The 139314-nt window shown below is 35.6% G+C and overlaps 17 protein-coding genes across 24 annotated transcripts; 11 read left to right on the plus strand and 6 right to left on the minus strand.

Moving 5' to 3' along the window:
- LOC18591887 (receptor-like protein kinase HAIKU2) lies at nt 256-3968 on the plus strand. The gene is made up of 2 exons (XM_007018302.2): nt 256-3054; nt 3223-3968. Exons 1-2 carry the CDS (start codon nt 495-497, stop codon nt 3624-3626), a joined length of 2964 nt encoding a protein of 987 aa, XP_007018364.2. The 5' UTR covers nt 256-494; the 3' UTR covers nt 3627-3968.
- On the plus strand, nt 9527-13140 carry LOC18591889 (receptor-like protein kinase HSL1). Its single transcript, XM_007018304.2, has 2 exons — nt 9527-12026; nt 12432-13140. The coding sequence occupies exons 1-2, from the start codon at nt 9557-9559 to the stop codon at nt 12824-12826; spliced, it is 2865 nt and encodes a 954-aa protein (XP_007018366.2). The 5' UTR covers nt 9527-9556; the 3' UTR covers nt 12827-13140.
- On the plus strand, nt 23443-25483 carry LOC18591892 (tubulin alpha-4 chain). The gene is made up of 3 exons (XM_007018307.2): nt 23443-23663; nt 23932-24537; nt 24624-25483. The coding sequence occupies exons 1-3, from the start codon at nt 23571-23573 to the stop codon at nt 25278-25280; spliced, it is 1356 nt and encodes a 451-aa protein (XP_007018369.1). The 5' UTR covers nt 23443-23570; the 3' UTR covers nt 25281-25483.
- LOC18591893 (xylulose kinase) lies at nt 25832-31012 on the minus strand. Its single transcript, XM_007018308.2, has 11 exons — nt 30657-31012; nt 29601-30255; nt 29372-29460; nt 28875-28939; nt 28171-28226; nt 27359-27479; nt 27201-27275; nt 27064-27117; nt 26650-26744; nt 26389-26563; nt 25832-26192 (listed from the first exon to the last, which is right to left on the minus strand). Exons 1-11 carry the CDS (start codon nt 30713-30715, stop codon nt 25963-25965), a joined length of 1674 nt encoding a protein of 557 aa, XP_007018370.2. The 5' UTR covers nt 30716-31012; the 3' UTR covers nt 25832-25962.
- Nucleotides 31730-39431, minus strand: LOC18591894 (protein FAM135B). Its single transcript, XM_018126129.1, has 16 exons — nt 39262-39431; nt 38446-38830; nt 38284-38369; nt 37645-37799; nt 37170-37234; nt 36804-36998; nt 36532-36589; nt 35707-35952; nt 35466-35599; nt 34398-34587; nt 34213-34272; nt 33881-34135; nt 33281-33539; nt 32992-33197; nt 32785-32835; nt 31730-32583 (listed from the first exon to the last, which is right to left on the minus strand). Exons 2-16 carry the CDS (start codon nt 38619-38621, stop codon nt 32293-32295), a joined length of 2427 nt encoding a protein of 808 aa, XP_017981618.1. The 5' UTR covers nt 38622-38830; nt 39262-39431; the 3' UTR covers nt 31730-32292.
- LOC18591895 (amino acid permease 6) lies at nt 50450-54318 on the plus strand. The gene is made up of 7 exons (XM_007018313.2): nt 50450-50933; nt 51051-51284; nt 51532-51625; nt 51768-51982; nt 52135-52277; nt 53426-53653; nt 53740-54318. The coding sequence occupies exons 1-7, from the start codon at nt 50822-50824 to the stop codon at nt 54163-54165; spliced, it is 1452 nt and encodes a 483-aa protein (XP_007018375.2). The 5' UTR covers nt 50450-50821; the 3' UTR covers nt 54166-54318.
- Nucleotides 54864-59700, minus strand: LOC18591896 (KH domain-containing protein HEN4). Its single transcript, XM_018126346.1, has 9 exons — nt 59570-59700; nt 58092-58810; nt 57409-57840; nt 57024-57278; nt 56470-56793; nt 56122-56183; nt 55905-56016; nt 55328-55482; nt 54864-55216 (listed from the first exon to the last, which is right to left on the minus strand). The coding sequence occupies exons 2-8, from the start codon at nt 58785-58787 to the stop codon at nt 55339-55341; spliced, it is 2025 nt and encodes a 674-aa protein (XP_017981835.1). The 5' UTR covers nt 58788-58810; nt 59570-59700; the 3' UTR covers nt 54864-55216; nt 55328-55338.
- Nucleotides 64763-69974, plus strand: LOC18591897 (probable inactive poly [ADP-ribose] polymerase SRO3). Of its 4 annotated transcripts, XR_001929112.1 has the most exons (8): nt 64763-65870; nt 66053-66294; nt 66371-66489; nt 66594-66653; nt 67783-67866; nt 67978-68048; nt 69108-69419; nt 69549-69972. XR_001929112.1 is itself a non-coding variant. In XM_018126214.1 (4 exons), exons 1-4 carry the CDS (start codon nt 64885-64887, stop codon nt 66693-66695), a joined length of 1449 nt encoding a protein of 482 aa, XP_017981703.1. In that variant the 5' UTR covers nt 64765-64884; the 3' UTR covers nt 66696-67029. The 4 variants fall into 4 exon arrangements, 1 of the variants encoding a protein (XP_017981703.1); XR_001929111.1 differs by having other exon boundaries at nt 69108-69974; XR_001929110.1 differs by lacking the exons at nt 69108-69419; nt 69549-69972 and having other exon boundaries at nt 67978-68251.
- Nucleotides 73352-78631, plus strand: LOC18591899 (inositol-tetrakisphosphate 1-kinase 3). Of its 3 annotated transcripts, XM_018126067.1 has the most exons (11): nt 73532-73852; nt 74484-74565; nt 74686-74718; nt 74933-75046; nt 76362-76482; nt 76644-76736; nt 77043-77162; nt 77261-77437; nt 77764-77819; nt 77922-78006; nt 78140-78631. In XM_018126067.1, exons 5-11 carry the CDS (start codon nt 76440-76442, stop codon nt 78226-78228), a joined length of 663 nt encoding a protein of 220 aa, XP_017981556.1. In that variant the 5' UTR covers nt 73532-73852; nt 74484-74565; nt 74686-74718; nt 74933-75046; nt 76362-76439; the 3' UTR covers nt 78229-78631. The 3 variants fall into 3 exon arrangements, with proteins under 3 accessions (XP_007018385.2, XP_017981556.1, XP_017981555.1); XM_007018323.2 differs by lacking the exon at nt 74933-75046 and having other exon boundaries at nt 73352-73852; XM_018126066.1 differs by lacking the exon at nt 73532-73852 and having other exon boundaries at nt 74686-74850.
- On the minus strand, nt 79096-79797 carry LOC18591900 (50S ribosomal protein 6, chloroplastic). Its single transcript, XM_007018325.2, has one exon. The coding sequence runs from the start codon at nt 79775-79777 to the stop codon at nt 79337-79339; it is 441 nt and encodes a 146-aa protein (XP_007018387.2). The 5' UTR covers nt 79778-79797; the 3' UTR covers nt 79096-79336.
- On the plus strand, nt 81983-84477 carry LOC18591901. Its single transcript, XM_007018326.2, has 2 exons — nt 81983-83084; nt 83337-84477. The coding sequence occupies exons 1-2, from the start codon at nt 82459-82461 to the stop codon at nt 84049-84051; spliced, it is 1341 nt and encodes a 446-aa protein (XP_007018388.2). The 5' UTR covers nt 81983-82458; the 3' UTR covers nt 84052-84477.
- Nucleotides 87188-91476, plus strand: LOC18591902 (ergosterol biosynthetic protein 28). 2 transcript variants are annotated; one of them, XM_007018327.2, is made up of 4 exons: nt 87188-87546; nt 87896-88194; nt 90356-90562; nt 91136-91476. In XM_007018327.2, the coding sequence occupies exons 2-4, from the start codon at nt 88080-88082 to the stop codon at nt 91201-91203; spliced, it is 390 nt and encodes a 129-aa protein (XP_007018389.1). In that variant the 5' UTR covers nt 87188-87546; nt 87896-88079; the 3' UTR covers nt 91204-91476. The 2 variants fall into 2 exon arrangements, with proteins under 2 accessions (XP_007018389.1, XP_007018390.1); XM_007018328.2 differs by lacking the exon at nt 87188-87546 and having other exon boundaries at nt 87873-88194.
- LOC18591905 (EPIDERMAL PATTERNING FACTOR-like protein 2) lies at nt 97418-99362 on the minus strand. Its single transcript, XM_018125444.1, has 4 exons — nt 98772-99362; nt 98143-98620; nt 98001-98038; nt 97418-97906 (listed from the first exon to the last, which is right to left on the minus strand). The coding sequence occupies exons 2-4, from the start codon at nt 98252-98254 to the stop codon at nt 97649-97651; spliced, it is 408 nt and encodes a 135-aa protein (XP_017980933.1). The 5' UTR covers nt 98255-98620; nt 98772-99362; the 3' UTR covers nt 97418-97648.
- LOC18591906 lies at nt 99823-104182 on the minus strand. The gene is made up of 10 exons (XM_018125412.1): nt 103727-104182; nt 103578-103645; nt 102967-103037; nt 102487-102756; nt 102048-102208; nt 101900-101955; nt 101684-101736; nt 101473-101599; nt 100376-100473; nt 99823-100229 (listed from the first exon to the last, which is right to left on the minus strand). Exons 1-10 carry the CDS (start codon nt 103987-103989, stop codon nt 100158-100160), a joined length of 1239 nt encoding a protein of 412 aa, XP_017980901.1. The 5' UTR covers nt 103990-104182; the 3' UTR covers nt 99823-100157.
- LOC18591907 lies at nt 106378-111027 on the plus strand. The gene is given in 7 exon segments (XM_018125345.1): nt 106378-106871; nt 107349-107701; nt 108268-108445; nt 108628-108746; nt 108748-109144; nt 109747-110348; nt 110350-111027. Coding segments are annotated over 7 exon segments (2295 nt in total). The 5' UTR covers nt 106378-106715; the 3' UTR covers nt 110840-111027.
- Nucleotides 111515-116815, plus strand: LOC18591908 (endo-1,4-beta-xylanase A). Of its 2 annotated transcripts, none has more exons than XM_007018334.2 (8): nt 111515-112039; nt 112175-112231; nt 112733-113100; nt 113204-113363; nt 113518-113870; nt 114026-114203; nt 114398-114934; nt 115489-116815. In XM_007018334.2, exons 1-8 carry the CDS (start codon nt 111983-111985, stop codon nt 116602-116604), a joined length of 2826 nt encoding a protein of 941 aa, XP_007018396.2. In that variant the 5' UTR covers nt 111515-111982; the 3' UTR covers nt 116605-116815. The 2 variants fall into 2 exon arrangements, with proteins under 2 accessions (XP_007018396.2, XP_007018397.2); XM_007018335.2 differs by having other exon boundaries at nt 111960-112078.
- On the plus strand, nt 132307-137993 carry LOC18591910 (homeobox protein knotted-1-like 2). The gene is made up of 5 exons (XM_007018337.2): nt 132307-133267; nt 133374-133496; nt 133660-133795; nt 136907-137160; nt 137288-137993. Exons 1-5 carry the CDS (start codon nt 132875-132877, stop codon nt 137489-137491), a joined length of 1110 nt encoding a protein of 369 aa, XP_007018399.1. The 5' UTR covers nt 132307-132874; the 3' UTR covers nt 137492-137993.

Here is a 139314-nt window from a genome sequence, read left to right on the forward strand (position 1 = left end):
GAACCTGAAACCTTGAATACAAACAAATAAAAGCTGGCTTTGAGGTAGGAAAAAAAAGAACTGGCGGTGCGTCATGTCTCCATGTTTGGATATAAAAAAGAAAGTCTCGACATTCTTACAGCTAACATAAATAAATAAATGATCTGCTCCAAACAAATCAGCGTTTGCGAGTCTTTTTAGAATTTACTACAAAACAATGACCGTTATAACAGAAAACATGAAAAACAAAAGGCCCCCACCCCCAGCCCCCGTAATGACTTCCTCCAATATAATGAGAATTCTCCTTCTAGGTTGCCAGGGATTGCCTTCCTTATTCTTCACAGTGTTTGCATAGTAAGGCAGATCAATGTGAACGCCCCGCCCGCCCGCCACCTTTCTTAAAATGCCACTACCTTGAGTCCACTCTTGTTCTTCTTCTCTTCTCTGTCTCTTGATTAAAAGGGAACCCTTCAAGAAAAGTCATCCCTTTCTTGATCTGTTTTCAAACCTCCGGAATGTCAACCGCCTTTTCTTACCGGCAAATCTTTCTGTCTTTTTGTCTCTTGTTCTGTTTTTGCTTACCCTTTTGTGTGAAATCTGATGAACTCCAAGCATTGCTGAACCTGAAATCTGCTCTTAATAGATCAAGCACCCCCAATGTTCTTGATTCATGGGAGGCTGCCAATCATGTTTGCAGCTTCCATGGGATCACTTGCAACGCAGAGGGGTCGGTTAAGGAAATTGAGCTTTCAAGTCAAAAGCTGACGGGTGTTCTTCCTTTGGATTCGATATGCCAGCTTCCATCCCTGGATAAGCTTTCCTTGGGGCACAATTTATTGTATGGTGCAATCACGAAAGACATGAGTAATTGTGTAAAGCTTCAATATCTGGACCTTGGAAACAATCTTTTTACGGGTTCTTTTCCGGATATATCTGCTCTCAGCGAATTGCAGTACCTTTATTTGAATGGCAGCGGATTTTCTGGTACTTATCCATGGAAATCGCTTGAAAACATGACCAATCTTGTTGTTCTGAGCCTTGGGGACAATCCTTTCGACCGAACTCCGTTTCCTGATGATATTCTGAAGTTGAAGAAGCTAAATTCGCTTTATTTGGCGAATTGCAGCATTGAAGGGACGATTCCACCGGCAATTGGAGATCTTACTGAGCTTAAAGATTTAGAGCTCCAATACAATTATTTATCTGGAGAAATTCCGGTCGAGATTGGAAAGCTTCACAAACTCTGGCAGCTTGAGCTTTATAGCAATGAATTGACAGGAAAACTTCCTGTTGGATTCAGAAATCTGACAAACCTAGAATATATTGATGCCTCTACCAACCATCTTGAAGGAGATATCTCAGAAGTGAGGTATTTGACCAACCTGATAAGTCTGCAACTCTTTGAAAATAATTTTACAGGTGAAGTACCACCGGAGTTGGGTGAATTCAAAAAACTGGTGAATCTGTCTCTCTACACCAACATGTTGACTGGTCCTCTGCCTCAAAAGATAGGTTCTTGGGCTGAATTCGTCTACATCGATGTATCAGAGAATTTCTTGACTGGTCCAATTCCTCCAGACATGTGCAAGAAAGGAACCATGAGAGCAGTTCTTATGCTTCAGAACAATTTCACCGGTGGAATTCCGGCGACTTATGCAAGTTGTACCACTTTAAAGCGGTTTAGAGTCAGTTACAACTCGCTATCAGGCAGAGTCCCGGCTGGCATATGGGGATTACCAAAAGTGGATATAATTGACATTTCTTTCAATCAATTTGAAGGTTCAATTACATCAGATATCAAGAACGCAAAAGCGATAGGAATACTGTCGGCGGAACACAATCTGTTATCAGGTGAGTTGCCAGAAGAGATTTCGGAAGCTACATCTTTGGTCAGAATTGACCTAAATAACAATCAGATTTCAGGGAAACTCCCTCATGGAATTGGGGAACTGAAAAGCTTGAGCAGCCTTAAATTGCAGAACAACAGGTTATCTGGTTCTATACCGGAGTCCTTAGGTTCTTGTGCTTCCATCAGCAACATAAACATGGCTTCTAATTCACTCTCTGGCAAAATTCCATCATCTTTAGGATCTTTGCCGACATTGAACTCAATGAATTTGTCTCGAAATGAACTTTCCGGTAAAATTCCAGAGAGCCTGTCGTCTCTCAAGCTGAACGTTTTTGATCTATCCTATAATCGGTTAACTGGTCCGATACCGGAGTCTCTCTCCATTGAAGCACATCATGGTAGCTTGGCCGGAAACCCTGGCCTTTGCAGTCCAACTATCACCTCTTTCAAGCGATGTCCACCAGATTCTGGCATGTCTAAAGATGTCCGTACGCTTACAGTCTGTTTGGCTCTAGGTGCAACGATCTTGCTTGCTTCGCTTGGATGTTTCTTATATTTAAGGAGGACAGAGAAAGACCACGACCGTTCTTTGAAGGAAGAATCTTGGGATTTTAAGTCTTTCCACGTGTTAACCTTCACCGAAGATGAGATTCTTGATTCCATCAAGCAAGAGAATCTGATCGGAAAAGGAGGGTCTGGGGATGTCTACAAAGTAATGCTTTCTAATGGTGTAGAACTTGCTGTGAAACACATATGGAACACAGATTCTAATGGCCGCAGAAAGAGCCAGAGTACTGCCCCAATCCTCAGCAAACGTGCTGGTAAGGCAAAGGAATTTGACGCGGAGGTGCAGACATTAAGCTCAATAAGGCATGTCAATGTGGTGAAGCTTTACTGCAGCATTACTAGTGAAGACTCAAGCTTGTTGGTGTACGAGTACATGCCCAATGGGAGCTTATGGGATCGGTTGCATACGAGTAGGAAAATGGAGCTTGATTGGGATACTAGGTATGAGATTGCAGTTGGGGCGGCAAAGGGACTAGAGTACCTGCATCATGGATGCGAGAGGCCAGTTATCCACCGGGATGTCAAATCTAGTAACATATTGCTGGATGAGGTTTTGAAGCCTAGAATTGCCGATTTTGGACTTGCTAAGATTGTTCAGGCCAATGGTGGTAAGGACTCCACCCATGTCATTGCAGGCACCCATGGCTACATAGCTCCTGGTAAGTTAACTTCTTACTGTTAATTACTCTTCCAAGTTCCCTTTGGTTTTATCAGAATAATAAGCAAAATTTCTTGGAATCTGTCTTCAACATCCAAATGAAGCATTGATCAGAAGATTGCTTTTAAAGATTCTGCTTTATTAATATAATGTAATGTTAATTCTGCAGAATATGGCTACACCTACAAAGTCAACGAGAAGAGTGATGTGTATAGCTTCGGAGTGGTGTTAATGGAGCTAGTGAGTGGAAAGAGACCAATCGAGCCAGAGTATGGAGATAACAAGGACATAGTGAGTTGGCTGTGCAGCAAACTAAAGAACAAAGAGAGTGTCTTAAGTACAGTGGACCCAAGAATTCCGGATGCCTTGAAAGAAGAAGCTGTAAAGGTGTTGAGAATTGCCATTTTGTGCACGACCGCGTTGCCGGCCCTTAGACCCACCATGAGAAACGTGGTTCAAATGCTGGAAGAGGCTGAACCCTGCAAATTGGTCGGCTTTGTCATTAGTAAAGACGGTGACCACAAGAAACAGGAAGCCATGGTTTATGCTGAGAAGTTCAAGCAACAGCTATAAATCTTGTAACATTGTAGCAGTTTTGTAACATATTAGGCATCAGATCACCTGTGATCAGTTGTAAAGTATTAGCTAGAGCCTTTAGGCTGTATGCTTTGTAATCTGTATAATCTTTGAGTTTAGCGCCAATAATTTTCCATGGTGGAGGCTAATCCCAGGGAAAATTTGTAGTTGCTTACCTCGTTTAGGAATTGAATGTATGAGGCATGAAATGCCATTTCTTAAGCTTAGTCTTTCCCAAAATTAACGAGGGTAATGTGCCAAAAAAATATTCTGTAATGTTGTCAAATCATTGGTCTGAAATCTGAATCACTGCTGGATATCGAAAAGGACCCTTGTTCTGCTCTTTGATCCTTCAGATTTTTGGAGGTAGCCAATATTTTGTTGTATTTCCACAAAGATCAATTTATCCACTCTTTCCTCCTAACTAAGTATGCCATCTAAGCAACACAAATTCATAAGATGTTGCGTCTACTCCAATATCTGAGAAATTTGTTTTAAATTACACAGAAAGCAATATCGTGTAGCTGACCAATCAAGCAATAGCAAAGTTTGATATATCAAAAGGCTCAACTATGCTTGTTTGTTTCTCGCGCCCTCCATCTCTCTCTCTCTCTCAAGTTTAGATTCTGACAAAAAACCAACAAAATTGTGTGTTTAATCAAATAGCAAAAGGAAGAACCAAAATTCAACCTAATTATTATAAATAGAATAGATGCATGTACCTTAAACTTATACGCTCGTTTATCATTTTAATTAACCTTTGAAAAGTTATAAAACGAGATAAAAATATTAGATAACTAGATAAGTATTGTTCAAACTTATACACGTAGGTTGTGTGTATGGTATCAGGTATTGATGGAAAACTCCAAAAGACCAAAACCATCATAAAACCTATAATAATAATATAATTAATTATAACTGATTCTTATTAAAACCAGGATTGATTGGACATCCTACTAAACAACTTTTCATTGCAATCTCCATCAGCTAACACAGAGGTTTCAGCTTTCAACTTTGAAACCCTTCTCTCTTAAGCAATCCGAAAAGGGGAGGAAAAAGTAAAAATAGCTAGGCCCGGATCGGGTTTCGGATAAGTTAAACGGTCAGATTCGAGAGCAAAAGGGGGCCAGAATTTAGCCCATTGAGAGAGGACTATCAATTTTGAGTTGGTGGATCCTGGGCCTATGGATTAGGCCCACAATCAAAGCTAGTAATTGAGTGACTGAAGATGATGCTATCCAAAGAAAACGATTGTGGGCCTAGATGCTAGAAGGCACATAGATTTTGAAGCTGTGCATGGCAAGAAGAAGAAGAAGAAGAAAAAGGAGTAATGTCACATTTGGAATCTATACCATAGAAATGTTTGTAATATTTGTAACAAAACAATGTTTAAAGTGGTATGTGAAGTTTTGTTCTTTTTATTAATATACCCCAATGTCTAACACCAAATCTAGTGACCTGTCAATGGACTAACTCAAAATGCGTCATATGTTGTAAAATAAATGTCACATCAATTTTTAAATTGATAATTAAGATCTATTTATCGTTAATTTTTTTTAAAAAAAAGAAAATAGAAAAAATAGATTTATTTTAGAATTTTTTTTCTTTTTCTTTTTCCTTTCGTGCTCCCTCTCGATCTCCCTTCATGTTAGTCCCAATATGGTCATTACCGATTGGACCTGACCGAACGAGGTTTGGATCCAATGTCAATATGGTCAGAAACGAACTACAGACAAGTCAAAAACAACTTGAAGAATTCGGCTTATTTCAAGCCAATTTTTGCCAGTTTTGAGGTTGGTTTTTCGACCATATCGACGTTGGGTTCGACCAAATGCAGTTGGATAATGGTTAGATCCGGCGTGACATGAGGGATATTGGGAGACAAGAGGAAGGAGAGAAAAGGGAAGAAGGAAAAAAAAATGAATTTAATAAAAAATCATTTTTTTCAAAAAATAAAAATTTTAATTAATAAGAGTAATGCCACATGTTTGCATGTATTATCTATCTTAGTCATTGACTTGGAAACTAAACATAGTATTTATTTGATTACATGTTTTAATTTAAAAAAAAAACACGTCGATAATTTTTTTTAATCGTATTAAATATTAAAACATATTGATAGATGAAATGAAAATTCATATATTACATTGAATATTTTCTCAAGAATGTACTACATTAAACATATTTCAAGCATGATATTATCACAAAACAAAATAAAAGAGTTTTGGATAAAAGAAGTACTAATTGTTCCCGTTTATATCATCTCTTACACAAAAAAAAAAAATGAAGGCAAAGGTTTTTTATTTTTTTTCGGAAGCAGGATATTCTTACTAGTAGTGCTAATTGATCTTATCTTCAATCCCACTAACATGCTACAAACAGCTTAGCAATGCCATAATGCTAAAGATGTTCATCAAGATGTGCTTAATTAGCTTTTGTTGAGATTGTATTATATGCGTCAACTTCTTGATTCTTACATACTTTTGGAAAAAGGAAAACTTCAACACACAATCTCTCTAAAGTTATTCTCTTCTCTTAATTTTTAATCATTCACTCTTGCAAATACACAAGGAAATCAAGCAACTATAGCTAGCTCTCGACAATCCCGTGAAGAAAAAAAATAGTTTTTCTTTTTTTTTTCTTTTTTGAAATACAAGAGTAGGATTGAAAGAAAATTGAAGAACCAAAAAAAAAAAAAACAAGTGATAGTAATGAATATATGCCCTTAAACGAGTTGGAATATGGTTCTGCCTTATGATGTTAAGCTTTGCTTTTTATATAAATTTTGGTGAAGAATCACCCCTTCTTTGGGATAAGGGTACACAAACCCAATATATTATAAAAAGGAAAATAGTACTGGAATGGTTGCAGTGGCCAAACCAATTAATGTTACTGTTTATTAATAAATTATTATTTATTTCCACTAATTTGGTTATGCCTTTTATTATTAGAATTGGTTACAATGATCAATTTTTTTGACTAAAAATATTATCACGCGTTGAAATCTTTTTATATATTATATAATATATGTACGTATGTATGTACATATAAGTAAAAAGGGTTTCAAACACTTATGCAAATTAATAATTACAAAAATGATTATAAATTGACTCGTGGTGCAAAGCAAAACCCTAATTATGCTGTGAAAACCAATGATAATGTCTGAAAATTGAGAAAAGAATTGACCCTCTCCAAAGAATAATCTTATTCTCCTTCTTATGAAAAAGGGAGATCATTATACAAATAGAGCGAGGAATAAGATGAGATATTGTGCTGGGACGCGGCCTGCCGTAGCCTAAATTCATCCTAGCCATGTTTTGGCCCTTAATCACAGACTTGGTTGGTTTAGCATGAACAAAATGCTTGTCCATTTCGGCACAAAAGCAAAAGATTTTTTTAAGCTTTAATTTGCAATCTACCCATTACCATCGTTAGCCCCTCCAATTGTGATGAACGAAAAGAAAAGAAGAGAGAAAAAAGCAGCAGCTTATAAGGAATTGCCATGTCCGAATTGCAGCAAATTCGCAGCTGCCAAATCAACACCAAATACTTTTTGAGGAGTGGGAATCTTTGCTTTGCTCTTCATCATTGAGCACATCTCTAGTCTATCCAACAAAGAGATTCCCAATACCATTCAACGACATCTATGGACTTCATGAAACTCATCCCATTATAGCTTGTTGTCAGCTCCTGGCTCTGAAAATGGAGAAAAAAAAAGAACCCTTCATCAAGAACAAAATTCCTGAAGCTTATCCAAAATCTTTAAGCCCTGTTGAATATTTCCCACTTACATGATTGATAAGCTCGTCAAGCAACCAACTTGAATTCCAAATATTTGCAATCTTTTATCATCCTGTAAGGGGTTGAGTGATCATCAAGGTGACTTTACATCACATACTCGCAAACAACAGAAATTAACCTAATTAAACTATAGATATGCAAGCCAAACCCAAGTTTTTAGTAAGAAAGACTATCATTCATAGATGTTTTATTAGCCATGAGTTTCATTCAAGGAGGGGATATTTCTGTTGTGTCTGTTGAATCAAGCTTTGTTTGGTTATTTGTGAACTAAGGGATGGAAAAAAAAAAGGCAATAAGAAGTTAGGAAAGGACGAAAAGATCTTACATCGTTCTCATACCATTTTCCAGCATTTCCCTTTTCCTTTGAATCCTTCCATTCGCATTTTCATTGAAATGAAAATGCAAATGGAAGCTTACTTAAAATTCTTTGGTATTTTTAACTTAATCCGATCCAGACAAGTTTCAGTATTGGTGGTCCCCTGGGGAAATGCATCCGAAAAATACATTACTGTACCCTTTCTACCCTAATTAACCCAATTAAATATCTCTTAAACAATTATTTTCCAGCTTGGCCCCGCTTGTATAATGCAAATTCCCCAACAAGATTATATAATAGAATATATTATTCCCAACTTGTCCACCTTTATTCCGGAAAAGAATTTTCTAATCCTCTGTGGCCATGTACCCAGGGGAATGAAAATAGAATAAGGAAATAGTAAAACATCAAAAAATTTTGATACGGGTAGTGGAACTGTAAGGATTAAGTCCAAACTTCGATGCCAACATTCTATTGGCTCAACAAGGTCAACCCAGCCATTCATTTGATAACAAATCATTGCTGGTGTGTTTCTTCAATGTACAAATCAGAGGATAATGTGGTTGGTGAAAAATAAGCACTCAACCATGGTGCAGTTGATGGTTGAGTACAATTCAGATTCCAAGTATACTTGCTTGATAGCGTTGTTTCAGAAGAGAATGAGGATGCTTTGGCCAAGTGGTTTCTATGTCAACTTGTGTCATAGTCAGGTCAGAAGCCAAAAAGATAGAGTGTTGAGAAGAAAAAACACTGGCATCATTAATAGTCAAGGATTTGTCTGTGTGACGAATGAGTAACGTCTATCGTCAGAGCTCAGACAATATTTTGTAGCTGAATGCAGTTGACAATCCTTAGGTGAACAAATAACCTTATAGGATAGAGAAAAACCCAGTTTTACAATGAGGTGAGACTGTGAAAAGATTTAACGAATGACCCTTCACAAGTAACTGAGAAAAGTTGAGAAGGAATTACTATACAAGGTTGCGATTGTTCAAGTTTGTTTTTGGCGGTTGATTCTCACTCGTGGGAGCAAATTCCTGTTGTATCATGAGACGAAACTATGACATTAGCTTTATCTTTTGCAAGCAAACAGCTAACAGCATATATAGGAACCCATAAAATGATTCATGTCTAGTATATATATATATATATATATATATATATATATATATTTTAAAGGCAGTGTCTTGCACATTATTGCACTACGTACAGCATTGCGAATCATAGTATCTGTCATGTAATGCCAGAAATGCAATTTGCTTTGATTAGAAAAATACATATCAGAAACATTGTACACATGGTCGTGCTTAAATAAATTAGTATATTGATGTAAGTGGCAATATTGCTAACCTACTTGCAAGCGTGTAGAACTTTGGGCTGTGGCCATCCAAGAGAAAGCAGGACTGATCACATCAAGAGGGCCTGATCGAGAGGGCATGCGGTGGTCAGGATCAGGTGCAGATTATTCTAACATCTAATCTGTAGAAAGTAGTTACAGTGATGTTATTCCTCTACATGAGCTAGTGGGGTATAAACATACAAGTAAAGCCTCTTTATGCAAAAGATATGCACAACACACACCTCTTTCCATCTCTCTCAGTACTACAGCACGAACCTGCTTTCTTTCAACACCTTATTACTGCTGCACCCAATGTTCCCCTCAATCAGCCCGTTTATATACTCTCTTCTCCACCTTCTTCTCTGCAACAACTGCCCTAATTAACTACCACTTCTTTTTCTCTTTTTAACATAAGCTGCCTCTTCCCTCTCTCTCTCTCTCTTTTTCTTGTTCTCTTTCCTTTTCTATGAGATGACACCAAAGGCTATTTTTCTGCTTCTAGTGTTGCTTAGTTTTGTGTTCTATTCTTCTGAAGCTACAAGACATGATCAGTCTCAGTTCTTCACCCTAATGAAAGCCTCTCTATCAGGAAAGGCCTTGTCTGATTGGGATGTGAGTGGAGGGAAAAATTATTGCAATTTCACAGGAGTTAACTGCAACGATCAAGGGTTTGTTGAAACTCTTAACCTCACAGACTGGTCACTCTCTGGCAATTTTCCAGCTGATGTGTGCTCTTATCTGCCAGAGTTGCGTGTTCTTGATATCAGCCGCAACAATCTCCATGGCAACTTTCTTAGCGGTATCGTTAACTGCTCTCTCTTGGAAAAGTTCAATATGAGTTCTCTATTCCTAAGAACAACACTTCCGGATTTCTCGAGAATGGCATCTTTACGTCTACTTGACTTGTCATACAACCTCTTTACTGGTGACTTTCCCATGTCGATAACTAATCTTACCAATCTCGAGGTGCTCTACGTCAATGAAAATGGTGAATTAAACTTATGGCAACTTCCGGAGAACATTTCCAAGCTGACAAAGCTCAAAGTTATGGTTTTCACGACTTGCAGGTTGAATGGTCGGATCCCAGAATCGATCGGGAACATGACATCACTTGTTGATCTTGAATTGAGTGGAAATTTCCTTTCAGGTCATATTCCTAAGGAGCTCGGGTTGCTGAAAAACTTGCAGCAGCTTGAACTATACTACAACCAACACTTATCCGGGACAATACCTGAGGAACTGGGAAATCTGACAGAGCTCATAGACTTGGACATGTCAGTCAATCAATTGAGTGGAAGCATTCCAGTGTCTATATGTCGACTTCCAAAACTTCGAGTCCTGCAGCTTTATAACAACAGTCTTACAGGAGAAATCCCAGGTGTTATTGCAAACTCAACAACCTTGACCATGCTCTCACTCTATGCAAATTTCCTATCGGGACAACTTCCACAAAATCTGGGCCAGTTATCAAGTATGATTGTTCTGGACTTATCAGAGAACAATCTAACAGGTCCATTGCCAACAGAGGTTTGCCGAGGAGGTAAATTACTGTACTTCCTTGTCTTAGATAACAAGTTTTCTGGAAAGTTACCTGATAGTTATGCAAACTGCAACTCTCTTATACGGTTTCGAGTTAGTCATAACTATTTGGAGGGCTCGATACCTGAAGAACTTCTAGGTCTCCCTCATGTTTCAATCATTGACTTGGCTGACAATAATTTTACGGGTCCTTTTCCAAATTCAATTGGAAATGCTAGGAACTTATCCGAACTGTTCATGCAGAACAATAAGGTGTCAGGTGTTCTACCTCCTGCAATCTCTCGAGCTATCAATCTGGTGAAGATTGATCTCAGTAACAATCTCCTGTCTGGTTCAATACCTTCAGAAATTGGCAATCTAAAGAAGCTAAACTTACTGTTGTTGCAAGGCAACAAGTTCAGTTTTTCTATCCCCAGCTCACTTAGTTTGCTAAAATCTCTCAATGTTCTTGATCTTTCCAACAATCTCTTGACCGGGAAAATCCCTCAGAGCCTCAGTAAATTGTTGCCTAACTCCATCAACTTTTCAAACAACAAACTTTCTGGCCCAATTCCTCTCTCATTGATTGAAGGAGGGTTGGTGGAAAGCTTTTCAGGCAACCCAGGTCTTTGTGCTCCAGTCCATGTTAAAAATTTCCCCATATGTTCACACCCTTACAACAAAAAGAAGCTAAATTCCATGTGGGCAATCATTATCTCAGTCATTGTCATCACTATTGGAGCTCTTCTGTTTTTGAAACGTCGTTTTAGCAAAGAAAGAGCTGTAATGGAACATGATGAGACGTTGTCTTCATCATTCTTTTCATATGATGTGAAGAGCTTTCATAGAATATGTTTTGACCAACATGAGATCCGTGAAGCAATGGTAGATAAGAACATTGTGGGCCATGGAGGATCTGGCACAGTGTATAGAATTGAATTGCGAAGTGGAGAGGTTGTTGCAGTGAAGAAGCTGTGGAGTAGAACAGAAAAAGATTCTGCCTCAGAAGATCAGTTGATTTGGGACAAAGGCTTGAAGACTGAGGTTCAGACTCTTGGAAGCATAAGGCACAAAAACATAGTCAAGTTATATTGCTACTTCTCAAACTTGGACTGTAACCTGTTGGTTTATGAGTACATGCCGAATGGAAACCTTTGGGATGCTCTTCACAAAGGGCGGATCCATCTGGATTGGCCAATTCGACATCAAATTGCACTAGGGATTGCACAGGGCTTAGCATACCTTCACCATGATCTGTTGCCACCTATTATTCACAGAGACATCAAGTCAACCAATATCCTACTGGATGTCAATTACCAACCCAAAGTTGCAGATTTTGGAATAGCCAAGGTTTTGCAAGCTAGAGGAGGGAAAGATTCTACCACTACTGTCATAGCGGGCACCTATGGTTACTTGGCCCCTGGTAATATTCTGATTCAACTCTATTTTAATTAAGATGTTTTCCTTTACAATACTAAGAGTTTCTTTATAACTTTATTCTGTTTTGAGTTTGAGTTTACATTTTGATTATGTTATTGCTCTTTGTTGGGACCTATATGCAGTTGTATATCAATATATGACAGTTTTAAGTACGTAGTTTTTCTGTTCTAAATTATCACATTAATTTCCTCAATATAGGGTTGCTTTTAAATATCCTGTAGAGAACTATACTTTAATAGTCATCAAGGATCATAGTAAATAGTCATATCCCTATTATATGTAGAAAACCTGAAACTGTAATCTATCATGTACATCTTGTTAATTCATATAAATCTAGTTTTTGGTTTACTCAAAATATTTAACTAAATTTAATTGATGGCTTTGACAGAATACGCATATTCAAATAAAGCAACAACCAAGTGTGATGTCTACAGTTTTGGAGTGGTGTTGATGGAACTAATAACTGGGAAGAAACCAGTGGAGGCAGATTTTGGAGAGAACAAGAATATTGTATATTGGGTTTCAGGAAGGCTGGATACAAAGGATGGGGTTATGGAGGTCCTGGACAAGCGGCTTTCGGGGTCATTTAAGGATGAGATGATTCAGGTTCTCAGAATTGCCATGCGTTGTACAAGCAGGAATCCAAACCACCGTCCAACCATGAATGAGGTTGTTCAGCTGTTGATTGAGGCAGACCCTTGCAAATTTGATTCTTGCAAGTTGTCAAATAAGACCAAAGAAGCATCAAATGTCACAAAAATAAAGAACCAATCAGAAGTATGATCAGATCAGTGCTATATGATGGAGTTTTAGGTGAAGTAACATAGCATCTATAGAACCGTAGCGTCTTCTAAAATATTGAGAGACCAATCATAAAAGCTCTTTGTTATTTCTTTTTCTTCTTCTCTTTTTTTATTTTTTTAAATTTTGCTGATAAGTGGCTTGTAGATTCTCTCTCTCTTTTTCTTCCTTTTTATTTTGTTTTTAGCTCTTGTAAGGACCTAAGGAATTTAATCACTATAACTGCTTTATGGTAACGCACAGCATCTGTATGAAATCATTGCATAGCTTTTGAAAGCTTTGTTTTCTCCTCTTTATCTTTGTTTTATTTTTTCTTTTCATGAGAGTGATACAGAGAAAAGAACACTTCAAAAAAGGCACCAGGGTGATTTGTAAGAGGCTTCTTTTTGGCACTGAAGTGGGGTTCCTGATTCTAATTATAAAAATGGAGGCATGATTCCCCTGGGCAGGTCCACTCCATTCAAGCTATCCATTGAGAAGATGAATTAGCTTGATTGATTGAGGAGCATCTTTGTCTCTACATGTAACTAAGGGACAGACAAGAAAGCAGAAGCCTTTATATTTTTTTGCTTTTTCCTGTTTCAGGTATTTCTCTTTAATTTCATTTGCTTTGCAAGTTTGCATTATTTGGTTGAAGTACAAGGCATTGAGGATTCAAAGGCTGCAAGCTTGTTTCACCGTAGATAGTGAGCCATGAACATCCCCACTCACAAGTTGATCACCCTTTTTTTTTTATTAAGGGTATTTTGAGGAAGAAACAGCATTCCTCCATTTGCCTATGAAAGTTCATCTAACTATCTTAGCAACAAGTTTTCAGCAGCTAGTCTGCAGCTTTAGACTCAAGTTTCAACTAATATTAATAGATCAATATTCTCTGAGAACAAAACTGAAAATTGATTCTTCCATAGTGTGCATCAATCCATTTGCCCCTAGGAAAATGAGGGTTCTGGGTTTTAGTTGTAAAATCATTTTTTAAAAATTCAGGAATGTTGTGATCGAGACGTATCCTAATTAATAGTAAAATCTCTATGCTCAAAGCAAAGGATCTAACTTCTGGAGTACAAACTACATCCCTCCCCCCCAAAAGATCAACTAAAAAAAAACCATCATGAAAGTCATAGTACACTGCTATAGGAACTAGATCATGTCCTAGACAGACATCATTGAGTTATTTGCATCAATGAATGCAAAAAAGCGTGTGCATATACTTGGCACTTGAGTTTGTGTTGTCTCAACTTTGTGAGTGGTTTGCGGGGTCCCCTAAGAAGAATGAGATTCATGGGGAGGAAAAAAACTATTTTCTTTTGGGCATGGTGGAGAGTCCATATAGAAAAGTGGAAAGCTATGACAATGGAATTGTTCTCAACCAAAAGACAGGGTACCAAAGCAAGCTTGGCCTTTCCAATAGGAAAAAGAAAAGGATAAAAAAGAAACAAAGCTTGGCCATGATATAAGAAGCTGCTTTCCAGGACAGAGATATCTTCCTCAAGTACCATACAGGAAGCAAAAGATAAAACACCAAGCAGACACAAACAGAAACAGTACATATTCATCCAAATCAATGACCACTGAAGTCAAAACTACATCAATTCTTCTGAAAATTACAGTTTCTAGAACAGCTTAATTATGCACACGAAAAAGAGGGGGGGAAAAAAGTACCTAATGATGACTTTTACTGAATCACATAGCAAATAAAGTTATCAACAAGTAGGAGACAAATGCCTGTTTTCACAATGATGGATTGCTGAGTTGAGTAGCCACTCTCTCCCTGAAATGATAGAGTAGAGGTAGTAAATTGGTAAGTGCGGGCTAAACAATTGACAGCAGCAAAAGAAAAATGTAGATGATGATGGGAATGACTGATTGCAACACCAAACAAAAAAAAAGAAAAAGACATTGATTATATATAAAAAACCTGATGTGCTAGTAACTATCTGTTGAAGTGGCTTAACAGGGCTGGCACTTTACAATGGTTGCTGAAAAAAGATGATGGCTGACATAGCCACATGTATTTTGACTCCATTGAAAGAGTAGTAGAGTTCACATTGAAATGGGTTGAGGTTGCTTTCAGCCAATGTCCCCAACAGGTGAAATCAAAATGTATTACATCTGATCCAGGTATTGTACACTTGGCAATTTAGAAAGATTCTGCTCAATGTAACAGGGTCACTACATAGTTTTCGCCCCTATTTGGAAGTGCAATCTTAAACATCCACACGGTAAAAACACATGGATGGTCCAAATTTTCCAGTTTAGCAATCACAAACAGATACTAAACAAGAAAGGAAAATGAACATCAGACCCTGAAAAGAAAACATCCAGTACAACTATTTAGGAAGCTTTTCATGAGGTCTGCTTTGATAGCTTTAAAGGCTTTGATGGGGCTTGGTTAGTCCAACTGAAACACATGTTGGACTTTGTTCTTGGGCTGGAGAAATTAAGGGCATTCTTTTCTTTGGGTCTTTGACACTTTCTGGATTAGGAAAAGGGTTTTAGAGTAACAGATCATGCATTCAATTCCAAAGGTTTGCATAAGAAAAAATGCAAGATAACTATAACACAATCAAGGGTAAAGATCCTGTCTATTATTAAAAAATGTAGTAAAGACATAATTTATGAGTGAAATTTAAGATCATAAATTAAGTAAAAAGATAAATAAAAACAAATTAAAAAGTGGTGTACATAGTATTTTATTTTAAATTTATTTGAATGTACATGTGCCAATTTTTGGATAAAATAAATCCTTTTCTCCTAATCAAATCCAATTTTAACCTACTTTCGGGTTTTTTTTAAAATTTTTTTAGGGTTCTTTTTAACGCATTACTTAACAAGGAAGGTTACAAATTTATGATCAAACCAAGTTTGCAACACTTGAAACTTAAAATATTTTGTTATTTTATTTATTTATTTGGAGGTACGGATACCTAACTTGATTTCATTACATTAATATTGAAGATCTTTGTACATGAATTCCCTTTTCTTTTTATTTTGGAGACTCAAACACATAAAAGGAATAGAGTTGGTCACTTTTAAGTATTTTTTTTTATATACAACCACACTTATTTATAATAAAACACACTTGTTTAAGGTCTCAATTAAGTTGGTAATTATATTATTATTGTGTATTTAAATAGATTGCTCATATCCATGAAGCTCTTTCTCTCTTCAACCTCATCTCCACCCTCCACTGCATCTCTCGTTTTTGTTGGAAAACATAGTCAGAAAACACCTCACCTTTGTTTTTATTCTCTTACCCCTTCACCTGAATCATAAAATTTTTTCTTTTCTCAGACGTACACCTAAAATGGAACAGCAACCACCATTTTTTCAACCTCCTAAAAGCAACCCAAAATGGAAGAGAGACAAGGACATCTGGCTTCCTATACAAAAAAGGGCGCTTTAAAGTTGGATGCAACTATTGAAACCCAAAAACAGAGAAAGCCCGGAATTCCCCACTCCCCCAACATTGTTTCTATTCTAAACTTGTTGTCTTTTTCTTTTAAAGCTTTTGATGAAGTAGAAAAAAAAATGAAGAAAAAAATCAACATTCCTTTCTATGGAAAATAATGGACTGATATAGAAATGAAGTAAATAAGATGCTCCTAATTAATACTACTAGTAGCAAAAATTTGAAGGTGAAAAAGGGTTTGGCATGGTGGCACTTGGCAGGAATTGTTTTGTCGGATTATGCGTCTCCTTTTCTTTTGAAGCCTTACAGACAGAGATGTTATATATATATATATATATATAGAAATAGTGCTGTCTTCTTTTTGGTTGGTTAGGAAATGCCCCCTTCGGATGGGAGAAAAAGAAGGAGAAAGGATAAGGAAGGGGAGAGACGGGGGGTTGTTTTTAATATACCAGAAATCAGTGACGTTTAAGGAACAACAGCTTTTTTCCCTGTTTCCCCTTCTTGGCCTCTCTCTCTCCCCCCTATCTCTGTCAATCAGGGCGGCTACCTCACTAATCACTACACAGTACAGCCTTTTTCACTAACCACTTCAATTAACTCCTCTCATCAACCCCCCCATACCCTTTTCCATCCATCTTTCTTTGAATGTTTGTGTTGCTTTTGTTTGCTTTTTCATGCTCGTAGCAGTCCTAGTCTTGGTGACAGACAGCCTTTTTCATTTTCAAGCTAGCATATATTTGAGACAAACTACAAACAGACCAATCTGCACCTTTGGACAACAACTCTGTAAGGGATCTTTGATGGCCCCCACACGTTTTTCCTGTCTTTTGTCTCTTGCAGAAGATTACCCTGAAGAACCAAAAAAAAAAAAACCATAGGAAAATTGTTTTCTTCGTACTTTTACTACTCAAAACAGTGCATATCCATCTATTCCATGACTTAATATCGGTGTCACTTGCCTTTATAACTAGCATTCCCCCCCTCTTTAGTAAAAACATAAAAAACAAGAGAAAAAAAAATGTAATATATTATCAATTATCTGTGAAATGCAAGGGCACAAAGTTTCATTGCTGCTTTTGTATTTGCAGATGCACTGTAAATGGTGGTCAGAAGATAATAAGTGCATGTTGAACAGACATAATTTGCTGTCACCCTAATAAAAAGAAAAACAGGGTACCTTCTAATCTTTTTTGAAGAGAAAATAAAGTCTGGAAAAAAGGAGAAAGAAAAGAACTTGAACGTTCAAACTCCATGATCAGTTTGGGTTTCGAATGACTTAAACTGTTCAATGCTTACAAAATAAGAAAAACAAAACGAAACATATCATGTCCTAATAATTTGGTGAATCTGTATTAATATCATTATTGGCACATTGGCAACTAAAAACTGAGCCTTCCACCGACAGAGCTCAAAGGCACCCAATGACTGATGAAACGTTTATAGTTCTGAGATATTTGAACCACAAGGGTTTTTAACTCTCTGTTCCCTTGCGTTTGAAGGGTTCAGTCCCTCTTTATTTCTGGTTGCCAGCCCGTGCAGGGGGCTGACTATTAATAGGTCACAGTTGCAGCCAGTGTTTTAAATTCCTACACTTCTTCAAAAATTAATGCCTTTTATTTTGGATTTTTCCTTTGGTCAAGACCACTGGAACAAATCATTATGAATCATCAATTATTTGACATTAATCAACATCTAAGTAGCTTATTCATATCTCCTGGGTTGGGTTGGGGTGTTCCCATTGATACCCATTTCTCTCTTGTTTCTTTAAAGTAATAATGTCGGGAAAATGACTTGACCAATTAAGACTAGTAACATATCATCGACGATAGAGACGAGCCGATCAGTGCTCACCATAAGATAAATCAATCGAACGATCCAAATTAAAAGTTAATTATGAGCTTTTTTAATTGTAACAATTTAAATAGAAGATACTATTTCTCTCTTGTTACTTATAATGGAGCTGCATTCTTTATTTAAAAATGTTGTTACAGAACAAGCATCCAATCAAATTGAAAGTTTATTAGGATTATCCCAATAAAAACTACTAATTTATAAATAAAACTGGAGAAGACCTAGAACCCCGTAATAATACAAAAGAGCACTATACCCTGTCCTGGCCGTCGGATGTAAAACAAAAGGAGCAGTTTTGGTCAAAACAAAAAGCGACAAAGACCTTACGTCACTTTGAAGTGAAAAAACACAGCTGGTGCTGCCTTGCTGTGTGTCCTCTGCCCTGTGCCCCTGCTTGCCTGCGAGGAGCTGTGACTTTTGATTCACTGATGCTTGGCTTCGCTCATGTTTATCGCCATCACACCCCTCACCCGCACCAATCATGTGCTGTAGCATTAGCATTCTTCCCATTTTTCCAATTTTTGTTTCTTTGTTCATGAATTCTATGAAAGGGTTTTTAATCTTTTGTTAAAGAAAAAAAGAAAAAGAGTTAATATTACATAAGAAAGAGAAGAGAGAGGAGCAAAAGAGAAAAGATTGAGAGACAAAACGGTGAGTCTTACCAGAAGAGGAACAAAGATAAAGTTGAAAAAGGCTTTTCACCGGCCTCTTTTTAAACCCCCAACTATGCCTGCCTACAAAAAAATTAAAAAAAAGAAACACACACACTCTGGTACTATTATTTCTTTAAACTCCATTGAAATCCCCATTTTGGACATGAATGAACCCGACTCTCTTTTCCTCCTCCTTCCACGTTTCTCTCTCTGGAAAAAACATAAAACCAGACAAACCTCAAAGAGCTGTTTCTTCTTTTTCATTTTAGGGGCGTGACTTCAAACCCAGCAGCAGAAACCTTAAACCTGTTACTGTAATGGCTGTTGAGAGCTGCAATGACCAAGCTACCCTTGGTCTTCACGAGGTACCCTTACCCTCTCTTCACACCTTTGTGAATCGAAGGTCAGTTTGGTGCATTCACAGATGAGAGAGAGTACAATGTAGCTCTCTTTCTCCCTGTGTAAAATTACTCCCTTCCCTTATTGCGTGCAAAAAGGCAGACAGGATGGAGCCAGGCAAATATAAATATAAATATATATATAATATAAATATTTTTCTATATAGTTTCTTGCTCAAGAAAAAAAAATCTCACACCTTTTTTTTAGTTTCATTTTTTTGGGGTTTTTTTTCTCTTATTTTCTGATGAGATTTTAAAGGTGGAGGAGGAGCATACGGTTCATCATCAATCGTGGGCATTCAATATCATACATTGAAATGCAGAGGAAAGAAGACGGTGGGATTTGAGAAGCATTTTCGTGATATAGTTTTTTTCACATGTTTGTGAAAGGTTGTACTTTGTTTTAATGTATTTATGGCCATGACGGTGATGATGTATGTTTTTCCCAATTTTCCATAGATTGACTTTGCTTCTATAAATATAGAGATAAAGTTGCTCTATTTCTGATTATGCCCACATTTTATTTATTTATCTTTTTGGGTGCTATGTATGCATTTTATAATTTATTTTTGAGTATTTACTTGCTAGATGAAATATGTGGAGAATGTAAGTGATCCTCATAGACCTCTGTGGATATTCAGTGAAAAAAAGGTTAAGCGTCTTTGAAATGCAGAAGCCACCCGAGGATGGAATGATTCCATTTTGCCTTTAATGGCATTTAGAAATTTGTTTGTATCTTTAGTTCCATTGCTGCATTTGACTTGATTCTATCAGTTTTTCATTGGTCCATGGATAAACAATTGCAGAAGAGTTGGAGAGAGGGGGGGGGGGGGGGTGGACTGGAAAAAAGAATGTGGTCCATGTATGTAATAAACCTGGATTTTTTAACCATTTGTTTTAGTCTTTGATATGTATGCTATTTTTATGTCTTCATGTTGGTTTCTATATTAGTGAAAAGGGGAACAATTTAGTATATCAATTGTGAGGTTTAGGGAACCGATGTGATTGACTTTTATGTGATATTTTATACAGATCCATTTTAGGGAATTTGAAATTCGAGTGCCTTGTGGTTTTACTTTGAAACAATGATTTGATAAGTGATAACTATGGCGATGCTGGCTTGCCTGTTCCCCTGCCACATTTTATTTCTTTTGACCTTTCTATACTCCTATATGTATTTATGATTTTGCAAGGTTGTGTTAAGAAAAGATGAAGGGATATGTATGTAAAACTTCCTCTCTAATTAGCATCTTAAGCAAAATGTTGAGATGAGATTTTTCATCGGTTGATTTCTGCAAATGACATGAGTGATCAATACTCTCAAGTTACATATGCTTACAGATTTGCTATCCTTGTTATATTGTTATCAAACATTATTCAGCTCTGTATGCTGTGCTTCGTTGGAGTGAATACTGTCTTTTACTTTCAAACTGCGCAACATATTCTTTTACATGCTTATGGATGTTTTGTTTTTGGATATGAAACCAACTTACATAGGTTTCCTGAAAATCCTGTGAACAAGTCAACTTGTGCAATAACTGTATGCTTTGCTCATTCATAGTTCTATTTTGTTTGAGACATATTTATACTATGGGTTTTAACTCTTTCCAAAAGTCTATGTTAGTGCAACATTGTTTCATTATGCTGGCTCTACATGAAGATTTAAATGACAAAAGGTTTGGAGAACCATGTCTGCTGGTAGAAGACAGTTCTTTAATTAAATCATGGGTCTGGTCATGTTGTATGCTTTTTGTGTCCCCCTCCCTATATGTTAAATCATTGATTAGCAACTGTTACTTATGAATCGAAAGATGAATGTACTTATGCTTCCTGTAACTAATTCAAGTAAAGCTACAGTAATCCCCATGAAATAATTCCCCTTTCCCATATAATTACACACCTTTGCCTTTTCCCTGTCATCATGAATATTTACTATTTGCTCATTACTTGTTAGTTCCTAGGGTTTTGTTGAAATAAGACATACTGGTGAGTGAACCTATTTAATGCATGTACCTTTTGGTATCTCTGTGAGTTAATCTGTCTTCCAAACAAGGTAGCATCCACACTTGTAATTATTCATGTTTAGAAGTAATTTTTGCTCCCTTTTTCCAGTGCTTTAGTTAAATGGCTTGTTAATACCTTGCTCATACAAGTATTTTCTTGGTTTCTCCTATCTTTTCAGATTGCTTGATATAGGTTTTAACTTTGCTGATATTGTTTCTTTTGCAGCTTTCATTGCATGACCTTAAACCTAGGATTCTCATTGTTATGGCACATTAGGCATGTGTGTTTTGATAGGTGGTTAAAAGTTGGAAGTTACGGAGTACTGCTGATTATGTATGTTCACAATTGAATAACACAGCATATTATTCTGATGCAATTAGCAGTGATTACTTCTTCAGTAGAATTAAACCTCACTTAAATGAGCCTAAATGGTTTTTTGGCTGCAAGTATAATTTCCTGTTATCAACTATCAAGTCTAACCAGGTGCACTAATGTGACCCTGTAGTCTGTAGATCTTCCCCCCGGGACTTTGTCAAAACTTCTTTTCCCCCAGTTTTTTTTTTTTATTTATCATTTTTGCCAAGTTTACTTACTGCTATAACATCTAAGGATGCTCAGATTTATCCTTAAAACTTTTCCCTGGGGAAATTTATAATGTTTAAGTTTCTTTCTTATGCGTTGATTCCCAAGTATAAGAATCTTTAACAAGATGGCCTTCTCATTTTGCAGCTTGTCAATGGACTTCATCAAGATCCATGACTCTTGCTATGCACGTTTATACTGACCATCATCATATTAATTCATAATCAGTTCAATCTTGAGATGCTCAGAACCTTTTTAATGCCACGCCAATTGTCTTGAGCCTTAGTGTTGCTGTTTATTGAATGCATGGATTTCTTCCATCAATGAAATCTTCAGAGAATATATTACACATCCATTTAGATGTAACCTGTGCTTGCTGGATTAGACGTTTTGACTTTGGCCGGTCGGATAACATTTCCGTATGTAGGACATGCATGTCCTTTACAGCAGGCGGCAAAAACTTGGAAGAAATGATGTTGTGTGTCGTTTGTTTATGGAGTGACCTCGACCTGCGTTTTGTATAGGGACCAAATAGAAATTGTCGGAAGCTGTTTGTGACATTTATGAGACAGTAAAATTATTCAAGTGGTTGGGGCGCTGCTGCAGCCGCCTCGTAGCTGCCCTTTTCTATCCATTCCCTAGAACCCAAAGAGTGTAATTACTGTAACTGCAAATTGGGGACTTTGTGTTTCGATCTTTGCTTGAACTCTAAAAGTCTCAATAATGGAGTATCAGCCATTCAAGAACCATATTGATTGTTCGCCAGTGTACTGCTAAGCTGAGGCTTTGCAGATCCTATAAGCGGGATTTTCTTCATGGTAACCCAACTGTAATCGGTCCGAAAAAGCCCAAGTCTCAAATCCAGCTCAAAACTCAAACACGAAACATCTTGGCAATTGATTTAAAACCCAAACGGATCCAACCCGAAGGAATTCAGACGCATCCCCTGGTGACACTCAACTCCCCATAGTCCATCCTTCTGGCCCTGTCCAAATCAGCAAAAGAGAAAAAGAAAAATAAGAATTTATATTCGATGGATGCACTGACAGCTATCAAGACATCAAATGATATCACTTTTATTATAAAATGTAAATTTAAAATTTTAAAAAAATTAAAATTAAATGTGATTAAGTTTTTTAAAAAATAAAAACAATTTCTTTTGAATTTTGATAGCCTCGAAAATAAATTCCAATTCATGTTTGTCGAATTTTGAAGTTAAAAAGAAAGATGAGGGCAAGGGGTCAAAGCCATTAGCCTATTCCCATCATTGGGCCCACTGATGGTAACGTAAAAGCCGCTCTCTTTTTGAATTTTGATGGCCTACCTATTCACCACTCACCAGCATTCACATGTTCCCCAGATCTATAATTATAAAGGACTAATTACGACGAGCCAACCACTAAAATGACAAAACCACCCTTCTCCTGCGCACAAAAATAGCGCCTCTCTCGGCAATTTGAACAAATTCGCAGCCCTTTTCCTTATTCCAAATCAAAATCAAAATTAAGCGGGAGAAATTAATAGATGAACCATGATTAATTGGCCGTTAGAGAAAGCCAGGCTGGCTATCATTAACGACACCCGCTCCTCGCTGGCATCATTAACCACGGTTAACTAACGCTGGCTTGTCCAACCACAATTTCTTTTTTTTTTTTTTCTAAAATTTTCCTCTGCCGAATCTCCTATATAAACCCCTCCAAAGAATAGTTCAAATCTCACATTCCCAAAGGCGTCTTGATAAACGCCCATTCCCCTTTTTCAAAGCAAAAATTTGTCTCTCATTTTCTTAGAATTTCCTCTGTATTTCTTTGAATTTCAAAAGAAAAATGAGAGAGTGTATTTCGATTCACATCGGTCAGGCCGGTATTCAGGTCGGCAATGCATGCTGGGAACTTTACTGTCTCGAGCATGGCATTCAGGTAAATTTCATTCCTCTGCTCTTAGATTTCTTTTCCTCATTTCTGTTTAAATCTTTCAATGTTATTTGAATTTGTTGCGTGATTAGGTTTCTCTTGTTGTAATAGAACTTATTAAACCGATAGATCTGGTTCGATTGAAATGTTAGCTGAACGATTTAGTTTATGTTCGATAAGTTAGGCAAGATCTAGGTTTTAGAATGTGAATTATTATGGTACAATTTTTCTAAATGTAGTCCGTTTTTTTCTTTTGTGAAATTTCTTTTTTCAGCCTGATGGCCAAATGCCAAGTGATAAGACTGTTGGTGGAGGAGACGATGCTTTCAACACCTTTTTCAGCGAAACTGGTGCCGGAAAGCATGTCCCTCGTGCCGTATTTGTTGATCTCGAGCCTACTGTCATCGATGAAGTGAGGACTGGAACGTACCGCCAGCTGTTCCACCCTGAGCAACTAATCAGTGGCAAAGAAGATGCTGCCAACAATTTTGCTCGTGGCCATTACACAATTGGAAAAGAGATTGTCGATCTCTGCTTGGATCGTATCCGAAAGCTTGCGGATAACTGTACTGGGCTACAGGGATTCTTGGTCTTTAATGCTGTTGGAGGTGGTACTGGTTCCGGTCTTGGATCCCTTCTCTTGGAGCGTCTCTCTGTTGACTACGGAAAGAAGTCCAAGCTTGGTTTCACTGTCTATCCTTCACCTCAGGTTTCTACATCTGTTGTAGAGCCTTACAACAGTGTGCTGTCCACCCATTCGCTCCTGGAGCACACTGATGTTGCTGTGCTTCTTGATAACGAAGCAATATATGACATCTGCAGGCGATCTCTGGACATTGAACGGCCCACTTACACCAATCTTAACCGCCTTGTCTCTCAGGTATTGATAAGAAATCTTACAAATATTCTGATCTGTCATGTTTAATGAGCATAGTTTATGACTGGCGTTTGGCATGTGTGTTTCAGGTTATCTCATCTCTTACTGCCTCTTTGAGGTTTGATGGGGCCTTGAATGTGGATGTGACTGAGTTCCAGACTAACCTGGTCCCCTACCCCAGGATCCATTTTATGCTTTCCTCATATGCCCCTGTTATTTCTGCTGAGAAGGCTTACCATGAGCAATTATCAGTGGCTGAGATCACCAACAGTGCATTTGAGCCTTCTTCCATGATGGCCAAATGTGACCCACGCCATGGGAAGTACATGGCCTGTTGCCTCATGTACCGAGGTGATGTTGTGCCCAAAGATGTGAATGCTGCTGTGGCCACTATCAAGACCAAGCGAACTATCCAATTTGTCGATTGGTGCCCAACTGGATTTAAGTGTGGTATCAACTACCAGCCACCAACCGTTGTTCCAGGAGGTGACCTTGCCAAGGTGCAGAGGGCTGTCTGCATGATCTCTAACTCAACCAGTGTTGCAGAAGTGTTCTCCCGCATTGACCACAAATTTGATCTCATGTATGCCAAGCGTGCCTTTGTGCACTGGTATGTCGGTGAGGGAATGGAGGAAGGAGAGTTCTCAGAGGCTCGTGAGGATCTTGCTGCACTGGAAAAAGATTATGAGGAAGTTGGTGCTGAGTCTGGTGAAGGAGACGAAGGGGATGAGGGCGAGGAGTACTGAGGGAAGGACTGCCTTGATATATTTGCTACTCAGATGTTCTTTGTGTTGCTTCCAATTTATGTCACAGATTTGGTGGCTGAATCTCGTTTTTTGAATGTTTTTGGTTACTTTGGGTGAAGTATCCAGTTCTTCATATTTTCAATGAATAAGTTTTTGTAAAGACTTTGCCGTATGAGAGGTTTCCAACTTTGTTACAACTTAAACATGCATATAAACCTATGTGTCCAGTAATTTTTTTTTTTAAAAACAGAATGTCTTTTGAAAACTTATAAACTCATTTAAAATTTCAATTAAAACTTAAAAAGTATAATGTTTTATGACAACAGAGCTCTTCATAGTGAATGTTAGACCTTAATAATTTTTTTAATTAATAAAAAATATTTTAATTTTTTCATAATTTTTCTTAAGTGAAATATTTATTTAAAAAATTAATAGACTTGACGTAAAAACCCTTTATTTTCAGTTTACAAACATATATCAATTGACACTATTGATGAACGAAATAAATTGAAAAGAGAATAAGGTTTAAGAAGAGCATAACCATGTTAGACTGATTAAACAATAAGGTGAAAATAACTTTAATTAATCACGAAATAACTTTTATTGTTGTTTGTAGACATTTATCACAAAGTCTCTCTCACTCAGACCCCCCTTCTCACACCTCATTGAACTGATTTTACATCTAGCAACGGCCCAACTTTTTGACAAGGCGGTTCTCAATTTCCGTTCTCTTCTTCATCAGTATGGCATACTTGGAAACCAGATTTTGGTCTCCAGCAGTCATGGAGAGCTTGCAGCTGAGAGATGTCTTGTCCAAGGCCTTGTACATCGACGAGATCGGAACAAAACTGCCTTTCTTGCTGCACAGCCAACCATGAGCGGCCCTCAATGCAGCTCCTAGAGATGCCGAATCTGCCAAAGAAACAAGAATCGGATAATTCAGACTTCACACAATGTGCTATGTACTTCAGACAGGGTTAAGTTCTAAACCTTAATATGACAAACATATATAGATTGAAAATCTGAAATTGGCACAAATCTGGGCTGAGTTCATTGCATTCAATGGTTTGCTGTAAACCAATGCAGAAAACAACATATAGCAACATACCAGGTCTTTGGACTGTATAAACATCACAACCAAAGATGGATGCAATTGAGCTCAGAATGCTTTGATTTGCTGATGCTCCACCAGTAGCAATGATTCGTTTTGGAGGAGAAGGCATTCCAAATCTTTCTGCATGAGCACGCATCGAGAGAAATTGGCCCTCAATCAAGGCTCGAACCTGCAAAAAAATCAATTGCTTTTCAATAAAGAGCCGTAGTAGAAATTCATCAGTTTATAACACAAAACTATTTTATAACTAATTACCTCAGAAGGAGGATCGAATTCTAGCACTTCTTGTTCATTCAAGCCATCCACAGTTTCACCAGTGAAATTTTCAAGAAGGTAATGATGGAATCCAACTGAATGTGCAAAGAACCTCTTAGTTGATTATTCAAGGCTTGGAAAGGTTGTAGATTGCTTAGATATTAAATTATGATGTAAATATGACTTATTCCAAGGTTGCATGTGTATTGAAAGATCACCATATCAAAGTATCCCATCATAAAAATTTTCCTATGCTGTTCATATTTATTCCATCATTCAATTGACTACAGTGCACGCCAATTAATGATCTTCTTGTATTAGTAGCAAAATAATTATGAAACTAAACAATCCAATTAACAGGTAATCTCCTCACTGAAACCTTAGACATGCAAGAAGAAAAAACTTGAAACCTACCAGGCAGAGGAGGAAGGATCTCATGCTCCTTGTAATAGAAACCTATCTTCCCACCTGTTTCAGCAAATTGAATGAGAAATAGAGAACAAATAACTTTCATATTCAGGAGAGGTGAGTAAAAGAACGTATTTACTGACCATTTAGTGGAGGAGTTTGCTCTAGAAATTTGTTGAAAACATCCCAAGATTTCTCCGCATAGCGATTACGAACATCTAAATTAACATGGAGGCCATGTTAGATAATTAGAAATCACAACCAGCTTCATCTCAAACAAAAAAGGAGGAATTTCTGCTACCTTCACGCGTCAGAGACCCATTTTTGTAAACCAACATTACCATGTAGCCTTCTGTGTCAACAGGATTTGGGAAAACATGCCCTTCTAATCTTGGTTGAGGATCCTTAGTGATCCCAAATACCTGCAACAAACATGGGCAGAATCAAGTTAGACTTCACTGTGAGGGCACAGATTAAGAGACTAACATCTAAATCTGTTTGCATAGTAGACTAAACAATAACTTGCAAGCCTGGGAAATGCAACTAGTGAGGAAAGCTAAAAAAATATTACAAAAAGGAAGTTCAATTTCTCAAAGATAGTACCACTACTAAACGTCATTCGATCCATTTGTTTGATGTTTCATAAATATGTTTGTGGTGATCAAAGAAAGAGCTTGCAGTGCATTAAGTTCAATTTGTTCAAGGAAAAACGAAAGTATAGTGCAGAACAATTTGACAATTTCCAATGGAAGAATCTATCTCATGATAACATATAGAAAAGTTTCAGAGATCATGAAAAAAAGAGATGCACATGAAACACAAAGCAAAACAGTATTACCAGTACACATGCAATCAGAACCCTGAAGAGAAACTCTTCCAAAACACTCAGGGTAAGTTGTATTGTCATAGACAAAGCAACCAAAAACTTCAATGGAGTCTAAGAATTGCACCTTTGGAGTAGGACCTACCACTTAAAGTTTCACATAGGAATCTTCGTTGACCAGACATGGGACTTAACACATTTCCTCACTGAGGTTGTATATGAAGTTTCAAAGAATAAGAGAAAGCATGGAGATCGTTATTGATCAAATAAAGAGCATAAACAGTACTTACAGTGTCACTGGTGCCCAAACTGATTGCCAGATCACCAGGAGTGTTTAGGGTTAAACCTGCATGCCCAAAATGTTTTTAATTGATGAAAACTTAAGACAAAGAATTATAACAGTATACAAAATACAGATGCTATCCTTCCAGCTCTACATTGTCAATAGCAGTATGAGATAATTTAATCTATTATGGTTATTTATTTGTTGTTTATTGTTACTTTTCTCCCACCATTACCTTAGTTCTTAATTAATCATATTGTCATGGCCCATCTTACCCCAATGAATCTATTAATGCTTTAAGCTATGTTGTATTGAGTCAGATATGGATGCTGGGTACTGGTGCATACATTTATCTGGCTGTCTACGCCACAAAGAATTTCAAATGCTCTGGGGAGTATGTAAAGTGAAGTAAAAGATCAAGATGGGGCAGATTTTGGTATTTATCTCTTTCTTCCCCTCTTCTGAGTTTTCTAAAGTGAAGGTATTTCAACATACATTTATGCTGTCTTGACCTCTATGTAATAGATTAAAAATTTGAAGGACAGAATAATATTCCTTAAAGTAGAAATGAAGGTCGAATGAATGTTGAAAGGAGACACATGATAACCTATTAGAACATAAGGGATTGACTAGCAAACCAGCATAATTGAGTAGCACCAGAATTAGTCTCAGAAAGAATTCAATTTAAAATAGATCAGGAGAATCATGGACCTGCTAAGCTGTTAGGATTGTCTCCAGACCAATGAACCACCAGGCAATTCTTATTGAATTTAAACCTGAAAAGATATTAATGAGTTTCAAGCTGTCTCTATATGTAGTCAGAGAGATGCAACATAATATACCTATAGAAACACAGGCACCAAAACAAGGGTATTTTGATTAATATCGTAGCATACTAAGGGGAATATATGTAACCATTCATTATCTAGGAGAGTCATAATTTCACAAAATTTGAAGTACACAACCACTACCAAAATCAAATACATAGATGCAAATACTTTACCAGAATGTATAGATAAGCATTAACAAATTTGAAGCCCAAACAAACTATATGCAAAGTAGAGTGTGGTTCGACACCACAAGGAAGCATGTATCATGGACAATGCAAATGGTATGAGTTTTATACCAAATCAAACCCAAAAATAACATTGAAATGTTAGCAACAGATCATCAAGGGTCAAATTCTTAGCAAGTAATATACTACAAACCTATCCACAAAATAGGAAGCTATAGAACCAGCAACAGCATGAGCAGGAGCTAGCTTTCCAAGCTTTTCCTCCAAACCTGGAGCTGTAGCCTGCAACAAATATATCATCATTTCAATAAAAGCCTTAGCATTTAAAAAAACATCAATAACATAAGAAATATCAATCAACAAGAGTTTGGGGATTGATAAAGGAACAAAAAACACAGATTTAGGTAGCATGCCAAACAAACCTCTAAAGCAACTTTAGACCAAGCCCTTTGCTTTATATCCATCAAATTCATCCCTGCACCATCAGTTTCATCAATACAAGCATAAGCCCCTATAAATAGACATGCCATGAAAGAGCTAACAAGAGAGATCCTCTCAGTATTCTTATAAACTTCAGGTTGTGTCTGAAATATCTTCCGAATTTGTGGTCCTGTATATCTCTCATAAGCACGTGAACCTGTAATTCTAGACAACTCCAATGCACCTCCAACAGCTTTCTCTATTTCTCTACACTGAACTGTGGTGCTGCAGTCCATCCATATTGGCGATTCGTTAATAGAAAAGGCATTGCCAAGCTGATCAACTAATGGCTTCTTGGGGTCCAATGATGATAATAATACAGAACTACCATTCTTCCAATAAACACTGCCATGTTGTTGTCCACTACCAGAAATGGCAGCAATTTTCCCAAAATCCAAATTGGATTTAGATAGTTTTTGAAGAATGAGATCCAAAGCCTCCACCCACATTAAGGTGGGTGAAACAATTCTGCCATTATCAGAAGGGTCTCTATAAACCCCATCCTTGGTCTTGTAATGAGGCAAATCAGAGTCAAAGTGAATTAGCTCTGAAGCAACAATCACAAGATTGGAGTCCAAAACAGTTGCCTTCAACGACCTTCATAGAAGGGGAAAAAGGAAAAGATCAAAGGTGCATCTCAAACGGTGAATTCACAGTAGTTAGATTCTAATTTTTAAAATACACAGAATTTTCAATAAACAAACAAACCCAATTGGATAAGCCCTGATCATAACACCATCAAAAATCCAAATTTTTCATAACATAACAAGAACAATACACAATATGGCAACATGGGTTACTTCTAGTTTTGGCTTAATGGCATAGGATTAAAACCCTGATCATAACAGCATCAAATTTTCACTCTTTTAATTTAAAAAAAAAAACATTATTTTAAACATCAGAATAAGAAAAAAACACAATTTGACAAGATGGGAACTTTTTGTTTCTGCTCGATGACATTGGATCATGAAACTAAACGGAGACAAAGACAGACTTACTGAGTAGAGCTGTCAAGACCAAGGAACAGAGCGCCATGAGGAAGAGATAAATCCGCCATCTTGGGAAACAAAAAAGCAACCCAATGCTTTGTGTGGTCAAGTGAAGTGAAGAGGAAGCCGCAATGCAGCTTGAGTCAGGTGTTTCGATTATATAGTGAAGGCAATTAAAGCAATAACTAACATCTAAAAACTCAAGAGGTTCTATAAGATAGGAATAGTGGATATGGATATTGACTCATATGAGAGATTTTTGTTGGATAAAATATTTCAATTGTTTTCCTATTTTGTTAACGTTTATCCAATACGGATTCTTTTGCTGGTAGAATCTTGGTCAACCTTCAACCAAAACAGAATTCTAGTGGACGTGAATTTCGTTTCGGCCGGGGAAGTTTTGTCAGTTCGCAGATCCGGTTATGCCACGTCAGCGTATCAGCATTGGTTCCATTAAAATATATTTACTGTTGTTACCTTTTTGGATTTTGCCAGAGGATTGGGTTGGATTATTTCCATAACTAATTCATTAAGCAATTAAAATGAACCTTAAATCACACTTGAATGTTGACTGTTTAATTTCCATTATAAAACATATTTATTTCAAATTTAAAAAAATCAAGTTTATTTTAATTTTAATTTCATGATAAATGATTGAGTAATTGTTAATAAATAATTCAATATTTAAACTTTCTATTGTATGTGAAATTCAAAATAAAATTCTCATAAGTCCCACACAGTGAATTGTTGAAATACAAAAACCATTAAATATCTACTAATAAATTCACTAATTAGAATTGGAATATATGACACTGATTTTTCTCACCACCCGCAGCACCCTTTTTCCTCAATTTCAGTCTCGTTCGTTCCCTCTCACTACAAAGGGAGAACAAAGGAAAATTTCAGGGCTGAACCTCTTTGAAGTTTGAAACAGAACTGTAAGCCATCAATGGCATGCTCACCCTTTACACCCATGTCTTTTATGAGATTATTTAGGTTTCTCATCATATGGAAATGCCTGTCTTGCAGCTTTTATGCAAGGAAATATTGCTTCGTATTTATTTGTAGAAAAAACCTAAAACAGTACAAATGCGATACCATTAGCAGCTGCAGAGGGGAACAAGTCAGCATAATATTCACATAAGTAGGAAATGTCAACCTAAATTATAGTGCTGCACTCATTGTGTGCAGAATCCACTCCCCTGCTTCGGCTTGTTTACATGCATGATCATTCTCTCTGCTACGAACCCAGTGATCGAGTAAAATCGACAACGTGAATCTAACCTACTGGATTTACATTGCTAGTTTTCTAGACAATATCTACTGTAAAAACCTTGGCCACTCTAACTTGAAATTGTATTCTGAGATATGCTAAGCCAACAACGCTCGTGTAAAGGGGAAAAAAACTCGTCGAGATGAAGATACAACCTTTCGAAAGAAGCATCTTCAACCCAATAATTTACAGCGGCTACCATCTCAATGCATCTATCCACGCGTCCAATGTGCAAGAATGTGGCTACCGTTCACACCCTACACCAAATGCAAGGCCAGTGTTGCTCTGTGATGCTTGAAAACTAGAAACAGAGATCACGGGCTCTGCAATCGGCAACCTATCTAGATACCAGGCTTGGACTCCCACAATAATTTACTTAAATAGATCTGGGAATGACCACATTATGAACCGAGCAAAAATATCCGACTCCAAAAACTCTATATGAGCAGCTCGTCCAATGAATGTGTTTAAGTTCCTGCCATATGAGGATGTGTCAAAGTTGACATCACAACGCATGAACACCCGCTGCTCAGAGGTAGGGGCCCGTATCTGGTCCAAGCAGTCATTCAACATCTCCAAAAATGCTTTTCCCTTTTTGGAGTAGTCCATTGATGCTGCCCGGCATGACTCAATTCTGGCAGAATGATATGGAACATAACCATCCTGAAAGACATGTCCTCTGTCAATAACCTTATGGGTAGAAGGATAACACTGAACATCCAATGAACCTTTAAATTATGCAGTTATTCTATTATCACTAAACAGTTCTAAATTAAACTCTTCAGTTTTCATCAAAACTCACAAACAGCCCAATGATTGAAACAAGTTCAAGAAGACAAATACTCTGCAATAGGCATGGAATACCTGGGGCGAAGAGAGGAGGATTATATGCTTGAAATTTTCCAGTGTTTTTTGCTGCAAGAGGAAAAGAAACCGTTTCAGAACTTCAGCGCTTGAAATAAGGTTTATATTTCTGACATGTCTTAAGCAAAATTTTCAATCAAGACAATAGAGGGTAATAAATAGGAAGAACGGAAAACTTAAACCAGAATGTGACTTTGTTCTTCATACCTTACAAAGTTTGTAGAAGAAAGTGTTACGGATATCTGGATCATCTGTAAAAGTGAGCTGATGAATGCATTGTGTACCCTTGAGCTTCTTCAAAAGCCACAGCCCAGAATTGAATAAAGAATTTGAACTGTATAGATATCCCAAGTGTGGACCAGATAGCGATACATATGTATGGAGGAATCTTAGGTAAGGTTCCATAGCACTCTCTGCAGAAAGAAATGCACATTTCTAACAGACATTTCAAAATAGTAAAAATGGGAAACACAACTTCAAGAACAAGACCATCTACCCGCTAATGCTGTTCTAATTATGATGTTTCCAATAGAGTGCCCAACAAAACTAAGTTTGATATCTCTCAAGCGTCCTGATCTTGAAGCTTTATCCATTTTCTTTTTAACAAAAGAAATCACTTCATGTGCCAGCCTTAGTCCCATTTCTCTGAAGTCTCCAGATGTTTTCTCTTCATTTACCTCTGACATTAGAAACTCTATCTTGGGATCTATCAAAAGCCATTGATTCCGAACAAGCCGCAAATCCAGATGATGCCCCTATTTAGGATTAGACAAATTAACTAATTCACTCACTAATCTGTCTCTAAAATGACAATGCTAAACATAACAAGGGTCATAATCATATAAACATCAAATAAGACTTCCTAACTATCAAAACCATAAAAGAAAGAATAGGCTTTGCACACTAAACTGATTGGCACATACCCATATGTTCAATTTTGGGAAGTTATAGTTTAAGTGTCCTTCAATGTGCATAAAATTACTTCAGGTGTTTATTAAAACATACTCAGAGTCAAATGATTCATTGGGAATAGACAAGATTGAATTAAGGCAACAAAACTACAACCCAAGAAACAAGCGTGGGAGAGCGAACTTGCCTGAAACCCATGGACAAAGACAACAATCTTCAAATCACGCCCGTTTTGTAGGGCACTTGTACTTGATGGCCTTTTCCCAGCTTCAGAACTAAGACCAGTGTGTGAGGTTGCTGAATCCATTATATCCAAATTCCTCAAGTATGATTTATCACTAAAAGTGCGACGAGGTGCATTCATCACACGTTCTATAATTACAATAGGAATTCCTGAAGGATCTCCAAATATTTGCATGTCTTGGATTGATCGATTGTTAATCTGTTTGCGAACAATCCTTGCTGGTAAACTAAGATATTTGGAACCAAGGACAATAAGCACTAAACACAAGAACTTACCCTCATTTGTGCAATACTTCGCCGATGAAGCTCAGCCCGCATAGCTGCTATCTGTGCAGGCTGCAATCCACAAGATCAATTTTCCAAAATTAGAAACTAAGAAGTGAAAACCATTGTTGCTCATTACCGAATACATAAGCCAAGTGCAACATATTTACACAATGAAAACATAAATGTTTATTTACATCATCAGTTAACTTCCACAAGCTTGAACCCCTTTTATGCACAATTTGGTGGGAAGACTCATCAAAACTGCCATTTATATAATGATGAGGCATTTCAACCTTGGAGTATACCATCCATATTGACCATTCAGCTCTTCGATCCTTAGCCCATGCATCACGAAGGAATTCAAATATCTGTGTTTTGTTATCCCTGGAAAGAAATACAATTTCAACACCTTTAAGCACAGATACTAAAGCTATATTAAGAGGCTCAACACATCTTTTCTACTGATAGGTAGTTACTAGTTAGGGATAAAAAGATCAGTAAAGTCCAAATAAGTGGAGGTCCAAGCAAATATTTGGAGCCAAAGTAAATTGAAGGCATTGTTCCATTACATGATCCAGGAAAAGTACTTTGAGTTTAACCACAACTCAATAATTGGCCTCCTTAATTAGCAAGTTGATAATCCCAACAGCATCACAGGGTCACAACAAATGCCCTGACGCTATCCATATTACTTAAGATACGTCAAGGTACAGCATCAAACATACTACAACAGCATAAATTTAACCAATAAATGCAGTCAGTAAACACGTTCAAACTTGCAGTGTGCATGTCAACCAGGGATATCAAATGTCCATAGAAAGAATTAGCTTTAAGATAAATTATGATTCAAATGAAACTCTTTATTCAATAATCCAGAAAATCCTTTCTTTCAATTTGAAGGCTTTTTAAAAGCATCTATCATGGTTGTAACATTTCTTTTTCCAAACAAGAGGGAGTACTACAAATCCAACTTAAGATTCTACCAAAACACCACCCCATCCTTACCACATGAGCTGAACCCAAGTGGCAAAGTTTCAATTGCTACTATTACTGCATATAATTCAAAAATGGTCACTATTTGGCACACATTTGTGTAACAAATTGATTGGTACAAAACATAGGTAGCTGAATGTAATATATTAAGATGATGTAAAAGACTCAGTGTTAATAAATAGGAGACTGAGACTAACAAGCCTGCAATATTTGGGAGAAAATGTCTAATGACAGCAGCAACAACTGGAAGTAAAAATGCATAAGCTAACCTGTGGAAATTCAGAAAAGAGTTCCATAAATATAACATTTGATCACCCGATATATGAAACATTTTAATTATATCTTCCTTGGATAAATTCTGGAGCAATCTATCACTTTGAAATTCTGATCTGCCATTTACTCGCTGTTAAAGAGAGGAAGCTATTATAATTTTAATCTATAAAAACTAAAAAACAATAGAAATGAAAAATAGGAATACGAGTGCAGTGCTAGATAAAATAAAACAAGGACCTCAAGACCATTTTGTGGCTTGCCTTGTCCTGAAACTTCACCATCAGCAGTAACCTCATTTGCTTGAAGGAAGGTATCAAATAACTTTAAATCGTTCATTTTGGATGTAAATTCATTTAAATCAACAGCTTGATTAATAGCATTGCCAAGTTTTTGTAGCTCTCCAAGCAGTGTGTCACGAGCATTTAATAATGCCTTAACAAGCATGACCTGTTTCAGATCAGTAGAAGACCCTTCATCCAGCACCTGGTCAATCACATAATTGAACTATCAATACATAAATTATTGATTATCAAGGACATTATAAGATGAATTTCAACTATTTCCTAAGTAAATCCTCAAGAAGTTCTAATGATTTTTATCCCCCAAAAAAGAATTTTATTAAACCCACAATACTTAGAAATAAAACACTAAAAGGCTATATCTAACATTTTTATTTTAAATACAAGCCTCATGATATTCATAAATTCCAATCACTCCAATACACCCACAATTTCCACCACTCCAATGAATAAAGTAACCCCCAAAATAAGCACTTTATTTCTATGATTATATTAACTTTAACTGTAGGTCCTAAATTTCTCGGTCTCATGTGTACACCCTGTAGGCTAGATTCTGAGTTTATATTGTAGCCACAAAACATTTATATGTGTGATATTCCCCAAGCCACATTCTTTTTTCAGCCAATAGCGTTGGTGTATCACCCAAAAACACAGAACAAAACAAAACATCAACTATTGAATGTTTAGCCACAATTAAGCAGATGCACAAATAGACCAAGCTGTGAACAGGGGCAGGTTATCGTATATGAATATTCAAACAAACCTGAGTTGATCCATCAATACTTTCACCAGCAACATCATCAGTGGCAGTATAAGGAGCGCTGAAAAAATTCAACTGGTCAAGTTACTTCAACACATCAACAGAGCACAATTTACTTAATAATTGAAACCACCCCTCTCCCTTTCTCTCATTTCCACCAAGAACCACCCTAAACCCCAAAACCAGGAAAAAAAAAACAGGTTCAAAAGGGGTAAAGAAAGGAACATGACTAGTGAGAAGGTTAGCCATTGTTGTTTCTAGAATCTGCGACAAACCTGGGTACCTTCGTTGGGGCCTTGCGAGAACCAGCTTTTAGCAGACTGATGTGAACACTTACATCAACAAGAACGGCATGAAATGCATCAAAATAAACAGGGCAATATGAATGCAGTCCTAAAAGAGCTTTAGGAGGGATTCGGAATTCATGGACAGCAGCAGGGCAACCATCAGGAGAAGCCTGAAACTCAAAACTGAATGCAGTGCATTCCAATCAATTTTGGGCATCTTCTTTTAACTCATGCAAAAGAAAATAATGAGAAATAAAACACGCACGCATGCATGCACACCCACACGAACAACGAAAAAAAGTACAACTTTAAATTTTGATCGTGCAGTAATATGAAGACAGGACCTCAACTTACCCATTCTCCAATACATGAGCATACAGAAGCTCAAACTTCAAAATGACAGCTGAAGAGGAAGGACCCTGTCAGATAATGATCATCAGCACCATAATAGGACATAGAAATATGGACCTCTAATGGCTCGACAATAGCCAAACCACCCAAAGTAGAAAAGCTTCTATGCATGCCCTTTCTGAATACCAAAATTAATTGAAGAATAAATACTGATTAACATCATTACTTTCAAGAAAGTCCAATGTCATTTCTATTTCTCATATGGTTGGAGTTGAGATTTTAGCATCTTAATAAGAGTAAAAACTCCAATCTCTCATAGACTAACATTAAGTGACGTATTTACTAATGAGGATTTTAGTCAGTGGTACTGGCGGTTTAGAGCCATGCAAGTTAAGGCAATGTATGGAGTCAGCCCCCCTGCCAAAGGAGTGTATAGTGTGTGGGTGTGGGTGTGTGCAGAGAGAGAGAGACTGCCTACCTCGTTTTCAGTAAGAGGTAGATCAAATGCAACCATGACTGATAAAAGAACATCCTGTCTAGAATATTTGATTCGAAAAGGCTGCGTCGCAAAACTGTTGTCTGTATCATCAATCCGCCATATGCCATATCCATCATCAGAACCAAGATTTGGAGCTGCAACATTTTTCTGATCTTATTAAGAAAAAGCACAGTTTGAAAAGACCATTGCATTACACTTTGAGAGTGTAGTAAATGAAATTTTTAAAAGTAGGTGAAAACAACAAATAGTTTCAAACATATTCACCATTGATCAAGAAGAAAACCAATGGTCGAGTTTTAAAGGAAAATAAATTTGTTTACTTCAATTGCATTATATAGCATATGCTTCTATCAGCCGTGGCACTCCCCAATTTTGTGAACTGCAAGGTTCCTGTTTAAGTCTCTCTAAAGGGACCAGTTTCAATACAAAATGCCAGAATGTAGCTACATTTCAAATGTTTTATAGGTTAATAATATATGCTTGACTAGAATAACAAATAATAAATTTTTTTAAAATTCATTTCAACTTAAGACAATTATCACATTGTTTTAGGAAGGAATGGAGGCAAATGTATAATGAGCATTAGAAGAAAAGGCGACTATAATTTCAACAAATTACCTTCATATTGCACAACTCTCGCAGGCGTCGCTACAGAATCATGCTCATCATCATCCCATCTCATAGTAATCTTAAGTTGATACCATCTAAGCACGCAAAGAAACGTAAGAAGAATGTGATGCACAATTCAAATAAACAAAAAAATACAAAAATACCCCATACCCTTGCTGGAAAAGGTCAAGGTTATGAAACCTATGGATGTAAATTGCAATCTCCTGGACAGTGTCCAACATGACCGCTGGCTGTACTTTAGCCAGGAGTGGCTTTGCATCTGGTAACTTCTTTGCTTGTCCACTTTTATTATTCAAGCCAATTAACCATCCAAGACGTCGTAACATATGTGATCCAGTATCCACAAAACTCGCATCCCTCTTTTATTTTTCACTCTTAAGTAACAATATCCAGCGTCCTGCTCAAAACCGCATTTTCTTGACTCTCATAGAATCATCCAAGAACAAAGCAACCATGCATAAAACCAAGACTCTAAAGAACTCTCTTATACGATCCGCAGTCTTTAATTCCCCTTGTACAGAATAAATGCCAATGGCTGCAGACAAGGAATTATAACAAACAAACTTTAAATAAAAATTATAATAATTCCAAAATCAGTAACCGCATAGTTTTCTCCGAACTTCAAAGTAGAATTAGAATATGATAAATGTTAATGAAGCACTTAATTCTTTGGCATTAAAGGCAGCTATTTTATAACAACATTGCTGTTTAAACCTAGGTAATTAGTTTTTTTATATAAAAGAAAAAAGAAAAAAACATTCTGATATTATTAACAGAATCGAGCTATCTTTCTTCAAAATTAAACTGTGAAGTTAATTTACAACCTCAACAAATACAAAAAAAAAAAAGCAAAAAGGACATGAAATGGATGATTGAATAAAAGTAAATGCAAATAATAAAAAAAGCCAATGATAAGCCAAAAAAAAAAAAAAACAAGTACGAGAAAGAAACAGAAGAAGGTCAAACCTGGGCTCAGATCTGCAAATTTATTTTTTTGTGGGACAAAATCCGGAGCTAGGGTTTGCAGCTTTTTGGTGTTATAGCTACAGGTAAAAAAAAGGGGGAGATTATTAAAGAAATGGAAATGAAATAAAGATCTCGTGGAATACGGTGATCTTGTTTTTGAATTTTTTTTTTTAAAAGGATGTTTTAAATTTCTTTTCTCTATGTTTGGCTAGTCAATTTTACGATGATGTCCTCGTTTAACGTGTTGTTTTGGAGTGCAATTACACGCACGAGGCTGTCTTGCTTTGCGCCAAAATCCGTCCAACTAGACCAGACCGGAACGACCACAATAATAACACCAACAACGGCCCCTTCTCGTCAAACCTCGGTCTTGGTTCGGGTCGCCCCTCCGTCTATTGACCTTCGCAACTTAGGAGTTAAGCCCATTATTAAGATGTTAATTAGTTACTTATTTTAGTTACAATCATGATTAAGATTTATTTTTTCTTCCCACAAAACAATTATTCTTATACTATAATTTCAAAATTTCATTTAAATGATTCAATTTAAATTTATTGTATTCATTATACTATTCAAAATGTAAATTTTTTATTAAATAAATAAAATAATAAAAAATGTCAATGATTAAAATATTTATTATTTTTTAGATATTTTGATCTAAACTGGAATATTTGATTAGGTAGCAGAACCTATACATACTCACTTAAATTTTAAAATTATTATCTGAATTCCTATTCGAAAATTTAAAAAATTACTTATTGAATATACGTATCAATTAAATATTTAATTAAAATAAATTTAAATTTAATTTTTATGTCCATTATTAATAAAAATTAAATTAATAATTTGAAGTTACTTCATAAAAAAATTATGATTTAAATTATATTTATAACCATTAATAAATTTTAATAAATATTGTACTAATTCTAAAAATTTTATAAATAAAAATAAAGTAAAAATTATTATTTATAATTGAATTCAAATTGTATGTATCTTAATATTACTATCCAAATATTATCTAAATTCATTATGAGTAACAATTTTACTATTCCAATTATATTTAAAATTAATTATGAAATATTCTAATTTTTTTTAATCAAGTCATATATTACCAGATATCCTATTATAAGATAGTTATTGACATCTCTACTCATACTTATAACAACCTATTTGTCATAAATTTGTTGTCAAAATAAGTAAATGCAAAGTATTTAAGATCTTATAGTATTTTGATACTGCACAGGCTTGAATTATGAGTCGGCGAGCCAGAATTATTTCCACGTGATAAAAGAGGCTTTTCTAAAGCTGTTTCTAGTCAAAAAGAGGAGGGGGAGGGAACAAGGCTAGTGGTCGTATACGTGCCCCTGGGAGGAAATCAGGGCATTAAATTTGGTCATGATTGAAGGAAAGGCCAAAAAGCCAAAGCCATTCCAAGAAAACAATAATGAGCCAAAACGAAGATAGATGGGACAGTCACGTGCAGCATGTAACAAGGCCAGGGGACATTTCCCAGGTATTTTGTCAAAAAAGTTTTACAGCCCATTTTGGACTCATACTGGCTAGGTGTCTAGGCTGGGCCAAAAGGAAATAATAATAATAACAATAATACAGATGGCAATTATTTTTCTCTGGACGGATCATGGTGGTCCATTATGGGAATTACAATCTGTGGCCTGTGGGGCGAACCGAAGTCTTACAGAAAAAGTGGGAATATACATACAGGCATGACTTCCAAGGATTGAAACCAGGGTTGAGGTTTACTTAGAAATAAGAAAATACAAAGTGGGCTAAAGGCTTTACAGCTATGAGAATGGAGGCCATATTCTTTCTGTCTCCATGGACCCTTTTTGAATATATCATGGGCCAGGTGGGGTGGTTAGTTGGTTTCCATAGTCAACAGAATAACAACTACTAACAAGGTCAAAAATTTCAAAGTTTTATAGATCAATTACTGGTTTAGGTAAGGAGATTATAATATATATATATATATATATATATATATAATGTTGCATGTGCCGATAAGGGAAATTCAAAGGGAATCTTCTCATGTAGAAAAATTTGTCAGGGTCATGTTTAACATGGAATTTCTGTTCTCTTGACTCTTCAAACAAGTTGCTAGCTACCACCTCTTGTTAAGTTATAGCACTAAGATATACCAAGTGTTGAAAGACAAACTTCCCAGACTGGTGTCTAGAATTAGGTCTGGAGTTGATTGGCATCCACTTTCCTGAAGAATAAATGGAGAACAGGAAAGATGCCAAATGAGAGACAGGAGGATCATGTGCCTAGAAGCTGAAGCACCCGAGCTGAGGAGATGTGACAAATCATTTAGGCACAACCGTACTAAATAAGGGAAAACAATAAAGCAAAAAGCATCTGAATAATTGGTTTCATCTTATCCCACACTAATGTATTTTTAGTACTATATCATCTCTAACTAGTCATCAAATTTCAAGTGAATGATTATGAGCAAAAGATTCTTCTTAATTGTTAGTGCTTCAGTCCAACGATCCTGACTGAGAATTTGTTCTTTTTTAGTTAAATTTTGATGTTCTCAAGCAATACAAAAGAATAATAGTCTTTCCGCACCACATTGGCATATTATCTCCCTCCTCATTCACAATCATTCATCTAAAGCCATTTTTTATTAATCACGCAACTAAGAATGCTCCTATACATATCCAAAAAGATAAGTTACAAGTTTTAATCGACAATTTTAAAATCGAATGATAAACTATTCATGCAAGATCGATTTTAAAAACTTGAATCATAAATCATTCATCAAATTATAAAATCGATTTAAATTCATGAATTTTAAATCACTCGTGAGCGGTCGCATTGCTAACTTCTAACATCTAGGGAACGCCCTATTAACTTAGATGTCGTTTGGCACAAATTTTGGCACTATGAAGAGCCTCTCCCACTACACTACACTAGGGTCCAACAACAATCGGGGTAAAAAGACGGTTCCCTCCCACTGCACCAGGATGCCAAGCTGTCTTTAAATGAAAATCAAACGTGGAATAGATTGATAGTTAGAACGACATAAAGCATATTTGAATTAAGACAAAAAATAAAACATGTAGGTCATTCCCCAAACGTGGTCCGTTGCTAATATTATTGATTAAAAAAGGAGCATTTTGAAAATAATCCTTAAAGATAAGATATTTTTAAAAATAGTCATTTTTATAATTTTAACTATTTATAATCAAGTTGGATGAAATTACCCTTAATAAAGTTACACGCTATGATGTTACACGTCATGTATAAAAACCTGTGACAAACCATGGTTAACGTGTTACACGCTATGTACAAAAATATGTGACACGTCATGTACAAAAACCTGTGACAAGCCATGATTAGCGTGTTGCACGTCAAGTATAAAAACATGTGACAAGCCAAGTATAAAAACTTGTGACAAGCTATGGTTAGCTTGTTACACGCCATGTACAAAAATCTGTGACAAGTCATGGTTAGGTTGTTACACATCATGTTGAAAAAAAATACTGTTGTTACACTCCATGTAAAAAAATATGTTACACGCCATGGTTAAAAAATGTTATTACACGCCATGTTGAAAAAAAAATATTATTGTTACACGACATGTTAAAAAAATATTGTTGTTACACGACATATTCAAAAACATTTTGTTACACTTTAATGCCTAAAATGTTGTTGTTACTTACAAACCAAAACTTCAAATCCTTTCAACTTTTTTCTTTTTTTTTATTTTTTTTTTTATAATTTGGCACAGATTAAATTGTTTCTAACATGTTTTCATAAATCAAAATGCAAATTTTTTTTATCTAAAACACCTACTTTGACTAAAAATAAAAAAAAATATTTGAAAACCTAGATTTATAAATTTCAAAATTTTGAGTTTATTAGTATCTAGGTCCCGAATTGATTCAATTAAAAGCTATTTCATACATTTGTGATTATTTCTACTATTTTAGTTTTATCCAAAATATATAAAAATCGAATTTTCCAAACAGCCACCCACCCAAGCACATCAAAATCATTGTTTGGTGTCTTGAAAGCGTAAGAAAGAGAAATCTGAAAACGCAAAAGAGAGAAATCGGAAGTATAGCAAACGCATGCCGAACAGAGAAATCGATAAAATTTGAGAGACTAGGATGGTAAGAGAGAAATCCGAAGCACAAATTGAGAGAAATTGTGATGAATGGTTTAATTTGTTTGAAATAGTTTAAATGGTATTTTTGTCAAGATATGACTAAATATGGCTAAAAATGGTTAAACTTATTTTGATGGTTACTTTTAAAATGTCTTTATCAAGAAAAGTCATTTCTCTCAATTTTCTCATTAAAAGACATACCCAAATAAAAAAAGTTTAGTGTTTTGAGTAACAATACTTGAAAAGTTCATTTTTTTACTTTAAATCTTTAGTTTTATTAATCACTTATTCATGAAGTACGTTATTAGTTAATCTTTGAACCATTTCCCGACATTCAATACACTCCCACAAGAGTTTTTGGATGCATTGGGACATAAAAAAAATTTGGATGTTCAACTAAAATTGGCATAACGGACCATAATCATCTATTACATAATTAAAGGAAGCCTCCTCATTATGCCATGTGTCAACCTAAAGAAAGGTCGCATTTTCAAGCTAAGACTTTTAGATTTTTATTAGAGTTTGCAAAGGAAAAAACCACGGCCCATGAGTGAGTTAAACTAAAATGTCTCTTACCCATGAACGAGTTTATTAAAATTTAAAAAAGAATAATCTACCTTAACACGGTGGGGGCAAATTCTAGTTCATGTAAAGAAAAACTTTGATTAACTGTGCAACTAAAATTATTTCCGTGCATATTTGATAAGGGTGAAGATGGTTTGAATGGATGATTTTGAAATCCATATCAAATATCATCTATCGATCTTCAAAATTTTAGATCATTGATCGATTTATACCTTCATAGCACTACTTTGATATTAAGTATGATTTAGGATCGATTTTGAATTTTGAATTTTGTTTAAAAATAATAATTTAAAGAGAATATTTTTTTATCATAAATGTAAATTACTATCACATCTCAATTTCGGAGACATGACCCAAGCAAGCTTCCAACACATGATTCGCTACAACAATTTATTCAAAACATAAGAGACACATATATAATTAAACTAAATATATATACTTCAAGAGTAATATTCAACATTTCAAAACAATCCACTTTGATTGTACATAACGATCAATATAACTTGTAAATATGAAACTTAAACATGATCTCAAGCCATATATTGGCCAAACATTAAACAATGTATCAAGCATATGAAAAATCGACAACTGATGACTCGATCGACGAAGTAATATAAAAGGGGAAGCCCTAACCAATTGAGAGCACCAACGATCACCTACCAAAAAGTGACTCTCCACAAATGCCAATTAACGATCTATTGACCTGAAACAAAAATATAATTTATGTGTGATGAGATATAAAATCTCAATGAGCAAAAAAAGGAAGGGAGAACAAACTAGAAAGAGGAGTATTTGCAAACTTAATTTATATCAAATATGCACATTTCCTCAAATCATTGCTCAATCATCCACACAATTCTTATAACTTAGGACACATCATAGTCATACAAACCTCTCGGGTGTTAAGAGAGATAAACTAATCATGAACGAACTCAAAACATGTTGGTGTATTTTCAAAATAAATACTTGTGTCGTCAAATGAAAAGCAATCTTAACTCAAGGTTATGTCGCATAGTATGACATAGTATGAGTATTGAATTATAGGTGATTTTTCATGTAAATAGTTATGTCTCTTGATAAAGTGATATGTTGGAAAACACCTCTAAATTCAAAGGTTATGAGACAAAATTATCTTTTCATATTATAACTCAAAGATTATGTCTTATGATATCAATGATTATCCTTTTATAAAGTGATTATTGAAACAATACTTTCATCTAAGGATTGTGTTTTGCAAAGTGCAGACATGTCTTTAAGACAAAGAAATGCCTTGATGAAAGGGTTATGTCCTTGAAAAGAGGTACTTGCAAGTCTATATAAAGGACTTGTTGCCAACCATTTTGACACACTAAAAACAAATAAAACAAAAGTAGAAAAATCAAAAGCAATAAAAGCGTTATGTTCTAAAAAGAAACATAAACACTTTGAGTTCTCATCATCTACCAAGAAAGTCCAAATTTCTTCTAATCTACTAACTGTAAAAAGTATCTAAAGCCAAATAACTTTACAAACCCTCATATGTGTCTAGCAGTTTACTCTCATCAAGTGCAAGATGAAGTTAGATGTTGGCTTTATTGTATCCCTCAAGCTATTAGCATAATTCCTCTTTACATACTAAGTGGTGGGGGCGAAATAAATCTTAAAAATAACATTTATTGAAATGTTCACCTTGAAGTCAATTTTGTTAGTTTTTTGAATTCCATCTAAACCTTATATACATTAACAAAACCCTTTAAATTTGGATAAAAACATCACAGATGCAGTCAAGGTATCGATTGTTTTGCCAAAGGTATCAATACTTCCTGAACAGAATGTTTTCTACCTTCAAGGTATTGATAACTTGGGTAAATGTATTGATACTTTTAGTCCATAATGCTTTTCTCAGGCATTTTGTAGAACAAGTATCGATACTTTCTTACAATGATGGATATTTTTTCCCTTGTATCCAATTTTTCCACTTTTCTCAAGTCAAAACCAAAAAGGGAATTCAACGTTTGGCTCACCAATCCATTTCCGAGCATCATTCAACCAAAACACATGCTTAAACTTTAGGTCCTTAAACCATTTACACCACGCACGTATCATTAACGTAACATCCCATGTAAAGCAAAAAAATTGAACCAATGACAATTCCTGCTTTATGGTTTATGCATCATCTGTCGTGCTTATTTAATGATGCTATCGAAACATGTTGCAACACGTGATCCAAACATGCAACGGCATGTACAAAAAGTGGCAAGGCTCGTAACAAAACATGTTAGGAACATGTAACCAATAATAATATTCAAAACACATTAAAGGCATGTGACCTATTCAAACATGTTTGGCACATGTAACTCATGATTATTCTAATATTCAAAACATGTTATGAAAATGTAAGTCATAATGATGACGCATTCATGATATGCTAAAGCATATAAGTCACAAGATAACGATTCTAAACATATTAAGAGTATGTGATTCCAATTACAATTCAAATTCTAACTCACAAGCCAAATAATCAAAAGTTCAAAGCATGCTATAAGCATGTCATTTCAATTATGAAGTTTTCAAAATATGTTAAGGCATGTAACTCACGCATCAGTCTCAATTTCAAACTCAATTCACATTTTGAAAGTAAAAGTATTGAAAGGTTTGTTTCTCACAAAATCGGTTTTATACATATATAGGTATACTTATATTTCATATACACTTCCAAAACCATATTCAAAACACGGTAGCAATATCATTCATTCCACAATCTCATGTTTTCATCACAAGCATTCCCAATGCTATTCCAAACATGCTTTTATATTTATATGTCAAAATACTTTCAAAATGCCATAACCACTTACCTGTTGAAGCGTGCGTTATACTCTAGCACCTTTCGACGAAGACTCAACCTCTCCAAAATATCAACTTTTTCAACAGCACCTATCTATGATTAATCTATTGTTAATACCTTATTCTTTAGACATAACCTTCACCAATAACCATTAATACTTTCACTAACTTTATTACTTAGCCTCAAATTTGAAAATCAGTAGCTAAAATTTCTAACCCAACTATGAATGATATTACAACTAGTTGTTGACTTGAGCAACTTTATCTTGGAGAGCTCAAGAGTATCAAAGTCCCTCCAAAAACCTAAGTTTAGAGAGTGAAACGAATTTCTTATAACCCATAAGTTTTGAACATTAAAGCCACTATTTAGATGTTTCGAATGAAGAAACCTTACTTCTAGAAGTTTTTAGAATCAAAATCGGAATTTGGATATGATTTTCTTTTAACTTTTTAAGATTTAAAATCTTACGATATGAAATTATTTAATTTATTTTGTACAAAATAATCATTAATTTAAAATTAATCCAAAACTCGATCCAAGAGAGAACATTAATAAATGTCTAAAATCATTAATCATCCTAAAAATATGATTCTAAAAAAAACTTGAATCATAAATCACTGGTCGAGACCAAAGTGATCTTAAAATCAATCCCAATCTATGGACCCAAGACAGTCCTTCCTTGAACCATTGCTCACCTCTGATGTCCTAAAAACACTTTGTTGACGTAGACCTGAGTGGATTAGATTGTTACTTAGAATGACATAAAGCAGATGTGAACTAAGGGGAAAAAAAAAGGAAAAATTGATAACAGAATCGAGACAGGTCACTACCCGAACGTGGTCCCTTGCTAATATTATTGACTTAAAAGAAAAACAAATGTTATGAATAGAAATTCATGGAAAATTAATTCATTTTTACGTTAAATCTTTAGCTTTATAATTAATCACTTGTTCATGAAAATGTTATTGGGTTAATCTTTAAACCATATATATCTCTTGGCATTCAATATATGCCCACAAGCTTTTTTTTTCTTCATGGTTAATTAGGACAAAAAACCAAATTTGCTTGGCAGCAGCTATGGTGGTCGAGTGGGGGTAACCACTGGGTTAGAAATGGTTAGAGTGCAGGCTCGTGACCACAACAAAGTTGCAGTCAAAATCCAAGAATGGCACGTCTCAGTTAAGGGGACCCATCTCTCTTTTCTTTTTTTTTTTTTGGTTGCCATTCTCTATTCAGGAAAGCCATGAGCTGCTGGAGATAAGATACACTCAAACATGACTCGTGGGCTGCTCCAGACGAAGTCATACACACATGGCGTCCTTTTAAGCTCATATATTGTTCTTTGTCCCCTAATCTTTTACACCCTCCACCCCCCCCCACCCCCCCACCATCTATCTCTTCATTCATTATTCAGGACTCGCTTATTTTTCTTTTTATGAGGTTTACTTTCCATTCATTTCTTGTCCAATTCTTTGCAATTGGAGAGCTGTCAATGTTGAAATTTTGGAGAATATCGTTGTATTCAGGTGTCTGTCTATAATTGTTCCATTGAACTATAATGATACTTTGCCTGCGCGTAAAAAGTCTCCCATTTATGCGTGGAAAGTACAGGTTAATTAGATGAATGAATGTGACATGAAACAATGCCAATTATTAAACTCTTAAGTGCTGAAAGGCGGCAAGCAACAAGCCGAGAAGGGATCAGTGTACAAAGCAAACTTCTGCTTCTTGGTTTTCAGAATCTTCAGCAATGCAGCGTTTACTTTTTCCAGGATTTACCTCCTATTTCGTACATGAACCTAGCAGGTTTAGTTCAAGTCCAACTTCCCATGACCGTGATCAAGTACCAAAAAACTTCACGTTTCTATTCTAGCAGTCAATGCCAGATGAAAGAAATGACTCAAAGCCAGTCAACCCCATCTCAGCCTCGTGAATCCAAATTCCATTTCATTCAACAGACTGCTCAATAATTGAACTTCCAAATCCCATGCTTACGTATGCAACACCATATAAAGGAGTCGTTCCTCACATGTGAACACGAGAAACAAATCAGAAAGGGCGGAAAAAGAAAACAAAAGAAAAGACCTCCGCTCCAGATCTTGTCCAAGGCCAAGGCCAAATCTGAACAAAAATGGTTAGCAGCAAGACGCGGCTACCAGTGACACGTAATATACTCCAGCCAATAGTACAAAATTTTCCACAACATTTTCTTCTGTTATCTTGTCAACTTGGAGAGAAAGCGAGTAAAAGATTGAGTCAATAATAACATGCTGTCATTATCTGATTAATTTCGCATCATTTATTTAATATCTGGTTTCGAAAGCATTGTTGTCCCTTTGCAGAATATTTGCTATATTTCGACACGTTAATTAAATCTCTCGCGTATGGTATTTAATGTCTTTTTTCTGTCCATTGTTCTTCGACGTGGATGTCTGTACTCTTCCATCCTTTCGTTTAGTCCTTGAGCTTTGATTATATAGAACAACCATACGCCAAGTAATTAAAGCAAAGTACCGATCAAGTCCTCAGATAATGAATGTTTATTGACCCTTTTTGGCCATAGTACAAGGTTGAATTCCCATTCAGTCATCAAACCTGTCATTTGGATTTGCATGTTGTCCCAAATTAACCAAGTTTTCAAACCCAAACCAGAGCCAATGTTTTCATAGTCAAAAACTATCCGGGGTAAGGGAGTAGGGCAATTAACCAGTTAGGACTGCTGTACTGTACAATATATCAGAACAAAGGATCATGATTGTAAACCTGCCGATGCATAAGAAAGTCAGATTATCACTGTAGGGGATGTAAGAGGAGGCCAAAGTGTTCAAAGTGTTGTCACCTATGAAATTTAAAAGCCCCTCCATTATCTAAACAACAAAAGTCATGGAACTTATAATTATCAAAGCACGGTTCGCGGTTGAGCTATAAGGTTGCCAAATTCCATGGCTAATGTGAATAAAGACTTGGTGTATACTTAATTATGGTAGCATATTTGGAAAAGAGACTAACATAGAATAAAGCCAAAAAATGTTCTATTGGATCCGAGATATATGAAAAGATAACATCGTTTACTCCCTCCAACATTGGGGCCGACTCTCTTGTACAATAATTAAGAGTGATAATCGATGCACTAGCTAGGAATCACTAGTTCAACTCAATTAAGTTTAACTTTATTATTATTTTGTTCTTGCAATCTTCATGAACCATTGATTCAATTCTTAAACTTTGTAGTCGTGGAATGTTTAGAATTTATTAAAACAAGTCGGTTCGTAAAGCGAATTGTGAAACCTACTGCAATTATCATTATTAGATCACTTGGAAGTCAAGGTGTAGCGTGATTCACCAAAAACCTCATCAAAGCATCCATTACCGTAACTTTTGAGCACTTAACGCATCAAAATGATCTTCGCCTGCATCTGATACCCGCCAACAACGCATCTGGAGGGGTCAATCAAATTTCTAATTACGTGTGTTCCTCAGTGTCTTGGGGAAAAGTTGATAGCACTCTAAACCCAAAATTAGCAGGGAACCGACTAAGCAAAGGAAAGTGCAAGGAGGGGGAAGGAAGTGGCATAGTCAAATCACAATGGATGGTTACCATGTAAAACATATTCCCCAAAACCAAAGTGTGGGGACCGGCCCTTATGAGAAGACCCCGAAAGCACGAACGACGACCATCGATTGTGCCCAAAAACCTTTTAATTTCCACTCCCACGCTCCAACCAAGCCCTATATATGCTCGCTTCTCTGTAAACTCTGTATCATTTCCTTATAGGCTAAAGCCAGTTTTATTTTCCTTTCCTCTCCTGTCCTATATATCATCCCATAGCGCTTCAGTCATAATTTCTAGCCTACCCTGTTTCGACATTTGCCACAAACCAACGCTGCCGTTTGACCTTTGCCTTCAACATTCTACTTTCTTTATTACTGCCCCACTTTTTCCAAAAATATAGTCTTCTCTTCAATAACTATTTTAGCTTGAACAGTTCAGAGAGTTTTAGAAAAGAGAGACAGGGATGGCCAGAGAGATGCAAAAGACCAGCATGTTCATTGAGCAAAACCCTGGAGATTATGAGAATGGAGATATCCAGAAGAACTTGGATGATGATGGTCGAGTCAAGAGAACCGGTAGTTATTCCCCCCGCAATGCTTATTATCCTTCTTTGCATGTTTTTTTTTTTCTGTGTCAATGTTTTATGGGGGTTATAAATTTTTCTTAGATGTGGCTTTGGTTTTGATTTGAAGGGACTTGGCTTACTGCAAGTGCTCATATTATTACTGCTGTGATTGGTTCTGGAGTGCTGTCTCTTGCATGGGCCATCGCCCAGTTGGGATGGGTGGCTGGACCAGCTGTTCTCATGGCTTTCTCCTTCATCACCTACTTCACCTCCACCCTTCTTGTTGATTGCTATAGGGCTCCTGACCCTGTCCATGGAAAGAGAAACTACACCTACATGGATGTTGTTAGAGCTTACTTAGGTACTAATATCAGCAGTCAATCTTCACATTAATTAATACTATAAGTGATTGTTTACCTTGTTTGATTTATGCTCCTACCTCTTTAACTTGTTTAAAGTTCCATGAAAATATATTTTATAGAGAAATTGCTTCCTTCCCCATGTAGATATTTCTTTTCAATATCCAAAATTCAACTGTGTTTGTCAGGATGATTAATGAAACAGCAAATTAATGCTTCTGTTTTTTCTTTTTCTTTTTCTTTTTCCAGGAGGAAGAAAAGTCCAGCTATGTGGATTGGCTCAGTATGGAAATCTTATTGGCGTAACCATTGGTTACACTATCACAGCATCAATTAGCATGGTGTAAGTATAGTCAACAGAACTGACTTTGAAAATTTGAAATTCTCTTTCTTATAAACTACTCTTTTTGACTAATGCATTGAAATTTATAGTGACGATGATTTTGTAATTGTTCTTTTGTTGTCTGCCGTTCCATTGTTATCAGGGCCGTCAAAAGGTCAAATTGCTTCCACAAGCACGGCCATCATGTGAAGTGCCAAACCTCAAACTACCCTTTCATGGTCATCTTCGCTTGCATCCAGATCGTTCTCAGCCAAATCCCAAACTTCCACAAGCTTTCATGGCTCTCTATTCTCGCGGCCATCATGTCTTTTGCTTATTCTTCCATTGGCCTTGGACTCTCCATAGCCACAGTTGCAGGTAACAGGGAGAAAGATAGAAAAAGCTCGCATATCCACATAAACAAACAAACAAACAAAATCATTAATTAATTTCGTTTCTGTTTATTCAGTTCGATTGAGTGGCTTGAATTTCATCTAAACCTAATTTGTTTCCCTGAAATCAACATCAAGGTGGGGGACATGTAAGGACAAGCTTAACTGGAGTGACAGTAGGTGTGGACGTGTCAGGATCTGAAAAGGTTTGGAGGACATTCCAAGCTATCGGGGACATTGCCTTTGCCTATGCCTACTCCACCGTCCTCATTGAGATTCAGGCAAGTATACTTCCAGCCTCACACATTAATTAATTTATTTAACTTCAAACACACACACACACACACAACATTCTATTTATATATATATATTATATATATATATATATATATTATATTATATTTACCAGTATCTAAATATANTATATATATATATTTACACACATATATATATAGTATGCAAGTAGGTATATGTATTAATAGTGCTGGTATGTAGGTCGCATGGTAGGTATATGTATAACATTAGTACAGTATATACTTTAAGAAAAAATGGTAATGAACAAGATCATGTGATGAATGCATGGAGGTTGAAATGTGTGCCTGATTAAATGTCGGCATGAAATGGTGGTTGTTTACCCTATTTTTTTTCCCCAGATTCCTGCACATAAAGAACAAGTACAACCCTTCAAAAATGAAAGGATTGTTGTTAGGTATTTTGATTAGTTTATGGGGTGTACCCAAGAACCCAGCATGTGAAATTATACGTGTAAGAATCTTTAAAAGGTGTATAGTAGCAAAAAACAAAGGGAGGCTTGGAATGTTTAGTAAAAAAGGACACCTAAAACATGAAAACTGCCTTTCTTTCGGTGGCGGTCCTGAGATGTGGGGGCCAGTGGTAGTAGGAATTAGGAAGAGGCAAGTTACGTTTTCAGCTTGAATTTTTCAGCTCTTGGGATGAATGTTCAGAGATGGGGGGCTGTGGGGGGAAATATTATATAATAATAAATCAAAGAAGTTTGTCGAACGAAACAGGAAGAGTTACTGTAGGATGACGAGTTACGAAGATTCCTATGGACCATATCTGGTGGACCATACTGTTTTCAGAACTTGGGCCACTGCTTCTGTTGGCTTTTTTTCAAAAAGGACGAAGTGACAGCCCCATTTGTGCTCTTTCCAATTCGATCTTTCCTTGTCCACCATCCTTTTAAAAGTGTGCTATGAATTATCATGAACACTATTACAGCCGATTGTGACGTCCAATCTAGTTGAGTCTCAATTTTCCGGTCTCATCTTAAAAACGAATGACCTTTTTCTGAAGTGCAGCCTCTCGATTCGTCGCAATAGATAGGAACTAGTACTTCCATTGGGAAAACAATTTCTTTTTTTTTTTTGCTGGTATAGCTGAGAAATATGGAACTTTATGATTGCAGGACACGATCAAATCGAGCCCACCAGAGAACAAATCCATGAAGAGAGCAACTAGCATTGGTGTATCAACAACTACTTTATTCTATGTCCTTTGCGGCCTTGTTGGTTATGCAGCATTCGGAAACGATGCACCAGGAAATTTCCTGACCGGGTTCGGTTTCTATGAACCCTTTTGGATGATTGACTTTGCTAACGTCTGCATCGCCGTCCATCTTATTGGTGCATACCAGGTAATACCTACAATCCGTGGAACATGTTCCTGTGAAACAATATCACTACTATTCACCTTTGCTTAACTTGATTGACATGCATCCAGGTTTTCTGCCAACCATTATTCGGGTTCGTCGAGGGGTGGTGCGCCGGACACTGGCCCGACAACAAGTTCATTACAAGTGAACATGCTGTTGATGTTCCGTTGTACGGTATTTACTATATCAACTTCTTCAGGTTGGTGTGGAGGACAGCATACGTTATTGTGACTGCCGTGGCAGCCATGATATTCCCCTTCTTCAACGACTTCTTGGGTCTTATCGGAGCAGCCTCGTTTTGGCCACTGACTGTCTACTTCCCCATCGAGATGCACATTGCACAGACGAAAATGCCCAAGTACTCGTTCAGGTGGATGTGGCTGAAGATACTGAGCTGGGCCTGCTTGATAGTATCACTCATTGCTGCAGCTGGATCTATTCAAGGACTGGCGCAAAGCCTCAAGGCATACAGGCCCTTTCAGACTCAGGAATGATATTCCTTACCCACAGCCTTATTCTCTCAAATATGTAAAATTTTTCAATAAGAAAGAATTTGTGCAAATTGTATTTTGTTCTGTGTTGCAAATGCAAATCTGCTTGTAATGTGTTCCCTACTGAAAAAGAATGCTAAGACAAAATTTCTGCTATGGTGCTACCATAATCTTGATAGCAAAAGCACTTTTAAAGCACCACCCAAATGGGTGAGTGATCTAGCAAAGTCAACGATGCACGAAATTTCTCTCATTAACCAATAAGTTTTATATCAAGTTAATTCAACATCATATTAAACATAGTATTTTAATTGTTGCACAAATCATTGCCATGTCATCGACACATGAACTCTTTCACTGGTTCATGTCGACAGTGTCAGAGTTAGTCCTTATTTGAACTGAAATCGCGAATACAAGATCAAAATGTGTAAAATTTTGATACAGGAAAAATGCAATTTCTGTTGAAGTATATGAACAGGATAAGTAATTCTATCATTACAGGACAAAACGGTTATCTCCGACAAAGAATTCAGTCAACAAAAACACTCAGCACATGATCATGGGAAAGCTGATTGTACCACGTCAACGTGGAATCAACCCCTTATAGATACGAATGCATTGACCATGTGTTTGTTACACAGCACTATCATTGGCAAACAGCAGCATCTAAAATTAGTATAATTATATTTATCAAGACAATCAAAAAGTCAGATGTTCTCTACTGTATATATAGCTAACAATTACCTCAGTTATTTGACATCAAAAGCAACAAAACAAGCGACCATGTTTGATGATGTGCCTAAAAAGTATTTACATATCACAGTCTATTGAAGCCTCATCCAATCCAAATGTTTATGTAAGTCAAAATAGTTTCCTTCTCAACTTTTAAAACCCGAAGTACAAATCGATCACTAGTGTAATTCCTCATGTGAGATTAAAGAGGAATGCTTTACAGAAGGAACTAATTAATCTACAAAGTATGATATCAATCCCTAGCTAGTTTAAAAAAGTACCGGCATACTCACAAAACTGTGAAATCAGAATCCCTGGCAGTCTGCAATCAGTAATAAAACACCTTGTAATAAACATATCAAGTAGAAACGTACAAAGCATCACATATATCCAGTTTCAATAACCAAATAAAAGAAGTTACATAGATTATTACCTTAATTTAGTTCACGAAGATTCTGTCTCACTCATTACAAAAGCCTGAATTAGAGACTGGGCTGCATGGGTTTGTTCCGGTGTTCCAGATATTATAATCACTGTTTCTGTTGCCGCGGGCTTGGGGTCAGTAATTGTAATTTTTGCATCAGAAATCTGCAACAGTGATATTGTTATTGAAAATTTATAAAGCTATTGTTTGAATGTAGTTATCATTTGGAGTAATGCATAAAAAATTATTATTTTTAGGGAGTTATCCTGTAAATATAAGTGAAAAATGCAGCTGAGGACTGTAGGTACTTATTGCCATACTCTTAAATGACAACAAGATCAATGGCCTTAAAAGGTGAAAAAAATCAAGTATAACAAAGAAAAAAAAGCCCATGCCCTAATTTCTCTCTACTGACGAGTATAGAAGTGTAAAAAAGCACAATTATGGATCTCTGCATGCCCCTACTGTTATTAACTGAATTTCTATTCTTTTAATTTAAGGTAGTGAGTCTAAATTAGCTTCCTTTTCCGTATCAGGGAAGGAAAGCATGATAAGAAAAGATGAAGTACCAGATTCATTAACATACCTGACGTATCTGTTTCAAACATGCACCATCTTCTCCATATATTGTAGGAACAAGAGAACGAGGAACAACAACTTCAATGGTGGTGCTTGTAATAATAGCTGGTTGGCTTCCTCTACATATCCAGAGATTAAGGGAAACAACAAAACAATTGAGACATTGCCATAAGAAAACTTGTAAACTAATACAACTACTAACAGCTAAATTTTGATTGATTTACCCTCCAAAACCAGAAATTCTTCGGTGGGGAGGTCCAGCAAAATCTGGCATGCCTATAAATCCCTACAAATAAACACAGGAACACAAAATAAATTCACATCTTAAATAAGATTGTCACAAAATCTATTTAGTCTATCAACCTACTGCTTTACAATTTGTTTCTCCCATTTCAAATTTTAGAGCCGTCACCAACATTTTGTCATATAATTCCAATAACCAGATGCAAAGAAGTAAACCACTACTATTAAATCTCATGGCAACCGAAAATACTCGAGAAAGGCTCATGTTGCTTAGCTATATGTGTAAAGAAAAACTTTGCCTTGCAAGGCACGCAATATCACCCCAATACCTGAGGGGCCCATGCTTTTCTTTCAGATATATGGGGAGGCATGCCTGGTCGATGAATATTGCGCATGAAAGGAGGATCATCATGGGGATGAAAACCACCATGTGGAGGTGGGCCACCAAAAGCATCAAAATGGTGAAATGGACCTAATCCTGGAGGTGAAAATTCCCTCCTTCCCATAAATGAAGGGAATGGGGGTCCTTGATCCAGGAAGGCAGGATTCGAAGGATGGTTAATAGACGGGAATGCATCACGAAAGAAATGATGCCGCAGCCTAGTTGTTATTTGCAAAAGAGCCTCACAAACAGTGTCATGTTCTCCATTAATCTGCCATAACAAAATAAAGAATCAAAATGAGCAAGCCCAACCTGAATCTGAAACTAAACTATGCTGGATCAAAATGCAAGCAAAGATATGTTTCACCATAAGTAGATAACATACACAAATACTTCATTACAGTCAACAACAAGATATTGTTACCATCTTTGTAAAAAACCAACGATAATAACACCAAAATTTCCAAAGTTATACATCTTAAGAAAAACACATAAGCACACCTGAACAACTTCTTCACCTTCTGAAGCACACTTTGGAACCTGATCCTTTCCCAATATACGAATATGAGCCCCAGACGACTTCCTCATTTCAGCTATGATGGCACCACCCTTGCCAAGGAGACAACCAATTTGATTTGATGATACAAGAAGCCTGGCCATCAAAGACTTGTCTTTGCTATCAGGTATAGCCCTATTTATCCTGGTATGCACACGGAATACTGCATCTTGTGCTGCTGATATCCTATCATCTGGGTGCTGAAATAATTATTTAACATCAGTAAATCAAAAACCACTGTAATACTAACAACTTAGATAATCAAGAAATAGAAGATTAAATTTTCAAAATCTTGTCATATTTAAACATATCCAGAGAGCAAAATCATACCGCTGGACCAGATATGACAATTATGCGGTCCTCCGAATCAGAAATACCTTCCACAACTTTGATCTCGCAGCCTGTCTCTTGCTGAAGAGTCTTAATTATTGCTCCTCCCTTTCCGATAACACCACCTACTCTTTCATGATGACACAATAACCGGAATGTTAGCATTTCCATAGAAGGCATCATTCTGCCAGGGATAAGAGGCGGAACAGCTGAATGAATATCAACGTCCCGTGGCCCTGCAGCAAAAGGTGGTCCTTGAGAACTAAAAGAATGGTTTGGTGGTGGGTGAACTTCAGGCCTAGGACCAAATGAATGGGATGACTGCCCTGTTGGGTTGAGAGGGGAAGAGTCATGATCCCGAGGTGGATTTTCTATAAGCTGTTGAGAAATGGATTGAAGAGCTTTCCTAACTGCAGCAACCTCCCCCGTGATCTACAGCACAACCACAGAAGATAATGTCAAAAGTCCATAACAAATTATAAATGATACCTAATTCACATGTGGAATCATATGATAAAAAGTTTAAAGCTAGCAACAGCACTATAATCAAGGTTCAAGTCTCAAATAATTGTCACAAAACAAAAACAGGACTATGAAACCTAGCATCACTTCAATTTACATTCACCAAACTATATGGCACATTTGTAATAATAAGAGTAATATGGGAATTGAACATAAGGTACCTGAACTAGTTCATCAGAAGCTGTAGCACATGGAGGAAGTTTGTCTCTAGGAAGAATTCGAATCTGTGCCCCACTTTCGGCAGACATTTGCTTAATTACACTGCCACCTTTGCCAAAAAGGCAGCCAACTTGACTAGAAAGAACAAGTAACCTTAAAACCATCGTGAAAGACTTAACAGTTTCCTCATCAACTCCACCTAAATCTGGCTCTGCTTCAATTATTCTTTCAAAAACAAGTAACAAGGCCTTCTGCACATATGAAGTTTCCTTTACAGATTTCAAATCTTTCACAGGATCAGAAATCTTATCATCATTGTTTTCACCATTTTCCTTTTCTTCATCACTCTGATTGGCTGCATTAGCCTCTTCACCACCATCCTCCTTCCCCTGCTCGATACTAACTCCAGCCTCTTTATCAGAAGATTCAGAACCCATGATGACAACTACTCTCTCATCACAACCAGGGATGACTTCCTCAACTTTGACCTTTGCACCAGTTTCTTGACGAATTTGTGATATGATGGTGCCACCTTTGCCAATGACACTACCAGTTTTAGATGCAGGACATAGTACACGAAAAACAATACCACCAGGCAAAATTTTTGATTGCCCTGACTTTTGCAACTTTCTTTTCCCATTTGTCTCTGAAGGGTTCCTATCATGTGGTCTCTTAGAAGGCGTCAAAGGGGTAGACATGGTTGAGAAGTATGTGAAAATACCTGTTTTACATACATTCAAATGCAAATAAGAATTCCATAAAACAAAATTGGAACCTACAAAGAAAACATGACCAAAGTTCTTATCAGGATTATTCAGAAAATAATAAAAAAAAAATCCATATCTTGCACATTAGGCTGCCCTTGAACGCTTAGAATATCAAAATGTGAAAAAACAAACATGTCAACTTATGTTCACCAGGCAATCTCCAATCTTTTCCAGATAACCAAACGCAATCAAACATTGCTGCCCAACTTTAAGGTAAAAACAAAGAATTAAAACTTCTGAATTAGTTAGTCCGTAATGTCGCTCAAGTTTGGTAGAAGGGTAAAAGTTTTAGACAGACGAGCATGAGCTTGAAGATTCAAGCCTAAAGAACTAGGATTACTTTCATTCCATCACTCCCAATAACACATTTTCTTGAAACTTATATTACATACATTTGTATTAATCTCAAACACACTACACCACTGGTAAAGAAAAAGTCATAGCTTCCTAATCCACGGATTACTCCTATTCTCACAATTACTATGAGTTCTACAGTCTGGGGCTAACTAATGAACTCCGGATAAAGTCGAAGCTTTAAAATAATAGGGAATTCAAACTTTTAGGATCCTTTAACACTGAATTCGAGACTTAAAATTTATGGTAGAACAAACGAACAAACGAACAAACTCTAACCATAATTCATTAAAATAATAAACATTAACCAAAAAAAAAAAACGAGAATATTAAGTAGGTGAAGAACGAAATAAACTCACCGTTTATTCGACCATCCAAAGAAGCAAAACCCAAAAGGAAAATTAATTTACTGATAGCTTCGGGAGCAATGAAGATTGAGAATGGACGAGATTCAAACTAGAGATCCTTAGATTCTTGGACTAGGTTTCTGTAGTACTACTTTTCATTTTTGCCTGTTTTTGTGACTTGATGGGCCGGGTACAGATGGATTTTCCTGTTCGGATTATGGGCCTTTTGTTTTACAGGATACACGGGCTCACTCAATCAGCCCATGTCAATGAGTTGTTACTTGGTTAAATAATAATGTGTCCATCGTCTACGTCATAAAAGCTACCAATTAATACTTTAAAAAGTTACTAATTTAAAAAAAGTTTAAACAAGTTTTTTTTAATAATTCAAACGAAAAACTTCATTAATCATCAGAAACATTGATACAATAAGACATACTCTTACTAGACATAAACAGCTTAACTCTAGCTTTTGTCAACTCTAACATCTTGCAGAAAGAACCTTATTGAAATCTCTTTTCATAATAAAATCCAATGAGATAAAATTCATGAAAAAAAATATATCTTTTTGTACATGTCTATTACATTAATCAAGAGATCTTGTATCCCTTCCATCACAACCAAGCTATTAGCTACAGCTCACGTATATCTTGCAACACAATTTTTGCTATGTTGTTTGGCATATCTGCTACATTTGTCCAAAAGACTTCACCACCCATCAGTGTCTTTGCACGTTGAGCCAAGGAATGCGCTGCTTTGTTGGCCCCTCTGACACAAATAACTAATTACTTGACAAGAAATCCTTTCTAACAGCAACAAGCAATCTTCCGCGATGTGGCCCAGCTGACCTGTACTTCCACGGCTTTTCACCCAATGATTCACCTCTTTGTAATCAATCTCTGCTTCACTCATATAGATTCCTTGTTGATAACAGATCAATAGAGCCCAGGCTAAAGCCTTTAGCTCGGCTTCCACTACAGTTGTGACATGAGGTGTGGGCTTCGAACCTGCTAAAATCACATCCCCGTTCTGTTTTTACACGTTGAATCCAACCCTTAATTTACAGTCTCCATGTGAATGAAACAAAGCCGCATCAGCATTTAACTCAACAGTAGTCGGCCCGCACCATACCTCACATGTAATCTCATCTCATGTCCAACATCCCGTGAATTTCCATGCGTGCAAGAAGCCTTGCGAAACTGATGAAGTATGTCCAAACCAATCTCCACCACTGCCATTGGACTAGATGCAAATTATAAGCTAAAGTAGATACTTGGGTTTGTAGCCTTCAACCTTGTTTAGCTAGCATAGTTAAATTAAATTTCTTTGTATTTCTAAAACCCATGCCCCTATAATGTTTTGATTTGCACATAAATTTCCAACTCTTCCAATAAATTTTATAATCCTTAACATTACCTCTTCATAATATGAGTCAATTTCAGCATAAAAAGTGTCTGGTAATTTAAAACAACTCATGACATAAATTGGGATCGCTTGGGTCATGGCTTGTATTCTTTTATTATATTTAATCAAATTTTTATATTTTTATTTTAAATCAAATAAATTTTTATAATTAATAGTTCATTAAATGTTGTCAGTTAAAATACTATTTATCATTCTATGAAACGCGATGCTAACACAGTATATTAACATGTCATAATAGACAATGATGTGATATGATAATATAATTACATGATATTTTTAACTTTTCACATTAGCATCACATTTGCATTTTTATTAATAACAATTAATCAACTATTAATCATAAAAATTTAGTTAAATGAAATTAAAATACAAAAATTTATTAATTTTTTAAAAATAATATAAGATTTTTTTCAAACATTATATCAAAAGTTATTTATAACAAGTTATAATGAATTTTGAATGATAACTCATTGCCCATCACTTGAAAAGTGATGAATGTGGAAAGTTTTCAATCTCTCAAATCTGAAGCATTGTGATTGTTGGAGAAATCAATTTCAATAAACAAATAAATAGTTTGGGAAAAAGAAAGATTATTAAGAGAGGGAAGAGAAAATGGTGCAAGAAGATGAAACGATACCACGTTTAACAAAAAAAACGTAATACATTGATATAACATAATTATATAGTTACGTGATATTGCAATGAATATTGATTACCCATAAGTAAAAAAGTGATGAATGTGGAAAGTGTTAATCCTCAAATTTGAATCATTGTATTTGTTAGAGAAATCAATTTTAAGAAACAAATAAATACTTTGGGAAAACTATAGATTATTAAGAGAGGGAAGAGAAATGGATGCAAAAAGACGAAATGGTGCAACTTTAACAAAAAAAATATAATATGCTGATATGACGTGATCATATAATTATATAATATTTTTAAATTTTTATGCTATTTTCATGTAACTATAAATATTAATTACATTTTTATCAATTATAATTAATCAACTATTAGTTATACAAATTTAAATAAATTTAATTAAAAATAAAAATTTATTTGAAAATTTTTAAATAATTTAAAAAAAATTTCAAATATTATACCAAAATTTATTTATAACAAGCTAAAATAAATATTGAACTAAAACTCATTACCAATCACTAGAAAAGTAATGATTGTGGACAATCATAAAATTTGAAATATTGTGATTGTTGGAGAAAACAAATAAATACCTTTGGGAAAAAAGAAAGATTACTAAGAAGGGGCATTTTTAAAAACAAAAATGTTTTTAAAAATAGCATTTTTATAATTTTAACTATTTTTAATCAAATTAGACAAAATTACTTTTAATGAAATTACACGTTTTGACGTTACACGCCATATACAAAAATATGTTACACGCCATGATTAGGTTATTACACGTCATGTACAAAAACATGTGACACGTCATGATTAGGTTGTTACACACCATGTACAGAAACATGTGACACTCCATGGTTAAGTTGTTACACGTCATGTTGAAATAATATTGTCGTTACACGTCATATACAAAAACATATTACACGCTATGGTTAAAAAATGTTGTTACACACCATGTTAAAAAAATATTATTGTTACACGTCATATTCAAAAACATTTATTACACTTTAATGTATAAAATGTTATTATTACTTACGAACCAAAATTTCAAATCCTCTCAACTCTCTTCATTTCTTTTTTTTTTTTTTACAATTTGACAACGATTAAAGTGTTTCTAATATATTTTCATAAATCAAAATATAAATTTTCTTATCTAAAACATCTATTTCAACTAAAAATAAAAAAAATTATTTTGAAAACTTAGGTTTATAAATTTCCATTTTTTGAGTTTATTGGTGTCTAGGTCCTGAATTGATTCAATTAAAAGCTATATCAAACATCTGTGATTATTTTTACCGTTTTACTTTTACTCAAAATACTTAAAAATCAAAATTTTCAAATACCCACCCACTCAAGCATATCAAAACCATTGTTTGGTGTATTGAAAGCGCAAGAAAGAGAAATCTGAAAATGCGGGAGAGAAAAATTGGAAGTATAGCAATCGAATGTCAAACAGAGAAATTGATAAATTTTGAGAGACTGAGATGGTGAGAGAAAAATCAGAAACACAAATAGAGAGAAATTGTGATGAATGGTTTAATTTATTTGAAATAGTTTTAAGGATATTTTTGTCAAGTCATGGCTAAATATGACTAAAAACAATTAAACTTATTTTGATAGTTATTTTTAAAATGTCTTTATCAATAAAGACTATTCCTCGTAATTTTCTCTACTAAAAAAGTGAAGAGAAAATGATGCAAAAAGATGAAACGGTGCAATTATTGAATAAAAAGAGTAGTATTTTGATACAGTTATTTGATATTTTTCACCTTTCACTTTAATGTCACATTACATAGTTATAAATATTATTTATATTTTTATTAATAACAGTTAATCAATTATTAATTAGTTAAACATAATTAATAAAAAAAATAATTTTTTTCAAACATTAAATGTTGAATGATAACTGATTACATATAACTAGAATAAAAATATTAGATAATAACTCATTACTTATCACTAGAAAAGTAATAAACGTGAAAAGTAATCAATATTCGAAATCGAAACGTTATGATTTTTGAAAAAATAAATTTAAAAAAACAAATAAATACCTTATAAAAAGAAAAATTATTAAGACAAGAGAAAGAAAGAAATGAAAAAGACATTTAACCATGGTAACATCCAAATAATGGAGACTTTTTTTCTCAATTTTTGTGGGATTTCTTAAGTAGTTGCTCGTGGTTGACCACACTTTTTTCTCTTCTATCTAGTCGTATCAATGACTTCTCGTATAATTCATGACTCACCAACAAGTCATTTGAGATTGATATGAACTAAAACAAAGGATGGGAGAAGTGAGGAGAATGAAACAAAGACAAGACTACACCATTGACTTTAATTGAGCTTTGTATTTTTCCAAATTCAAAACGGTTGTAACCTGCTTGTTGGTTCATACTTTGTATTTTCTTTTTAATTCTTTGATTGGATTGAAAATTCTTTCTTGTTTTAGAAAAAAAAAAACTCATGATAAAGACCTCATGACTTGCACGAAAAGTAAATAAAAGAAAAAATAGAGTGCATAAATTGATTTAAATTAATTTAATGATAAGGATAGAAATTTGATAAATTACTTAACAAAAACAAAAGATGAGCATTTTAAGGTGAAAAAGAAATAGATAAATAAGAAAAAATAAAATATTAATATATGAAATTCCTGAATTCTAACCATTTTTTTTTCTAAAGTTGAAAACGCGCTATTTTTTAATGCAAGTTTAATTGTCAACTCGATTAATTAAGAATTAAGGAGAAGAAGAAAGAAAGTCAAAAGTTAGGAATTTTTTTTGGTCATCCAAAAATTTCCAAGTCGCGAAAGAGCTTCTCTGTCTTTTTTTTTTAATTATTTTTTAATTTTCAAATTTCTTTGGGCCAAAGAAAGAAACAAATCGGCAGACAAGCCCAATTGACGTGGCACAATAAAGTACGAGGAGCTGAAAAAGCAACTTAGCCAGCAAGTTTGTTCTGAACAACTCTTCGTTCTCGAAACGTTCATCGCGGGTCCCAAGAAATCTGTAACCGCCTCAATTTAATAGACGTATGAAATATCAGAAATACCCTCGTTCATTTTTGATTACCAACGTTAACGGTCCTAAAACAGAGACCTAGTTTTGTAATTTAATATGAACCCTATTCCGAGTTCTACCCGGATTCCGTCCCGACGCGTTTATATAGCGCGGGTTCCAGTTACACATATTTCCGATTCCATCAGTTCTCGCGTGTATTGTTTGAGAATCTTGAGGAATCTTTGTGTTATAGTTTGAGAAAATTCAATGTCTCAACCAGCAGCAACGACGAAGAATCGGGTGGAATCAGTTGGGGATATGGTTGCTCCTCCTCCACCGCCACCATCGTCGTCATCGAAAAGTTCAAGAAAATGCGCCCGCTGTCGAAGCTCGAAACGAATTGCTTCACAGAACAAAGCGAATTTCGAAAAAAGCGCTGCTCCTTTCCTGTTCATGTACTATCGCAATAGTTCTTGGCTAAATTTCTCGGAGGATGTTGTGAAAAAGCTGCGAGCCGGTTTCTTGGAACGGAGACCGATTATCGAAGCGTCTATCGACGGTGCGAAGTATTTTTTTGATTTGAAGAGGATGGTGCAGATCGATTACGTGACAGGAAATCAACGATCGATTTCTTGGATCGATGAAAACCACAAGTGTTTTTTCCCTAATGTTTTTTACAGCGAAGAAGAAATTACGGAATCTGAAAATGAAAGTGTAAGCGGTGATAATATTGGCTGCAATTTCAAAGATAATAGTAACAATTGTAATGCTAAGATTGAGATTGAGGTTAAGATTGATGGAGCTTCATCGAAGAGAAAACGAGACGAGCCTGAAGTGAGTTCTGCTAACAAAGCCGTAGATGTGATTAAACGTCAGCGTTTGGAGGATGGGGGAGCTGCTAGGTGGCCTGACTCGTTGCTGTTGAGAGAAACAGAAAAAGCTTATGTGGTTGTTAAGGGTCATTTCTTGAATGGAATGAAGAAAGCTGATGATGGGGTTACGGTTACTTCAATTCATCAGTGTAAGCATCAAGGGCATATGAATAAGGCTCGTCGTAAGGCTTTTGAGAAGCAGGTGGGGATCACTAAGTCCGCGAGAGGTACTTCAAATATAGTTTATGCCTGGTATGGGGCTGCCGCCAACGTTGTGGAGAGTGTTCTGGCTCATGGCTTTGGGATGCCCAGCATTGTTCCCGCGGCTGACGTTTGCGGGGTTGGCATTTATTTGTCGTCTTTTCAGTTGCCACAATTGAGGTAGTTGATTATGTCTCTTGTTTATTGTTCAGTAACGTACTTAGCTTTTCCTGGGTGGCCGCGGCTGTTTTGGCTCATCTCTATAGGTTTAATTACTCCCTAATATGTTTTTTTATCTCTTTTGTTAATTTTTAATTTTTATTCTGTTATTTGGCTCTGCTAAATTGTATTAATTCTTCCAGTGCAAAGCTGGCTGATGCTGACGATAATGGTGTAAAACATCTTATTCTGTGCCGGCTTATATTGGGAAATGTCGAGAAATTGGAAGCAGGATCTAAACAGTATCACCCATCTAGTGTGGATTTTGACACCGGTTCTGATGATCCTGAGAATCCGAAGTGGTATGTGGTATGGTCAGCTAAAGCGAATATGCATATTATGCCCGAGTGTGTTGTGAGTTTCAGAGCTTCTGGTAACATTCATGGTAAACTTTTCTAGTCCCCTTGTATCTTTTTTTTATTCTTCATATATAAGTTAATATTTTGGGCATTTCCTTGTAGGTCAACCGAGGCCTGCTGCTGGTGTTGTGTATTCCCTTGCGAGCTTGTTTTCAAAGATTAAGAGCTGTCTTCCTCCTGCCAAAGTGCGGGAAATATGGATTTCATACAGCACATTCAAGGTAAGAGGCTGCATGTCTATTAGATGAAGATGTTTCTTGTTGCTTATAATGGATGTTGGGTTTAAACTATGAACACATTTTTATTTTTTCAATTGTTAAAACAGGCTGGAAAGTTGGCCAGGGATGCTTTTCTAAGGCACCTACGACTGGTTGCTGGAGATGAGGTTCTAAAATCTGCTATTCTGGAAATTAGTGCTTCTGGATGATCTGGAAGTTTGGAATTGTTTTAGTTACTGATTTCATTTGCCTATCCTGTTGGAAAAAAAAAATGTAATTGTTACCTCACAACTAGGATAGGAAAGGAGACGCTTAGACCACAGAAACAACATAAATTGTTCTTACTTTTTTTTTCTTCATTTTTTCCTCTTTCTTTAACCCACAGTACATTGTAGTAATTTGATTAAAGACGTTAAGAAGTTTACAATTTCAGCTAGTGAGTTTTTCCTTTTCTCTTTTTACTATAGATTTTATTTTGTGGACTCTACACCTTCTAAAGATTGCAGTGTGGAGAAGAAATGAGCAGTGAAGTTTTTGATAGTTTTATTCAGTCTGCATCCTCATTACATGTGCAGATGGTACACTCTGGACACATTCATACTATTGACAAGCTTATAATCTGAGATGAACTACTTTGTGATCTAAAGCTGTAAAATCACAGCATCTTTCTCTTTACTTTTCAACATTATTATTTTACCTTAGGCTGTTTCAGATATGTCTGGGTTTCTTTTTTTTTTTTTTTTTTTTTTGTTGCACTTGAGGCTTTATCTAAAGCACAATTCTTAAGTACTTAACAATTCATTGGTTTTTGAGTATTGAAACTTATGGTTTCCATGGTATCTTTGTTTCTGTTCTGAAAAGCATATGATGTTTTTCTATCAAGTAGTATTTTCAGCTTTTGGTATAACAGTTTAAAAGGGATTTATTTGGACCTGCATTGTGATCTACAGTTTATCTAAAGCTTTTTAATGAGTAATGGCCTTTGATTATACTAAAGTTGATTGTTTCCATTTTGTCTTTAGCTTCAGTTCAAAGAAGCAGATGATTATAGGTGTCAAACAACTATAATTTATGAAATTGTACTTTTGGCTTTTGCTACAGATTATTGTAGGCATCAATATGAGATAAACATGTCACCTTGGTTATATTTTTGCATGGCTCATAGTTGTTTTTTTGTCCATTTGGTTTTATCTAAAGTATATTGTTGTATCTTTGCTGCAGTTTGAAGCAGCAGATGAGGTGATGTTAAACTGGGTTTTGTTGGCTTTTTCTTACATATTTACCCTTGTGTAACAGATTCAGACCTTTTGAATGATGAAAGGAAGCCTACTTGAATAAGAATCTAAGCATGAGTGCTGAGCTTCCTTTCTAGTTAAGAAGGTTATACCTGTGTTCAGTTGTTGATTTGATGTCATTTATCTTTATTTATTTATTTTTTGTGATGCTTATCCATCTTTAATAAGGAGCTCATTGGGGAGAGTTTTTTTGTAGCCATCATGAGATTGTGGAAGCTGCCCAACGCATGCAAGATGTCAGGGGGTTTTGGCCAAAAGCTTAACAAGGTTTGCATAATTGAATAAGCCAGTTCAGCATAATATGTATAAATGTTGGTCGACAATTGTAGGCTTTACTCTTGATTTTTTTTTTTATTTTACTTGAGTATTGATGTGGTTTATGTTTGGTGTACTATTCACTCTACTTAGTTCTTGATTTGTCAAGATTTTATACAAGTACTTACTAAGTCTCATTAATCCAAAACACTTAACATATCTGGTGCAAACGGTAATATCTGCCTTGAGGAACTAGAGATACTGCAAGTAGTTTCTTTCTTTTTTGGTGTTTTTGGCCCCCACTTGTGGAGCATGCTTATACGAAGGATTGTTATTAAACCCAGAGGTTTAATAATATTCACCTATGCTATATTTTAAGTTGCCTCATATTTATGAATAGGAAAACTTTGGTTGATGTCATGTATCGTGGTATGTTATAGGGTCAGAAGGTGGTCAAAAATGTTTGCTTAAAGCATTTTGCATCAACAGCAGGGGTGTCATCAGTTATTATTGATCTCTATTTTAAAGAATATATGTCCCCTGCGCCCTCTCTTTTTCTTTTTGTGTTCATGTTATTGTGGCATTTGGGGAAGGTTGTTTTCCATTTGAGTTTTTCTGAAATGAAATCAATATGGATAGGCTGTTTTCATGGTGTTTCGTATGCTTTATTTGTTCTTAAAATTTTTTAATTTGTTTATTTCTTTTGTCAATAGTTGGAGAGTTTTGCACTTCCATTTTATCTGTGAGATCAATTAATTCATTCAAGCAAGCAGTCGTTGGATAATTGATAGGGTTAAAGGATTATCACACACTAATTGAAGTATATTTAAAAAAATTAATAAATTAATATGATAAATGAAAAAACATGTTGTAATATTCTAACTTTGTTTATGAACGGAAGAATGAATAATAATGATAGGTTTCAGTACTTACAGGTTAATAATGTTGCTTGGATAGCCCATAGCCCCTTGCATTTTAATTCTCCATTTATTTATGGTATAGTGTTCTTTACTCGTCTTTGGAAAGCATCATGCGCAATTTACCTTTATTATTTTCTTTTAATATGGAAAGGGAGAGGTGAACTTCCAAAGTGAAACTAGCCAATGCTTTTACACCAGAAGCCTGATGAAGGTATGTGAGAGCAAAATATCCTGTTAAAGCACATGGTAGGACTTGAAAAGAGGAAACTATCACACTGAGTTTGCAACAAAGACAGATTTTCTCCTGTGTATCAGAAAGGACCGTTCATAATATTTGAAAATAGAGCGATACCTCTCCTCCCTATTTGCCTCAGCAGCTCTTGATACAACTAAATGAACAGAATTAAAACTGGCTGCCTTTCCGAGCAAGGGTATCAGGACATCGATTCACCTCCTGAAAAAGGTATGCTTTACTGGCTCCGGTACCGTTCATTGGAGAGAGACCTGCATTTTTAGAATTTGAGATAAAAGACTGATAACTGCATGTTGCATCCAGCTCAAATTTCTGAATTCCTGTGATTAACTTATTTAGATAAAAGCTAAATTATCCCTGGAGGCCTATAACTCAGCTTCAAGCCTTCAACACTAACAAACGTCAACCATGACAAGAATCTGAGCAACTAAGAAGTGTACTAAATTTTGCAACTGTATGGGCAATTTCCTCACTGTGACTGGACTTTATTTTTCCGAGAAGAGAAATGAAGTGGAATACCAGCTATGCAGTCCACTAACTTAAAAAAGACCCCATACCTAGATTGCTTGGAAAAAGCATATAAAAACAAAATACTACATACATTTGCAATCAATTGTTCGTCCTTCAGTTGACTTTCTGGGCTGTAACCATTTGTTTGTTTCTTTTTTGTTTTATCTTCTTTTGTCCGACCCATTTAACTCATTCCTGTCAACTCTAGAGTCTCGATGAAACATTAGAAGACGGATTTCTTCCATCTCATAAACTAAAAGGAAATTACTTGAAATCTGTTCACTTTTACATTTTAGTGTTGGTTAAGTAGTTACATTCAATTTTTAATTCAGAAAATGACAAATATGTTGAATTTATGCTTGGAAAGATTAAGCTAAGGACCCCAAAAGCAGTGAAGTGCACTAATGGCGATGATGGCCAGGCCTGCTTTGCATTATGATTTGCACCCCTCGAAAGTTGGAGACGTGTCCTTGCTTGTTGCACAACTGTATCCAACTATAGGGGTTGAGAATTACTGGCAAAGCAAAATTTCACATCACTAAAATCACCCGAACCAAACTTGCCTCCCCAATTTCAGCTCTTTCGAAACAGTCGATGTCTTGCTGACAATGGGTCTTTGAGCAATGGCATTGGCAAGTACTGACAGCCAGGTATGAGGTTCCTTCTATTTTCTCAATTCTTAGGTGCTTTAAACCTCTTAAAATTTGCAAGAAAAAATTGTCGGAAAAGTCAAGTTTGCTAACGGAAGCAATGTTATGGTGGGAAATGATGATGGTTGATAAGCAGCTTTGCTACACCACACCTTTTCTCCCGTATCTTCCATTCATATCCGACAAAAGAAATTGGAAGGAAATTAATATCAATATCAATGTCAAGGTCTTGAGTACCCAACTCTTTAAGTCATGTACAAAATACAAAGAGTTGTTGTGTAAAAAATGCTCAACTTGATTTGTTCATCCATCCATATTGAATTCCCAACCTAATCCACTTGATTATAGTATATCCATTTTTTGGGGGGGAGACATTACCTAACTAAGGAATCCCATGTTTGTTTCAATAAAAATGTGGTCAAAGGAATTGGAAAACAAGAAGAAAGACACCAGAGGGAATGACCTAATTAGTGCAATATGGATATCATTTTAAGCTACATCATAAAGATGAATCTTTCTCATTCTGTTAATCTTAACTTTTAGTTTCAGGATTCGAATCCGAGTTTCAGGTTTTTAACTCTTGGAATGTGATGAACCCAAGCTGCCAACCATGGAGAAAATACTTCCAAATGATTTTCAGCATCAACATGTTGGCAATTGGCACCATTAGAACTCGTGGCTGCCCAGCCATGCATACAGTCTCATTCTTCAGTGATCCATCCTAAGATCATAGGCAGAGGAAAGGTCTGAAAGAAATCAACAAACAAAGAACCAAAACATCAAAGTCCCTACCAATCGGTGGCAGCTTTGCTAATGCGAATTTTTTTAAAAGTTATCTCAAATTCCCGAGAGGTCAAACAAACATAGTCCATGGATAAGACTGCTTGGCTTAGGGTAAGAGATTAGCAAAGGCTAAACTAAATAAGAAAATGGTCTCATATTTTCCACAATGGCGGAAAACGACGTGAAGTGGTCCTGGGTGTGTTTTTATGATGATAGCTTTTAGTAAAAGAGACATTATATAATGGCAGTCATGTTCAGCTACGGGAAGCATCCATCATTTTCAGAAGGTATTGCCTGACTTTCCATTAAAGTGAATTGAATCAACGAATCAGTACTTGCTCCTTTTTTGTGCAAAAGGCATGGTGTTATGTGCCCGTGGTTGTGGCTGATGGTATTCAAGTGCGCAAAGTCTTCTCTCCATGTATCATGACAAATCAACTTTTCCCATTTCATTACTTCTTGTTTTTTATTTTAAATGGTAAATTAGAATTTTCATCTATTTAAGTGAAATTTATAAAATTATTCGACAGAATGGTAGTGTATTAAGACAGCATAAAAGCGACATAAAAATTCACTTACTTACTTAACCTGTTTAATAAAAACAAAAATAAAGTAATTCGATTGTAATAAGATCACACAATCCACACAATCAAACTTAACAACCCAAACACAAAAACTAACCGAGAACATTAACTACTCATCCCACCACAACAAAGAGTGCATCCTTTCTATATACTTGTTAAAAAATATAAAATATTGGGTTTTTTCCTCTTTCTCCTGAAAGTGATTTAGAAACGTGTCATCTCTTAGTATGTTATTAGAATTAGCAATAATTAAAGAGACAAAATTTATTAAATTTGTGAAGAACTACTCTGAATTTCATTCAATTGTGTGTTTTATATATATATAAATAGAAGATAGATTTGTAGGGCAAGTTCACAACAAAAATACAAAGATAAATCTTTGAAAATTTTTTCTAAGTGGAGGAGCTATCTGGCCAAGATAAGATCTGCCCACCCGGTCCAAGTGGACCCAACAGGTTAAAGATGGCAAAATAAAAATATATTACATCCACGTCCTACCCTATGAACCAAACCATAACTAACTCCACCTTTGTTAATAATAATAAGTATATAAAATATAACATATTGACACTCGTTTATAAAGGGTTCAATATCCAACGCTTATCCAATTGCAATTGGTGTATACTACATTTTTGTAGGATATATTTTTATTTCAACAAGTATTTACCTTCTTCCAAACTTTAAAAAAAATTCGAGTCTAATTTTTTGATAAAAATAAACTAAATATTCGGGTGTTTGAAATTTGAGTTATATTATATAATTAGTGATTTTAATGTGTTATCAATGCTTGGAAAGATGGCATTGATTCCATTTCATGGTCAACTGGTGAATTTGGTTTGAAATTTGGTGGCTTCTATAGAGGGCAACAAGAAAACAAAATAAAAAAAGAAAAAAAAAGATTGATCAACTTGTTGAAATCATGGGGTTTTGCATTTTTCAACTTGTTCAATAAGTGCTTACGTTTCAATGTCCAATCCCAAGTATTCCCTAACTTTTTGTACAAGTTATTCCTAACACTTTTTTCTTCAAAATTGTAAATCATTGAAATGAAATCAAAATTAATGTTCCACTTCCACTCAATCATAGACCCACATTTAACTTTAATCTAATTGCTACTGTACAATCGGGTTCTCTTGTATTTAGTTGCTTACTTCTTTTTTAACATATTGACTAAACCATTGGAATATGAAATATTATAATCCAAGTCACCTCTAACAGAGTTTTTTTTTAAAAAATCAACTAATTTCTAAGAATTTAAGAAAAAAATTTTGTACACATATATTTATGTCATACATCTTATCTCAAACAGAACAAAAAAGAAAATATCTTAAAAATTTTCGTATTTATTCTTGAGGTTGATTAATGATTATGAGACAAAGCTTATCCATGAATTTGTAACTCATTAATATTTGTGAATTTATCATTTTATCTTATTTATTATAGAACAAAATTGATGATGAAAAGCCGGTCCAAAAATTTTGCATTATCTAGAAAAGAGCTGGAAATAGTAAATTGAATTATCCCCAAAACAAATCCCAGGTGTCACCACTAATCTGCCACGTCATAAGCCACCTTTTCCGTGATATATCTGGCACATGTGGAAACGCATCGTCATTGCATCACGCTTGACGATTTGATTATCAAGTTCAAATCAAATTGAACGCGTCCAGAAACTAAGCCAAAAAGCAAGCGAAACATCTAATCCAAACTCCTCCTTCCCGAAAATATGTCCACAATCAATACGCCTATTTATACACGCGTTTTCCTTCACCAAACCCCAAACTCACCCATAATACTATTTCCCGTTCTCTTCATCTTCTTCCTTGTTCGTCGTTTTTTTGTTTAACAGACTCTCTGAAATCTCGGGGATCTTGGTTTTCCTCGCATTCCTCTTTATTTACCTAATTTTTTACTCCCATATGAGGCTCAAGGAAGAATATTCTCATAACGTCGATGACTACGACGACGAGGATTCTGAAACGATGTCGCAGATTTCTGTCGGAGCTTTACAACAACAACAACAACAACAACTGAAAAACGTTGTTGTTGTCGGTTACGCGCTTACTTCTAAGAAGATTAAGAGCTTTTTACAACCAAAGCTTGAAGGTTTAGCCAGGTGAATCTCGCGGTTTTTTTTTAAAGGTGTAGCCGGAGATTTTTTGTATACGTTTATTTTTTCTGGTTGATCGTTTTGGAATCTAATGTGTGGATTCTAAGGTGTGAGAATATGCTGCCAATTTGTGTCGTTGTCGTTTTGGTTGTCAGGAAAATGAAGTAATTTATGTGAATATTACATCAAACTCTTTTACTCTTACTAAGTCAAAGAGTTTTTATTTTATACTAAATATGTTTATTATGTTGATAATAATATGTCATTTTCAGTATTTACTTGGAATCAATTCATGAAGATATTTAATATTTATAGTATTTTTTGTAGCAAAGATTTTGACTTTGGTCGTGTATGATGTACATATTGAATTTGCTGCTATTACTTAGTCTTTGCTGTTATTGTTACTAGTATTGGATTTAGTCTACATTTTTTGCTGCAATATGACCTTCTGCTAAAATTAAAATATGGGTCCTAAGTTCTTGTGTTTTCAAAAGAAGGGATGCGGTTGTTTTGTACCTTGATAGCAGAAAAAGCTTGGATTTTGCGGTTACTATTAACCCTTTGTTGCTGTTCATGTGTTGGGGTTTTTTTTTTTTTTCCTGGTGAGTAACCGTGTAAAATGTTGGAAATGGAGCAGGAATAAGGGTATATTGTTTGTTGCAATTGATCAAAACAGACCTCTTTCGGATCAAGGTCCTTTTGATATTGTACTGCACAAGGTTGGTAGATACTATTTCTTATATTTCGTGATGACATGAAAAAAATAAAAAGAATGGTGCAAACAAGTACTTGCGCTTGCGTGTCTGACTTAAAATGGCCTGTTTTTGTTTCTGGTGCAGTTGACCGGAAAAGAGTGGCGCCAAATTCTTGAGGTTGGTCCAAATCCTAGATGCTACAGTATAAATTTTGTTTTCTTTTGAGAATGATGGATGTCTTGGAAATGATCGAGTATGAAGCCACTGGTCTTTGATATATTACGTTGCCATGTTGATGTGTTTTTACATGTGAGGAACCAAATAACCCAGTGACTGGTGACAGACAATTGCTTTGTGTTTAAATCTCATGAGTGGCTGACATAATTTGCAGACTGCTTGCTCTTTCCTTCCTCATGAAACCTGACTTGATAATTGAGGTCGAGGCCTTAAGCTTCCAGCAAGTGAGGATGTTTCTACTTCCATGGCCATCTAGCTGATTTTTCAGGTTTTCCTTAGCATTACCTGCAAAAAAACTTTTTCATTGTTTTGAATGGCTTCATTTGTCCTGGGTGTTACCCTTTTTATCCTGACTCAATCCTAATAAGGGTAGGATCTGGTGTACCTCTAGTATTTGCTATATCATGCTTGAGGACTAAATTTTGCAAGTGCCTCCCTCATCACTCCATTTTTGGCTGCTTGATGAAGTGTCTAGTAAAAGGATTCACTTCTCTTATTTGCAAATATCCAGCATTGGTTCTAGGATTACAGTGTCAAACCTTCTGACCTCAGCTGGGTTCAAGTTCTTATGTTCAAATTTATATCAGTTATGCTTTGGAAGTTGGGTATGCTGTTTTTGTCGTATTTTTTATGCTGAAACATTAATGTTTTAGGGAAAGTTATCTTTGAAACTTCTGTAGTTTATCTCAGTTTATAATTTTCAGTTTTTGAAGTTATCAGCTGCTGCACCTGATATCCTTGGAAACTAATGCTAGAAAATGAGTTCAATTCATAACCAAAATGGCCCACGTTTTCTTTTCTAATTCTGTTTTGAGTCAATTCTTTCAGATAAAAGTGTAGATACTTTTTCATAATTCTAGCGCTGGACTAACCCATTCTTCTTAAATAAGTATCCTTTTTTTTATGCATTATTTTTGAACTGTCAGCTTTTACTTTGTATTGTGAGCCTGTATTGTTGTGCATTTTCAGATGGTTCCTTGAGTTTTATGTCACTTAATCTTAATAATTTCTCAATTTTTGTGTTGCTGTGTTTGTCTAGTTATTTAATGTGCTTTTCATGTGAGATTTAATTTTTCCTCTTTTTTTTTGGGTGGGGGGTTGGAATGGGGTCCACATCACCTGTTGCTTTGCTTTCTTAAGTATCTTCTAGCATGCGTGGGCTGTTTTCAACTTTCAATAGTTCAGTGTCGGCATAAGTTTAGGTGGATAGGATTCATATGTTACAACCAGAGGATGATTTCTTAACCACAGTTGCCTAATGAAAAAAACAATTTAGTGAGCTGCCTTGTGAATTTGCATCAATGCATGACTAGATAATGCATGTGAACCAGGAATTATGAAGTATGTTAGGTGTCTCTTTTATAAGCTCTTCTTCTGGAAAGAATTGATTATAAGCAAAAGTGAAAAGCAAGGAAACTTTTTCTTTTTCTTTTTCACCAAAGGATTATAAAGCGTTTGGTTCTGGACAGTAATATATCAACAATTACTTGTAGAAAAATTGCTGTCTCAAGGGTAATTTGTTTGCTAATTACACATTTGTCTTCAGACCTATCCATCTTACAATTTCTAACCTATAATTGCAGGAATATAGACGAACACATCCAGAAGTCACAGTTCTTGATCCTCCTGATGCTATACAACATTTACACAATCGCCAATCAATGCTACAATGTGTTGCAGATATGAATTTATCTGATTCTTATGGTAATTTATGCCATGTTTTTTATGGTTGACATTGGAATTTAGAATCCAATGGGAGTAGGGTTTTTCTTCCTCTCTCACTGGCAACTTTCCAGTTTTTGATGAAAGATTTACAGATGAACTCCGAAGCTGATCAAAATGAATGTTGATGTTTTACCATGCAGGAAAAGTTGGTGTTCCCAGGCAATTGGTCATTAAAAGAGATGCATCATCCATTCCTGATGCTGTAGCCAAAGCTGGGTTGACACTGCCCCTTGGTATGCAGATTTTTTCATGCGGTGTTCTAATATGTTGTACCATTCTATAGTCTCCATTTAAGTTATACATAGTCATTGGTATGCTGTGCATTCGACTTAATGATCTGTTTCATGTGGTGTATATGTTACCTGTGAGGTGCTTGGGACTGTGGCTGGACTTGAATCATAAGAAGCATAGAGATGCTTTTGCTAGATCATGCTCCCAAGTCGTGTGATTTACTTTAGGATATCAATTTTTTCCTTCGTCTGATCTAATTTTTATGTCACTTTTTTCTAAGCAAACTTGCTTATTTCTGTCTGTTTCAGTTGCAAAACCATTGGTTGCTGATGGAAGTGCAAAGTCACATGAACTATCACTTGCTTATGATCAATACTCCCTTCAGAAACTTGAACCTCCACTTGTTCTGCAGGAGTTTGTTAACCATGGTATGCAACTGCAGATTCTGTAGAGACTAATAACCATAGGCCAAAATTCTATGATCCATCATTAATTGCTGTACTGTTTTATATCATAATGGCTGTAGGAGGTGTTCTCTTCAAGGTTTATATCGTTGGAGAAGCTATTAAAGTGGTCAGGCGTTTCTCTTTACCTGATGTAACTAAACGAGAGCTCTCTAAAAATGCGGGTGTTTTTCGGTTTCCACGGGTTTCCTGTGCTGCAGCTTCTGCAGATGATGCAGATTTGGACCCTAGTGTGGCTGGTGAGTTGTCCTGTCTAAGAATAGCTTTTCTTCGTTGCTACTCTCCCAATTCTGCTTGTCGGCATTTGTCAACGTGAATGTTTGATCATCTGATTGGACTTGAAACGTGTATGAAGAAATTTTCATGGTTGAGTAAAAAAAAGTTATAAAGGCTGAATGAGCCCTCAGTTGATTGCAGCTTTTCAGTTAATTTCATTCAACACCATGTGATGTGTCTCAAGTAAAAAAGGAGATGCTGCTTTGAACTGTGCTGAAGTGTGATGTCTTAAGTCATGCTTTTAGCATCTTTGTGGGCCGTCTTACATATGTTTTTCCTTCTGTTGCAGAGCTTCCTCCTCGCCCTTTACTTGAAAGACTAGCCAAAGAACTTCGACGTGGACTGGTAGGTTTTTCAATTTTGACTATTAGTTTCCTGGTCTCTACATACTAATGTGTAAATCATGCTTATAATATATATTTCTATGCAATTTTTTTGTTACTATAGGGTCTTCGGCTATTTAACCTAGACATTATCCGGGAGCATGGGACCAGAGATCATTTTTATGTCATAGACATCAACTACTTTCCTGGCAAGTTAAACTTCTACCGTATAAGCATCATGGGGGCAGTTTTGGACTTGGTTTAAAGCCCCCTTTTAATTCTTTGTTCGAAACACCTCAGACATGCTGATTTGCTCTGCAATTGTTTGTGAAATTATTGCAGGCTATGGGAAAATGCCAGGATATGAACATATATTTACGGACTTCCTCTTGAGCCTTGTGCAGAGTGGATACAAGAAAAGATCATGCTAGTGACTGTCCGAAACCCTTCAGGAATCGAGATGTTGAAAAACTCCGAAGCATCAGATGCTCTCAATAATCATATGCAAGATGAGGTCTTGTACTTGTTACGGTACCCTTTGTATAGCATCATGTAATTCCTGCTAGCGGCTCAAGGAGGGTGTATTTCAAAGTGCAAAAAGATTTCAACCTCCAAATTCTGTAATTACATCTTGCTGGTAGGATTGTTCCCTACTAAGAAGTTTACAATTTAAACAGCTCTTTAGAAATCAACTTAAACTCATTCTTGCTCGATTCTTTTGTTCTACCTTGTAATTACCCTTATGCTGTTACATGTATCATGGTGATAGGAGAGCACTTTGGGGCAATCAACAACATTTCTCGTTCTTAATACACATTATTTTGTTCCTTGCAATATCCAATGTCTTGTTTTCAGTATGAGTCTCGATTAGAAGAAGGATCCTTGTCCTCTGAACTTAACCCTAAGTGCTGAAATAAAAGGAATTGATTGTCTCAACTCTCAAAACATTCTCTCCTTTTTCTCTATTAATTTCTCCTGCATCATGGTTACCCATCTCGTTATTGGTGGCATAACTGGTCTAAGGATGATTCTATACCTTAATTCTTGCTCTTTTAATTTGCAATAATGTAAACTCAAAATTCAAAAAGTTTTAGTACCTGAACTGAACTCTTCTGATTTCTGAAGCAGAACTTCAGAGTAGCAATGGACTGTGGGTACTGTGACTATGTGTGACATGTTTCCATTTTCTTAGTAAGTGAAACAAAAGTAACCTATCTAATGTAAATTTTAACCGATTGCCCAAATTCAAATGAAATAAGATTCACAACTAGTTATTAAGTGAAACGACAAGGCTTGACTGTTATCAAGAAAAAGCTATCCGTTCCTTTTGGCAAAGTCTGTTGGCATAGAAATAGAATTCCATGTCCCTGCTCGAGAAAAACTTAAACATAGGCAATTCATGGGAGTATATTACAATACCAGAATCAATTTCATTTTATCATTCAAACATGAAGCCTATAACTAAGCACGAAAACCCAGACAACCAAACAAAAACCTTCAAACAAACACGACACGACCGACATAATGATAAAACGGAAGCTACCCACTGGAAAGAGGTGCCTGTAGAGCAGAGCCAGCGAGACCAACCTCAGCAACAGCACCAACATCGCCACCACCATCATTGTCACCAGCGCTTGAAACCAGGGTCCAGTCAGGAGGGAGTGGAGGCAAAGGAGCGTAAACGGTGGGCTTCCTCCTTATGTCCCATGCCTGCGTCTTGCGCGGCCTTGTCTTCATGTGATGCTTCGTTGCCTTCTTCTGCGGTCGCGATGAACATTCTATCACCAACCCGCCATTGGCAATTGTCCAAGATGGGAGACTAGGTGTCCTAAATGAAGGTGTGGAAGAGATGGAGTTGGGGATAAAGGTGACTTTGGGAGCTGAAGTTACGGAAATTATAGGCATGGTTTTTTCTTTCTGTTTCGGCTTGGATTTGCTCCCTCTGTCCTGCCTTTGTTTTGGGTTTACATAAAAGGACATGGAAGAGTGGGAGAGTTAAAAGCGTAACAAAGGAGAGTGAAAGGGGTGTCTCCACACCTTTCCTTTTGGATTACATGCGTATCCTTTTCTTCAGTTGGGCCTCAAAGTTTTCTTATGGATCATACCCATTCGTTATTTCTTTTGGGCATTCGGCCTTTGGGTCAACTATCTGCCTCCTCTTCTTTCTTCATTGAAAGAAAGGATTCATAACTCTTACCTAAATATTGATTGAAAAGTTTTATTTTCACCTCCTTCCCATTAAAACCAGTCTAAGTACTCATTACGTTTGAGAAAAACTAAAGCTAGATGCCCTAATCTTGAAGCAAAAAATTCTTAATGTCAGCCAACGTATATAGCTATATGCTAGTTTGAGTTTCAATGGTGAATAGAGGGATCCACTCTCTTGAATGAATGAGATTATTGCTTGATTAAATCACCATTATGGATTCTCAACCATATTGGTGCTTTGGCATACCCTTTAATTAATTACTTCATATTGTTTTTATCTTCATTTACATTCTCGCCGAGTTTATCACTTCATTTTGCATCATTGAGGGGAAAATTTTATAAAAATAACAAAGCATAATGTTTAAATTTTTTTTTGGAATTATTTGAAAAAATTAAATATATATATATATTTTTATTAAATTCAATCAAATCTTTGTACTTTTATGTTAAGTTTTAATAAGTATTTGCAACTAACATTTAACTAATTATCATTTTGATGCTGCATGTTACTAATATGAACCTAACGTATCTAATAAAAATGCCACATGATCATATTATTATATCCACACTTAACATGTTATGTCATAATTCAAAACGAAATATTAGCTTGTCACATTAACATCACATAATATAAAAATGACAAAACAACGTTTTGATTAATAACTATTAATCAATCATTACTCAAAATGACTTATTTGATCGAAATTAAAAATATAAAAATTTATTTGATTTTCTCATAAATAGTTAAAAACATTTTTAGATATTATATCCAAATAATAATAATAATAATTAAGGAAAATAATTGTCATTAGAAGAGCTTCAACTATGCATCGAAAACAAGTGTATGCATGTGTTTTTTTAGAGTCTTTGTTAGATGGTAAATTACAATATGGAAATCCAAACCAGTGCAAGCATTTAATCATCAATAGCACAAAAGTGTGGTGAAAAAAACGTTGTCTATGCTATTACATTTTAGGTCCACATTTTATGATTAAGGAAACATGCATGGTTAGGAGACAAGACTTTAGTTTCGGTTGGAGTTTATCCCAAGCTACAGCTACGTTTTGTGTTTATATTTTTTTTTGTTTTAATTTTTTCAATATAACGTTCATTCAAAACCATTTAAAAATGGGGAGGAGGGGGGGGGTTCCTTTTTTTTTTTTTTCCCGAAATTATTATGGATAAATACGGAAATGAAATTAAATATTACCAATATATATTTTTTTGGTTTTTATTAGAATGCGTCATTGTTATGGATAAAAATAACAGCTAATTATCTATTTTCATCAGAAACCATCATCCATCTAACGTTTGGCTACCGTCCGTACCGCAGCCTGCCTCTAATTCATTCATGTATCAACAAGCAAGTAGCAGACTTCAAAATTAATACCACAAACTCCATTTTTTTTTTTGTAAACAATATTATTAATTTTCCAACAATATGACATCAGCATGACATGGGCGAGGTCAAAGTCTTTCTCCCCCTCTTTCAAAAATGAAAATTGAAATCCATTCCCAATGACCCACGTGTCTAACACCATGCGATCCTCTCTGAAAACTCAGCAGTCAGATTCTGATCCTAACCACCGGATAACCAAATTCCAGATCAGACGAACATAAGTCACTAGAAAAAAAAAAAAAACGGCGGACCCACCAAAATAAAATTAGAATAAAGAAAATAAAAAGAAAGAGGGAAAAGGAAAACCCTCAATGGCACAACCCACGTGTGGTACCAAAGATTCACTGTATAAACACAAACAAAAATACAATCCTAATTTAATTAAATTAATTATCAATTTTAACACACCGGATCTTTTTTTTTAATGTATTTCCATTTCTTTTTTGTGTGCATAGAAGAAGCGAGATTCCGTATAGGTGGCCAGACTTGCAAATCGCCAAATTGAACAGACAAGGGTGTTTTCGTCATATAACAAATTTCAAAAAAAAAATAGGAGTCTACAATAGAGTTGGTCAGGTGAGAGGAGAGAGAGGGAAGGGAGAGGGGCCTCACTCAGATACCGTCAGCTTCGTTCCCGTCTGGCAATCAACGCCAGGCTGTACCCAGCTGTCTTCCACCCCTACCCTATCCCCCTCTTCCCCGTCTACCCCTGGTTTTTTGGCAACTAATCCCAAAAGCCTTTCCCATTAATCCCCTCCCTATCTAAACTCTCTTACTATAGAAATAGAGAGAAATTGTCTCAAATAAAGGAAAAAGAAAATTCAGAGACTGGAAGGGCTCACAGCAAACTCAGGAGAGAAAGAAAAAGAAGATGATGAATAGAGTGTTTGGCGTACCACCATTTCCAGTTTTCCGAAACGCATCCCTTACACGTTTTCCCATGTGACCTCCGTTCACATCTCACATTTTTTTAGCTTAAACCCTTCACTTTCTTCATTGCTATAAACAAGAGTGTAGGTTTTTCTCGAAAAGGAAGGGGCAAGTGAAACTGAAAATGGACCCTTGCCCTTTCGTACGAATTACCGTAGGTAATCTAGCGCTGAAAATTCCGGTTGCGTCCAAACCGGCGCGGTCCGTTGTTCACCCTTCTTCGTCGCCGTGTTTTTGTAAGATTAAGCTCAAGAACTTCCCTTTGCAAACCGCCGTCGTTCCCTACATTCCGCCGGAGAATCAGTTCCCAGACAACCAGCTCCAAACCCTAGCCGCCACTTTCCACCTCAGCAAAGCTGATATCGACAAACTCGCCGCGAAATCGATCTTTTCCGCCAAGCTTTGCCTCAAGATTGCTATCTACACTGGCAGGAGGGGCACCACTTGCGGGGTTAACTCGGGGCGTCTGTTAGGGAAAGTGTCTGTACCGTTGGATCTGGCGGGAACTGAATCTAGGGCTTGCGTTTTCCACAGTGGCTGGATTTCGATTGGGAAAGAAGCTAATAAAGGTTCCTCTGCTCAGTTTCACTTGAATGTTAAAGCGGAACCTGACCCGAGATTCGTTTTCCAGTTCGACGGCGAACCCGAATGTAGTCCTCAAGTGTTTCAGATCAGAGGAAATATCAGGCAACCCGTTTTCACTTGCAAGTTCAGCTTTAGAAGTACCGGTGACCGGAATCAAAGATCCAGGTTGGTTTTACTATTTTTAGTTAGTTATTTTTTAGGCTTTTTGTAAAGTTTTTGTTACTAAATTTGAATGCTAAATAGTACGGTAAAGAAATTGCAAAGTTAAAGTTTGCCAGATTATGTTCTTAATTGAAAACTATAAAAAATTTTGATTTCATGAAAAAGTTTTTCCTTTCTTTTACTTTTTACTGTTCAGTTAGTTCCAAGTGTTTGTTCTTTGCTTGTTGAGTAATTTTTTAAGTTATAATCGGACAGGTCGTTACAGTCAGAGCCAAGTAGCTCTCGGGGTTGGTTAAGCTCGTTCGGAAGCGAAAGGGAAAGGCCAGGAAAAGAGCGGAAAGGATGGTCAATAACGGTCCACGACTTATCCGGCTCACCTGTAGCCGCCGCTTCAATGGTTACTCCTTTCGTGGCCTCACCAGGTTCGGACCGAGTGAGCCGCTCTAATCCCGGCTCATGGCTGATTCTCCGTCCGGGGGATGGCACCTGGAAACCCTGGGCCCGTCTCGAGGCTTGGCGCGAACGTGGCTCTTCTGATGGACTTGGTTACCGTTTTGAACTCATTCCTGATATGAGCGCCGCGGCTATTGTTTTAGCCGAGTCGACTTTGAGTTCAGGTAAGGGAGGGAAGTTTGTAATTGATCTAGGCGGCGGCGGCGGCACGAACGGGCGTGCGACGCCGGGGAGTGCGACGTCGCCGGCATGTAGTCCGAGAAGTAGCGGGGATTTTGGGTACGGATTATGGCCGTTTTGCGTGTATAGGGGGTTTGTAATGTCGGCTCGCGTGGAAGGTGAAGGCAAGTGTAGCAAGCCTTGCGTGGAGGTGAGTGTACAGCACGTGAACTGTACGGAGGATGCAGCTGCTTTCGTGGCTTTAGCCGCTGCCGTTGACCTGAGTATGGATGCTTGCAGGCTTTTCTCTCAGCGGTTAAGAAAAGAGCTTTGCAATCACCAGGATTTACTTGGGTGATTCGGATTATCCCCCTCCTCGTTTTTTTGTCGTTTTTCGTGGATTTTCTTTTTCATTTTTTTCCTGAGTGGATGGGTTTTAGGTTCCATCGTGGAAAGCGAGAGGTTTTCATTTTACCGCTACGTATTTTACCACTAACAAACAAATCTTTAAATCTCTGTACAGTGATGAGAAGGGGAGATCATCAGATTAGACAGGCACGCTTCGTTTCACCGTGTGGCTTGTGTTAAATTCTTTTTTTCTTCTGTTATGAGCAAAAAAAAAAAAAAAGAAAGGGTTGTTTTTTTTATGAGATATTGTAGTCAAGCTGACTTCGTCATAGTCTTTTTAATAGTACCATTACTATTTCCTATTTGAATTAGATTGTACGGATTGATGAGCTGTAATGTTATGGTTTGTCAATTTTAAGTTGGCAATTTCTGATTATCTCTACTCTTTTAAGTACTATTACTCTTGATTTAGTTAAACAAGTGAGGTTAGGGCATTAATGATTGATTATTTGGCTTTGAAAATAAACCGAAGGATCAGCAAGTGAAGTGGAGGGTTGTTGGGGAAATGAGCAAGGGATGTGCGTACACGTTACTACTGCTTGTTGGTTATTTATTAGAGCTTTTTGGCATTATTTCAAAAATTGTTTTATGGATGATAGCTGTAATCCGCTTTCATTATGTAGGCAGAAAAGAATAGAGAACAGTGGCCTGTTTTAAGCGTGCAAATGGAGAGGAATTAAACTATTTTAGAGCAGACTTTGCATACAATCATGGTTTGTAATGACTTAATGCTCATAGTGCAATTAATAATGAGGTGAAGAGTTGCTGACTTTCACATTCAAAACAGTTTTGGCTAACATAAATTCTATGTAGCAAAGGGTTCGTAGTTGTTACACAAGGCGTATATTATTATTTTGAACGGAAGTGCTGTAAAAGGAAAGTTGTAGGACCTGGATTTGGTGGCGCGTGCCTATACGTAAGGGTCCATTTGAATTTTTGTTGGTGCCAAAATGGTTTTTGAAGGAAGGGGGACCATGAGTCCATAACCTTCCCTTCAACTTCTAACTTCAAAAGGGGGAGAGGGAAAGAATGGAAGGGAAACGTAAAAAGGAGACAGAGATGCATGTGAGTGCTTTGCTGGTGGCACTCTGCAGGCAGGGGCCTCTCTCTGCACACAGAATGGCTAAATTTTGAACAGTTGAAGATAAAAAACAAAAGAAAAGAAAAGGAACAAAGGCTTAAAAAATGTGGACATTGGCAGAGAGGCCAGATAGGCTTACGTTGGATTGGCAGTATTTGTAGGCGACTAAAACCGAAGTTGCTTCGTCGGGACGGACTCGAGACTCGAGAATCAGGAGTCAGGTTCACGTCTTTGCTTGGGTGTGTGGGCAAGGGGGGGGGGGGGGTTTCAGGTTTTTCTCCCTCTTTTCACATAAAATACTGTCACAGCTTTTATTGGAAAGTGAAGGATGCTTAACTATGGTGTGGGGATTTGGGGAAAGAAAAACGTTGGTGGGGTTTAGCATTAGACTGCATCACTATCACATGAGGTGCGTAGCAATTACCATAGGTGTGGTACGATCGGGGGTTGGGACCAGAGCGCCCACAGTCCCAGACCCTTCGTTTTGTTGGCCTATGGAACTCGGGCCTCGTGCCAACTGGGTCCTGACTCCTCGCCCACAAACGCTTTACGTGTCAAATTTTAACATTTACCCACGATGATGAAAATCATCAAAAAGTACTGATTCACGAGAGTTTTATTTTGCATGAATTTCACTTGGCCATGTCTTTTGGACTTGGTAGGGAATCTAAATCCATGCTCCCTTTCGGAGTGTTTTAAGGTTTTAACTCCGCTAGTGGGAAACAAGAGAGGATTTGGATTCGGTTTGCTGTTGGAACTGTGGCTTTGATTTACATTCACTAACGATATTGTCAATTATTTTCAAGCAAGAATCATCACTAGACCAATTAATGAAATGCAACATGCACCCATCATTGGCTAATTCATCTAATGCAACAATTTCTCGTTTTTAACCCATGTAAAAAGGTCGCATTAAAAATTACTATGGTTAAAACTACAAACGTGAAACGCTTTCCCAGAGAGTTTATACAGTTAATTTACCAATGAAAGCGAAATCCAATCAAACATGCTTAATGTAACATCAATGTATCCATCAAACTAAATCACCGCATACTTGAGCATCGACTCGGTATTCAACAAAATGCTTTTATTACTTTAAAGAAAATATTTCCTGATGCGCCCACCACGGAGCGGTACGACCTTGATCAAGAACCTTCCAGATAAGTTGAGATCAATAAGAACATAAGGAAAAGAGTTTCTTTTTACATGTCTCATTCGGTGCGGTGAAAAATCTTAATCATAATCTTCTGTTGGGTCATGGTATCCTCGTATTTCACTTTCTCCCAAAGTTTGAAAAACGTTTGGCACAAACTATTTGCCCGTACCACTCTTAAAAAGAAGCCAAAAAATGGACAAATCAAGGATGACGTTGGGAATGACGTCTAGTGACCAAGTGACCAAATTGTCCAACTGAAATACATTATTGTTTATGGAAATTTCACTAGTTTTAATTTACTAGTTAATTTTTTTAATGGAATTTATACTTAATTTTTTAAAATTATAAATATTTTTTATTATTTTATTATATTTAAATATTTTTTATTTTTAATTAAATAATTTTTTTATAAATTAATATAAAATTAATTATTAATTAATTAAAAATATTATTTTTTATATTATATTATATTATATTACATAATATGATGATATATCATAATAAATTATAATAATGTAATAAGATATTTTTATCTTCCATGTCAATACATAACAACGTTATGTGATATAAAAATAACAAGTAATATTTTAATTAATAGTATTTAATTAATAGTTGATCATTAAAATTTATTTGATTTGATTTAAAAATATATAAATTTAATTAAATTAATAAAATCATAATTTTTATTTATTTTTTAAAATAATTTAAAAACCTTAATACACATGTTCAACACAGATGATTTCCCTTTTTTTATTTTAAGCATTATTTGTCTAAAAGATTCAATGGTGGTGGCTTTGTTTTAAGTTAGATGCATGAAATGTTGGAAAAAGGTTGCCAAACAACATGACCACGATGATGTGAAGTAGAGAAAAAACCTTTTTGATGTTGATGAGCAGATGCAAATTTTACCACAGGAAGTTGAAAGGAATAGAAGAGAAAATATCTACAATACCTGGAAACCATAAAAGGAAAACGCAAGTTGGGGAGGAAGGAAACCATCAATTTAATAATAGTGATTTAGAGCTGGAACTGAATATGATGCCAGAAGGAATGCAACCACTCCCGGACTAGGCACCATTCAGACCGAAACAAAAACAATGGGTAAAGCCTGGAAATCTTGTGGCTTGTCTCTTGTTGACAAATAGAAAACAGCTTCATTAAAAGTTGCTGTCTTTGACGTATTCTGGAAGTATGGGATGACAAGAAAGGTGAGTTAGATTTACCTAATTTTTTTCGTAAATGGAGTTAAAGGAGCATTTTTGCTAGCAGTTTCTTGGGTTTGCTCGTCTTAACAATATTGGGTTTTTTTTTTTTTGGGGTGATATTCAAGTCTAAAGGAAGGATAACGAATTAGACTTTGGTCTTTTGAATACTTAATCCACTGTTTTAGAGAGGGGAATTAAGCCACCAGTGGATGGTTTGAATTGAAGCAATGTTAATTTCAACTAGAAGTGGTAATATGTTGTCAATTAAACACCATTTTGAAAGCTTAAAGTCTCCATGTTACAGTGATTAAGTATGATGAACACGAATTTGACATTCACGACCATGTTCCAGGAGAGCAGGAGGGTAAAAATGGCAATACGAAGTCAAATCGAAGCAGTAAAAAACAGTTAACAAGTCAAAAGTCAAAACTGTGACTGACTGACTATCCATCCAAAGGCAAAGGTTGCAACTTTAAGTCTTTAACTGGATCTGGTCAGCGAGGCGGATAGGAGGGAAAACCAAAACGCAAGAAAAGATGAAGGCTTTGGGATGGTGGTTAATGCTGGTGGGTTCACTTCGATTGGTTTCCGTTTGGTTCGGCTTTTTTGATATTTGGGCTCTTCGTCTCGCTGTTTTCTCCAACACCATCAGTAATCTTCTCTCTCTCTGAACCTTGTTTTTTGGTTGCTTAATTTCTTTGCATTTTTTTAATTGTTTCTGATGATTTGTTTACTGTGAATTAGAATATACAAATTTCGGAAAGATCGCAAGAACAAATCTTTAATTTTTAACAAAGAAAGTAAGCTAGTTTTTTTCTGGGTCATGGAGACAAGGTGCTGTTTTTGTGTGCGTGCCGAGTGTTCGGTCATGTCTCTTTAAATTAGAGATCGAATCTTCAATACCCAGATTAAAAAATAGGGAAAAAGTTAAGTTAGGATCCCAAAGTCAAGGGATTTTGAAGATTCTTATAGGAAAAATGTTAACTTTGCTGCTTTGGGAGCTATGCTTTTGGAAAGCTTGTAGCGATGACCTAATTTGTTTTTCTAAAAGCAAACAAGAACTTTCAATTGGGTTAAGGAATGTTGCATTGACTGACAGAGTATTTCTTCATATGGAGTGATGTATGGAGATTATTTTTGTTTTAACGTTACTACTAATCAGCAACCTCTGTAGCTTAAATTAATGGAATCTTTTGCTTCTATTTTTGCTTTTCTGAATCCAATAATGAAGATCTGCTAGTCTGCATTTGAAATGCTTCAACAAACTGATCTGTAATAAACGCATAAGGATAGATGGTGTATCAGACTTGTTGGGTTAGGTCCAATTTCCTATTTGTTTTTTGCTCTGAATTTTAGATTCTTGCTTAATAGGCCAATGCTGATGATTCTTCTTACTTGAAGTTAGATTTTGATCCAAGGACTTTTTGATTGCGTCTTGGTTGATGAAAAGGAATGAGGGTTGTGTAGAGAGCAAGTCACATATCTCTATGTAAACGAAGCTAGCAGAACCAAGAAAGATACATATTGGTAGATTTTAAGTTGTAATAGGTCAGTCAATGGTAGACAAACCTAGAACTACCATGTAATGGTGGGTACCATGAAAAATAACAAGGTGGATGAGTTTGGTAAGCAAACAGTTGATTTTAGGTCCATTATCCAAGAAAGATATGGGATGTCAGTTTTGGAGTAAACAAACACAAAACAGATTTGATGCATCTGAAATTTTAGATGTATTCGTTGCAGCTTCAAATGTAGTTCTTTAGGTGCATGTTTTAGGCGCATGTATAAGCCATTGCCTATTTGAAGTGAAAGATTATGTTGGCAGCAAAGGGGACATTGGTGGTTTCCAGCATGAAAAATAATGAGGACATGTGGATTTTGATTTAAGTTGAAACACCTGGAAGAAACTATTCAATGATGGATACTATGAAGGGAATGGGTTTGCTTAGAAGGCGATAGGATTTGAGTCCAGAAGCCAAGAAAGATATAGAAATTTGGATTTTGATTATGATATCAGAAAAATTAGTACTCTTAGTAGAATGTGAAAATGTCCCTGTTCCTTTCATGGTCTTTTGGGTGCATGCATATACAGTTCTGTCTTTGAACTGTATGAGTATGCCATAGGGAAAGGGAAAAGAGGAAGTGTTACTGAAAATTTAAGTTATTACAATGCTCTCATTCCTCATCCAATGCATATATGTTAGATACGGCTTGAACATGATATTTTGTGCATGTAAAGGGAGATACTGTATTTGAGCATAGCATGCCTTACTTTTTTTGGAGAATTTTGAAGGTGTTTCATGACAACTTTAAACTATGTTTTCTATATCCTTGATGATGTGTTTTGCCTTATCCAAGTTAATTCATTTTGATGATTTCAAGTATCTGTTTTGAACAAAGCAAAGGATATTGGAATTGAATCCCTCTAAATGTAGTTGCTTTTTGGCTATTAAGAAGCTCTAAATTCTTTTGAACTACTTCAACATCAGATCGGGGAATGGAGAAAGTAAAACATATGCTAATCTGACCTTGGGATACCTATATTTTTCAGATTTACATTTTTTAAGAGTTAACGAAATAGTTAATACCCCATTTTATTTCTATGTTAAATGGCACCTTTGTTACCCTTGCAGTTGAGTTTTCGCTGCACTTTCTGAGATAGATATTAGAAAAAGGGAAGAAGATTCTGATATCAGTGTATTGTGAAAACGTCTCCACCTCAGAATTGCGTTTTGTTTTCTGGTGAGGAATAATTTGTCATTCCAGATCTTGATAATTGGTCATCTCCTATTTGTTTTTAACTGATATGCAGTGACTGAAGTTCACGGGAGGACATTCGGAGTTTGGACACTTTTGACTTGCACTCTCTGCTTTCTTTGTGCATTTAACTTGGAAAATAAGCCACTATACTTGGTGACATTTTTGTCATTCATCTATGCCTTTGGTCACTTTTTGACTGAATACCTCTTCTATCACACAATGGCCCTTTCAAATCTGACAACTGTAGGCATCTTTGCAGGTATGTTTTTCATGAGGAAACATGGCATCATTTTGAGTTTGTTTTACATGTCACTGCTTTTGCATGAAGTTTTTGACTGAAGTTGCCTGATAGCTTTTCCTTGACTTGTTACTGTTTACATCAAACTTGTAGATTGTATAACTGACCTTGAAATATAATCAATTTAATATTTAATGAATGGTGATTATATTCTCTTCAATAGCCTGGTTTGTAGCTTTTATGTTGCAATTGCAACCGGCATAGAACTACATTGAACCAAGCCAGTCCTAAGCTTTTACAACAGCAAAAACCAAGTTTCTCCTTGATAAAGCCTGAGCTCTCTTATGCATCTTTGTTGGACCTTCTTTAGTATGTCTTGATCCGTAACAAATAATGGCATCCACATTTTAGGCTGAAACCATGATGTGTTCTAAGATTGTTATTTTTCATTGGAAAGTCATTGGTTCATCATGATCTGGTTAAAGTGTTATGGCTTATCATTTTCCATGAGACTTTGATTACCATACGACTATATGAAAATTGTCATTTTGGCCTAGAATTAATCATGTTTTTTTTTCTTCTCAAAATCATCAGGGACATCAATTATATGGATGCTGCTACAGTGGAATGCACATCAACAAAGACATGTCAAGCATTCCTGAAAATGGACTCATTTACTTTCAGTTGCTTTACTCTTAGTGCTGACACAGTGATTTCTCAGCATTAATTTTATTTTTCAACCAGCTAACGGCTGTTTACAAATAGATTGTGGAGGTCTGTCCCTGGCAGAATTCAAAGCATTCTGATGTGCAATTCTGTTTGAGTACTTTGATTATAGTTTAAATTGTAAGAAAAGAGACATGGCTCTAAACTTCTATACCATACTTAATTGGTGGTATTTGGAATCTATGGTTTTCTTGGAACCATTGCATGAACCTCATGAGGACCCCAAGGCCCAAAAACGATGAGTGTGACTTTTCTTCTCAGCAGACTCTCCTAAGGCCCAAACAGGAGGGAACATGGAAAAAGAATTCTCAAAAGGTAGCAAATGGCATCCACCCCATCCCTGGAAATTCTTCTCACTCTGTATCATGTCATTTGGATTGGGGCTACCTTTGGCATAATTTATGGCGATTAAAACTAGAATGGAGATTTCTCTATTCAATCGGACGAATCATTGGGATAAATTTGTTGTGTATTATCCAAAAGAATAGTAGAAGTTCTGCTGGATGACAAAGATGAGGAAGCTTGTGCATTTAAATATAATAGAATAGTTAAAACTCATTTAATCTCAAGGAAGCATACAGTTAACTGATACCTCTACAAGTTACACGTTTAGTTTTACGATACAACACCAAGGCAGTTCTACTTCTTCCTAATTATTGGCAATCTTGAAAAATTTCTTCTATAGCATGGGGCAAATGCTAAAACTTTTGTACAGTTCAGCTACAGGCCTGTATTCTGAAGACAGGAAAAAGCAACTATCTCCTAAGGCATAACAAATAAACCCAACAACATGTTGATCAGGAACTACTGTCAACTTATTCTGCTGCAACTTTGCTGGAATTTCCTTCTCTTGCAAAATGTGCAAAAGAGGTTGATGAATCGTATCAGATTTTATTGTTGAAATGAAGAATCCCAAAGACCTGAAAGACTCAATTCTGAGCAACACCTGCTTTCTCACTTGTTGTTGATGATGCTAAGGTTTCCATTGTGTTCTCTGGTCTGTGCTATACTAAAACTTGATACTTCCTCACCTCTTTGTTCATCATGTACCTCCACACTTCTCAAACGTCGAATTTGAGCAGCAGTTCCTGTATCAAGGTTGTTTTGCACAATGGAACTTGATGCATCATCACTCTTGTACATTTCCTCTCTTGGATCCTGTAAATTTTCTTCACCTTCATTTATTGCTTGATCTTCTAATGAACTTAAATCCTCAATTTGGTTTTCCTTCTCTCTATCCTCTTCGTCAATGAGATCCTCAACTTCCTCAGTCTCTTCCTCGTCCCCTTTCTCTTGATCACGCCCATCAATCTCATCATCTCCACCCCCTCTTCCATCATCACTCTCTTCCACCTCTTCTTCTGCTTCAACTTCTCCACTTCCGCTATTCTGATCAGTGGATGACCCTTGTACTTGAGGATCAAGATCCTTCCTCCCAAGGTTTATGGCTCCATGCTCACTCGTTACCTTTCGGAAAATTCCAGGGCCCTTCTTATCGTAAGTGTCCCTAACTTGGTTCAGCAACCAGATGCAAAAGGCAAGCAAGGCACATATCTGAAGAACATGCTTTACCTTGAAGCCTTTATACCTCTGGTTTCTATTAGCTGATTGCTTTAGCATGGTGAACCCTTGTATATATGTTTCCTTCCGAAGCAAGAGCCAAATTTAATCTGTTCAAGTAGGGAATGAAATTACTTATATATAGAATGCGTCCGAAAATCTAATGCTGAATTTCTCTCATCGTCGTTGTTCATTAAAAAAGTGGTATCCACGAAACTAAATTTTGAGCCATTAATTTATTTTGATAGATAACATGTGGGTTCTTTTTCCATAGGGTTTCACAAAGATGACAGGATAACAAAGTTCACAGGGGAAGCATGATAGGGGGATGAACTAAGTTTTGACAAAAGATCAGTCTCAAACTATAGATTGTTGCCTCACTCTAAGAAAAGGGTCTCCTTCCATTAATGAGACATTGAGCACCCAACTAATTCTCCACCACATGAATTGTAGCTGACTTGGCATTTGCGAACAACTACGCTAATGTGAACCAAACACGTTTTTCTGGAGGAAATTAATGTTAAAGGTAAGTTTCCATGCCCTACATTTAATGAATTTGTTCGCTTGTTTCCCAACTTGCAGAAACCAGCGACCAAGCAGGGCACATTAACAGGGTAGGTACCGTTTGCAGAACCAAATAGTCTGAATTCTGTGATAAGCTAAGGCTAGGTTCTAATTACCATTGGTAAATTCATAGCATGGGTTCGAAATTCGAACCCCATTCTTTGAAAGTGTCAAATTCTCAATTCAATTGTGACAAAGTCGAATAGATATATAGCTTTCACAAAAGACAGAAGCCAGTTCATTAATGGACTAGCTTGAGGTGCAGCTAGGATAAACGACATGGGGAAGAGGCACAAAATCTTTGAACTAAGAACCAGCTTTGGAAGAGTAAAATTTTCTTTTTAAAAGTAGCATTTAAGTTGCAATATGTGTCTGCTCCTGTTTCATTTTGTTTTCTCCATTAGACCACGGTGAAAAACAAGAAGAAAAAACCATAGTTAACCCTTTTATCTCTGACAAGTCCTCTGTAGATATTGAACTTTGCAAAAACACAACAGACACCAAACATTTATCTCTTTTAACTTAAAAACCACACAAAGCTGTTCGAATTTGAAAATTTTCTCAAGAAATTAACAAAGAACAAAACACATTGATACATAAGCCAGCTAATACTGCAAAAATTAAAGAAAAAAGAGAACTCCTGACAGAAACTCATAAAAGTAATGCAGGTCAGAGAAAAAGGTTGAAAGAAAAGATACCCTCTTAAAAAGGCAGATCCGTAAAAAAAAAAAGGTGAAATTGACAAAGAAAACAGTACCCTTTTCGTAACCCGGAATCTTGGACACACGTATATCCAAGGGAGTGTACTTTCAGCAGCAACAGTAATATCTCGGACGGAAATCTTTCTCCAAGGAAGTGGTAGGAGAAGGGTGATGATAGAATAACCACAAAAAGGAGAAGAGAGGTACTTGAAGGATTATTATGGAATGAAAATGGAACAAAACCAACGTGAGGGGTATATCTTTTGAAGAAAGGGATAGCGAGAGGGCTAGAGAAGTGAATGTGAGAAAACACACTAATACAGAAAATGTCAGCGTATACTACCACACTTGGCAACGAATTGATGGCAATTGTTTCATTCGTTGGTTTCACGTGTGGGGTTCATGACAAGTATATCATGTCCTAAACGACTTCGTTTGAAACTCTCTGCCATGAATGCTCCAAACTGTGGATGTTGTTTTCTTGGTGTCACATTCCAAATTCCTATCCAGGCATGTTCTCCACAGGAAACGTCACTATACATATATAGCATTCTTCAAGAATACAATATTCCCAGTTATTTATTATCTGCTAGTTGCCTTTTGTTCTCTCCCGGGACATATCCTCTCCGCAGCACCCATTTTTTACTACTGGGTCAAAAGATTACTCCACCCATCTGACAGGAAAGAAAAGAGTCAAGCCTTCAATCCTATGAACAGGTAAATGAAAAACACGAAGAAAGTGATCTTAAATCTTTAAAAGCAAACACAGGAAAAAGGAGACCAATGCACTCAAACATTAGCTCTTCTTCAAGATCCATTTTTCCATTTTTGCAGCTTTTCTTAAAGGGCTGAGACATAGATTTCCTGCTTTCATTTCAGTACATATGAGAAAACTCAAGTGGAAAAGAAAGATTCCATGAATTTTTAATCTTTCAAATTGCTTTTTTTCCATTTACTTGGATGAAAAGAAAGAGTGAAACATGACATGACTCAATGAATAAACCGGCAAGTGTGATTGAGGCTTTTGTTTTTGTGTTTTACCTTTTTATCTTTATGGCTTTACTTTTGCATTTCCTTAGCTTGAAACTGTTGGTGTTGGATTTTAGCACCCTTTACACATCAATTCACAATACACACGCGTGTGCATAGTAAATTTCACAATTGAGTTCATTTATTTACCTTAAAATGATTATTACTCTTTCAATAAAAAAGTAAAAAGCATGAATTGTGTTTAATTATTTTTCATTTCCGGACCCTAACAAAATGTATAAAGATGTCGATGCTTTTCTGTAATCAATTATTTTATATTATTCAATTCGATTAAGTAAAAATAGATTATCCTATAATCGGGTTTGAGTAGTATTAGGATACTTAATGCTTGAATTCAATTATAAATAATAATTTTAATATTTTTATATTATTTTTTATTTATAAATTTTTTATATTTAATATAATATTTATTAAAATTTATTAATGATTCTAAATATAATTTTTTGTTAATAAATCAACTCTAAATATTTAATAATTAAATATATTTAACGGGTAATGTTTAAGATATTCAGTTATGAAATCAGATTATATTTCAAAAATTTAATTGAGTATTTATAAAATTAAGATTCTCTATCAAATAATATGGTGATTAAAATACTTAAAAAATAACAAACAACTTTTACTTTATCCATTGATATATATAAAAAGAAAAAGCAGAGATTTCACTCTGTCACAGTAAAAATTTTCTTTGCATGGCTCCCTCTGTGATATGGCCGTTGAAGATAGTATTTGATCTCACGCTACCCAGGAAAAGGACATGCAGAACAGAGTGGTGCCCTTTTCAACTGAAACCCTGAAATCTCCTTTGCTGATCACTGGTGGTTACTGCCAAGCACCACACCCACCAGAATCAGAAAAGTAGAAACAGAAGAACTTTCGAACAATATTGACCTCTGCCTCTCAAGGTTTTACTGATCAAAACATTAATTAAATCATTGTCATTAGTACAAATTCTATCCACCTGTTAAATTCCTTCTCTTATTAGCAACAATCTGTTTCCTTGTTTTTTTAAACGAGGTGGAAAACAATCCTTATGAGTGAAGCACAGCAATTTAAGCTGTTCACATTTTGTTTGAAGATATATAGGATATTTGATGGGACAATTTTTATATTAAATATCTGGGTTATTTTGTTTTATTTTTTTTTTCATTTTTCATGACCAAATTTTCTAATCATGACATCAAGTTGCAGCTTATGTATTGTCACCAGTAACATCTAATAAGCAGTAAAGCAGAGAGAGAGAGATAGAGAGCAAAGAGTGAAAAGAAAAAAGAGTTACCCTACAAACCAACTAAAATGATCCCATCCATCCATATAATTTTGATTTGCAGAAGAAAGGGGGGATGCAGTGAGGCAGATTAGCAGCTCTGCAAGACCTAATGAATGACGACGATGAGTCCTTCACTTCCTTCGGTAGTCTTTCTGCAATCTTTTTCAGGCCCATATTCAATGCTGCATTTAATGTTTTCTAACCTCTGTGACATGAAAAGGAAACAGAACCAAATCCACCAGCCCTTGCCACTTTTTTATGCACTTAAAAAATTGTATTTCTACAATAAGATACAGCAGCGACAGTTCAATTATTTAAGTGAGATCAGCTTCAGAAAGAAGCATGGACCATGTCATGGAATGGAACTCTTTTCGTATTTCATTTGCAGGTTTTTTTTTTCATCAGCTAGTAATAGCCTCATGGGGTTACAAGAAAGGTTTAAGGAGAGTGAACCCTGCCATTTACTGCTTACCAGCATATATTTTTTATTGTTCAAATATCTGACAATACCCTTTATCATCACTAACTTTAACTGCACGTGAAGATTATTTTCATCCATCTTGTAGCTTCAATTTCACCGCTAACCCTTTCTTTTAACCTTGATCTAATCAGAAGCATTGTTAATCTTGATTTTGATGGATATAAACAATAGGTTAAGGGACAATAGAAGGGAAATAATGAGATGATGAGGTACGCTAGGCATTTTTCTCTTCGAGGTGGGCTGTCTAACATGCACGGGGTATCAGCTTTCTCTCTGGAGTGTGGTGCACAAATCTTGTAAGATACGAAAGCAGAACTGTCTGACAGACTTGATACGCACCCATCTTTAGCTCTTTTAACTTACCCATGTCGTCACTTGCCATCAAAATTAACAAATCTCACCCCAAATTTTAATGACAATGAAGATTTATACAGGTTGGAGTTAAGGCATCTTAGCTATTGCTGATGCTGTTTAACTGTAACTAAAGTCTGAAGAAAACAAATAGTGGACAAAGGCATTGCGAGTTAGGAGAAGGGTATAACCTTGGCAGGAAAAAGCGAATACATTTTATATGGCAGAAAGGGAAAAAAAATGTTACAGAAAGTAAGAAAGAAAGAAACGCTTTACATTGCGCAACCCATATTTCCACCATGCAAGAGGAAAGTGAAGGAGACAAAGGTATACAATTGAAAGTCAATTTATCCACAGTTGAAAGGAGGTGCTTTTACACTGAACAGTGTTTATTTTTACTGAAATCAGGGATTGAAAATCATGTTCCCACACTTGCACTTCCAACTCATGGGCTTGTAGTTGGAGATGTCATCGCCTCTGGAGTATGCAATTGAGAATATTGCAGCTGAGAATTGGCGGGTTCTGCGGTTTTCGGATTGTGTCGTAACAGGAACTTGGATTGCCTCACAGTGCGGGCAGGAACTGCACCTTCTCTCACACCTTGGTGGCCTTGACCCTATTAGACTTCTCATCACCAATGCCTTCTCCTCTTCAATCCCTTTCTGTGCATACAACATTATTGAATTCTGTCACTTCTGATTGGATTGATAAGAAAGAAGCAAGAGTATACATGAAATGGAAGTATGATCCTGATACCTGGGCAACCTCAAGTAGTAGCCTGGAAAGAGGCCTTCCTGGAATACATGAAAGTGAGAGGAGTTTTGAGTCAATGAGTGGATTTTCTAGTTTAAATTTGGAGAATTATTTTCCTTTTTGGAATTTAGACAAGGAAACTTACCTTCAGCCATGAATCTAACTTGGGTCAAGCTTGAAACCAAGAGCAACAGCAGGGAAATTATTAGGTGTCTATTTCTGTGGCAACAAACATAATTTGGAGAGCTGCTCATCATTTTTCTCAAAGAGAGGAGGGTGAGAGTTCAAAGCCTTAAAAGAGGAGAGATACGGGGATGGGGTGTAGAGCAGTAAAATTAATAGGACCAACGCAGGGAAATTAAATAGTTGGCAGTGTAGACGGTAACTGAATCTGAACTTCTGAAAAGTGTCCCCAAGGAGAGCTTTCAGTACTTGAATGCCACCTCCACAATGCAAAAAAGAAGAGTCCGTTTTTACCTTGTAATATAGTATCTCTGAATCAAGGATGGAACGTGGAAGGCAAAAAGAGCACTGCAATGAGGCTAAAAGCAAATGGGGAGGACCTCAACCGAAAAGGGAAGGACCTCAGCCTCGTTTCATGAGCCACCAAAAAACCAAGGTACCTTACGATATGAAAAAAAGAGAAACAAAAATGAAAATAAACTGTAGCAGCCCAGAGCAGTTTGCAAAAGCAAAGGATGGACAGCACAGCCAAGAAGAGAGTGAAACCGTGAATGAAAACAAAAACAGAAACAAAAGAGATCACACAAATACCAAATGATGAAGAGTTTTCTGCAAAGGGCTTTATGTAATGTCACAGGTGGGATGAGTTTATTGGGATTTCCTTTTCCTTTTCCTTCTCCATTTCTCCTTTCAATTTGTCCCCCACCCGGTTTACGTTCCTTTCGATGGGAGACTTGGTTTTGGGTTTTGGCTCGTGGCTCGTGCGTCTAGAACAGTTCCACTCCAACACGCCAAATCCCTCCTCTCTCTCTCTCTCTCTGTTACTTGGGAATAGTATTTTTATTTCTATTTCCCAAGGAGGATACTATTCGCGGGTTGGTATGTAATAGAACAGGCCATGGAGTTTGCTTGATAATATGCTCTTTTATGGGAACAGCAAATTTCTGGGTTGGTGAAGAGTTAAATTTTTTACCTGCAGGCTCACGCACGCTCTTGGGAATGAGAGTCGTGTGTTCTTAACAGAGAGCACTGTATATACTCTGCTACCCTAACTGCTTATGTAGCCAATTATAGCAGAGTTTCTCCGGTGGTGCTCCCACAAGTTTTAAGATACCAGCTCATCCCAAAAAAAAAAAAGATTACATTTTACGTAAGATTTCAATGCTGTCAAAACGAGAAGCAGCTCCGTATCCAGAAATCATAGGCTTTTGTCCAGAATTCCACGTTTAGGAGATTTAAGAACATCTTATAATACTCTGTAAGTCATCACAACGCACCAAACCCCGTAAGAATATTACTCCAAAAACTTAAAATTTTGTGGACTGCACGGGGACCCATAACATTTCTAGTTGCGTCCATCACTTATTTTACTTGTGATACCTTCTTCTATTATTGATTGTACACCATTACGGCAGCACTAGAATGCCAGGAGATTGGGCCAAACTCCAGCTGCAACGTAAAAGCCAACACAAAGAACAGGGGTACTGAGCTGGGCTGGGACCGACAGGAGGCCACAGATTTTCTAAATTCTACTAAATCTTGATTACTAACACTCCAACGCCCACATACGTGGAGTTGCTTTCAAGCTGTTAGCTGCTACAATCTTTGGAAGATACCGTCATCTTGTTTTTGACAGAAAATAAAGCAGGTTAAACCGCTGAACTAAGAAATGTTTTTTCCAGCGTCGGGCGCACATTAATAGCAAGTAACCCATCTCCACATCACACGAAGGAGACCTACGATTATTATATATTTTGAACGTTTATACTTGTAATACATAAATTTACATTGAGATGCTATACTACTTTCCTTTACAGAGGGACTAATCTCTCTCTCTCTATATGCTTTTTGATAAACGACATATGGTATTTCACCTCCTTCTTCTCTTAGTTGACGTCCCTCTTTTTGAATGCCATTGGACCAAAAAATAAAGCCATTGGCAATTATATATAGTAATAAACAACAAACTGGCACCTCTTATAACAGAAAATTGTCAATCATGTGTTCGACTACATCAGCTCCATCAGAATTAACCCAGTAGTTTTTCACCTGTACAGAATAAGGTGATAAAATAGCGTCACTTACGGCAGCATCTATCAGAATATTTGCATGGTACAAGGAAAGAGAGTGAAAAGGGCTGGAAGGATTAAGCTCATCTACATCCAAAACAATGAATTTTTGAAGAATAAACTTGCCTGAATGGTGCTGTGTGCAAGAAGTCTTTGTCGACTTCCTTTGAAGTAAACATCAACCCGCTCCCAGCTCACTTTTGTTAAGCCCCTGATCATTTCCTCTACAATAGCGATAAAAATGAGTGAAAACTGTGAGTCAACTGGGCAATAACTAGTTATTTAACCATTATCCTCTACTCGTAGCTTTAAATATGTAATGGATGAAATGAGTGATTTTGCATCTTCAAACAACAAAAGTGCCAAGTTGAGAAAAATTAAAAGTAATCAGATGTTTAGAAATGAACTTAAATATGTACTTTAAATGTAAAAGGTAAATCAGAAATGGTGTGAAATTTCATCCCCTCTTTCATTTAGAAATGTTTCTTTGCCAACAAACAACCAAATCAAGGAAAAAGAAAGTCTTTTTCTCCTTCCATCTTGCCTTTTCAATTAGCTTAAAAGTAATCACAGAGTCATATGTTTGACAATTTAGCAATTATAGGTGATCCATTGAAGAGAAGGAGAGTAAATAGTAATCACAGTCAATGACCCTTGAAAGAATCACTTTCACCATTTAAACATCTTCAACTCCTCTCCACAACTCATGGATTATACATTTTGTAGAACTTCCTCAAACATTGGGCCGTAACCAAGATAGACCTATCATGCCTTCAGCCTGCTTTTAACTATAGATCATAAAGTATTGAAAATTGTGTGATTATATCATGATTAAATTTTCTAATCCGAATTCAAAAACAATAAACAGCCCGACAGATTGAAGGAAAACATTTTTCCACAACAAGATAAAAGTTAGTTGAATCCAATTGTTTATTGACTTAGAAGTTATTGCCATCCTACCTCAGTACTTTTCTATTCTATATACATTGCTGAGTGAAATTGTAAATAGGAGTGCTGTTCCTTATGCTATTTTTTAAATCTCTTTACATCGACTAGAGCTCTCCATAATCATTAAGAAAATGTTACAAACCAATTCCCTTGAAGTAAGATGATGCCAACAACCCAAAGTAACAAATAAAATGACGTTTAGGAAGATCTCCAAAAGATTATGATAGAAGGCGATTTCATTACTAGTTTTACAAGAAAAAAATTAGGAAGCAAACCTTCCATGTTTATCTTCTCTTGTCCATTGACTTTGGCCTCTGAAGGGACTTCATCAAGAGTGGCAGTTTTTGCTGTCTCCACATTTACGATATGCGGGTATTTGTCACCTCTTGGAAGATGTTTAATCTGATAGGGGCAGAAATTCACATTGACATTAGCTTCATAGCTTGGTGATACAATTAAAAGACCCCAAAAATGCTTAATGGTTACCTTTGGAAGCTCATTTCGACGCCGTAAGGAAGAGGTACTCCACCCAACAATATCTAAGAAAGGCGTTAAGTTCTTGAACAGTCAGAACAGTTGGAATCTGGAATAAGTCTTATCCTAGTGCCTAAAACAGTTAGATCCACTACTAAATCTTCCTTGACTAGTAATGTTCAACGAGAAAGTATAGCTATGAAATCAACTGATATAGTAAAAGGATACGGTCGAAACTTGCATTTGCATACGCAACACGACGCCTGAAGGACTGCAGAGCAGACCTGCAGTTTGAAGAAGTACAACTATAAGTCTGTAATTCACCATCTGCTCTAACATGCTTTAAACAAAATCTAGGAAGCTCATGAAAACTCACATAAATTTAAGATCTTCACAATCGCTAACCATCTGGAGAAGAAGAGGAGGTTTTCCCTCCTTTCCATCAGTCAAAAACAAATGTTTCCCAGTTCTACCAAGTAACCAAGATGTGCGAGCAGCAACTTTTTCCAGTGCATGGGAGCCACATAACAATGGAATCTGAATAATGCAAAGCCACCAAAGGAAAATATTACCAACCTCTGATGAAAATATTAAAAATATATGTATTCTTCTACGTTTTATTACTCAGTTTTCACTTTCATGTATACTTGCATAAAGATGAATTAGTCGTCTCTTACATCAGAACATATTTGAAGACTTCATTAACTTTAAAAAATTATGCAATTCACTTCATCAAATGGCATGCAAAAGCAAATTATCTAACGACTTTCAAAGCAACTCCTGATCACATATAAAGAAGCTGGTGAATGGAATACCTGTTTATGCCACCGAGAACCAAGGTGCGGACTTGCAAATGTTATGAAATTAATGGGCTCTAGTCCAGCAATTTTGCCTTTGAATTTGTTTTCAGGGCATGAATCTCCCAAATGATCAGTTCCACAATCTCCATTTGTTTGAGAAAGTTCTCGAGTGAGATCTTGTGCATAAAGCCGCGCAATGGCATACCTTGCTACAAGGCCACCTAATGAATGACCGACAAAAGATATCTTCTGAACACTTGGGTGACGGCTTATGACATATTTAACCTGAAAGATAAACAGCATTCTCCTATTGGCATGGCAACCTCAAGTCTGAACTAATAAAAAAAACAAGAAAGAAGTACAGACAATATCGACCTACAGAACAATACCTAACTCTCAACTGTAAGCAGGAGGTTTGTAAATTGGGAAAATGATGTAAGTTGCATTCATAAATAAAGGAAAGATAGTTTTGAATATAAAAAACTCATAGCATACCTCCTCTGCTAATCTGTCGCCCATTACATTGACGCCATCGAATGTCAACATTGAAGAATTGCGTTCACTGCCTGCATTGCACATTAAGCATACAGTAATCATTTCATTATGAAAGCCATCTACAATATCAATTATCACAAGTATTATTTTTTTGGAAAATACCATAGTATTATTATGGCACAAGATATAAATCTTCTGAAATCAACAAAGCAGACAATAAGCTGTAAACAGGGGATGCAACTAAATCATTCCTAAGGGGACTTCTATGGTTCTTAGGAAGGTTATCATCCAGCAAAACTGAATATGAAAATAACAATTTGCAAAATTTTGATCTTCTGGATTAGTGAGTCATATCTCCTTATAAAATTTCTACTAGGTCTAAGGTCTAAACCAAAGGTTAAATCAATTCAAATTTGCCTCAGAGTTGCTAGTTAATCTAAATTACTTTGCAGTATAAAGAAATATTGAAGAAGAATTATGTAACAGAGCAGCAATTTTTTTTTTTAAGAAAAAGTACAACAATCACAAAATTAAGTTGACATTAATCGCTAATTAGCGTAATTATAAATTAAAACAAAGAAATAAAAAACGCAGAGAATCATAGAACTCACAGTGAACAATAACATCTTCCGGATACTTCTTCAAAAACTGCTTTGCTGCGTATGTCCAATTCTGAGCACTGTATAAATATCAATCCAAAAATCAGTCAACTGGTGCCAAATAAATAAAAAAATAATCAAAAAGATTAACCGAGATCAACCTGCCAATGATGCCATTAACCATGATAACTAGATGAGTAGGATCATTACGCTCTCCCGGAAACTCGACTTCCATGTCAACACCTCCGTTCTCATCAGATTCCATTCTCAAGCATCCAAATCTCACCAAACTCGACGATCTTCTCTTCTTCTTCTTCTTCTTCTGCTTCCGCTTCTTCTTGTTATTGTTGTTCTCGTTTCCATCCTTGATCCCTTCTGCGTCATCAACTTCCTTCTCTCGTACCCTGCTAGAGTCTCCCTCCATTGAAGCTAAAAGTACAAAAAAAAAAAAGCAGAGCTAAAGAGAAAAAACAAAGTTCTCTCAAGTCTTTTTTTAAGCGAGATTGTAGGCGAGAGTCAGAGCGCGTTAGATTTTGTTGGTGAGGGAGGAGGGAGGGAGTCGAGGCACTCTGCCATGGTTTAAGTAGCGAAGGGGGACGATGAGGAGCCGGGGGCGGTTTTTGTAGTTACGGGTTTGTTAGCTAAATGGGGGCCGCGGGTCCCCACTCTTGTTTTTGAAGTTAATTGCCCTTGATTTTTCCCGGTTTAATCACGGGGTGGTTCGATCGGTTTAGGTGCTTGATCCAGGGTATAACTGGTATTTAAAGGAGGGTTTTGTTCTTTTATTTTAAGTACAAGTAGTAAATCTTTTATTCCTTAATGATTCTAGAAAGAGACAGAAATTAACACGTTAATTCCTTAGATTTGTCTTCAATTTTTTAAGTCGTTTCGCCTTAGGCGGCTTTTTTTTTTAAAGTTAAAAATAGGTGGCAAAAAGACTGTTCCCCAATTTGGCAATATAATATATTTATAGGACTACGAAACTTAAAATTAGTTTGTAGGTAAGATTTTGGTGGGGTACGGCCCTAAGGCTGGCCAAATGTTTAACACCGCTGATCCAAGGTCCGCGTACGAGTACCAAAAGCATGACGGTGCCAAATCTTACTGTTTGCGTTAGTCAGAGTAATCAAGGTGGGGTGTTTCATGTTGTTTCAGATGCCGTCTTAAGACACTTTTCGTAGCACAACGTACAAAACATTCGGACTCGTGCAACATGTGCCTAAAGTGCTAATTGTCATGTTCTTCCATGTATTAAATTCTTAGATTTGGCACTCTAGGATCTAGCAGGGTAACGCCCATTGATGGAAAAAATAACTTTTGTAGCCATTGTCAACCATATGAAGTTTAATTAAACATTGATTAAAAAAAGAAATAAAAACCCATACTTATAACATTAAATGTAGAATCAATGGGCCTTTTTCCAATCACATTCTATGCTGTCTAAGGTCTTATGCTATTGCAAAATCGTTAATTAGGTCGGGGTGCACAGGTTTGGTAATAGTTAAAGCAAGCAAATTGTTATGTTTGTTATTTGTCTGTGTCTTCTTTTTTTTTTTTTTTTCCAAAGAAGAAAAAGAAAGCAAAGCATAAGCAACTTATCCCTTGAGAGCGTGGGCAACAAGGCAAAAGGTCGAGTTAGATGACTTTGGATTTGGTAGGTGGGTGTTGGGTGGTTTGAGTGGTTCTTTGTTTATAAGACTTTGCCTTACTTTTTTTAAAAACCATATAAAAAAATTAAGTTGTGCTAATTAAATATATAAGGTTAAGTAATACTAATGTTAAGAAAAATACACGGATTAATGTTCTGCATAATATATGATGCTTCAATGGTCAAACTCTTTACTTTCCAAGTCTATGCCTTACAATTTCAAAATATCTAGAAGTCCTCCAGCCTTTTTTTTTGGGGTCAATGGCAGTAGCATGACTCTTCAAAGTTTTACCAAAGTAGACGAACATCTTTCTCTCAAGTCTTTTTCTCTCCCATAACTTTATTATATTCTATTCTTTCTAGTTGTCTATATAATTGAAATGAGTAATGTTATTTTATTCAATATTTGAACCGTCACTGCATACATATAACAGAAAAAAAATTATATCAATTTAAATATTTTTTAAGTAATTAAATGGTCAATTTACGACATTTAGGCATTTCTCAAGTCAAAAATTCTAATCCCCTTTCTTTGATTTTTCTCTTCAAAGATCACACTCATCACAAAAAGTATAAATGCAATAACACAATATTTTAAAATAAATTACTGAAAATTTTATAAAAATTTAAATAATTTTTATATTTTTACTAAGTTCAAATGTATGGCTAATGATTAACTAACTGCTATTAATTAAATTTAATTATTAATTTATATCACGTGACATGCTAAATGATGGTATAATATAATAACACGGTTATGTGAAATTTTTTACTTTCAACGTTAACTTCATATTGATATAAAAAAATAAGTGATATTTTGATTAATGATAATTAATTAATTATTAATTATAAAATTTATTTAAATTAAAATAAAAATTTAATCAAATATAATAAAAAAAGTAAAATTTTATTTAAATTTTATTAAATAATTGAAAAAAATTTTTGAAAGTATTGTCATACAACAATTACCGGAAAAATAGTAACAAAAAATTAAATTTTCCCAGCCTAAGATGAGAAGCCGGGAAAGCCCACCAAGTGCTAGGAAGTACAAAGTAATGATAATTGCAAAGTGTTTGGGCTCTTCAATTGATTGATAGGCCTTATTCTTTTTTTTTTTCATATTTCTAGAAGCGTTGGAGAACTACAAGTCGTCACTTGCCGGTCTCTAAGAGCTGCGCTCTAACAATGGAAACAGAGGAGGCGTAAAGCTAGGGCAAACGGCAAGCAGACTCTAGGGGTAGAAACAAACATTAACACCAAAAATGCAAATGCTTCCCACTCAACTCCTTATTGAATTATTTGATTAATACTCCACCAACGTTTTTAAACCCATCTTCCATTATTCTTTGCTCTGCTCCTGACTCAGCTTTAACATTATTTAATGACGATCTCTAGATGTTTTTCTCCTCCCGCCCATCTTCCTACTTCTGCACCTGAAGGATAAAATAGCATAATTTTTTTAATTTTTGTAAAACGTTTTCCCCCTTTTTCTTACATGCCAAATGGAGCCTTTCCAAACCCAGCACCATTTCACATTCTGTCATGGAGTTCTCCTTTTCTCTCTTCCTTTTCTGCATTGGGTTCTCTCTGTAGATACTGTTTTTCTGCCAAATATACCGGCATTGGACTCAGACCCTTCCTTGCCCCTCACCAATCAGGTATTACCCCACATTTCTCTTATGTTGATGTTTTAGCTCTTTGATTATTCTTATTATTATTAGTTTTTTATGTGAGGAAAAAGCCCGGGCAAAATTATGGAATAAGTGATACCTGCATTACCAGAATAGGAAGTTAAACTAAAGGTTTCCGTCCTATAATTGCTTGCTTATTATTTGACTGTTTAATGTAGAAATCAGCTAGCAAGTAATACTGACAAATGGTTAAGAAAACCATAAAGTATGTATAGAGCAATGCCAATTAACAACAAATCACAAAGGCCTTAATCATTTCCATCTTTAAGCTATAAAATCATGTCGATTACTCCATACTCACAGGAGAATCTTCAGATAATGCATCCTTCTCTATATGTACTGCTTAAGCTGAAGAAGTGAGAGAGTGAGAAATTTATGGCTGCTCCTTGCATATGTTTGTGGATATTGATTTCTGATACACGTATTTCTCTGTATGCACCTAAGAGTACAAGAACAGGCCATCTCATCAATGGAAATAATAACATCATACTAAACCCTACATTTGAGGATGGCCTTAGTAATTGGTCTGGCAAGGGCTGCAAGATTCTTTTGCATGAGTCAATGGGAGACGGAAAAGTCCTTCCACTATATGGAAAGTTCTTTGCTTCTGCAACAAATCGTACAGAGAGTTGGAATGGGATTGAGCAGGAGATCACAGGAAGAGTGCAACCAAAGCTTGCTTATGAGGTTACTGCTGTTGTTCGGATATATGGTGGGAATGTCACCAATGCTGGAATACAGGCCACATTATGGGTCCAAAGCCCAGATATTCATGATCAGTACATTAGAATTGCAATGTAAGACCCTTTCACCCTTTTGTGATGCAGGATTAGCTTATGGTTTCTCATGCATGCTCTGTAAACAAACTGTAAGCATTATCTAGTTAGCGATTATAACTATATATGACCTTTATATATCAACTATGTTCAAAATTTTGACCATTGATTGATTCTGGAGAGAATCTTGTAGATTTTGTCACCTTTCACCTATCTCCATTGGAAAATAAAATGAGCCTATATTGTAGAAACTGGGTTATGGAAAGTTAATGAGCTCAACAAGTCTGGGTAATATGCTTTCAAAAAGAGACTTTTCAATGGTGTAAGTTCATTCAAATTTTTTTTTTGCTTGTCCTTGAGTAATGTGTGTAATTCGCTCTTCACATCCCTCTGATATAACTAGTTTAGGAAACGTTAGGCATGTAATATCATGTGTCTATACGTCTCTATGTTTACTCTTTGGCATTTTGTTTGATATACATGAAATTTTATTATATCATATTACAAGTTTTACTTTATGGTTTCTGATATTAAGAATTTTCTTTACTGTTGCTCAAATTTCTAAATGAAATTAGTTTGTTCTGAAGTTTACAGGCAACAGACAAAGATTGGGTGCAGTTGCAGGGGAAATTCCTCCTTAATGGTTCCCCTTTAAGAGCAATTATATTTCTAGAAGGTCCTCCTCCTGGCACTGATATTCTTATTAATAGTTTGGTTGTCAAGCATGCTGAGAAGGTTCCCCCTTCACTTCGACCAATCATGAAGGTTGGTGAACAAGTGACTGGAACTTCTAAAATCTTTTGATTAAGACTTACATGTATAAATTAGTGAGATACACAGACACACATGAGAATATGTTTACACTTGAAATTCAATGTACACTGTTTCTGTAAGCTTGAAATCTGGGTTTTAATTATGGCAAGTTTTTGTTCCCTGGGCTTTTGTAGGGTGAAGCTTTTGGAGTGAATATAATTGAGAACAGCAATGTCGATGATGGGATTAATGGATGGATTCCTCTAGGTGATTGCACTTTAAGCATAGGGATTGGTTCACCAATTGAACTCCCTTGGACTTAATGAGTGTCTAAGTGGACGCTACATACTTGTAACAAACCGGACAGAAACTTGGATGGGTCCTGCACAGATGATCAGTGGCAAACTGAAACTCTACTTGACATATCAAGTATCTGCTTGAGTTAGAATTGGTCCTGGATCTACTAGTCCTCAGATAGTCAATGTTGCACTTGGTGTTGATGGGAATTGGGTCAATGGAGGCCAGGTTGAGTTTAATGATGAAAGGTGGCATGAAGTTGGTGGGTCCTTTAGAATCGAGAAGCAACCATCTAATATTATGGTTTATGTACAAGATCCTGCTGCTGGTGTTGACTTAATGGTTGCTGGACTTTGTATTTTCCCTGTTGACAGAAGGGGAAGGTTGAAATTTTTGAAAAAGCAAACTGATAAGGTAATTGCAAGCTGAACTTCATAGTCATTAATCAAAAGGGTAAAAAATGAAAAGCTAAATTCAATATGCTGGCTTGGAGTTTTAGAATATACCATAAGTTTCTTTTGATTGCCTTCTGCTTAAGCTGAAGTAATTTGATTGTCTTTTGTTGAGGCAACAAAATTTTGGAGCATCGTTGACAATTTACAATATTTAGTACAGTCAGACATGCATGCTCCGGTTGTGGCATGTCAAGAAAAAAAAAATTGTGTGGTGCCATCATCCTTTATGAATCTGACCAGTATTAGGAATGATAAGTAAAAATAGTTTTTTGACACTGACGCTGTAGTTCTTTAGGCTGCCAGGGGACTTACTATTTTCTCTTCATCTTTTGTTTCCAAAATTGATAGTATGATAAATGATGTGAAATTGTGCTTTATTTTCAGGTTGATTACATGCCAGTGCTACATTAGTTCATTTGTTACTTGTTTTGCATGCACATCTAACAGCAAACTGCATGAAAAAGGTATCTTAGTGTTTGCAGTTGTAAATGTTCTGTTTCATTTTTCTTTGCAAACGATTCAACCTTCTAATTTTGGAAAATTTGTTTTTATTCATTGCAGATACGTAAACGTGATGTCATTGTAAAGTTCGCAAAATCAGAAGTAATCAATGTCAGTGGTGGCTTTGTGAAAGTGAAACAAACACGAAACAGTTTTCCTTTTGGCTCATGCATGACAAGAAGAAGCATAGACAATGAAGACTTGGTTCGTTTCTTGGTAAAAAATTTTAACTGGGTTGTGTTTGGAAATGAATTAAAGTGGTCCTGGACAGAACCACAACAAGGTAACCTTAACTATAAGGATGCTGATGAGCTCTTGGAATTTTGTAAGAACAACAACTTGGAAATTCGAGGCCACTGCATCTTCTGGGAGGTGGAATATGCAATACAACCATGGGTCCAGTCACTTAACAAGCGTGGTTTGATTACAGCCATTGAAAACCGTCTAACCGACCTTCTCACACGTTACTAGGGAAAATTTAGGCACTATGATGTAGATAATGAGATGCTGCGTGGATCTTTCTATAAAGATAGACTGGGTGAAGATATCCAAGCGAACATGTTCAAAACATCCCATCAACTGGACCCATCCGCCATCCTTTTTGTTAATGATTATCACATTGAGGATGGATCTGATGTTAGATCATCACCAGAGGAATACATAGGAACTTGATCTGCAACAGCAAGGTGCTCCTGTGGGACACATTGACAGTCCGGTGGGGCCAGTTGTTAGTTCTGCCCTGGATAAGTTAGGTACGCTTGGTTTTCCAATCTGGTTTACAGAGCTTGATGTGTCTTCCACCAATGAGTTTGTTAGAGCAGATGACTTGGAAGTAATGCTGCGTGAAGCATTTCCCCATCCTGCAGTGGAAGGCATAATTCTATATGGATTTTGGGAGTTGTACATGTCCAGAGAAAATGCACATTTAGTGAATGCAGAAGATAAGATCAATGCTGCTGGTAAGAGGTATCTTGCTCTTAAGAAAGAGTGGTTGACTCATGCTCCTGGTCATATCGATGCGCAAGGTGAATTTAGATTTCGAGGCTTTTATGGAACATACAAGATAGAAATCAGTTCCCCTACCAAGAAAATCAACAGGACCTTTGTTGTTGACAAGGGAGAATCGCCTTTGGCGATTAACATTGACCTATAGTTTCTTGAACTTGTCTGTGCCCCACATTCATTTGGAATCAGTAGCCAGTTTCTGATTATTGAATAAAGATACAATAATCAATGTGACCTTGCAGTAAACAAATAGAAGATTCTTTAGAAAATTTGTGGTCTTGGGTTAAATTTTTCTTCACATTGACATCTTGACGTAGGAATATGGACTCCATAATATCTTCTGTGTCTTAGAAATTGTTTAGAAATTTTAAACAGCTAATCGTCTCTGGTTTGAAACCTCAAAGTTGTTCAAAGGAGGCTACCGTCATTTAGTAAGGCAGATACGTTTCAAGTGATTATCCTAACATGGTTAAAAAGGCATTAAAGGTCAAACAGGCCATCATAGGATGATTCTTTGTTCCTAGGAACACGCAATCCCAAAGTTCATTCAATGATCTGATAATTCCTGAAATCCTAAGACGACACTTCGAACTGGGAACTCTTGGAAGATACATAAACAACAAATACTGCCAATGACTACCGAATGGTTCTTTCTTTTGCTAACATTGTTTTCCGGCTTGTAAAGCATATTTAATACTAATTCATGTTCCATAGTATTTTTTTTTTAATTCAGAATCGAAAAGTCAATGGTTTGATCTCAAATTATTGGATTTAAAACTAAAGCTATGAAAGTTAGTGAAAGCCCATCCCACCTAATTCTGCAAGCATCTAAAAACATTTGCCTTGTAATCAAAGACTCATGATATCCAGCTCTGAAGATGAACATTAAAATCAATGAACAGAACAGAGCATTCCCCACCCTTTGAACCTTCTATTCCAATTCAAGCATAAAACTGCAAATTGGGAGGTTACCCCAGTCTGCAAGACAAAGCAAGGACTAATAAAATCCCCTATAGTGAACCATTTCTTCTAAAAAACAATTGAAAAGTAGAAGAAATCAGGAACAACAACAAAAAATAAAAGGTTTTATTGGGATTAGAAGGTAAGAGATCTGTCCTGTCTGGATTAAACCCCGACAAAACCGAAGTGGGTCAGACTGTTAACGGCTTTTTTATTAGCCTGAAGAGTGAAGAGGTTTGATTGGTTGGTTGAGTTAGTTAGGTCCCGCGCTTTTCTTAGACTCCACTTTCAAAGCTCTCTCCCAAACAAAGGGTGCGCCTGCGATTTATAAATGAGGCGGCTTTCCATTTGCTGCTTCACAACTCGAAAGCACAAGCATTCTCCTCAGGTTTTCTAGTTATCTTCCCGCTTTATTTCTTTACAAAACGTGAGAACTTTTCAATGTCTTATTTGATTGCCGTTTCGTTTTCTTTTTGTTCTCTGTTGTGTTGATGGGTTTTTCGTTTTTGGTGTTTGTTGTTAGAGATTCGGAGAAACAATGGAGAACCCACAGATGAAGTCTGACAACGCCAACGCTGAGGTTTGAGCTTTTCACATTTTGGAATGTTTAATTACATTTTCCCACCTAATTGGGAGACCTTCGTTCTTTTGGTTTTGGTTTAATGGGTATCTACTTTTGTGTCATTCCCCTTAATTTTTGGTTTGAGCTTTAGTTCTTTTTACTTGTTTCATGGTATTATATCAGAAAATTTGATTTTTGTATTGCTGATAGAAGATAGGCTATGTTTTGGGATGTACATTTGATCTGTTTAATTTTGGAGTTGGAGGTCATTTTGGGTTCTGAACTGTTTAAGATAAAAAAATATGTGGTTATAAATAGGGATGAACAATTAATTATTAAGTGATGAAATAGACAATGAGAGTAGTTGGGTGGTCGAATTGTGCTGGAGGTATTTTCATCTTCTAAGCTGAGCTTATGTTATATTCTTTTATTGAATAACTTTTTCCATTTCCCTTTCTTCATAATTGCTGTTTTAAGCTTACTCAATATAACTTTTATAGCTGCTTCTTTTCCTGGCAGAACTTGAACCAAAACATGATCAGTCCAATTGGTAATCCTGCTGCTAATATCGTAGTAAATCATGACTTCTCCAATGGGCTACACTCTTGGCATCCCAATTGCTGCAATGGCTTTGTAGTATCTGCTGAGTCTGGCAACCCAGGTGGATTGTCAGCAAAGTCAGGTGGTAATTATGCAGTTGTTACAAATCGCACGGAATGCTGGCAGGGCCTGGAGCAAGATATCACGGGTAGAATTTCACCAGGTTCCACATACTCAGTTTCTGCTTGTGTTGGAGTGTCAGGGCCTCTTTCAGGGTCTACTGATGTCTTGGCAACTTTGAAGCTGGAAAACCAGGGCTCAGCAACTAGCTATCTCTTCATTGGAAAGTAATGGTCTTTTTATTATTATTATTATTATTGCATTACATTTCATTGAAAATAAGACTTGACTTAAAAAGGATATTTTTGTTAATGACATTTGTTACTGCAGAACCTCTGTGTCAAAGGAGAGGTGGGGAATGGTGGAAGGTACATTCTCATTATCAACCATGCCTGAACGGCTTGTATTTTATTTGGAAGGGCCTCCTTCTGGTGTTGAGCTGCTTATAGATTCAGTGGTCATCACCTGCTCCAGTTCAAGCAAGTCTGAGGTAGCACTGCCTTTACAGCACTTTATCCATTTCTTAACTGAATATTATATTATGTGCATTTTCATTGTGTCAAAGTGGTCTAAAAGAAAGAAAGAATCCACTTAGTCTTACACTGGTTATTTTGGCATTTTTGCCATCCTTTTTATTTTGAAAGAGTTCAAGCATAAGGTGGGACATTGCTGGAGATGAGAATGTTGTCATAAACCCTCAATTCGAAGATGGCCTCAACAACTGGTCTGGAAGAGGCTGCAAGGTTGTTTTACATGATTCTATGGCAGATGGGAAGATAGTCCCGCAATTGGGAAAAGTTTTTGCATCTGCGACAGAGCGCACACAGAGTTGGAATGGGATCCAGCAAGAGATTACCAGAAGAGTGCAGCGAAAGCTTGCTTATAATGTAGCAGCTGTGGTACGGATATTTGGTAACAATGTGATGACTGCTACTGTACAGGCCACATTATGGGTCCAAACACCAGATCGCCGAGAACAGTACATTGTAATTGCCAAGTAAGTTCCTTTATTTGTTTCACTGTCTTAGAACTAGTGTTTTTTCCTGTGGAATATCTGACCTTTTACATGCTCGTTTTCCCTGGATTTATTTGGCTTTATGAATATGTACCTGTGGTGTTGGGGATTTGATCTTCTTTTTTTCCATTCAAAAGTGTGCAGGCAACCGACAAGGATTGGGTGCAATTGCAGGGAAAGTTCCTTCTAAATGGTTCCCCATCAAGAGTAGTCATCTATTTAGAAGGTCCACCACCAGGTACCGACATCCTTGTCAATGCCTTAGCTGTAAAGCATGCTGAGAAAGTCCCTCCTTCATCTCCTCCAGTTATTGAGGTCAGTTGAATAATTTCAATCTTGGTATTTTTCTTCATTTGCTTTGGAGAAGATATTGGATATTTGGATCTGCTGCATGCTTTCGTACACCCTAATTGATAACAGCATGCACATTTTCAGTGTAGAATCCACATTTTGGAGTCAATATAGTTACAGGAGGGATGGTTTCCTCATGTGTTTCTACTTTTTTGTAGGATCCTAATTTTGGAGTTAATATAATTACAAACAGCCAACTAAATGACGGCACCAATGGATGGTTTCCTCTTGGTAACTGCAATTTGAGTGTTGGAACAGGCTCACCACATATACTCCCTCCAATGGCAAGAGCTTCCCTTGGTGCCCATGAACCTTTAAGTGGCCTGTATATCCTTGTGAAAAATCGCACACAGACTTGGATGGGCCCAGCTCAGATGATAACTGATAAGCTGAAACTTTTCTTGACATATCAAGTATCTGCTTGGGTTCGAATTGGTTCTGGAGCAAGTGGTCCTCAAAATGTGAATGTTGCACTTGGCGTGGACAGCCAGTGGGTAAATGGTGGACAAGTTGAGATTAATGATGATAGATGGCATGAAATTGGTGGTTCCTTTAGGATTGAGAAGCAACCATCCAAGGTTATGGTTTATATCCAGGGTCCAGCTGCAGGTGTTGATTTAATGGTAGCTGGACTTCAGATTTTCCCTGTTGATCGGGCGGCCAGGTTAAAATATTTGAGGAGACAAACTGATAAGGTATGGCTAGTTGTGATTTCTGTAGGATTTGCTTTATCAAAACCATGCAGACATTATAACTTCAAATAGAAAATTGAAATTTTTGTTACCCTATATAAGTCAGGAATTTGTTGCCTTTGATCATGAAAAGGTCAGAAAAGTGCAGATAGATGCTGCAAATCTTTTCCCTCCAACGGCATATGCTGCATTTGGCCCTAGAATAGAATGTCTCATTAGAAATTTTCAGTTACAAATTCTCTATTTCAGAGATTTCTCTGGAATTTTGATTTACTGAAATTTTCTTTTTTATTTTTTGTTCTTTTCAATAGTTCGTTTCATAACATTATCATAAGCATCATCAAACTTGTCTTGCTGTATACAATTAAGACAAGATGGCCCTTATTAGTATATGCATTTAAAATTATTTACTCCTGATAAAAGGGAGCAAAATGATTTGGTTGGTTTCTCTCTTCATGAGATGTTTCCTTTCAAACATTGGGGTCCATTAAGTCTTCAGTATTCCTAGTCCTAGCTCATTTCTCATTGTAATGATTTTTTTTTTTGCTCAAATACAGATCCGAAAGCGTGATGTCATCCTCAAATTCTCAGGAGCAGGTTCAAGCAGTTTGTTGGGCACCTTTGTGAAAGTCATACAGGCACAAAATAGTTTTCCCATAGGGTCTTGCATTAACAGAACAAATATAGACAATGAAGATTTTGTTGATTTCTTCGTGAAAAATTTTAACTGGGCAGTGTTTGGAAATGAATTGAAGTGGTATTGGACAGAACCACAGCAAGGAAATTTCAACTACAAAGATGCTGATGATATGTTGGCTTTGTGTCAAAACCATAAAATAGAAACCCGAGGTCATTGTATTTTCTGGGAAGTACAGGCCACTGTCCAGCAATGGATTCAAGCACTGAACAAAAACGACTTGATGACAGCTGTTCAAAATCGTCTAACAGGCCTTCTCACCCGTTACAAGGGAAAGTTCAGGCACTATGATGTGAACAATGAGATGATGCATGGGTCATTTTATCAAGATCGATTGGGCAAAGATATCCGAGCAAACATGTTTAAGAATGCAAATCAGCTAGATCCATCTGCGACTTTATTTGTGAATGATTATCATGTTGAAGATGGATGTGACACCAGATCATCTCCCGAAAATTATATTGAACACATTCTTGATTTGCAGGAGCAAGGTGCACCTGTGGGAGGAATTGGAATTCAAGGACATATCGATAGTCCTGTGGGACCAGTTGTGTGTTCTGCTCTAGATAAATTAGGTATCCTTGGCCTTCCTATCTGGTTTACTGAGCTTGATGTGTCTTCTGTCAATGAATACATTAGAGGGGAGGATTTGGAAGTCATGCTTAGGGAAGCTTTTGCCCATCCTGCTGTGGAGGGTGTAATGCTGTGGGGATTCTGGGAATTGTTCATGAGCCGGAACGATGCACATTTGGTCAATGCAGAAGGTGAAATCAATGAAACTGGTAAACGATTTCTTGCTCTTAAACATGAGTGGTTGTCTCATGCTCATGGACATATAGATGAACAAGGACAGTTTGAATTCAGAGGCTTCCATGGGACATACGTTGTGGAAGTCGTGACTGCCTCCAAGAAGAGTTCAAAAACTTTTGTTGTTGACAAGGGTGACTCCCCACTGATCGTGTCCATAGCTTTGTGAATTCTCCGTGGCTGCTTTGAACCTAATAAAAGGAGGTAATATGAATGTCTCTCTCCATGCATCATCAATTATTTCTGTAAAACGAAAGAATATACATCATACAGAGCTTGTGATTGTGATTATCAATTATATGGTTTGTTTGCAGAAGAAAATTTGAGTTGTTATCCATTGTAAAATACAATTAAAGAAATAAAAGTATGATCTTTTTCTTTTCAGTTATTTAACTAACTAAACTGGTTTGTACTTTACATGTGAAAACCAGACAGTATCTACATTCGAGCAGTGTAATCTGCACTTGAAATAGTTTATGCTCAGTGCTGACATTTAAAAGAAGTATATAACCATAAGGAATAGAAGAATGGTGAGTTATAGAAACTCCAATGCTACCTTCGGCTACTATTAACCCAAACATGGTCCAACCTACTAGTCAATTCAAGCTTCAATAGTTTGGGCTGAATCACGAAAGTTCCACCAAAAGCTTGATTATGTAATAGGTCCTTCTTGCTAAAGAATCACCCTTGATGATTATCTTCCATGTCCAGTCTGCTGATTGTGTGTGTATCCAAACTTTATAACCTCAAGAAAGTTTCACTGTCCTTCTATGAAATAAAATGTATAATTTGGTTACCTTGTGTCTCCCAAGTCAGCAGCAAGTCCGGCGGCTTTACTGCTGAAGAATAAAGAATGTATCTAGGTGGAGAAAGGCTGAGTCAGCCCAAACCTGTCACTGTAAAAAGTCGGGCCCAGGAAGAATTTGAGGCTTGCAAACTGCATAGTTTAGAAGGCCCAAAGGTTCAGACAAAAACAAAATACTTGATTTTAGTGACTAAAAAGGAGGAGAAAATGACTGAATGTAGCATTGGAGTCAAGGGAGGTAAAATATTCTATGCTATAATTTAACGAAAGAGGAAAAGGGAGAATTCTTGTGAAGCTGGCCAGCAGCCGAGAAGTAAAGTGCAAAGGAACAAAGAATGGATTAGACAACTTCTCCAATTAGGTTGAAAATGAGAGAAAAAAGTTAGGTGGGAGATATGGAAGTTCTTGGCCTAAATGGGGACCATTCTTGATTTTGTATTGGATTCTACCATCATTTCAGTTAAATCCATTGGTCGTCTCCTTCAGTCTGATGTGAGAAACAAAAACCTATCTTCCCCCTCGCATCAAACACAGTCTTACAAAAAAGAAAAATAACGCCAGCTTCTGTGCACTTAGCAATATATATCCTCTTCCAGAATATGTAACATCAGTTTTCATAGGCAATTACCATATATAAAGATTGAAGTTTTGGCCATAGGAAGCATGTTACTATCTCCATCAAACAAATGAAATGTAACCTCCAGCTGCAATTTTACCATCCAATTAATGCCCCCACATTATTTCACATCAATTTGATAGACTCTCACCATCTACTACTACTCCTACTAGACTACCACTAACTGGTGTTATCGTACAACAGGACTTCGGTTTCGTTTTTTTTCCCCTCAACAAGTGATTCATGATTTTGGTATGTGTATAAATCTTTAGTGTGTATATACTTATCATAATTGTTCTGACCTTGCATGATTGGACACCATTGATTCACATGAACAGTCTCTTCTATACGGCTGGCTTGCTATGACGTCTAAGGGATTCCTTGATTTTAGTCTCATCCTTCTGTAAGTAGTACATGTATATATATCTCTCATGCAACCAATAAGTTCAAATGCACAAGTAAGAATGGAAGATTGCCAGTATAGGATGACAGAATGAGAACAATTGCCAAGTTCAAATGCATAAGTAGGTTAAAAGATGTCAAAATGGGATGAAAGAATGAGGGCCATTGCAATTTGCATTATACATCGATGTATAGGAACCCTATGCACTAATGAAAAAGAGTTAGTTAGAGAGAAAGTCTAAATCCAAAACACATAGACATACTTAAGATACTCCATATAAAGATTGGAAGAAGAAGTTTTCTGAAATCCAAACACAATGAGACGAAAGAATATATAGAGGAGTTCGGTGACTGACTGCAAGTAGTAGCATTGTTGTTGGCCTCTGAGAGAGGTTCATGATAGGTTTGGTGTGTGTTTGATTGGACCCAAAAACAGTCTCATCCGTGTCTCAAATCCTTGGTTCTCATGGACCCCATTTCCCACATGGGTGAATAGTGTAGGTTGCCGGCTCCATACCCCCGCGCACGTTAGCCTCAGCCCCTCGCTTCCCCTAGCTCTCTCTTAAAAACCATTCCTTTACTTGAAGCAACAGAGAGATGGGTGTCAAGATCAAATGAGTTAACCTTTGATGTGATTGGCAGCAGACCCCACAAAGTGTATGTATATATATATATATATATATATATATATAATAAAAAAAAAANACGACCCGACCAACTAAGTATAGTATATATATATATATATATATATATATATATAAATAAAAAAAAGGTAAAAAAATATACTAAATATTGTTGCAATGGAGAGAGAGAGTGGGGACTGGCAGGGAGTTATGATGTCTAGTGCATCGGGAAACAGCTCCCGCGCTGTTTTCGCGCGCCTTTCACTGAAACGACACCCCGAAATGGGACCCAAGAAACAGGAACTAACCAAAGAAAAGTGGGAGTGTTTTTTCTTTTGTTGTTTTTGTTGGGGGAGTGATGAGACTGAGAGAGATCCACCCATATGGTTAGCAGTGGCAGCAGCAGCTGCAGCTGCAGATCAGTTGGCAGCTGGGCACTGGGAGTTATCTTCTAGTCTTCTCTAATAAACAACTGGTAGCGTGGCTTAAGAGTGTCACATTCAAAGGGAGAGAGAGTAACTGAGTCAGCCAGTCTCAGGCAATAGAGTAGACTAAGACTGACTACTGTTGTTTTCGTATGGTAACTTTCAGTTGTTTTTTCTTTCTTTCTTACAGGTGTCATAGTATTTCTGTCTTGCCTCTATGTCTAGTCTCTGTTATGCGGACCTTATTTCGGGTCCCAGCCCTTTTTGTGTTTTGTAATCTAATTGCCTAACTTTGAACATGAATTTCCTTTTTCTTTCCAAACAAGAAACATGTGCTTCCTACTTCCCAGTTTCTACTTCGATTAAACAAAATTAATTAACGTCTAATGGTTTCATTAAAGTAAGTTAATAAATACAGTGTTGAGTCAGAACTGATAACAGTAAGCATTCATTATAGATACAGTGTAAGGATGTAAGGTACCTTTATTCTATAATTTAATTATAAACTTGTGCAGATAATCATTTCATAGAAAAGATTAAGAACAATAATCTGTTATTAATTTTCCCCTACACCTTTTACACTATGATTTGTGACCACACACTGTCCCTTGCATTGAGAATGCATGCTTAATTTCTTAGCATCTTTCAAAGAAACAAAAGTAAGAGCAAAAACAAGATCTTTATGTAGATCTTAGGAATTGAAAATCCCACTTGAACCTGAGGATTTTATCTTGTTTCCCCGATTGGGGTTTTAATGATTTAAACCCCACATGGGACAAAATTAGTTAAATGGCCAAATCAGGAAAAGCTCCAAGCTAGCTAGTCACACACAGTATAATAACACCAGCAAAAGGTTTTCAACATGAAACAGTGACATACACCTGCATTCAAAAGGACTTAACAGGTTTCTTTTCATGCAGAAACTTTCTATTTGGGAATAGTTGACAGATTGATCAAGAAGAAAACCTCTGTTCGGGCATAGTCTTTTTAAGGCGGCAGCCTAGGTGAAAAAGATGTCAAATTATACGTAGATACTGCAATGACGCAAAGGATGCCATGTCCTAATTTAAAAATCTTTCTTGGTTTCGATATGATTATATACATTATAATGGTTTAAGGTACAAGTGCGTTATTCTCTTGAACTCTTCATCCTTTGTACATTGATGAATTGAAGAATTAGTCAAATCATCAAAACGAATACTTATCCCCCCCACCATTAGCAATATTGCCGTTTGCCACCAAGGCAAGGGTAAGCTAAGCAAAAGGGATTAGAGAAAAAATGAAGATTGAGTGGGCCACCATATATATATATAAATAGAATAGGAATATTATTATTGTATAGAGAAGGTATATGTATGCATATGTGTAACTTTGCTGTGACTAATGGCAATTGACATCACGAATCAATTAGCTGCCTACATTATGATGACGACGGGCATTCAAAAAATTTTCAAAGTGCAAAAAGATTAAAAAATAAAAAAATAAAAAGAAAGAGCAAGAAGATTCCCCCATCCCCCGTATTCTTTCCATTAACCTTTTCTTAAATTGGACATTGTTAAATCTATTTATAATCTATCATGTTTTATGCATGGGATATAGCTTAGAAAAATATTTTTTAAGCCCCATGCAAATTTAATACTTAAAGAGACCAAACGTACATTAAGCTTTTTGACTATGAGATTTCCTTGGATTGCATGTAAAGATGAAATGAAAACCAAAAAGAAAAAAGGAATGTGCGTGGCAAATGCTATGGAAAGATAATATTTCATTTTATTTTGGAATGACATCTCTCTATTCAGATTGGGAATGAAACTAGCTAGGCAAATGCTATGCTTTAAATCCAAATAGGTTACTTTTTATGGTTAATATGCAAAGCTTTTTTTTAAATATATATATATAACTATTATTTATATTTTAAACTATTTTATTCTCTAATTTGGAATTTGTTGAAAACTTGGGTGGATGAAGGCCACTTAGACATGTCGGCGAATGTGAAAATTAATGAGGGAAAGGATTAGAATAATTACTATTGACGAGCCTCCCTAATCTTCCCTTGAGTCAATGCTAAATTAGTGATTATAGCAAGTGTTTAATTTCCTTAATTTAGGTGATTAGACACAAACCATCCATCTTTCCCTTTACTTGAAAAGGACCTTTAATTAGCAAAAGCTGTTTACAACCCTCATCTAAATCCTCTTTCCTTGGGAAGGAATACTTAGTTTCAATAATAGACATAAAGGGGGAATATTTACCTAATAAAGCAAAATGACAGTTGTGTTAACTTAGCTTTGTTGCATACATTAAATTAGATGCTAAGCAGCTGGAAGGAGGGTATCATAGACAAAAACAATGATCCCATTTGCTCTCTACCAGAATCTAAGTATATGTGTTCCAAATGATTCCACGTAACAAATTAAACTTGTTGATTGGGAATCAGAAATCAAAAGAAAAACCCAAATGGCAAATTGTATCACCTTGGATTCTTGTCATTAGGTTTTGATTGGTTGATTAATTAGGAAGTGTTTAGAAAGATAATGCTTCGGATAATTATGTGCTAATTGTATTTCAGTCAATTCACTATCGATTTCAAGATTACTATAACCACTTCATTTATCTTACATTTAATGATTTTGTATATGATTTGATATGCAACTTTTAAAAAAATTATAAAGAGAAAATGTTGTTAAGAATAGAAACATAGAAAATTAATGGTATCAAAATATAAAAGGTAAAGTACTGTTATTTGATAAATATTCATTGAAAATTTTTTAATTGTTATTATATTGCTCTATTGAAAAATTTTTCTCATTAGTATTTGATATGCAACAAAGTTTGCATCAATAGAAAGGTTTATGATTGTAGTAGTACTATATATTTGCACAAAAATGAGTGCTTAAAGGCCAGTCAAAAGTTTGATTAAAATAATATAAGAAGTTAAGGCGAAGAGGACTTTCCTTATAGGATTTGGTGGTATATTAAATTGTAAGGTAAAATATTTTTACCATTTTAACTTTTAGTAATAATTTCACATAAGTTTATTAATTTTTTAAATAAATAATTTATCTTAAAAATGTAAACATCGTTAATAGAAATATAAAAAAAATTAAAATGTTTTTTCTTTCTTATCAATTTAAAAATTTATTAGTATATATATTTAAAAAAAAATTAGAGCACATCGATCAATGTTACTGTTTTTTTTTTAAATTAACAAAAATTCTAAAAAGTAATTTTTAAAATTAATAAAAGATAAATTTGTTCTTTCAATATTACCACATTATCAAATTAACGGAAACGCTAATGGTTGGCTAATGATAGAACCTATGTGCTCAGCGGAAGTTTTTTTTTAGAACGGAATGTCTATTTCAAAAATTAATGGACCCGTTTGGAATTTCGATTAAAATTTAGGGTGATTGAGGTATATTACCTTAAATTGTAAGCATATTTTCCAATCCATCAATAGATTATGACTTCATTTTTCTTGATTTCTCTAGTATTTTGTAAAGAAACAAGGTGAGTGTTCGGTTTATTCGATTTTAAAATTTAAAAAAATGAATTAATTAAATTTTTAAAAAAATTAAAATTAATTGAATTATAATAAAATATAAAAATAAATGAATCAATTTGATTCGGTTGGTTTTAACAGTTATATTTATATGAAATATAAAATATTGTTATTTATAATATATTTATCATATTTATAATATATTTAAATGATATATTGTTAATGATTGATTTTTCAATCAATTTGGTTATAAATTTTGATCATCGATATAATCGAATAAAGTATCTATTCTAAGGAATTAATATCAAAACTAAAAAAATCAAATTTTTTTATTTAAATCAAAATATTCTCACCCCATAAAGAAATATGTTTATGTTCTTCAATATAATTAATTAAGAACATAATGCCTTATAAAGTCTCTGAATTATTCTGAAAATTTTAAATATATCTTTATTATTTTATTAAGTAAAATAGGTTTTTTATAAATAATTATTATTAGTAAATATGTCATTTATCATTTGATGTAATATAGTGTTAATGTGACAAGTTAATATGTCATAATCGATAATGATATAGCATAATAATATAATTATATGATATTTTTACTATTCAAGTTAACGACATGTTAGCACTGCATGATATAAAAATAATAAATAATTTTTAATAAATATTAATTTATCAACTATTAATTATAAAAGTTTATTTAAAATAAAATAAAAGTAAAAAATTTTGATTGAACATAATAAAAAATAAAAAATTATTAAAATTATAAAAAATAATTCAAAAACCTTTTTTTTTTTTTTTACTTGAGCCCATCTATTTGCCTCTTCATGGCCTACATCTTTTTTTGAAAAGAAAAAGCGATGACATATAATAATATTATGCAGTTGACATATGTTCATCTTTATTAATTACTCCCATGAAAATGAATTTAGAACTGAATTTAATTACGTCATGAATGATACTACTTGTAAAGTTAGTAAAGTAGTAACCCCCACTTAAGCAAAACAATCATAACACCGATTGAGGTGGAATACCAGAAATTAATGTGAGTAAGCATATAAAGAATTAACCTATGGTCATCTTCGCTTATTTTTGCTATGTAATTAAGGAAATAAATGAATGGCATTAACTTTTGGTGACAAATTCTGTTCCTCAATCAACCCAAAAAAGTGCTTTTTATCAGGGCACAGTGGGGGAAAAGCCAAGCTGTTGCAGGCTAGCAGCTGCCTTTTGTAGTTTTGGCCAATCAACCAACCTTTAATTATCAAAACTCAATGGGACATGCACTTGTTTTATCAACGAGGGAAAGCTCTCTCTTTCAAGATTGCTACGCCAACAAAGGTTGTCAATAAACATTTGCCTTTTTTGCTTGATTTCCGGGGGCAAACAAAGGAATGTTAGTACATTAATTTAATTCAAAGCTCTCTCTCTCTCTCTCTCTCTGTGGAGCGCCCAAAACTAATTTTTTTGCAATGATAAATATGGAGGTTGATGGGTCACTTCACTTGTTCAATCTAATTATAAATGAACAAAATCTTTTTGACTATTGATCAAGTATTTTTTAGTTTTCTCCCTTAACAATATTGTTATGTAAACATCAAACGATTTTTCTTAAATGTTTTATTACCACAATCCTTTTTTAAGTTTTTAACTAGGATTTGTATCTTTTCATTTTTTCCTTACACTAAGTTGCTTCTGGGTGACATGACAGGAACAGCTCACTCAAATGATGATTGAAGCTGATGATTTGACTGGCAAAAGGCAAGCACCAATAATGGACAAGTGAACTGTAGGTGATGAACTCAAAAGCCTCCAGCCTGTGTTTGTAGTTGTAGTAGTAATAGTAGTAGTATATCAAAATGATGATGACTCAAAAGTCTTCGGCCCATAGCTATCAAAACGAAATAACCTTGCAATTTGCCATGAAAACTGATTAGACAAAGTAATCCATGGTCACAAATCCCCTCCTAATTATTTCAACTTCATATCTTCTCTGAGTACTGTTCAGTATTACTTCCTAATAGAGAAAAATGTAGTCAAGTTTCATGGTTAACTCACATTGATCATTGAAAAGAATCTTAATTTTGCTGGTAGTAACATTTTTTGCTGGGCATGCAGCCAAGCCAAGTGAGTGCAGATACTATTGAGAACAGTGCATAGGGAAGAGGCAAGGGACTGCACTGTGACTGAATTCAGTGAATGACAAATGAATATGGGGTACCTGACTACTTCACTAGTACCCCTTTCCCTGCAAGGTTTCTGTTCGAATTTAGACATGTCCAATCCCCTTCAGAACCAAGTTTTTTTAAAAATAAAAGGTTCAAAAAAGGAAAAGCCCCAAAAGAAAGGGCAAGCAAAGCGACCAGAACCAAGTTGACAGCTCTCTTCATTTTTGGCCCCCACCCGTTTTATAGCGCGCGACTCTCGGGGGTGGGAGGGCTAAGGGGCTGTGCTATGGCCTGTGGGTCTCTCTTTGTCTCTCCAAGTCTTTTTATATGTAATATATATATATATATGTATATGTAGAAAACTATATAGATATTTGCATAACTTTTAATTAAAATTTGCAGTGTAAACGAGTATAATATATAAGTAGTAGATATGATTTCTGGTGGGGGCATTGGCGGTCGTCGCCGCCAGCTATTACCTCGTTGCAGAGAGCCAAAGGGAGGGCAGGCCACTTAAACTAACAACGCTCTTTTTTTCAGGGGGCCTTTTCATTTTGGCTCTCTGGGTTTATGTTACATACCTCACACGTGCTTTGCTGCCAAATGCTCATAAAAAACAGTACAATCTTGGTCAGACTGAAAGCCAGGTGAAGCCAGGGGACCCTTTTCACTGTTTACCGTTGAAAAATAATTTTTCGTACCATTAACAAATATACGGATCTTCTTCTTCTTCTTCCTTCCTTCCTCCTCCTGCGTCCCTTCGCACAACCCAAAAAATAAAAAAAAATCAAGTTCTTATATTCTCAATAAATACTTTGTTGGTGGTTGGAAAGTTTTGGAGGTGGATGCATAATGCAATTGCTATCATGAAAGGGTTCTTTGCGCAAATTAATATACTTTTTTTTTTTTTTACTTTTTGTAAGTTTTGTTTGTTAGTTATAAAAGAATATTAAATTTGATGAATTATGGTAGCAGTAAATGTAAATACATAGTGCTTTTCAGTGATTGAGCGGTTGATAATTATTTGAATGCAAATTGTTCTAATGGCTAACCCACTTAGGGAAATACAAAAGGGGTAACCAAAAACAAAATGACATATTCCATTGTTCCACATTTAGTAGACAAAAAGCATGATAGATTTGCTAGCATATGAATATTAAATTAATATTAGGAAATTAAAGAATATCTTCTCCATAATATATTTTGGTAGTTGCTTTCCCCTTTTGATCTAAATAAAACTCTCCAAATGGGGAAAACGAGTGAAGCATCAAGTGCCCTACATAAATCAAACTTAAATGATTTTGTTCTTAATAATGCTTTTGCTACTCTCTAAAAGACAATATTTTAAAGAATAAAAAAAAAAAAGGGTCGAGAATATATAACAGTATGATCTTGACCTTTTTTCTTCTTCTTCTTTTGTAGATGTAATCATAGAAAAAGAGAAATCCCATTGAAAGTAAGGCTTCGATGGTTAGAATGATCTTGACCCATTGATTCATCAATTATCAATTCGAAGACAAATTAAAAAAAAAATCACCTTAATCATATTTTTTCTGTATACCTTAATTAATGGCATTACGAGGAGTGATCAATAACAAATTTATAGAAGAAATCAGTTGATTTTTATTATTAAAAGGAAGTGAATTGAATTTATTAAGAACCTCATAGTGACGCCAGTGGATATGGTATTGAAAAAAAAAAACAAGAAAAGAAAAAGGTAAAGGACAAGAATCTCAAGTTGATGGTAGAAGATTCGAACAGTTTATGATATAACTCGCTTCCAATTTCTACATTGGAACCCTTTGAAAATATCAGGGTTTGTGATAGATAAGTTTGGAAAAATAATCTCATTGACTTTAAATGTAGCAAGGGCTTCTCTAGAAAAAATAGTGATTAAGATGAATTTCATTGTCATGAGGTCGTGTTCAACTCCACTCCTAACAAAACATGGAAAAGCAAACGATGAAAAAACAATGATTTGTATTGTGAATTTTCTTCTTTGATTATAATTGAATTTTCCCCATTTTGATTGTCACCTTTTGCTAAAACTTTACAAGATAATCTAAATGATTAAACAATTTTTTTGGGGGTATATGCTGCAAAAAACAATATTTTATCAACAAAGAAATTTGGTTGTAAATTAGTAATTAAAAGTATTTAGTAGCACTTAGTTTCTTACAATTGAAAATGGGTTCACTTGTTCTTCCTTGCTAGCATAGCAGTTTAATTTAGGGTAAATTTCACGTAAATATTTTGTGATATGATATTTTTTCACATAATTTTTTTCTCAAATAAAACTCTATGCTTTAGTATTATTCCCAAGTAACAATGTTAAATTTTTAATTAACTTTTTATTAAAAAGATAATAAGACCCTTATATTTAAAAGAATTTTTTATTGCATTTGAATCTTGAATTTCCAAATTTTTCTTCAAAGAGATAAAAAGAGGATTGAACCTACTTAATTTAAAATTTTGACATTTGTATTATAATTAAATTAATGATTTTACAAACATATTAGTCATCACACCAGTTTTTATAACATAACAAAAGGATGATAAAATATATCTAGTTACCAATTTTGCTAATAAGTCTTGTTTTTATTATTTGTTTCTAGCTATTAACTTAATTTTTTTAATTTTCTCATACTTTTGTTGTAAAAAAAGTATATAATTAATTATATTTTGCTAAAAAAAATGAGATAAGCCGTTAAAAAGTCTATCAATTATATTGACATACATTAAGGTTGCTTTTGAAAAGAAAAACTATTTTTTTTTTGAAAAGGCTTTTTTCCATTAGAGCCCCATATTTAGCATGCTATTACTGTTGGTATATGCCTTTAAGCAAATTGAATTGATCAAAGAATATATATTATTATTTAATACATATTTAATCGCATAAATATATGGGATTGAGATTTTTTTTTCTGTTAGTGTAATAATAAGGAGTTATTAAGTACTAATTGGATTAAGCTCATAGAACATAAAAGCCTTGTAAGAGAATTATAAAGTTTTTGCAATTATGAGATCACCATGCATCAAAGTCATATTCCTAAAATTATTCCTGATCATTGTATTGTCAAGACAAGACATTGACAATACTTAAATACTAGTGCATGTTAAGCCCTCTTACTTGAGAAATAAGTAATCGATCTTATAGATTGAAGTATATGGGATGCTTGAGGACAACATGTGGGTGTTTGTTAAAATTTAAAATTTTGACATTTGTATTATAATTAAATTAATGATTTTACAAACATATTAGTCATCACACCAATTTTTATAACATAACAAAAGGATGATAAAATATATCTAGTTACCAATTTTGCTAATAAGTCTTGTTTTTATTATTTGTTTCTTGCTATTAACTTAATTTTTTTAATTTTCTCATACTTTTGTTGTAAAGAAGTATATAATTAATTATATTTTGCTAAAAAAAATGAGATAAGTTGTTAAAAAGTTTATCAATTATATTGACATACATTAAGGTTGCTTTTGAAAAGAAAAACTATTATTTTTTTTGGAAAAGGCTTTTTTCTATTAGAGCCCCATATTTAGCTTGCTGTTACTGTTGGTATATGCCTTTAAGCAAATTAAATTGATCAAAGAATATATATTATTATTTAATACATATTTAATCGCATAAATATATGCGATAGAGATTTTCTTTCCTGTTAATGCAATAATAAGGAGTTATTAAATACTAATTGAATTAAGCTCATGGAACATAAAGGCTTTGTAAGAGAATTGTAAAGTTTTTACGATTATGAGATCACCATGCATCAAAGTCATATTCCTAAAATTGTTCCTGATCATTGCATTGTCAGGACAAGACATTGACAATGTTTAAATACTAGTGCATGTTAAGCCCCCTTACTTGAGAAATAAGTAATCGATCTTATAGATTAAAGTATATGGGATACTTGAGGACAACGTGTGGGTATTTGTTAAATAATAAGTTCACTAAACATTACCTGTTATGAGAACTCAATTTGGTATTTCACTTAAATGTCTAGGAAATATGTTCTCATACGATAGTCGTGCAACTAGTCCTTAGACTTGAGACACCGGGTCATCTTATATGAGGAATGACATACTTTGATGTCACCTCTGCGGATCTAGAGGCTACGAAATGCCTAAACGTGGTGTTTTTAGGTATGCCGTGTAGCATACGAAGGTGAATGAGTGGTCAAGAGAGGATTCATCATCCCAAGTGATATAAGGGAATGTATATTTCTTATTCTTAATTCTTGATTAACTTGTGTAAAGTATTTGGAGAAAGTACGATGAATTTGAGTAAAGTTAGTGTCCTAAATTCATAAGGTTAGTCATGAATTATGATAACTAATATGAAATTTATAAGTAGACACTAAGCCATGCTTTATGACATATTCGAGATATTTGATGAAATGATTGTATTGCACAAAGAGGCTTATCACTGAAAGGTTTTATCAAATTTTTTAATTGACTCTTTAACATTTTTGTGGTTATGATGTATTGTTAGATGTTGTTTATGATCTATAAATATAAATTAATTATCAAATCGATATTTGATTATAATTTATATTTATTACCAATATATTAGAAGCCTAATAGATTACACTCATCAAGTGACATGATTGAAATTAAATAAGGATAATCAATTAAGTTTGACTTAATTGGAATAGAGTAAAATAAAGTTAAAAATTAATTAAGTTTATAAGGACTTAATTTAATTAAAATACAACTGTTATATTTAGGGTTACAACTTAATTTGGCTATATAAATATGTTATATTTGCAAATTATAACTCTAAGTCTTTAGCCACTCCTTAACTGTTTTATAAAAATAAGAAAAGAAAAATAGTTTTCTTTACATGATAGAAATAAGATTTGGGAATAATTTTTTATCTTTTTGTTTTAGAAATAAAACTTGCTAATACAAGTAAAATTTTACTTTTGATAAAGTCTTATTCTGTCATTATGTGGATTACTGTTAGAGACCAAACACTTGAGTGGCTGAAGATTTGACAAATCTTAAAAGTGAAGAAATAAGATTTCAACTGGAGGATTTTAAATTGTCTTATTCTCTTTTATGGTTACTTGCTTCATTACAAGCAATTTGAGATTTAATTGATTATTGATTATGATATTTAGAACAAAGTATGTAACTCTTAAACTTATGAATATTTATAATTAATTTAAAAATTACATAAAAACATAAATATTAATCTTATAAGATTCTGTTATTTCTCTAATTAAATATTAATTTATTTTTTCTTTTAGTTATACTTTTATTTTTTTGATTATTTATATATTTTAATATGAGGTTACGAATCCTCAGCCTGGGTAATTGAAGACTCTGGCGACATACCGAATACTAACTTCGGGTAATCGAAACCTGTACAATTGCAAATTACATTTTAACCATTCAAAAGCTATTGACGGTCTATAACAATGATTCCTAAAGAGCTCTACCTATGCTAAAACACAACCCAGCAGATACAGAAACAAAAACGTCCTAACAAAATCCAAAATCCTATCAGCACCACTTGTAATACAATAATTCTGCCCTCTAGACAAAAACATAGGCAATTGTTTCTCCTACCCATCTATTACTACCAACATCAGCTTTAATTATTAATCTTATTCCATGCATTAAATTTAAATTTCTTGGTTTCATGTTGGGTTTTTGTTGGCTGGAGCACATTATGCCTTTTGCTATGTGTTTAGGTTGTCTTAATATAAGTTTATAGTTTCTTTTCAAAATAAATAGTCAATTTCCTTAATTTTGAATGTTCTTTTTATTTATAGTTGAATTGTTTTGATATAGGCATGAATTAAAGTTTATCTAAGTTATTGTTGAAGTTATCTTGAGCAAAGTGAATCCCATTTTCATGGATGTTGCCAAATACCCAATTGATGAAACTATTACAATACAAAAGTTTTTAAATTAACTGTTTAAAATATACATTCTTCAAAGAGAGATAGATACTGATTTTAATGATTGAATGGTATATTTTCTAATCTCAAGTGTGTGAACAAGATTTTAGATTAAATAAAAAACTTTTAAATATAAGGGTGTTATTATTTTTTTAATGAAAATTTAATACTGTTAACTCTTAGGTAACATACGGTTTTATTTGAGGTAAAAAAAATTTAAAATGTTATGTAAAAAAATATCATACCACAAAAGATTTATGTGAAATTTATCCTTTTAATTTATTTATATTTTTATTTTAAGTTGCTACATGGTATCCCCTCTTTCCAAATAAATGCCTGTATAAGGCATTGAATATTACATTAGTACAACAATTAGTGTTTCTTTTTACCTGTCCTAACTCCTCACTATTGCATTAAAAAGTTGCTCCCTTTTTCAGTAAATATTGACTGCAGAGTAGTACTTTAATCCAATATTGTTGTAGTAACAAAATAATGCACGACTTAATTTATAATATGAAACTGAATTGAATTCACGCTCTGTGACTTTAATTTAGAGTTAAGAGGGTTCAGCCTTTCAGAGTCTCTCGCTCTTCCCAACTTGGCACCTTCACCTCAAAACGAATATAAAAAAAAAAAAAAGACTTGTTGACAAAAGAACAATTCCATGTCGAAATGATTAAAGTTTAAGTGACAATTGTCGATAAACTTCATGGAATTGTCTTAGAGGGAATCTATCTATTTAACAAATATCTTTTCTTTTTTGTTATAAATTTTTAACGGTAGAAAATAATTCATCAAATTTATGCAAAAAAAAAAAAAAAGAATGAACAAGACGAAAGACCCACACAAGGAAGGTGATGAAATTGGTTTTAGTTTGCTGGGGTGTGGTTGGATAGATAGGGTCACGGATACGATTTTAGTAATATAATTGAATTCAAATCTCTTGAGGGAGCTTTTACAAAATGCTTTACTATTATTATACATGCAGAGCCTATATTTAGGCAGATTTTGACCATAAATTCTATCTACAATGATCACATCCAAATTAAATTATTATCACTAATTATATTACTTAGTATGCAAATCAATGGATTAAAAAAAGTTTTGATTATAAAGAGAAAACAGAAGACCTATAATCTGATTGATGTAACTGGTTTCTTTAAGTAAAAAATTCATTACTATAAAACTTTTTAGACATTGATGAATACTTAATTGAGTGAATAGTTTTCCCCTCATTCATCTCAGTATAAAAACAAGCAAAGGGGGGAAAGGATGTCAAAGGAGAAAACCCAAAAAGCAACTAGAATAGAGTGAATTTTGGTACGTCCGTGAGAGCAAGTGCAATAATAAATATAAAGAAGAGAGAGAGAGAGAAGACGGAGAGAGAGAGAGAGAGAGAGAGGGCAAAGGAAAAGAGAGGGAGAAAAAAAATCTACAAATCCAATTGCCTTATCTCATGGTCTTCTTTCTTTGCCTTTATTAATTTTCAAATATTTCTTTTTCTTTCAACAAAAGAACGTCTTGTCAACCACCCAAAGCCACGCAGTCGCTTGCCGGTTCCGGCTCGAGCTTAACCTTTCTCTCCTCCTTTCTTCAACCCTTGTCAGATCACCTCAAATTTTCCGGTTTATCTTTTGTTTTTATGAATTTTTTTGGCTATCCTTTTCGATCTTCTCTTTAGCCTGAGCAACTCTTGGTGCAATTTCACTTCAAGGCCTCCCTGACATATAACTGCAAAGAATTTCAATATTCCCTATTAATCCAAAGTTCAAGTCTACTCGATTTGATATGAAAATGGAAAAGCTTCTTGCAGTTAGATGAGTAGGGTCTCTAGCTATACTCTTTAGGATTTCTATTCCTTTATATTTACTTCTTTCTTTAGGGTTTTACGTTTTCTTTGTCTTGGCTTCAATTTCTAGCTAGAAAGACAATTTTTTGGCTTGTTTAAGCTCACCTGGGAATTCACAAAAAGGAAAAATGGATGAATATAATCAGCTAAACGAGAATAGTACTCCAAGGGGAAATTTCTTGTACGCATCTCCAGTTCTTGCACCAAATTCTTCTCCATACGGGAGAGCAAGTAGCGGCTCTAACGTGAGTAATCAGCAGGCCCAGATGCCTTTAACCTCCTTTCATCTTCAATCGAGCGAGTGCTACCAATCCGAGGCACACCCAATTGTGAAAACCGAAGCAAGCACCTCGCAACATGGCCAAAAATTTCACTACCCTTTATTGAGAGGGCATCAAGCAATTCATCACCAGCAAGAAGGGAACGAGAGCTCCAGTACTGAAGTAGAAGCTATTAAAGCCAAGATCATTGCTCATCCTCAGTACTCTAACCTGTTGGAAGCTTACATGGATTGCCAAAAGGTAAGACTTAGTCAACCAGAAAAGTATATTCGGTGAAGACAAAACTTGCTTTCAAGCTCTAGAGTATTCGATTAACTCATCGGTTCTTTATGCTATTGTCATATAGGTAGGAGCTCCGCCAGAAGTAGCAGCCCGGCTAGCAGCTGCTCGACAAGAGTTTGAGGCAAGGCAGCGATCATCGGTGACATCAAGAGACAACTCAAAAGACCCGGAACTCGATCAGTTTATGGTGATTTTGTTTCTCTTTACCCTACTCAAACCATGGTCCTTTTTGTTTCCCATGAACCTTATTCTTTGCCTTCTGATCACTTTTTAGTTTTATGACTTATTGGTAAATCCTTGTTTTTTAGTACTTTTTTTCTGACTCAAAAAATTGTGGATCCACAACCCAGGAAGCCTACTATGACATGCTAGTGAAATATCGCGAGGAACTAACGAGGCCAATACAAGAAGCATTGGATTTCATGCGGAGGATCGAAGCTCAACTTAACATGCTCAGCAATGGTCCCGTGCGGATCTTCAACTCTGGTATGTTTTTATCTCTTCGCTTTTCTATCCCGCACGCTTCTGTATATATTCACACACTTCACGAAGATGATGAGGCTTTGCTTTTCTTTTGCCTAATGCGCCAAGTATGGAAAACGAATCAGAAGAATAGATCAAAAGTTTTGTATCGTTGCAGAGATGGGAATTAACTGTGCCTTTGTTTTATACTGTCCACCAAAAAAACTGATAGTCTAATTTTGTTAGGCTTCCTTTGGAAATTGTAGACCTGAGCCTACGTCTCTCTCATTCATTCATTTGCCATTGCTTCTCTCTCCCAGTTAAGGAAAAAAGGATGACTTTGACCCATATAACGCCTTCCAATAATGAAGAAGAAAAACCCCACAAAAATTGGATCCATTGAGAGAAGGAAAACGGAGAAGAAAACCCAACAGTGAAGAAAACCGCTACCCTATGTATTCATTTAGCTTTGCAAAACCCTAGCTAATCACGAGTCTATAGTTAATTGATTGCAATGGCTTAAGAAATCTAGACTTGAAAAAGAACAAAGACAAAACGCACTTGGTTTATGCCATTGCTGGCTATATATATACACACTAATGATGAAACCACACGTTTGCTTTCTCTAATGGGTTATCTTCGCTTTTATATTCAACTAAATGAGATCTCTGACAGAACCATTCCCTATTTTAGGGTTTTGTTTTTTCCTTCCCAAAATCTGGATACTCTATTCTATTTAGTTTGTCTGCGAAATCTGATTCTGTGGGTTTTAGTACATAAATACATACCTCGAGAGATGAATGGATCATTATTGTCGTCTGTTCCCGAGTTGTTCTTCGTTTAAATCAAAAGTTGTATTTTTTTTTCCAAGAAAATATTTATAAAGGCTAGGAAAATTTGAAAACATAGGATGCTGTTCAAATCAGTGCTACCCATGTAGCCTGTACGGCGTTGGCAGGATATATATTTCTTTATTTGTTTTGGTTGTGTCACTCACAGTTGAGTGATCTCTTTTTTGTTTTTCCTAATTTTTTAAAATTATCAGTGAATTTTCTTTCTAGCGTTTCTTTCTGTATTGGGGGAAAGGGTACTGGGGATTCTGGGGAAGCTTGCCTGAGCCATTGTAGCATTTCACTCAAATTTAGCCTTATAAATTAGACAGAAGAAAATGCTTCAAAGATACTGATTTTGGTGAGTAAATCCCACTCAGATGGTGCACAAGAGATCTCCATTTATGGTAAATTTGTGTCTACATTTTTGTTAATGAACTATGATTATAGTCTATAGAAGCATTGGCGATTGCCCATGAAATGTTTTGCAGTTTTTGATAATTGAGTAAGAAATATGAATTTGTGCTGAATTTAGATGGATAGCCTTGTTTTCTCTCTGGATTGTTAATATTAATTTATGTTATTTAAACATTTTTCTGTGATACATTCCAAATGGATATTTCTTGCTTAATCTTTATTGTGAGAAATTACAAATCTTTGGGGATCAAGCTGATGTTGTGAAATCATGTTTGTTTTTGCCAGATTTTGTATAGTAAAAGTCGTTGACTCCTTGTCTGTACAACTTGAAAAACCTGATAATATTAAAACCTTGAATGCACCATGAATTGGAGAGTACTGCTAACATTTCCTAGTGTTTGCATGATAGATTTGAGCCTTTGACACACTTTGCTATTGCAATCTGAGTTTGGATGTGGATTATAGTGTTGAAGCTTATATCATTTTGATCAAGTTAATATAAAGTGATTCATCAGTGATTTGAGGAGCAAAGATGTTTGTGCATCTTTGCAAGTCTTATTTAACAGCATAGATAATTCGTGTTAATCAACCTGATTAATTCAAGTTGGTTCAAGATATAAGAGCATTGACGTGCTAAACTTTTTCAATCTTTAATTTGCATCCTACTTTCTTATGATTTAACTGATTTCCATGCATGCATTCTATAGAAATTCAGAAGTTTGATGTGAATTGTGATCTTTATGTGTCATGACTGAAAATTTGAATATTTAGTAGTCTATTAATGCCGTCTTAATTATATTATTTTTATAATTTTTTAGTAAATTTGGTTTTTCTCTAGGACCTTCTCCTGCATTCTTATTAAACCTGTCTTGGATTTTCCCTTTTTCTAGCATAAAGATGGAATGATGGTTGTCTATTCCAACTAATGCAATTAGAATAGGATGTTGTTCCACCCATAAGGCAGTGAAGAAGGTGGGAAAAATGGTTGAGTGGTTCCTTCACTATTGATGCCTCATGATGCAGATGATCCAAATTCTGACTCAAGACATTCCCTTTTGAGGGCTAAATTTATGAGATTTTGTTGGTTTGCGTTGCTCTATGCTAATGGGAGCGTATGTCCATGCTTAAAATGGTGAGAGTCCGTTTGTCATCTTAAGAAAGGTGGGCTTGGAAGAAAGTTGTAAGTTGGTTAATTTAGATATTATCTAGCTCTTTCTCTAACACTGCTCAGAACCTTCCTCTCTCGCTTCTCTTTGGCAATATGATCAGATGGTTCTTTTTTTAAGTTTACTCTTGTAGCTGTCTTGGACACTGTATAACTTCACTGTAAGTTTGGTGAGTTATAATCTTAGTTGGTCAGCTTTGACCAAATTGAATAGGCAATGCATTCACTCTCCTTTTCCTTCTTTCCACTTTCCTACAGTCTGTCTGACTTATCTGTTGGTGGCTCCTGACTTTTGTGCAAATTGAGTGACTGTTGATTTACACGTGTCATCTCTGTAGTCGCTATCTTGCTAGGACTTCTGTTTGATTTAGTCACTGTCCTTATCCAAAAGGTTTACTGATTGAATTTATTTACGAGAAATAGTTTTAGACTTCTTTGCCAAATTCAAAAGGATGAAGACAAGTTGATATAGGTAGTTATTACCTATTATTGTTTAAGAAAACTTTAGTGTCCTCTTTGATTTGAATTCTCTGGTGCTTTCATTAATTCTATGTCAGTAATCAATTGCACTGATTCTGTGACTCTGATGATGATGATGATGCTTGTGAAGTTAGTTGTAATTGGACAGAGAATATTGTTGTTATGAAAATTTACCGCATTGTCTATTTGGTTCTCTTGTTAAGTGCTTATTTTTAAAACTTTTCTATTATAAATTAAAAACAGATGAGAAGTGTGAGGGTGTTGGTTCATCTGAGGAGGATCAAGACAATAGTGGTGGAGAAACCGAACTGCCTGAAATTGATCCACGTGCTGAAGATCGAGAACTGAAGAACCACCTATTAAGGAAATACAGTGGTTACTTAAGTAGTCTCAAGCAAGAACTCTCCAAGAAAAAGAAGAAAGGGAAACTACCCAAAGAAGCTAGACAGAAATTGCTTAGTTGGTGGGAGTTACACTACAAATGGCCATACCCTTCGGTAAGTATCTGTATATCCTCTTATATTCTTGTCTTCTTCTACCTGTTATAAATTGTTATGCTACTGAATTTCACATGAATTTTAGTTTTTATCTTAGCATGCTAAAAATCCAATGGTAATCCCACAGGAGACGGAGAAGGTGGCATTGGCTGAATCAACTGGTTTGGACCAGAAACAAATTAATAATTGGTTCATAAATCAAAGGAAGCGTCATTGGAAACCTTCTGAAGACATGCAATTCATGGTGATGGATGGTCTCCATCCACAGAATGCAGCTCTCTATATGGATGGTCACTACATGGGTGATGGTCCTTACCGTTTGGGGCCTTGATAATGTGCAATACAGCATTAAATTACCTTCTGCCTGTATCTGTGAGTGTTTGTTTAGTTACATTGCAGTCAAAGTATATGAGATCTATAGTCTTCCCTTGTTTTTCTTTCATTTGATAGAAATCAGCAATGCCCTACAACGTAATCTAGTATCTATGAATAACAAACATCCCTTCTTATAATTTTATGCATGTCTGCACATTGTGGTGATCATTGAGGATGGGGATTTTAATAGTTTGTGATTGTACCAGTTGCACAGATTTGGGATGTTTGCCTTTGTTTCTTATGTCAGAAGGCATGTTGTTGCATTTTGTAACTTTGTTGCTGTCTGAAAGTGAAAAGTATTTAAGGAGCTACTGCTGCAAGAGAGATGTAATCATGTAATCTAAATTTCACGTCTGTATGGGGCAGTGCTGCCTGTTAGGTGTATAAAATGAGAAAGTAAGTACGGGGTTGATGGAGTTTTAGTACTTTGAGAACTTCTCTATTCAGCTCATGAAGCCTGGCCATCTTGAATCATCCAAATGCTAGCATATTCTTTCCCTCATATTGATATCTTAGAATTTGTCTTGATGGATGGTTATAAACTTCTGCAAATGCGAGTGTCTATATACTTTCTAGTGTATCGTCTTTTATTTTTTTACCTCGTTTTCCCTATTCAAACTGGCTTGACAGTGAGCATTTTTGAAGAAACTTTTTACTTAAACTTTCTTCCAAATCTCGCGGGAGGAGTTTTAGCAATGGCAGTTGCCTAAAACATAGTTGATCCTTCTCCCATTGGTGCTCAGACTGCTGGTAGTAATAATCATTTGTTTCTTAGTTTTTGATTTAATATGATTGTAAATTTGTGATCATGGCAGTTTTACATGCATCTCTGGAACTGGTTAAGTGCATATGATGATCATTGATTCTAAAGGATATGGTTTGATTGGTTCGCTTGCAATGCAGTCCAGGCCAACTGCATCTAATTTATACAATACCCTTTTATGTACGTAGAAGGATTAAGAAGGGACACAAACTTAGAAAGGGTGAATCTAAACGACGACTAGACTAACGGAACAGCTTGAGATACCGATGCCATAATCCGCTAACAAAGGCATTAAGTGGCTTCTCTGATATGCCATCCACCTGACAGGAGGGGGTGTAGAAGCGCATGTGGCAGACAACGAGGAAATTGGGAAGAGATTTATCCTTTGACCAGGAGTATAAGTGAATGAAACTACTTCTCAGTTACTGAATCAGATGGATTCAAGATGTAGGTTAACCTCAACTTGATTTTTATTAACCGGTGAAGTTTAGTTGAGAGCGGGGCCTGAGTAGTAGTCCAAGTAAGAACTTCCATGCACGTGCATGTTTACGTATGTATATGCATGTAAAATTTCATGCTTAAGTAAGCTTCACGTTTAAAAATTCGAAGTCAAGTTTACAAGCATATATATTCAATCAGTGGCTTTCGTTCTTCCTTCCTTTCTTTCTTCTTTCTATCTTTCTACAAAAATATAAACAAACTAATCGAAACAGCAAAGGGTCAATAAAAGACTTAAGAATTCCCAATGCATCCATTAGGCATTTCGAAGGAAACGTTAATGGAAGGGATTAACGAAGATTCATGTATCCTTCCTGGATCAAATCTGAGGCCCGTTAGAACTGGGTTTGGGTTCATTGCTCAACCCAAGCTAGCCCACTTTGAGCTTCTCCATCTCGGTCCATGAAAGCATATCGACATCATTCGAGCCTTACATGTCATATATTCTCACTCAAGTGAGGAAGAGAAGCTTCTGCAAATTGAGAGAACTTTCTTTTTATAAATTCAATTATTGCTTT

This window comes from Theobroma cacao, chromosome 8, assembly GCF_000208745.1.
Source record: "Theobroma cacao cultivar B97-61/B2 chromosome 8, Criollo_cocoa_genome_V2, whole genome shotgun sequence".
Lineage (NCBI taxonomy): Eukaryota > Viridiplantae > Streptophyta > Magnoliopsida > Malvales > Malvaceae > Theobroma > Theobroma cacao.

What these genes read in the sequence shown, in the direction of transcription:
- LOC18591887 (XM_007018302.2), top strand. Translation starts at nt 495, where the DNA reads ATGTCAACCGCCTTTTCTTACCGGCAAATCTTTCTGTCTTTTTGTCTC. An exon ending in CCATGGCTACATAGCTCCTG is followed by an intron (nt 3,055 to 3,222) that starts GTAAGTTAACTT and finishes TTAATTCTGCAG; the next exon opens with AATATGGCTACACCTACAAA.
- LOC18591889 (XM_007018304.2), top strand. Translation starts at nt 9,557, where the DNA reads ATGACACCAAAGGCTATTTTTCTGCTTCTAGTGTTGCTTAGTTTTGTG. An exon ending in CTATGGTTACTTGGCCCCTG is followed by an intron (nt 12,027 to 12,431) that starts GTAATATTCTGA and finishes TGGCTTTGACAG; the next exon opens with AATACGCATATTCAAATAAA.
- LOC18591892 (XM_007018307.2), top strand. Translation starts at nt 23,571, where the DNA reads ATGAGAGAGTGTATTTCGATTCACATCGGTCAGGCCGGTATTCAGGTC. An exon ending in GTCTCGAGCATGGCATTCAG is followed by an intron (nt 23,664 to 23,931) that starts GTAAATTTCATT and finishes TTCTTTTTTCAG; the next exon opens with CCTGATGGCCAAATGCCAAG. An exon ending in TTAACCGCCTTGTCTCTCAG is followed by an intron (nt 24,538 to 24,623) that starts GTATTGATAAGA and finishes TGTGTGTTTCAG; the next exon opens with GTTATCTCATCTCTTACTGC.
- LOC18591893 (XM_007018308.2), bottom strand. Translation starts at nt 30,715, where the DNA reads ATGGCGGATTTATCTCTTCCTCATGGCGCTCTGTTCCTTGGTCTTGAC. An exon ending in GATCCTTCCTCCTCTGCCTG is followed by an intron (nt 26,745 to 27,063) that starts GTAGGTTTCAAG and finishes TTGCACATTCAG; the next exon opens with TTGGATTCCATCATTACCTT. An exon ending in TTATACAGTCCAAAGACCTG is followed by an intron (nt 26,193 to 26,388) that starts GTATGTTGCTAT and finishes TTTCTTTGGCAG; the next exon opens with ATTCGGCATCTCTAGGAGCT.
- LOC18591894 (XM_018126129.1), bottom strand. Translation starts at nt 38,621, where the DNA reads ATGTTACGACGTCTTGGATGGTTAATTGGCTTGAATAATAAAAGTGGA. An exon ending in AGCCACAAAATGGTCTTGAG is followed by an intron (nt 35,600 to 35,706) that starts GTCCTTGTTTTA and finishes TCTCTTTAACAG; the next exon opens with CGAGTAAATGGCAGATCAGA. An exon ending in GAAGTATTGCACAAATGAGG is followed by an intron (nt 34,136 to 34,212) that starts GTAAGTTCTTGT and finishes GTTCGCAAACAG; the next exon opens with ATTAACAATCGATCAATCCA.
- LOC18591895 (XM_007018313.2), top strand. Translation starts at nt 50,822, where the DNA reads ATGGCCAGAGAGATGCAAAAGACCAGCATGTTCATTGAGCAAAACCCT. An exon ending in TGGTCGAGTCAAGAGAACCG is followed by an intron (nt 50,934 to 51,050) that starts GTAGTTATTCCC and finishes TTTGATTTGAAG; the next exon opens with GGACTTGGCTTACTGCAAGT. An exon ending in TGTTGTTAGAGCTTACTTAG is followed by an intron (nt 51,285 to 51,531) that starts GTACTAATATCA and finishes TTCTTTTTCCAG; the next exon opens with GAGGAAGAAAAGTCCAGCTA.
- LOC18591896 (XM_018126346.1), bottom strand. Translation starts at nt 58,787, where the DNA reads ATGTCTACCCCTTTGACGCCTTCTAAGAGACCACATGATAGGAACCCT. An exon ending in TTGTCATATCTGGTCCAGCG is followed by an intron (nt 57,279 to 57,408) that starts GTATGATTTTGC and finishes TAATTATTTCAG; the next exon opens with CACCCAGATGATAGGATATC. An exon ending in AAGGTGAAGAAGTTGTTCAG is followed by an intron (nt 56,794 to 57,023) that starts GTGTGCTTATGT and finishes TTGTTATGGCAG; the next exon opens with ATTAATGGAGAACATGACAC.
- LOC18591897 (XM_018126214.1), top strand. Translation starts at nt 64,885, where the DNA reads ATGTCTCAACCAGCAGCAACGACGAAGAATCGGGTGGAATCAGTTGGG. An exon ending in AGCTTCTGGTAACATTCATG is followed by an intron (nt 66,295 to 66,370) that starts GTAAACTTTTCT and finishes ATTTCCTTGTAG; the next exon opens with GTCAACCGAGGCCTGCTGCT. An exon ending in TTTCATACAGCACATTCAAG is followed by an intron (nt 66,490 to 66,593) that starts GTAAGAGGCTGC and finishes TTGTTAAAACAG; the next exon opens with GCTGGAAAGTTGGCCAGGGA.
- LOC18591899 (XM_007018323.2), top strand. Translation starts at nt 73,656, where the DNA reads ATGAGGCTCAAGGAAGAATATTCTCATAACGTCGATGACTACGACGAC. An exon ending in AAGCTTGAAGGTTTAGCCAG is followed by an intron (nt 73,853 to 74,483) that starts GTGAATCTCGCG and finishes GAAATGGAGCAG; the next exon opens with GAATAAGGGTATATTGTTTG. An exon ending in TTGATATTGTACTGCACAAG is followed by an intron (nt 74,566 to 74,685) that starts GTTGGTAGATAC and finishes TTTCTGGTGCAG; the next exon opens with TTGACCGGAAAAGAGTGGCG.
- LOC18591900 (XM_007018325.2), bottom strand. Translation starts at nt 79,777, where the DNA reads ATGTCCTTTTATGTAAACCCAAAACAAAGGCAGGACAGAGGGAGCAAA.
- LOC18591901 (XM_007018326.2), top strand. Translation starts at nt 82,459, where the DNA reads ATGGACCCTTGCCCTTTCGTACGAATTACCGTAGGTAATCTAGCGCTG. An exon ending in GACCGGAATCAAAGATCCAG is followed by an intron (nt 83,085 to 83,336) that starts GTTGGTTTTACT and finishes ATAATCGGACAG; the next exon opens with GTCGTTACAGTCAGAGCCAA.
- LOC18591902 (XM_007018327.2), top strand. Translation starts at nt 88,080, where the DNA reads ATGAAGGCTTTGGGATGGTGGTTAATGCTGGTGGGTTCACTTCGATTG. An exon ending in TGTTTTCTCCAACACCATCA is followed by an intron (nt 88,195 to 90,355) that starts GTAATCTTCTCT and finishes ACTGATATGCAG; the next exon opens with TGACTGAAGTTCACGGGAGG. An exon ending in AACTGTAGGCATCTTTGCAG is followed by an intron (nt 90,563 to 91,135) that starts GTATGTTTTTCA and finishes CAAAATCATCAG; the next exon opens with GGACATCAATTATATGGATG.
- LOC18591905 (XM_018125444.1), bottom strand. Translation starts at nt 98,254, where the DNA reads ATGATGAGCAGCTCTCCAAATTATGTTTGTTGCCACAGAAATAGACAC. An exon ending in AGTTAGATTCATGGCTGAAG is followed by an intron (nt 98,039 to 98,142) that starts GTAAGTTTCCTT and finishes CATGTATTCCAG; the next exon opens with GAAGGCCTCTTTCCAGGCTA. An exon ending in TACTACTTGAGGTTGCCCAG is followed by an intron (nt 97,907 to 98,000) that starts GTATCAGGATCA and finishes TTGTATGCACAG; the next exon opens with AAAGGGATTGAAGAGGAGAA.
- LOC18591906 (XM_018125412.1), bottom strand. Translation starts at nt 103,989, where the DNA reads ATGGAGGGAGACTCTAGCAGGGTACGAGAGAAGGAAGTTGATGACGCA. An exon ending in GTTAATGGCATCATTGGCAG is followed by an intron (nt 103,646 to 103,726) that starts GTTGATCTCGGT and finishes ATATTTATACAG; the next exon opens with TGCTCAGAATTGGACATACG. An exon ending in GTTCTCGGTGGCATAAACAG is followed by an intron (nt 102,209 to 102,486) that starts GTATTCCATTCA and finishes TGCATTATTCAG; the next exon opens with ATTCCATTGTTATGTGGCTC.
- LOC18591908 (XM_007018334.2), top strand. Translation starts at nt 111,983, where the DNA reads ATGAGGCGGCTTTCCATTTGCTGCTTCACAACTCGAAAGCACAAGCAT. An exon ending in CCAGTTCAAGCAAGTCTGAG is followed by an intron (nt 113,364 to 113,517) that starts GTAGCACTGCCT and finishes TTATTTTGAAAG; the next exon opens with AGTTCAAGCATAAGGTGGGA. An exon ending in TGAGGAGACAAACTGATAAG is followed by an intron (nt 114,935 to 115,488) that starts GTATGGCTAGTT and finishes GCTCAAATACAG; the next exon opens with ATCCGAAAGCGTGATGTCAT.
- LOC18591910 (XM_007018337.2), top strand. Translation starts at nt 132,875, where the DNA reads ATGGATGAATATAATCAGCTAAACGAGAATAGTACTCCAAGGGGAAAT. An exon ending in CTTACATGGATTGCCAAAAG is followed by an intron (nt 133,268 to 133,373) that starts GTAAGACTTAGT and finishes ATTGTCATATAG; the next exon opens with GTAGGAGCTCCGCCAGAAGT. An exon ending in CGTGCGGATCTTCAACTCTG is followed by an intron (nt 133,796 to 136,906) that starts GTATGTTTTTAT and finishes AATTAAAAACAG; the next exon opens with ATGAGAAGTGTGAGGGTGTT.